Here is a 137,109-nt window from a genome sequence, read left to right on the forward strand (position 1 = left end):
ACTTTAATAGTATATCATAAGTAGTAAGATATACGTTTTCTTTTCTTAGCAAAAATTAGGAATTTTAATAACAAATTAGATGCTATAATACTTAATTTTTAATTATATTTTATATAATATATTAAGTACTAATATTTTTAATGTATTTTAGGTTAATAAGTACTCCGTATATCGTAACTAGTAAGATACACGTTTTCTTTTCTTAGTAAAAATTAGGAATTTTAACAACAAATTACATGTTATAACACTTAATATTTAATTAATTAATTCTTTCCTTTCTCAACTCTCAATCTTCTCTCTCGGCCTACCCTTCACCGATCTTCTTACTCTTCAATTTCCGGCAGCAGATCGACGCCGCCACCACTCTTTGTGCTTCAGACCTCACTCCGCCTGGCCCTTTCATTTTCTTTTTCCCTATTCGCACTTTCTCTTCTCTTTCCCTCATTCCTCAACTTTCAATTAGGGAATCTAGGGTTTTCTAACCTCGCTGCCACCCAAGGACGGAACTAGACTTTCAAATAAGCTGGTGCTGAAATTATACAAAATAATAATAAAAAATAAAATAAAATAATAATAAAATATTCAATTCAAATATAATGTCTTTACAATATTCATGAGACTCTAGATGATAATTGTTTTCGACGTGTCGCCATTTCTTGAAATCGTCGAAGAATGTCCTCATTTTCAATTTTGTTAAAAATTTCCCTCTCGGTATATACAACTAAGATATCATTAATTCAACCGTCTCCCATTCTATTTCTCAAAAGCAGTCTTGATAAGTATTCTATTTGTTAAAAATTTCCCTCTCGGTATATACAACTAAGATATCATTAATTCAACCGTCTCCTATTCTATTTCTCAAAAGCAATCTTAATAAGTTTTATCGAAGAAAATACTCTCTCGACAGAAGCTGTCGAGAGATGAAGGATTAAGGTCAACTCAATCAAACAGTACACTAAAGGAAAAGCCTTTTATCTCTTGTGGTTGCAAGCAAAATCTTTGCTAAATTTCCCAAATTTTTAATATTGGAGAACTCGACTTTATTTGGATCACTAGAAGTTGAATCATTCCTATGTTCTTTAAAAAAATATCGATGCATAATTGTAATAATAATAAATAAAATTTATTAGATAATATGTATTTCAAAATTAATAAAATTTTAAAATACTATAGTGTACGACTTGCATAAGAAATATGCAATAAGAAACTACATTAAAAAAATATTTATGTCTGAGTTTATGCCAAACTACATATTTCTATAATAGTATCAAATTGTATTGATTCATATCTCAATTTTCAAAAGTTAATTAAATTTTTTCCTATTCAAGCGAGTCAGCGACGGGAGTCGAAATCAGCAACAAATAATTTCAAACTCATGCCATTAAATCAAGATAAAAAAATTAAACCACAATCGATTCATCAAACCTTTGATTTTCCGGCGAATACAGTCGGTAATTAGCTGCCTCTGTTCAACAGTCCAACTCCAAAGTATGCTATAATTCGCTGCCTCTGTTCTGGTTTTAGAAGGAGAAGAGCCGCTATTTTAATTTTAGATTTAGGCTTCAACTAGGGCTGCATTATTTTTTCCATTATCAAATAAATTACATACCAATAAAATATAAAGGCCCAACTTAAAGTCCAATAAAATAAAATTAGTGACCCACTTGAAAACTCAATTACATCAATGCGTGCGTCGTCTTCTTCTATTTTGGGATATTCTTCTACTCTTCTTCTACATCAAATTTCAGCCAATCAAAGCCGGGGCGGAGATCGGGCGAAGGGCGGCTGCATAGGGGGGTCTGGGTCCGGGTCCGGGTCCGGCCAAGCCCCCGCTGGTGTCTCCGTCCCTGCCGCCACCCACCATTTTGGTATGGTCCTCCGACGTGGCGGAGTTTTGGCGGTGAAGAGAGGTGTCGCTACCTTCTTGAGCCATTTTCGGACTTTAACTTTTTGGATATGGGTTTGTAGGTTTGAAGATAGAATTGCATTTGAGTTATGGATTGCTGTTCTCTGCATTTTGATTTTGAAACTTTTGATTGGGAATTGCATTTTTATTTTTAGGTTTGTGAGTTTTATTGCTGTCTAATTTTTTATATGAAGTTATAATTTCAAAGTTGGAGACTGCAAATTTTGTTGGATTTTTGCAGATTTGGGACTCTTCGATTTTTTTGTTTTTTTGGATTTTTTATTGTGTTCGTTATTGGAAGATGAACGGATTGTCGATTTTCAGGATTAACAAAATGAATCCCAAAAAGTAAGTAAAAATTGATGAAGATGATATATTGATGAATTCATAAATTTGATGAATCTAGCAAAATAATTGGATGGGTCGAGCTAAATTTGATGGAATGGATTAATCCAAAAAATTGGATGAATTTTAAAAATAAAATACAGTATTATGTTGCTGCACATTCAATATTTAAAATCGTAAAATCAGTAAAAGTCCTAAAATATTGTGTAACAGTATTTTTATATAATATATTAATTAGTATTTTAATATAATTTTTACAGTACATAATATTATAAATATGTTCTGGTACATCTTACTTTAATTTAATTTGAAATGTGCAGAACATTGACGTCATGTTTTAAAAATTTGTGAATTAATTTTTTATTTTTTTATCCATATCTTTAAATTCAAATTTGAAAAATACTAAAAGGGATGGAGTTCAAAAATTGAAAAAGGCTGAAGGATAATATAGTCATTTTAATATATCCACTAACTGCATTTAATATTATAATATATAACTAATACATAAAATTACTAATATATCCTTATTTGGTTGTCCACATTTTGGTTGATTATCATCACTCTATTTAAATAACATTATCACGTGTTGTGTGATCAGCCGCAAATTAATCAGTGCTCAAGAAACACTAGAATATTAGGCCATCGCATCCCTGTCTCTTATCCGTCTCTTAACCGTATCATCTCTTCATTATTCATGGGCTCCACGGTACTTTTCAGCTCATCTCTTAACTAAGAGACACCACCTGCATCCTTTCATCTCTTAACCCTCTCTTAACCATCTCTTAACTATTCATTCAATTTTATTTGTTATTTTTATTTCCAACAAATTCAATTAATATAAACACACTTCATTAAATAAAATAAAATAAAATTACAATTTAAATACCTAAAAAAATAAAAAAGACATAATTTAAAAAACTAGAAATTACAAATTGCACACTTAAGTTAAAAAAAAAAATAGAGGCAAAGAAGCAGAAGGAGTTCTCTAGTGACGATCATCTAACGGTTGCCAAATTTTGCCCAAATGTGCTCCATTAGATCCTCCTGGAGTTGGGCGTGGGCGGTAGAATCATGTGTCCTTGCCCGAATAGACAACCGCTCTTGCAAAGACGGATGCACTCCCGTTCGAGGCAGACTACTTGCGGTTGAGCTTCCCGGGGTTTCAGGGTCGAACCAATTTCCCGCCTCGGGTCCTTCGTCGGCGACAATCATGTTGTGCAAGATTATGCACGTATACATGATGTCGACCATATTCTCCATAAACCACTGTCGAGCCGGGGCTTTGATAATGTTCCATCGAGCTTGGAGAATCCCGAACGCTCTCTCCACATCCTTGCGAGCAGACTCTTGCTTCTGCTCAAAAAGAGACTGCTTTTCGTCCGCAGGCCTGTTGAACGTCTTCACGAAGGTTGGCCACTTCGGATAGATGCCGTCGGCAAGATAGTACCCAATTTTATACTGGCAATTGTTAGCGATGAAGTTGATGGCCGGCGCTTTACCATTCAGAACTTCATCGAAGAGGTCGGAATTGTTGAGCACGTTGACGTCGTTGTTCGAGCCGGGGACCCCGAAATATGCATGCCAAATCCATAGTCGGTAGTCGGCGACGGCCTCGAGTATAACGGTGGGATGGGTGCCTTTGTGGCCGCTCGTGTATGACCCCCTCAACGCCACAGGGAAATTCTTCCATTGCCAATCCATGCAATCGACACTCCCGAGCATCCCGGGGAATCCGTGCACTTGTTCGTGAAGTTGGAGCAGAAACTGACAATCTGCGGTGGTTGGCTTCTTTAGAAATTCGTCGGTGAAGGCTCCCCGGATGCCTTTGCAGAAGTTCAACAAACAAAGTCTCCTAGTGGATCCTCCGACGTGCATGTATTCGTTGAACGAATCTGTCGTTTGTCCAATAGCAAGCTGACGGATCGCTGCAGTACATTTCTGGAGCGTCGTGTGGCTAGGACGGCCAACAGCGTCGAACCCTTCTTTGAAGTACTCTTCCCGTCCCGCCAATATATTCGCGATATGCAAAAATAGCGCGCGTGACATACGAAAACAGCGACGGAAGTAGATATCTCCCCATACCGGGTTCCGACTGAAGTAATCACGTTCCAACTTTGCGGCGGGTTCCGACCGGTTAAGATGGATGTAAGTCCAGCGTCACCTTTGAGGAGGCGCGGCGGCTTCCTCGTCCCTACGTCGATCTTCTTCTAGCGATTCTTCCATTATTCGACGCATTTGCTCAAATGGATCCATAATGGATTAAATTTGGGAGAAGTAAAAAATAAAGGAATGATTTTATAGAAGTGATTGGAGAGAAAAGAAAGATAGATGAGAGAATACATGTGTGTTTGTGTGTAAAATGGAGAATGGAGAAGAGTATTTATATAATTAAAAAAATTAAATTAAAATATGACCGTTGAACGGTCATAATACCGTTTTTTTTTAAATTTTTTTTTGAAAAATTGATTTTTTTAAAAAAAATGAATTATGACGTCATAATTCCGACGCACACTCGCGGGTCGCCTGCTCGAGGCCGGCCTCGCCGGGACGCGTCACGCGTCGAGACAACTCGTCTCGTCAGGAAGAGACAGATCCCGCATCGCTGTCTCGATGCCGTCTCGTCTCGTCGAGACGAGATCGAAACCGCATCGATGCGCGATGCGGATGCCCTTATTACTACACTCGATTCTTCTTTTCTAATTTTCGGTATTTCATATGAGTTATTAGTAATTTCGTTTTTTTTATTTTCTAGCTATTCATTCATGGGTTAAATATTTCATTTTATCTCATCATTTTAAGGGCAGTTTGGTAGGTTAAGTGTAGCAAATTATATAGCTAGCATAGCTACTTCATTCGTCCGCGAATAGGAATCTCGTTTTTTTTATTTTGGTTCGCCCGTGAATAAGAGTCTCGATTCATAGTTACTGTAAATGAAAAAGAAGCCTCACATTCCACTAATTCTTTCCACACATAACATTTAAAACTAATTATATACAAATGAGACTCATATCCCACTAACTTTCTTCCACCCACTTTTCTTAACATTTCTTAAAACTCATGCCAGAAGGAAATGAGATTCCTATTCGCGGACAGAGGGAGCATTTCTTTATTACAACGAGAAGAAGACGAGCATAACTTCACGCCAGATTGACAGAAGAAAGGAGAGAAATAGAGGACTAGAAGAAATAACTTTTACTGTGGATGAGAGCTTGTTGGAGACAGTTCAGCGGCAAACATAGGAGTATCAAAGTGGCTATCTCAATGCATCCATCTGCCCATTTTCATAACCATCATTTTCCTTTTCTTGTGAGCTTGATGCTTGTCAGCTATCTTGCGCTTCCTCTTGGCATCGCGCATCGGATTCACAACAGCCATCACCTTCTCTGCTTGTTTCCTTTTGTTGCGCTTCGCCTTGATATTTTTGAATATTTGGCTGTAAAGTCGAACAAAATTATGCTCTCCGATGATGCCTTTTATGCTTTCCCTGACCTCTTCTGCTTCTTCTTTAAGTTCATCTGGCATGATTGAGAAAGTCAGAATTTGATGCACAAAAGCCCGTCTCAAATAACCGAAACAGGTAAAGCAATATAGTCATAACTGATTTTCCCGCGCGAAATCTTGGAAATGAAACTTATCTATGTTAACTTTATATCATAGGCAGATCATCTTATTTGAAGAAAAAAGAGTATTTACCTGAAATAACATTCCCGGTGAAACCTTCGCAGACTCTGTACAACGGTAACAGCAGTTGATACGCAAAACTACGGACATCATCAAAGCTTGAAGGTGAAGGTTTCTCACAGAGGAGTTTTGGTGATATTGCTTTGTAAAACTTGAACACAATTTTCATCTGCAGATCAAGAGTGCTCATTCACAAATCTTGAAGTATCATAAAAACTAGTTATTTTCTGTATATAAAAACAAACCTGATTGGCCTCCATCTGAAAGGTAAGCTTCCCCATTCTCTGGAGAAAATATGAAATAAATGGATGCTGATTTTTGTCATGTTGCCCACTGGCCTCAGAGATAAGAGATTGAAGTGTTCTCTTCCCTTTTCTTGGATCAAGAATACGGAAAGCTTTGAGGAAGCGTTCTTGCTCGGAACTGTCAAGGCTTGACCAGAAACCAGATACATCCGTGTGTTCACTGTTGTTTAAGAAATAATGAAGTGCAGGAATTGAGAACTCGAGGTTTTGCTTGATAACGTTGCCGGTTTCATCACCACTCGATGGAACCTTCAGCTGACAGCATAATGAAGCAGCTACACGGAAGAGTATGCCCGGTTTCATGAGATAGAATGCTTCTGCTCTGAATTTGCTCTTATCTCGATTGGCCACTGCAGCGAAGTAAGAAGACAGAATCTGGCACGATACGTTTCGCAGCCACAAATGAGGATGCAAGAGGAATTCACAGATGGTTTCCCAAAAATCCTGTACAAGTTATTCAAACAAACATCAGAAGCTACCAAAATATGGACAGAAAATATAGGAGAAACCTCCGCCCGTTACCTTCTACAACGGATATAAACAGGGACAATATATTAAGTATGATGACATAGAGAATAGTTGAGTAGTACCTCGAGCTCCCTATCAACGAACAAGCTAGGAAATTGACTTAGGATCTTCCCTAACATAACCAACGAATAGTATGCCTCCTTCCAGAACGGAACGACTAAGACGTCTGATAAATCTTGTTGAGTTGATGCAAGAGCATTGTTTGCACACTGAAGAATGTTTCTCATTGCTGGAAAAACTTCACTGAGGTGTATTTGAAAATTCATTCCAATAACTTCCACTAGTAAACCCAAAACCTGTCAAGGAGAAATCAAATATAGAACCTCAAAACAAATAAAAAGCTCATGGAAAATGGAAAACTGTTGTCTATCCAACAAATGAGATAGTAGTAAAAAGTGAGAGATGCAAAAAATGTAGCTAAAAAACCTGTGCTGCAGCACCCAATAGGGTCTGATTTCCTCCAAGGTACCAAGATAAGCTATTCTCGAGTATTGAGTGAAGAGAATGCAAGCTAACACGCCCAATGAGACACTTTATTGCAACAGCAGACATCTTCCTAGCATTTCCGTCGTCATTATTCGCCAATGAAAGGACCAAATGCGCAAACAGTGTTTGTGATTGTGCATCCACAACATGCTGCGGAAATTTTACGATAATGGTATAGATCATATCGAGGACAGCTTCCCTTCCACTGGAATGCTCATACCTGTAGAAATATTGGTTACAAATTATGATTATAGAGAAATATTGGGGGGAAAAAACACTACGAATTCAGAGTTGAGAATTTTCACCACAAATTTTTCAGTAAGAAATCAAGATGTTGTTGCAAGCGCTTCTGAGAAAGTTGGTAACCAAGTAAAAACTGAAGCAAGATTTGACTACACTTTTTACGAATGAGCTCATCTTGACTTTCTACCATCATCTTTTCAACAATCTGGACAAGATCATATAGCTCGGGAACTACCAGCTTTCGGTGTATGATAGCCTTCAACAGCGAAAGGGCGACAAATGAGGGCCTTTTTGTGAAATCAACAAACAATGGAAACTGGATCAGCATATGCAACTGCTCATTAGAAAGTGTGACTCTCTCTGTTCGCAGAAGCGTTGTTAACAGCTTCATACATGACTCAGTCAACTGACTGTTGACATTAACTGCTCCTTGTGCTATGACCAACAAAGAAGTCTTTATCTTGTCAGCTTGCTGCTGAAGCGATGGCAAAGGCAGCCGCACTATCAGAGTAAAACACCTAAATGCAGCTGTTATAATGTTTTCATGCTTGGAGCTCAAACATTGACCCAATAAACTAACAAAAGGATCAAGCAATGATAAAAGCTGTCTATCCTCTGAACTAAGCTTCTGTTTCTTCAAGTAGCTATGCAGAACTTCAAGAGCGAACGCTGTTATCAAATGAGAAAATTGCCGATCCACATTCACTAATCTGTTGTTTTCAACTGGTTGGAAACCATGTCCCTGCTCATTACCTTCATCGATGAGGCCATCTTTAATGAGGCAATTCACAAATATGAACAGTTCAGTCTTCTCTACAGATGGATTACTTTCAATACCAGCAGCTATGTGTTTTAACATGTTCTCCAATTTCGACTTAAGCTTGTGGTTGAGCTGCTTGTGTAGATTAACTGTAACAGGGGAAAGAAGTTTCAAGGCATGAGTTTTGAAAGTGACACTCTGGGCAATCAATTTCAGAGTTTCGTAAGATTTCTGCTTTCTAGTCTCTTTCATTTTAGAAGCAATCTTTTCAACCTCTTTCTCATCAGAAACACTCCCAAGTATATCATTCTGTACAACAAAGAGGAGGTCATCCAAGCAGTAATCCAACTCTCCACAGATGGGACTCGTGCGGAACTTAGACAGCAAGAAATTGAGCGTGTATCCTAGCACGTGTAATTCATAGCCTCTCTTCAGTATGCCCTTCAAGACTTTGAGAATAAACTGCAAATACTCCAATCCTAGTTCCTTCAAGGAAGCAGACAGCGCAGACCTAGCCTCATCACGCACACTTTGAAGCCGATTTCTTAGGAAGTTTGAAATACGATGAACAACAGTTGGAAGGTGAGAGTCCATGTTATCACCGGGGAGCAATTTTAGAAGCTTCAGTGCAAGCAGGCAGATGTTAACGTTGATGGAGTCAGCATCAGAGGCCAACAACTTCTGAACCTTGGGGAAAATGTTTTCGCGCAATGTCTCCTGTATTTCAGGTGTCGATTCCTGAAAATGGAAACTATCAAGGATAGCACAGATAAGTCGCGAAAAAAGCTTTTTCCTATCTGGTTTCCGTGCCAAATTGCGGAAACATCTGTCTAGCAAGGCGCTGTACTTTTTCCACGTCATGCAACCAGATATTGATGCCAGGGCATTCACACATGCACGTATAATATTCTCATCACTCGCTTCTCGTGCATCGAACAGCATGCTAAAGAGCAGCGGGACAAACACTTTATAGGTGATGACCTAGACATTTGTAAACTTCAAAAGATTAGTGATATAACAATAACAAATATACTTCTAAGCATATCATAAAAACTGTTTGAGGAAGCCTACCTTCGACAGATTGCCTGGACCGACAATTTTGCAGAAACGAGCTACTGCTCTCGCTCTCCTGTGATTCTACATTAAGGATAATGACATAATGCAAATATGCAAGGACCCGATAAGTATTGCTCTAAGTTGAATATAGAGATTTTTTTTAACAAACTAAGAAAAGGTGTTACCTGTAAGTGTATTATGTTATTGAAGAAATCTTGTTCAACATCATCACTACATAAGATCCTGTACGAATCAAATTTTTCTATGGGAAGCTTCAGCACCATTGCCTTAAGGAGCTCAATCCACATCTAAAACCAACAAATACATATTAAAATTTAAATATGAATTTTTTTTTGGTTTCTAGTAGTCATCAGCAAACAACCTGACTGGTGCAATGAAGCAGGATAAATATTCAAGAAGGGGAAATAACTAATCCAGATAACAAAAATAAGCCTCATGGACAACTCAGACTTGCAATTGGCAAGAAGCATCCTAAAAGAAGAACCACTTGAGGGTTGGAATATAAGTAAAAGAAACGGCGATAATATAAACATCAGTACCTTTTTACAAGTGCCTCTCTTGTTCATTGCATTTCCCATATGTTTCAACAAAAAATTGTTTACCGTGGACAAGATTCTGGTTCTAGACCACATTTGGTTAGGCTCTAGAGACCCATTTAGGATATAGCCAGAAAATTCAACGAAGGGGAGCAGTAATTTGTACGCACTTTCCTGCAATCCTCTTTTTTCGGATGACATATCATGTACTGCGAGACTCAGGATCGGAATTGTATGTTTTTCCTCAATCGTATAAAAAAACTCCGCATTAACCTCGTTATAAGGAGATGGGGCACGAGTCTCAAGACCATTCATCACCTCTGCAGAGGCTTCACTGTGATCACGAAGAATGTTTGCCTGCACACAACATAGGAGAGGCTTATTCTTCTTTTTCTTACAAGAATAAAGAATAGTAGTACAAATTATTTACGGGAATTGTCAAGAGGCTTGCATTACCATTGTTAAAAAAGATAAGTCATTGGAGGAAACAGAGTCGAGGACATCGCATATATGGATACGAACACCAATATCAGCTGAAATAATAAGTGAGGATACTGAAGTAAAAAAAATTTCATTAATTTCACTGTCCAGGACAGTCACCACTTGGCCAATGATTTTCAATAGAAGGACGCAAGTATCTGCAAGAGCAAAAATATTGGTTGGAAATAAGTTCAAGAAAATAATCATACCTTAAAAGAATGAAATGGTGAAGAGGCTAACCAGAATCAAGGCCTTTCTTTGCAAGAAATGGGAGTAATATATTAACAAATGATTCAGCATCTGATGGTTCCTCCACATACACTGACAAGAAGTTGAAGATAGTGATCTCTCTTTTTCCCGGGAATTCGAGCAAAGGCCTATGGAGAAAAGAGGAAAAGGGTAGAAGAACATCAAGAGAAAATTAAAATATACAGAAAAATTTCTCCTATATATTTGGACACTAACAAATTTCTGTTTTGAGAATCTGATTATGTTTGAAACCAAAATTCCACGACAAGAGCAAATATGGAGCACTTATAGAAAATGGGAAATATCAATGCTCATCAACACAACATCTTTTTTGGTGTGTGTGTGGGGCAGGGGTTTCCACCTATCAATTGATAGCGATGGAGAAAATGGGAAAGGAATACCTCTTAGTCACATTTTCTTCGGTGAAAATACAATGCAAGCCACGGATGATCTCATCAAGATGAGGAAGTAAAACACTTTTGACTGTGAAATCTTCACTATCCAGGGCTTTGTCAAGCTTCAACAAGTTCTTAGTGAACTTCAAGATACAAGACAACATGGATTTTGAAGCTGGTGGATCACTGAGCATGGAGAAAATTTCGGGTACCAGATTCTCGTCCTTAGATAACAGTGGAAAAAGTCTGTGGCTTTTACTCATTGCAAGAAAACAATAGAACAGTGTACTTGGCGGCTTTTTGCTACGAACACATTCCTTCTTAAAATTAGCAACCAAAGGTTCTACTGATGTAAAGAACACATCCCAAAATGCATCTCCAAAATTATGATCATCGTATTTACTAAGAACAATATATATGACCTTAAGGCTTAAGGACCTTATCTCCCAGATTTGATTCCTCCCCTGCAAATGACCAAAATTTATAGATTAAGCCGTTTCCAACTGTAACATGCATATGCAGACAAGAAAAGAGGAACGAATGCTGACATTAAGTATATCAGTACTTAAATCTTTTTCACCTGAAAAAAGTAGAGAATTATGAATATAAAAAGTTCATCAATCCAATTTCACTGCAAACCATTACCTTGTTCTTATCTTCAGCTTCATAATTATCAAACACCTCCAAATCTAAGCCAGAAGGGTTATCTAGAGCTGATGTGCAGCTCGATGAAATGAGGACAACGCCGTTAATCAGTACATTAAGGAAAGGCTTAATGCGAGCTTCATCAAAAACCGCCAAAATATCGTCAACAACATGCAGGAAACCAGATTTCTTCTTCCACGATAGGGTTTCTACGGAATTTGATGTTAAGAGATTCAGGATAGCAGGTTCATCAAACTCAAAGTGATAAGTTTTGGATGATGCCCGGCAAGTTTCGCTCATTTCATCACCACCTTGAGAGACAGGCAGCAGGGGCTTAACTAATAGTGAGAAGAAAAGACGAAGCTCATCAAGATCAAGCTCAGCTAAAAATCCCAAAACTGCCTTTCGATGATGTACACTTGCATTCTGAAAAGGTAAGGCACCTCATTGATCAGATTAGAGACACAATTTAAAATGAAAACCACAGACAATAAGGGAGCATGCCATGAAATGAAGTCAAGGGCATCCATAATCCAAGTTCTAAATACATTACCTTCTGGGTGCCAAGCATCTTCAGGTTTCTAACTTTTGGCATGAGTATCCCTATGACTATAGGCACGAGATAAGCTCTATGTCGCTCATCAACAGAATCCACCGCAATCCTCGATAAGCTCCACCTGGCAAGCTCATCTCGCAGATTTTTTGCATTGATTAGATTTTTCAGATTCTCACTGTATGGAAGTAAATCATCATTCCAGTTCAGCAAGCAGTCAAGAACTTTTGTCTGTATATCAGTGTCGTTCTGGTCGAGAAGCCTGCGGTACCAATATTAAAAAGCTCAAGTGAAACACAAAAGATAAAAAGGAATGTGAGGAAAAACAGAACAATACTAATTTAGCAACAGTAGCAACTAGTGAAACCAACCTATACACAAGCACATCTCTCAGAAATCGACCATGATAAATAGACCTAGGATTCGGCATCAATCTAAACAAACTTAGCCACTCTTTAAGAACTCCCTTCCATTCTTTCCCTTTATGATCAGTTGTATATGATTCAACACTGCAAATTTTTGAAACATGAAGTCAGACATAGTAAACTATGATATTTTTCTTACAAACAAAAAAAATCAGCAAATATAAGAGAAAATATTAAGCATAAAAGCACCTTATAGTGACTGCTTCAACACTGCAACCCAGGTATTTAAGAAACAGAGGTACTATTTGCTGAGAGTGCGATTCAGCTATTAAAGGAACTTTCTGCAAAGACTGAATCATGAGGGACAAGACTGTTGCGCGGGGAGTGCTGTCAAATGCACAAATGATATCGGATCTGAAGCATTCAACCAAACCTACATAGTCAACACAAAGTCGGAGTTATGGTGTTGCGTGCACGAAGGTCAAGCATGTATCGAGACACAATATGTGGCACAGAATGCATTTCCATAAGATGAAAGAGAATAAAATAATTACCAGTGTCCTCCATAGAGCTATTATCACCTCTATAATGTTGACATTGAGATGCTAGAAAATCACACTGGCACTGTTCAAGAAAGCTAAGATATCTGTTCCTCACAAGCTCAAAATATCGGCCAACGAGGACAGTGAGGCACTCTAAAGCTGGACTCCAGAAACAGCTAAACCGGTTATGAAGTATGCCAAAAATACCATTTAATGCGACAATGATGTATTGATCAGCAACTCTATGATCACTCAGATATGTCTGTAGTTGAGAAATTAGGAGAATAACTTTACGGCTTGTTGCGATTGAAAGAGTGGTCTCTTCAACAGATCTGAGTAGGTTGAGAACCTAGGATTCAAAGAACCTATCAATATCGCATCTTACAGATACCAATTCATGTAAGGCACAAACTATGTAAAAGAAATATTACATTGTTATGGCAGCCATCAACTAGACTAGTCTCAACATCATCAGTTCCTGAATGATTTTCAACAGGATCATTCTCAGCTGAATCCACATGTTCACAATGGCACAGTATGCGCAGGGTTGAAAGGCGGATCTCTCTATTCGGATGACTCAGATTTTCAGAGAATATATCTAGAATAGACTCTGAAAGATAAAATTGACATTTCCTATGTGATGCACTGAAAAAACCAAAATACAGAGCCGTGTCAAGCTAAGGTGTTATATATTTCGGAAAACATGGATACAAAATATAATTTTGTGAGGTAAATAATAGCTTACCCAGAGACTGAATCAAATATATCAGCTACAGCAGATAATATGCGAGGAGACAGCTTATATCTTTTTGCAAGATCCAGGAACTTAATAATTGCAGACTCTTCATGATTAATACCCCTCCTCGACACCAACTTGTTATAAGAATGCAACGTGGCCCCAAGTAAGCAATACCAAGTATCTTGCTGTAAGTCTGCCTCTACAAAAATATCACATATGTATGTGTGAATTATGCAAAAAAGCAAATAGAAAGATAGTAGAACTGAACAACAGATGATGAGCTCAATAGATCACTCTGAGCATGAATTGCTCCATTTTAAGGAATTTTAACTTCCAATGTGAATAAAATTATTAAGAATCGGATAATGACTTACTAGATTCCATTATCAGAAGATTGTCGATTGCATTTATCAACTCCATTAGTACAGATGAATTTTCTTGGACATCTGCTAAATGCGAATAGCAGCCAATAACAGCCCATAAGACAGCCAACTTATTCTGTCGAGCAGGAAATTATTTTCCATCTACAGAATTACTAATTTCTTCAATCCAGTAATGGAGAGTCTCTTCAAAAAACACTAAAATCCTTGAAAAATTCTCCTTGGATTTCCCATCCCAAAAGCTAGAGCTATCCCCTTCCAGTTTCTCGCAGAATTTCATCATTAAATACATGACTTCTTCATCGTATAATTCTATTAAATTAGTGAACGCACTGCAATGAAATTTAAATAAATCATATAAACAATGCAAAAGGAATGGAGGTTAAGACATCTATCAAAGTTAAAAAATAAAGGTATCTGCTAAATTACCGCATTATATTTGTTCCAAAGACATGATAAATACTGGAATCCTTCATGAGAAGATCTCCTAGGAAAGTCAGAAAGCTGTAGGAAACATCCGTGTGAGTCCCACAAAGAGAAGAGAGCGGAGAACAAAATTGTTGAATTATAAAGAAAAGTTTGAAAGAAATACCTTCGACTTCTTATATTAAACACTGACTCCCACTGTACAGAAGCCAGCAGTAAAGCAGGCATATTCTTAGAATCGGAGAGACAACCAATTACACAAAGCACGAGTTGCAGAACTTTTTCAGTAACTTCAGAGTGTAGGTCTATGTTCTCCATTGTAGGAGAACGAGCAATAAAAGTTTCCACGAGCTGGTCGACAAGTTTGACTAAGGATTCAGAATCTGCACAGAATAACAACTTCTGAAATAATAGAATCAGTAAATGGAAATTAGAAACAACATAAGCCACTTGAAGCCTACCTGTGACTTTCCCAAGATCATCCATTTGCAAAATAGAAGTAAGCAGGGACAAAAGACGAGTCAGGTGTAAAGATTCCTTGTTTGTCAAAGATTCTAATATCTTTTCTGACAAGCATTTCCATATTAAAGAAAGTTCGGCTGGATCTAGCTCAGCGTGAAGTTTCTCAAAGGTCAGGATAAGAACTTCTAGAACCGGCCCTGAATCTGCATGTCCACGATATATTTAGGAGTAAATGAAGGGATTACAAAGTAAGGTAAAAAGGAATGGTAAATTTATAGGATGTGATAAGATAATGTAATACCAAGACCACAGGTATCGATATCGAAGATAGATTCATCAACCAGAAGTGGCAACAATATCTCGGCTCTCGAGTGCAATCTTGAAGAAGTGATTCTCATAACATGAGATAGTAGAACACTAACACCAGATTTCCTCATTTCCGATGGTTCCGTAACAACTTCAGCCATAAGTTCCTGAACACCTGCCCGACATTTTAATAAAAAATTAATTATCTCCCCAGAAGAATAAGAGAATAAACTACACACAGAAGTACTAAAAAACACATATAATTGGCCTCACTTATATTTTAAAGGGCATGATAAACATCAATACATACAAATGAAATGCAGTAGTATCTTGAAAAAGTTAATGACAAACTACCCTTGATAAAAAAAAATCATACCTCTGTTTAGTTGCTCAATTGACGCTTTCCTAAGCAAAAATGACACTGACTCAGCCATACATTCCCGAACATAATCCTTAGGGTAGTATCTTAATTTTGTCGTAATACTGCAAAGAGTACAATAGAACAGAAGGACTGAATGAGTAGTTAAATGAAAAGAACTTTTATAACCACCACGAATACAAACAATGCTACCTTAGAATATGACCAACATCATTTATAAGATACTTGTGCAGGTTCATCATTATGTATGACCATGATGTGAATATCTGCAGCAACAACAGCAATTTCATATCATGTTTCCTGAATAAGGAAAATAAATGAAGAACCATAAATTCATGACAGCACTCTTAGACCTGTTCAATTAGCTCTAGATCCTTATCAGCGCCACTTTGAAGAAGCGATTTCAAAGAATTAACAATATCTGATAGAAATCTGCAGAGATGCACGAAACAATTAATGTAGTCATGTAGTCATAAGATGGAGAACAGAAAATAATAGCGAAAGGGAACTTACGGTGTAAAATCCTCCAGAAGATCTCTAGATAAAGCAGAAATCAGCCTAGATAAGTGCCACCAAGAAAAAAGTTAGATCCTCCTACATAACTAAAATATAAGGAGGATCTAAACTATCGAAAGTAATGCTGCACCGAATTATAAAGACATGAATATGATACTTCAAACACAAGAATTTAGACTAACTGCTACGATAAACTTAAGCATAAAATTAGCGGTAATGAATGATCGGTAAATGCTCAAATTTGACTATTAGAAACAGTGTAACCGTATTAACCATCCTCATCTCGTATAAAAAAAAAACAAATACGTATATCTTATGTAACAGCAACGATGAATAAGTATACCTCAGTATTGGCTCAAGTGATAGCCTCCCTTCCATTTTTAATCGAGAACGAAGGCGTGATATAATAAAATCCTTCTGCAATATAATTTGGGGAAGTGTCTGTGCCAGAGGGAAAATCTCCTCATAAAATGATATAAAACCCTCAGCAGTGTTCAGCTCCTGTGTGTCAATAAAAGCAATCCAAAACCACATAATTATCGCAAAAAAAGACTCTACACTGATAATAATCGAAACTGATGAAGAGATAAAGCTACATACTCTGTATTCTACAAGACAATCGTGGAAAAAAGACGAGCCTCTCGAGGGCTCAGCTTTCACCGGATCAAGACTTCGGTACACATCAATGTCGATTTCCTCAACTCTTTGCGCAAACGTCTTGAACTGCATCGAGCACAAAAATCATCAATCAATTTGTAACCACAAATCGCACAGCGAGTACAAAATCGACAAATAAACAAAGAGAATTGCATACGACGAAGCGGGGGCCGGAGGATTTGTTGAGAGACTTGACTGCCCGAGCTTCGGCAGGAGTCGCCATGATCGAATTCGATCGGTAGCCGAGCGAACTTGAACTTGGAAAAGACTGCTGGCGAAGAATAGATGCGTTTACGGCGGAGTTTTCGGCGGTGGAAATTTTTGGAGGGAAATTGGCGGCGGCGCGTTAATCGATACCGAATTTGATTACTTTTGTAATTTAGCGATTTGGGCCCATATAATATTTTGGATTTATGGTGAATATATTTCTCCCAAACCTACGTTGGTTATTTGAAATTATAAATACTCATATTAAATTTATGTTGTCAATGGCCATTGTTTTTAATAATATTAAAATTAAAAGTAGTTGCTTTGATAACAAGCAAATATAATATAATCACTTTACTTTTTTACCTTATATTATTTTCTTTAACCTTAAAATAGTACCCACGTCTTATTGAAAGTGGAGTATTTTGTTTTCTAAATAATAATTTAGATCCAATCTTATTTTGTAAAGTAGAAATAATATTAAAATATAAATATTTATATTTAAAATTAAAACATTGCATGCAAAATTCTTGAAATAGGTTTGTTTCGGGCTAACTTTTCTTAATTTGTGCTTTAAGAGTCATATTCAACAAAAATTAGAAGACAAAAATAAATGAAAAATTGGAATAAAATCCGAATGAATTGAGGAAAAGATGAGCTAAAATCATAAAAAAAATCAATAACACAAACTAAGAATCGAACCAAAATCGACGATTATTTGGTTTGGGTAAGAAAATTTGCATTCAGGAATTTTATCAAGCAGTTAGAGTGCACTACCCAAAATTAAAGAAAAAAACAGAAAGATTGATTTCAGCCATTTTTTTTCCCAATAATCCATCAACAATGATCTAATAGCTCGAGAATCATAATTTTTTCCATGAAATTATAATATGAAATTGTTGAATTAAGTGGGACTTTGCTTCTTTTGTCTAATGTCTTGTAACAAAATTCAAACGGAAGTTGCGGAGAAGGTGTATACTACCGTTTGAATTTTGTGACTGTCATTTCCTCAAACAGCTGATGTGCACTCACCTTCAAACACACAAATAAAAGATTTAGTTTATTAAAAAGCCCTTCGCTTATTGACACATAATGCACAAAAAAAGAGGGAAAAAACCAACTTAGAAGAAGTTGATGAAAAAAACCCCAATCTTAAGCTAATTTCACACACAAACACAACAACAAACAAGTAAAGGAATTCGAAATTAAGCAACGGCGATGCAGGGATGATTTGATCTTGGCTTACGCAGGGAGAGGCTGATGTTTTTGGATGGTGAATTGGAAGTTGTAAGCATTGACGCCAGTGAAAACACCATCAATCTTATCACTCACACTGATTTTGCCGTCGGTGGAACTCCTATCCTGCTGAGTGTAGGAGAAGGGAACATCGCAGGTTCCCTTCGTCCCCACATAATGAACCACCGCCACACTCCTCGCCGGCACCGTAACCGTCCCCGTCGCCGTAACCTCCTTCGTAACCGACGTCGTGTTGTTCCACTCGAACGCGCTCGTTATCTGAGTCGAGATCTCAATGCTCGCCTCCCCAATCCCGGGCACCCCCGCCGTGATCGAGCCGCTCACCCCCGCAGTCACAGACTCGCTGCAGGTGAAGCTGTACGACGTCTGGTCCGCATACTTGATCATCACCGCAATCGACGCCGCCTCGCTCCCGTGGTTGGTGGCCGTGGTGGCCCCGGCCAAGTACGGCGTTTCCCGTATATCCTGGCGTCCTCCATCCGATACCTCACGTTGTAGATCTTCCTATCCATCACCAGCTCCTGCACTCGCAATCTCGCCTCGCTCGTGATGTTAGTCACCCCCGCGTTCAGGCAATTCTCCACCTCGTGGGAGAAGCGCTTGCAGAAATTGCGGTTGCCAGCGCTTCTCAGCGCGATCATATTATCACTAATTCTGACCGGCCAGAAGAGAGTGTCTTTGTTGCTGGCGGTAGACTCATCGGAATCCACTTGAATCCAATCGGACGCCCGCCGCCAGAACAAGCCCCAGAGATCGGACTTGATCCGGACGTGGCCGTCCTGCATCAGTTGGACCTCGTGGCCCGATAACACGTCGTTCGGATCGTCGGATCCGAACTGGAGGTAATTGATGCCGTCATGTCCTCCATATGCCTTGAGATACTTCCCGTTGTCTCCTAAAAACGCCACGTGCTTCGGCAGCTTCACCAACGTGTCCCAATCAATAAACCCGAGAGGCGCGCCGACGCTGTTTTTCTCCACGTACAAACCCCCCGTGGAGTTATTCATCATCACGCGCCAACCCGTCTGGACGTGAGTGAAGTACACCGCGTTATCCGATTGCTGGTTCGCCTCGAAGAGCGTGCACGACTGCTTCGTGGTGTCCTCGTCTGGCTTCTTCGATACGGCCACGATGGAGGCATCGTTCGCGCTCTTTCCCCAATATTTGTTGTTGTGAGTAAATCGGAGATGAACGCGTCTGTCGTCATCTTTTGCTCGTTCGACTTCAATTTTTACGAACAAGCTGAACATGTTGTCGTCTCCAGCAACGACGGAGCCATCGTCTTTGCGGTATACGTAAGTGTCTGTACCAGCTTTTGGGACGTTGAGCACAACAAGTCTTGGAAGCGCACTTGTTGCCATTTTTCTCCAACTTCTGCAAAATTAACACAACAATTTTATTAATGGTAAGTATCAATGTACAACGAAGAAACTACGAAACTTGAAACTAGTAACTTAATAAAATCAAAGGAAAGGAGGGATTGATGATTAATTACCAAAATTTAGAAACGAAGAACTCTGTATGCTTCTTTCTCGATCAGCGTTAGTCGTGCTTGTGATTTCCTTGAAATGGAAAGGGTCTATTTATAGATAACTTTAAGGGATTGTGATCAAATGCAAAACTCTAAATATTGTACGAACTCCGAACTTTGATCTTTACCGTTAGAAAATGTCAACAGGTGATAAAACAACAGCAACAAAAAATGTCAACAGCGACTGATGTTTTGTTGACATTTTTTGTAACAATTATTTTGTCATCTATTGACATTTTGTAACGATCCAGATCATAGTTTGAAGTTTGTACAATATTTGAGATATAACTGCATTTCCTTATATAGATGCACTGTACCTAATTAAATGTTCTTAAAGAGTGATGCTATTTAGTCATTGATTGCAATAAATTTAACATTATTAGCGCCTACAAATTCATCAAAGAGATTTGTTGCAGCTTTTCAAAATAATTTATTGCAGCCACTACCTCACCTATTATGTAAAAATCCAAAACAATTTGATACACCCATATTCGTTATGGAGTATTGCAGAACAATTTATTCAGAAGCAGATTAAATGAAATTTATTGCAGCTCTGCCACACCTATTTGCTTGCAAAAAATTCAACTTAAGAAATTGTCACTATTTCAATTGAAACTTAATACCAAAGCATTTATTATCTGCATTCCACCTAATTAATTTCTTTTATAGGTGAAGTTGAATAATAAATTATGATTTTATTTTGTATAACTCAACGAATTTAAATTTTAATTGCTAAAGTTTCTGTCGCCAATTATTAATTTGTTTTGCTTTATTCGTTAGTACACAGACACTTTCTTAAATCTCGTGCCCAAAAGAAATACTCAACTATCTTGGGAAACCGAGGAAGTAGTAAAAAAGTTGCTTCAAAATAAAATGCATATTATTGAACCTTAATTTGGTAAAGTCAATCATTCAAACTAGAGTAGGATAATTGCAGCTCCTTATACCAATAATTGATTTCAAGAAAATAATGCTCGCAACAAATTCAACACATTGGTAGAAATTCATCAATGGAATATTTATTACAGATCTACCACACCTATTTCCGTGCAAAAAATTCAACTTAAGTAATTGTCACCATTTCAATTGAAACTTATTAGCAAAGCATTTATTAGTTTGATTTCACCTAATTAATAGGAGTACTATCTTTTATAGATGAACTTTATGAAATAAATTAATGTAGCGACATTATTTAGAAATTATTGGTTGCTGATTCATTTTATTGGTGACTAAATCTATGGGGCCAATACTCCTACAACCACACCCCATTTTGACATTATTTAGAAATTATTGGTTGCTGGTTCAAATAGTCCCACTCACCTCCAACCGATCTCAAGCCCAGTCCAATTATCACAGTCGAAGCCCATTCATCAATACAAGTTACTCCCTCTGTCCCGGATAATTCGGGTCACTTTGACTGGGCACGGGTTTTAATGAAAAGTGGGTTGAAAAAATTAGTGGAATATGGATCCTACCTTTATATATTAGTTTTATAATAAAATGTGAGTATGAATGAGTTAGTGGAATATGGGATCCACTGCCAAAAATGGTAAAAGTGAAATGGGACAAATTATGTGGGACGGACCGAAATAGAAAACTGGGACGAATTATCTGGGACGGAGGGAGTAATTTATATGTAGTATTGTTTCGTGAGTTAAGTGGAGAGATGATAAAGTAAGAGTGGAAAAAAGTAAAGAGAATGATATTTCTATTTCAAGAAATGTTTCATTTACTATGGGACATCCATAAAAGGAAAATGACAAATTTTTATGGATAGAGAGAGTACTATATTTACTGACCGAAATAACTATCCAATAGCTCAGATTAAAGTTATGGTTATAATCAACACTAACGGATTTTTTTAGAGTATTTCTGGCATTGTCATTTCTTCAAACACTTGTTGTGCACTAACAGAAAAACCAAAACGCATTAAACTAGAAGAAAGGAATCAAAGCGATGCAGAGATCTTCTCTTGTCTCATATTTTTCGATGGTGAATTGACGCCAGTGAAAACACCATCAATCCGATCACTCAGTGATAATATATTTTAGGCACGTTACAAGATTTTACCTCTCCATGGATGAAAAGGTAAAGATACCTCCCCAAAATGGGAAAAGGTATAATACTTTCTCAAATACCTCTCCCCTTGGAGAATAATTTTTCATGAAAAAAGATAAATATGGTAGTTATTGTTACGACCGCCCTTTCTAAGGTTAATAAATGCAGGAGGTCGCGACCACTGGAACTTTAAGAAAGGAGAATTTTCTAAGGTTTCAATAAAGAGTTTGACAAAGATAATTAATATTCAATGCAAAGCTCTGTAATAACCCATTGGTTTCTTGGAAAAAAATAAATTCTATTTTCGCCTCTGAAAAGTGGGCTTCTCTCTCTTCTTTCTCCAACTTCATTTTAGAATAAATAGGGAAAGAGGTGTTTTGAAAACTACTACTCCCTCCGTCCCATAAAGTTGAGACAAAACTTTTGGCCACGGAGATTAAGAATTTATATTAAATAAATAGGAGAGATGAAAAAAGTAGGAAAAATAAGAGAGAGTAAAGTAAATAATGAAATAAAATAAGAGTGATTAGATGTTTTGTCTTTTGTTAAAAAAGGAAATGACTCAACTTTGTTGGGACGGACAAAAAAGGAATACGACTCAACTTTTATGGGACGGAGGGAGTACTAGAATAAAAACTAACCTGTTGAAAAGTAAAATGCGGAAAAAAAAAGACTTTACAGAAAGTAAAAGACGGGAGACCTTTAAAGACTACATTGTGATTGACTTGTTTTAGGAGGCTTTGGTTTATTGATTTCGTGGCTGGATATTTATTGGATCGATCCATTTGATCAAACCTGCTCTGATACCATGTTGAAAAGTATTTGAGAATATTATTCAATCTTCTTCAAATAAGAAACTGATTTCCAATTCCGGTTACTTGCCTCTTCATCAGCATTCTCTCTCCCTCGCCTCAACGTCTGTGCGGCTTCACTTTCACTCTCTCCCTCACCTAACGGACGTTGGCTGCTTGGTGGTGGAATTCCTCGGCCATTCTCGGCGGATAGCATTCGACCTCTCTAGATTGACTCCTTGTATGTTTTCTTCTTTCCGTTGACTGCTCGGAGACTTGATCCCTTCCATGACTGCTCCTCTACAGCCTTCTTCTTCGTCCGTGGCAGCTCCCTCGCCTTCTTGTTGGCTTCCTCTATATCGACGTTGTTTCTGCCTCAAGCTATCTTCTCTAGCTCCAATCATCTCGAATAATTATCCGCTTGGGGCTAACCTCTCCCCTCGGCCGGATAATTCTTCGGCTGCTTTGTCTTCTTACCTGAATGTCCTGCTGTTTGTCATGGCAAGCTTCTCGCGGGCCATTCCGGCGGTACTTTCTCAGGCCAGATCTGATTGTTTGGTCGGATACTTTGCAAACGACTTAGGAGAAGCTCACCGTATAGAGTGCAGTTCCTCAAGCTCTAAGGAGTTGGAAATCAGTTTCTTATTTGAAGAAGATTGAATAATATTCCCAAATACTTTTCAACATAACCATTACAAACTCATGGATATTACTAATACTCACCACCACACATGCCTTTCTACCAAGCCTCCAAACCATAAGCTTCATATTCCCTGCCAAAACACGCATCTTCTAATGCAAATAACCAACAATATAGTGCAAAAAGTGATTAAATCCGGACTTGCTTATATCAGTCATGTTGGTTCGTTGATAGTTTAGGTTCATATCAAATGCCTATTAGTAGGACAGTATCACGTGGAATTATTTATTTTATGTTACATATAGGATTATTTATTTTATATTGTACATAACCCTCAAGTGAAAATTAGAAATTAGACATTTTTAGCATATAATTTAAATTTTCTCCCATAGCTATATGTAGGGATACTTTCTCGATCCATCAACTATTAATTGTCTTATTTTGATTTAACTCAACTTGTAAAAATTTATAATACAAGTTTTATACTACTATTAAAATATGAGTGAAAAGAGTTAGTGAAAAAACTCTTAAACATACTATAAACTCTATATTTAATTGTAGTTACATTATTGAATTTAGTAGCATTTTTTTTTTCTGTCAATGGATTTTGCTCTATTAAAACGTGTTTGTCTAGTGATCGTTAGAAAATTATCATCATCCCCTTCCCCCAACTCATACAGCCTTAATTTCTGGAACTTTCGTTTCCTCAAACAGCTGTTGTGCACTCGCATTCAAACACACAAATAAAAGATTTTATTCATTAAAAAGCCCATATTACATCGCTTATTGACACACACTTAATACATAATAAGAGGGAAAAAACCAACTTGGAAGAAGTTGATGAAAAAAACCCCCAATCCTAATTTCACACACAAACACAACAACAAACAAGCAACGGGCGACGCAGGGCGGTATTGATCTTGTGTTACTAAGATTCAGGTTCAGGGTCAGGGTCGGGGATAGGCTGATAACTTTCGACGGTGAACTTGAAGTTGTAGTTATTGACGCCAGTGAAAACACCATCAGTATGATCAGTCGTATCATATTTTCCGTCGACGGAGCTCCTATCCTGCTGAGTGTAGTTGAACGGAACATCGCAGATGCCCCTCGTCCCGATACAATGAACCACCGCTATACTCCTCCCCGGCACCGGGACCGTACCTATCACCTCAATCGACTTTGTCTCCGACGTCGTAGTGTTCCACTCGAACCCCGTAGTCACCGAAGCCGTGATCTCGATGCTCAGCTCCCCGATCAAGGGCACCCCCGCCGTGATCGAGGAGGTCACCCCCGCAGTGATGGCCGTGCTGCGGGTGAACGAGTAAGTCTTGGTGTCCTCGTACTTGACCGAGACGGCGAGCGAGCCCTGTCCTACTGACTCGTTCTCCACGGTGGCGGTCCCCGCGAAGTACGGCGTCTCCTCGTACACCCTCGCGTCGTCCAGCCGGTACCTCACGTTGTAGATCTGCCTGTCGTTCACCAGCTCCTTCACCTCCAGCGTCGCCTCCTTCGCGATGGTGGTCTCCACCGCGGCCAGGAAATTCTCCTTCCCGCCCGAGCTCAGCCGCTTGCAGAACTTGTCGTTGCCGGCGCTTATCAGCGCGATCTTATCGCCTTCGAATTTCACCGGCCAGAAGAGCGTCTCCTTGTTGTTCGCCGTCACGTCACTCGAATCCACCTATTACAAATGGGCCACGAATTCACCTATTAGAAACGGGTCACTCACTCTTAAAAGGGTTTATAAAGGGGAGAGTTATCCACACTTATACAGAGCAGCTAGATAAAGAGATAAAATCCGTCATCGACTTGGTCTGATACCATATTAGAAATGAGCCAATCACTCCTTTTAAGGGGGAGGTTATTGATACAGACCAAATGGGAAAAAAACTAGCCTGTTAGGAGAGAGAGTTCATTTAGTCTATATACCCCACACCAGTTGTTCTCACAACTGATGTGGAAATTGAGTCCATATCAGTTATCAACACTTATAGAAGAGCTAGGATCATCACCAAATCGATATGAGACAAGATTTAAGAGTATAACATCACCTTAATCCAATTACTAGAATCTCTCCGCCAGAACCGTTTAAAGAAGTCCGAATGAATCCGGACGTGGCCGTCCGGCACCAGGGTGACCTGGTGGCCGGACAGGTTGCTGTTCGGGTCGTTGGACCCGAACTGGAGGTAGTAGGCGTCGCCATCGTACGCCTTGAGGTATTGCTCGTTGTTTCCCTTGAACGCCACGTGGCTGGGGAGCTTGACCAGTGTTTCCCAGCCCACCCACGCTAGAGACGTGCCGACGCCGTTCTTGTCGAGGTAGAGAGCGCGGGTGGAGCTGTTGACCATCACGCGCCACCCGGTCTGGACGTGAGTCAAGTAGAGCTTGTCGTCCGACTGGAGGGTGGGCTGGAAGAGCGTGCAGGACGCCTTCGTGGCGTCCTCTTCGGTCTTGTTTGAGACCGCCACGATGGAGTCGTTGTCTGCACTTTTCTGCCAGTATCTGTTGTTGAAACAAAATCGGAGATGGACGCGTGTGGTGGCGGCTTGGGACCGCTCGATCTCGATCTTGACGAGCTCGCTAAAGACGTCGGCTTTTCCATCAGCAACGGAGCCGTCGTCTTTGCGGTATACGTAAGTGTTTGTAGTTGGGACTTTGAGCACAGCAAGTCTTGGAAGCGCGGTAGTCATTCTCTGAAAAATAATCAAACGCATCATGTTTGAAATTAAAAGATGGAAGACAAATATTACATAGAAATTACGAAACTATAAACTAAGAAGATAAACAAAATTAAAGGAGGGATTCATGATTACCGAAATTTAAAAAAGAAGAACTATGAAGGTTTGCTTGTCGACCTTAGTTTATATTGTGATTTCGTTTTTAGTGGGAAGTGTCTATTTATAGATAAGTTCCGCAGATCCGAGTGTGTGAAGACCCGACCCAAGAGACTCGCGGGCCTTAGCCCACCATAGTCAGCCGCATGTAAGAGACAATAGTGGAATGTGGGTCCTACTTTTATATATTACTTCCTCTGTCATATAGTAGATGTCACACTTGGGGATTGGTACGGGATTTTAGGAGGTATTGTTTTGTGTGTTAAGTGGAAAAGAAAATAATGTATTTATATTAATATGAGAGGGAACTTTTTCCAAAAAAGGAAATGTGACATCTTTTGTGTGACAAACTAAAAAGGAAAGTGTGACGTCTATTATGGGACGGAGGTAGTAGTCTATAATAAAATGCGAGTGGAAAATGATAAGTGGAATGTGGGGCCTATTATCATTTATGGAATATTTTAACTGATACTCCTAAAGTAGGACACTCGAAAATGATGAACCGAGACAATTAAAGTGGGATGAAGGGAGAATATGTTGGAGTATCTTTTATATTAGGTCTGGACCACTCTAAACCACATCTCAATCATATAGACAACCTAGGATCACTTAATTTTTCATGTGACGAAACAAATTACTATATTTTACTCAACTATAGGCGAATATGATTGGCAACTGTAATATACTATGTTTTCTTTCGTACTAAGTTGGACTACTTTATGGACCACATCTCAATCATATGGACAACCTAGGACCACTTCATTTTTTCATGTGACTAACAAACTACTATGTATATTTCCATTATGTCAATTTATACCCCAGAATCTTCCCATAACCTTATTCCTATTAGTACAATTGAGTTCAAGTTGCAATAATTGGCATCATTCTTAGGGTTAATTACATAGCAATTAGTATAAATAATCAAGCTAATACTCGACCTAGCTAGTAACCTACGGGTGATCAAATATAGTGAAGGTGGACATCACTAAATCCATCATAAAAGTATAAAAAATGAAATTCGTTCTAGTTTGGATTGTCCCTCCAAAAATACTAGTAACACATTTTCTAAAATGGAAAACAACATTATCTCATTTTTTCTATTTTCTTCATTCTCTCTCCACCTAACTCAAAAAACAACAACACTATACATGAAATTTGGTACCAAATTCTTAAAATTGTGATTATTAACTTTTTAAGTATGCGGAAATTATAAATTCCTGGATCACCTGTCTCACCTGGTGAATATCTTGGTTACAAAAATAAAAGCAACGGGATTTAGTTTTTTTGATGAAAATTTGAGGCAATGCTGTAATTTTAACTATTCATTGGCTACGTTTGAAAAAGTTATTGCATGATCACATTTCTTCGGTTTATTCATTTAAATAGTATAGTCGAACATGTGATTTTTGCTGTTCCTATCATTATCATGCCAGCGCATGGCGGCGCCTTTTCAACTCTAAAATAATCCTCTTATTCAATAATATAGATAGTGGCCGTCGATAATATATTATCAAAACTATACATTACCAAAAATGTCTCTGTCTCCCTTTTCCAAAAATTATCATAATCATATGGATAGTGGCCGTGGATAATATATTCAAAATACACTTTTGATATTATGATATTTCCTAGTCCCAATTAAGTGGATACTTATTTTGAATAGGAAGATTAAAAAATTATATTAAAAAATTTAAATAAAAATATAATATAATGGTACTATAAAGAGAAGAAAATAGGAAAAATAAAATATAATACTAAAATAAAAAAGAATTATTTAAAAGTAATAAGATATTTTATTTTTTCAAACAAATGACTCAACTTAATTACGACGGATGGAGTATTATCTAATATGATTAATAGGGATGTCAATTGGGCTAACCCGCTCGGGTTCGGGCCAACCCACTCGGGTTGTCGGGCTATTTGGGTGCGGGTTATTCGGGTTGTGAATTTTTCGGGCTATAAATTTTCGACCCTAACCCTAAATCTTCGGGTTTCGAGCTAACCCACGGGCTATCGGGCCAAAAGTGATCTTATGTGTTACTTTCTATACAATCCAATATTCTAACTTATAAAAAAAATTACAGATTATCACAAATAGTAAAGTATTATCAAAGTGATCAAGAGAAATAAAATAATAACAATTGAAAATTGAAACAAAATACATAAACATATCGTTAATTAGTAGAACACGTGAGTCTGGCTACAATTAAATGGAAATCATGCATTTAAAAGGAGTTGAATGGCATTCTTAATTATATACGCATAAAATAAATTCTAAATAGTTAAAAAAAATACTAGTATAGATAGTAGTATGTCAAAAATAAATTCTAGAAGTTGAATGGTATTCTTCTACATCAATAACTTTTGAAGCTTCGACCAGATCATTCTCTTCGAGAGGAAAGACGTAATGCGGCATTTAATATGAGTAAATATCAATAACATCTATATTCCATATGACCCTAACTTTCAATTTGAGAGAGAATACATAATTAACATATATACTTCATATCAATGTTGCTTTTAATATTGTAATTACCATATATACTTCATATCAACGCTATTTTTAATATTGTAATTACCATATATACTTCATATAAGTATATAAACAAAAATTTTAATTATATTTTTATTTTAAATACTCAACCCATGGGCTAACCCGCAACCCACTCGGGCTAGCCCGCATAACCCGCTGACCCGAACGGGTCAGCCCGTGTAGCCCTATTCTGTATCTGGGTTGCGATTTTCCGACCCTAACCCTATGATTTTACCGGATTATTCGGGTCAATCCGCGGGTTTCGGGCTAGATTAACATCCCTAATGATTAAGTTGAGTTTGCATGTCTTGCAATTTTGAAAACTAGCAAAAACGTCATAAAATTTGAATTTATTGGTGTGATATTTATTTCTCAAAATAAACATGAACATTGTAACAATAGTATGTGTGTGTACATTATAACAATAGTATTTATATGTGGGAAACAAGATTTTTACATAAAATGGTCGCGAACAATATTAAATTAAAACATAGATTAAATGAATATTAACCTTTTTTAAATTGTTAGGGTACATAATTTTGAAAATGGGCTTAACACCCAACGCCTCAGTCTTTTAATTCTTTGTGTTTCGTGCTTATGAAGCCCAACGCCCATTGTGTATTTTTTGAACTCCTCAATCTTTTCTTTGTTTTCGTGCTTATTAAGCCCAACACCCATTCGTATATTTTTACTGTCATTTTAATCACTTACACATGTGCTAATTGACCTATGCACTTTGACTTAAAAGAAATACTATACTTCAGTGTCAATAATTTTTACTGAAAGATTGAATGTCAATAATTTTTACTGAAACTCTTTGCTACAAAGTTAAGAATTCTTGAAGCATTACTGATCCCTTTATGAATTATTCAAGGATTACAATTGCAAGTGTCATGTTTATTTATTAAGATTCCGTTCACATGCAACGTGTATTTATTCTTTACCTATACACATAAATAAATCAACTAATGATTACATAATTACAAGTTTCATGTTTATTAATAAAGATTCCGTTTACATGAAACGTGTATTTATTCTTCACCAATACACATTATTAAATAAACTAATTACAAGTGTCATGTTTATTTATTAAGATTCTGTATATATAAGAGCATTAGCAATGGTGACCTATCTCCGAAGTCCATTTTCAATTCTTTTTTGCCACGTCAGCAGATCCATCTCAAAACTTATCTCCTTGCAATGAGAGTTCATTCCAGAGCTTATCTTATTTCCATATCATCATTATTTTTATATATTTCACTTGTAATTCTTAGTGTAAATTAAAGACAACGTAATATACGACAAAAAACAAATTCATTAAAAAATAAAATAAAACATCACACATTAAAAAAAATAAAATTGAAGGAGAGGAGTAATAAAATTGAAATTGAAATAGGAAGGGATGAATGTGAATTGGTGGAGAATGGAGTATATATAATAGAAAAAAATTTGAATTAAATTTTTAAAAAATAAAGTTGATATCGGCTCCATCATTGGCCCGAGCCCCCGCAATGGAGGCCCATCGCAGGCCGATGTGGAGCCGATATGCCATCGGCTGGGGCGATCACTCGGCGCAAGGGCGGAGGCGTTGGGGGTGGAGATGGGCTCCCTCCCCACAATGGTGACCTATCCGAGCCGATAGGGGGCCGATCGATCGGCCCTTGCGATCGGCCCCATTCCTGAGAGTGAAACATGAGTAGGGGCATTTTTGCCCATAGATCCGTGTCCGTCACTGTGCAACGTGTATTTATTCTTTACCAATACAGATAATTAAATAAACTAATTACAAGTGTCATGTATATTTATTAAGATTCCGTTTACATGCAATGCGTATTTAGTATTTCCGAGGTTCCATCATTAAACTAACGCCGAGCCAAGACAAAATGTAAATCGTTTTGTTGTTTTTATCGAAAAGGCACATATTTTTTCCAAAGCCGACGCATTTATATATTATATTATATTATATATTATTATTATTATTATTATTATTATTATTTCAGCAAAGAATTTAAAAAGAACACAACAAAGTTATGAGAGGTAGTACTTTTTTATTCTTATTATTGGAAGGTCAACGAAGAGGCACACATCTCTGATCGATTAAATATATTAAATGTGGCTTACTTTTTGGATATTTTCATTGCTATAAAAATTCGATCCAGATTGAAAATGTTAATATTTAAAAAGTATTTTAAGAGAAATATAATTCAATCCAAAAAATTGAACAGAATTGATTATATAGTAAATTATATAACCTCTCTCAAGCTATTTGCACCATTTTTTTAGACAAATGTTGTTTCTCTCTTTCAATATTCTATTTTACTTATTTTCTAATCTCACGACTTAACATTAAGCATTAATTTCTTAAATTCCATACCAAAATAAACATTTTAAGTAGCTTGGGACGAGAGAGAATTTAGAGATGCCCTTGCACTTTGGGGCCGGAATACAAGTCAGATTTCCACACGTGGGTAGACAAGACAAGATGTAGAGAACCATCATTGATGTGGCCGGATTGAACATTGGACTTCCACCCGTGAGAGATAAGAGAAGAGATCTATCATCGACTTGGATCTGATCTAATACCACTTAAACTTGTGCACGTGTGTTGGCCTTATAATAGAATGGTTAATGTCCAAAACCAAAAGTCTCATATTTGTGGCCTTTTAGAAAAACTATACGCTAGAACTTATCTATAAATAGACTCTTCCCATTTCAAGGATATCACAACAGAATTAAGGCCGAGAAAGAAACCTTCATTTATAGTTGTTCTCTTTTAAACTTCGGTAATCATCAATCCCTCCTTAATTTGATTTTATTTAAGCTATTAGTTTATAGTTTCGTAATTTCTTTTGTAGCTATTAATTTATGTGTAAACATTTACCTTCTATAGTTCTATCCATGTTTTAATTTCATACAAACTCATTTTGGCCATTGATATATATATTCCAGTAATGTCCTCCACCATGCACTTGTTGTGGAGGGAAATGGAATGACCAAAACAAGTAGTATGATGAAAAGTACTTCCACTATCCCAAAAATATAAGTCTAATGAAGTGTCGATCATGTTGTCACAAATTGTATAAATTGATATGGACAATATACATAATAAAGTGTGCAAGTATTTGTGATTTGTGAACATACTATTTTTTTTGCAAAAGTTGGAGAAAATGGCAACTGCTGGGCTTCCAAGATATGTCGTACTCAACGTAGCAGCTACAAACACTTATGTATACCGCAAAGACGATGGCTCTGTTGTTGACGGAAAAGCCGACATATTCAGCGAGCTCGCCAAGATTGAACTTGAGCGATCAATAGTGGATAACAAACGCGTTCATCTCCGATTCACTCACAACAAATATTGGCAAAAAAAGTCAGATGATGACGACTCCATCGTGGCCGTATCAAACAAGCCTGACGAGGACACCACGATGCCGTCTTGCACGCTCTTCCAGTTCCAGCCCATCCAGCAGTCGGATAATGTGGTCTACTTGAGTCACGTCCAGACCGGCTGGCGCGTGATGCTGAACAACTCCACGGGGGGTTTCTACTTGGACAAAAACGGCGTCGGTTTGACTCTAGGGTTTGTTGATTGGGACACATTAGTGAAGCTGCCGAAGCACGTGGCCTTTCAAGGAGACAACGGGAAATACCTCAAGGCGTACGGACATAACGGAGTGAAGTACCTCCAGTTCGGGATCGACGAGCCAAACGACGTGTTATCAGGCAACCAAGTCTCAGCGATGGGCGACGGCCACATCCGGATAAAGTCGGATCTCTGGGGTTTGTTCTGGAGTGGCCCTACTGTTGGCAATTGAACTAAAAAATATAACATATAACTGTCTCACATCGGTGTCAAGAGAAAACTGAAACTAGTATATAAATCTCATGGGCCCTCCTCCTATCACCAATTGATTTTAGGATGGAACCCATGGATTTCTATCACCTACTTGGGTTAATGCGGATTCTAAATCCAACGACGACAGCGACAACAACACTCTTTTCTGGCCGGTCAAAATCGACAACAACACGGTCGCACTCAGATGCGCTGGCAACGGCGGTTTCTGCTATCGCAACAGCGGGGGCGATTTGGTGGACTGCCTCGACGCGAGGGAAACCAACATCACGAGCAAGGCGAGATTGCGAGTGCGGGAGCTGGTGATGGAGAGGAAGATCTACAACGTGAGGTGTTGGCAATTGAAACTAAAAATTAATATTATAACTATCCCACGTCGGTGTACAAAGAGAACTGAAATCAGTATATAAGTCTCATGGGCCCTCTAATTGGTTTTAGGATGGAACCTATGGATTTCTATCATGGTATCAGAGCGGGTCACCGATTGTGGGTTAATTTAACTGACCCAGCAATATATCTGGGCCAAAATCGAAAAAATGATTGACCCAGCAGTATATCTGGACTTAAAATTTGGGCCAAGTGGTCCAATCGACTGAAAAAAAAAAATTGGGCCAAGTGGTCCAATCGATCAAATGTCCAACCCCTCCTAGCTTCACCTTGAAGGGTTTAAGGGAGGGTGTTGGCAATTGAAACTAAAAATATAATATATGACTGTCCCACATCAACTGAAACTAGTATATAAGTCTCATGGGCCCTCCTCCTATCACCAATTGGTTTTAGGATGGAACCCATGGATTTCTATCATGAGGTATCAGGTGGAGGATGCGAGGGTGTACGGGGCGACGCCGTACTTGGCCCGCACCACCACCGTCACCAACCACGAGAGAGAGCCGCGGTCGATCGCCATGACCGTCAAGTACACGGACGAGACGTCTCGCTCTTTCACCCGCGGCGCGTCTCTGAACGCGGGTGTGGCCACGTGGTCGCGGCTGGGGTGCCCTGCATCGGGGATACGGGAATCGAGGTCATGGATCAGATAAGTGAGGCGATGGAGTGGAACGCCGCCACGGCCAAGGTAATTGAGGCTTCGGGAACGGATACGGTTAATGTGCCGGCGAGGAGTGTAGCGGTGGTTCGTTATTTGGGGTTGAAGGCCACCTGTGAGGTTCCCTTCTCCTACACTCAGCAGGATAAGAGTTCCACCGACGGCAGAATCACAGGCACTGATCAGATTGATGGTGTTTTCATTGGCGTCAATTCCCACGCCTTCCAATTCATCGTCGAGAAATCTTATCCTCTCGCTGAGTAAGGCAACATCGAGCCTTTTCATTCCTTTACTTGTTTATTGTTCTTGCTTTCGTCTTCTTGTTGATTCCTTCGCTTGTTTACTGTTTGTTGCTTTCGTCTTATTGTTAATTCCTTTACTTGTTTATTATTGTGTGTTAGGGTCTTATTCTAACGCTTTTAGCACCCTAATCCAAAATCAAGACTAAATCTCCATCCTTGAATTTTAAAATGAGTGGATGAGATTAAAGCTCATAAAATCTCAATAAATAGTAGACAAAATATCAACAAAAGGGTAATATCGTCATTATGTTATCATATGATAATTTTCGTGAGTGTTTTTTTATATCAACATTGTGTATTACAAATATCAACAATATGACATTGGAATATCAACACATTTTTATTGAGATTGGACATGCATAATATTGAGATTTTGCCTACAATATATTGAGATTTTTTGTTGCATTTGTTGAAAACAGCTGCTTATCAACATGTACGAAAATTGAAATATAATTTATCAAATTTCATCACCCGAACATCGTCGGAACATATGCAATTGAGATCTCGTTGGAATCCTTATTAAATTATCTTTAATTTGATATTATTTTTGCGAAAAAATAATTTAAATTGAGAGAGTTACGTAAATTTAAAGATTTGAGATAATTTTGAGGAGAGAGATAGTAGTTAGTTATAATTACTACATATAGGATTTGACATTAATACCCTTTTAATTTAATTAATAATTATTTAAATTTAAAATATATTATACTTGGCATCATATTAACCACAAGATCTTTTAATCTAATGGTTGAAAATTAGTCTCAATTTGAGATTGGTAATTAGTTAGCAATTGATTACATCCCGTGTGTTAAATACTTAAATTATGATTGGGGTATTTTTCATTTGTTTTTTTCTCTCTATTATTTAAAAGTACACTTTTTAAAGAGAATTAATGGTGCTTTTATAGCTGATTAACCAGGCCCACTATATGCCCCGTAATTATACTCCATCTTATTCACTTAATTTTTATTTCTAGTTGGTTTTGGACCTTAAAAAGAAATAGTACAATATACATGTGATGGTAACCAATATAATTTCGGCCCAGCTCAGCCCAGAGATTTTATTCTACCACTAATAAAGGTGTTTTGCATTTATTATTTAATAATAATGTGGCAACCAAACTATACATCTTTCAGTGAAAAATGTACTAACACTTCAAAGTGACCCAAAAACCCAATCCAAGATTTGGTGTGATCTGCAAATATGCAGCCAATTCCCACATAAGTTTGAGCACACCAACCCATCACCATACTCACAGCTCATCGTGTCGACGGTGATCGATCACGGGAGCTCCCATCCGGCTGTCCGAGATGTACCGGACAACTAACGACGCGTGAAGTGCTGCGCCCACAGCAAGGCCGCCTTCGTTGATGGTGAAATGCGGCGAGTGATGGAAGGTCGGCTGCTCCAGCGTCTCGTCTTTCATCCCAACGAAGAAGAAGTGGCCGGGGATGATCTCCTGATAGAACGAGAAGTCCTCCGATCCCATCAACGGCTGCATCTCTTTGACTCTGGCCGAGCCAAGCATTTCGCCCGCAACTGTAGTAAAGAGTTCGTGCAGGTCGTTGTTGTTCACGGTCGGAGGGAAGAAGATCTTGTTTTCTGCTTCGAAGTTCACGGTTGCGTTGCATCGTAGAACCGCGGCTTGCCCTAGGATAACCTGTTAAAAAATCAACGTTTAGCCGAACCTAAACATTCTTCGCGTTTATACGCTAGCTCTAAACCTTCGAACACTCGATCGAATGTTTTCAATCTAATCTATCATACAAAGTATACAAAAACTAGAGCACTCTCAAGGTGGCCGGCCGGTGAAATTCGGATCACCACTTTTCTAGCTGGCCGGAATCGACAGCTCTACTCAGAAAACAAGAAACTCGAACAGAACAGAGAACCATTGCAGAAAACGAAAGCATTGGTGGGTCTTGAAGTCTAAGCAAAACACAACTAACTCAACGCGTGTAATGGGGTGTGGATCTTGAAGATATACAAAGGCATAGTTCGAGGTTTCCAGCATTGTTACCTGTTCTATTCGCTGCTTAAGATGCAGCAAGCTCTCGCTGGAAAAGGCACGGAAAGTGCCACCAATTGTAACAGAATCCGGAATGACATTAAACGCGTCGCCACCTTGAAACTTACCAACCGTGACAACCTGATCAAGCAAAAGAGTGAATTAAACAAGTAATGTATGGTCTGTCTTTTTCAAGATGAAAGAGATTTTTACCTGAGAGTCGAGAGGATCAGCTTCTCGAGAGACTAGATGCTGTAAGCTGATAATCACGTTTGATGCAGCTAATATTGGGTCAATCGAGTGCTGAGGAATGGCTGCGTGCCCGCCTCTCCCGCTTATTACAGCTTCAAAGAAGCCACTCCCTGCCAGGAGAGGACCGGGCCTAGTCGAGACTTCGCCTGGTGGCAAGAAAGTACTCGAATGGATACCAAAGATGGCCTCGACATTCTCAAGTGCCCCTTCTTCTATCATCTTCTTTGCCCCCCCGCCTCCTTCCTCTGCAGGTTGGAAAACAAGCACAACTGTTCCCTGAAATATTAATTCAACGAACCTCAATAACTAGGATTACCAATTCTGATTGTGGTATAGATTTTCTGATCTCCCAGCGCAATTACAGCCGAGTCTTCGATGTACATATTCACAACAAAGCTACAGCTAAAGGGGTGAAGCTTCTAAAAAGACAAACATTCACAACAGGGAGGGAGCTGTTCTACTTAGCTTCTCATGATACTCGACTTGCCATTTTTATACTACCGTTTCTATTCCAGTTTCAGAATTCTGCCAAGATCCAATATTTATCATGGCTTTGCCTTTCTTCCTTTTTCTAACTGTCTGCTTATAGAAAGATCAATTTCTAACTAGGTAATTTTATCCTTCCGAAAGCTTCATTGATATAACATACATGATTTATAAGACGGCCCAAATGAAACGAACATATTATGGCGAACAAAGACCAAGCCCGACAACAAAACGTTCCGAACAATAGCAATGTCTACTAGGGATCAAACCTCAACTAAAGCACCCTGACTAGCTCAAATCAACTCATTTGCCATGGCCGGAACTATGATACTCCTACACGAGCATACTTATGCACGATTATATCTCAGAAAAACAAGACATTTCATAGTATAAAACAAAATCATGCACAGAATATGATCTCATGAACATTCAAGAACACCAAGTAGCGATGATCAAACGCATTAAAATCATAAACGAGAACTAGACCTTTATGAGGTGGGTGTGCTGTTGAAGAATCTTAGCTGCACCAAGAAGCATAGCAACATGAGCATCATGGCCACAGGCATGCATCTTCCCATGGTTCTTACTCTTGTGATCCCATTCCACCATTTCCTGCCCAAATCAAACCCTTTCACATACACCAAATACCAACACAACAAAAGGGGGAAATCCAATCCAATCCAATCCAATCCAATCCAATCCAATCCAATCCAATCAAATCAAATCACCACTACCAATTCCTTCAATCAAAACAGCAAAAGCAACAATAAAACAGGAACCCAATTCAAATCACTAAACAAACCAAAAAATCTAAGTATCAAACAGTCAAAATACCCAATCAACCATTTCAAGACTCTACCTTGAACAAAACACACACTAACACAAACACAAAAACACACACCTGTAAGGGAAGGGCATCCATATCTGCTCTAATTGCAACAAAGGGAGGCTCCCCTGTGCCAATATACCCAACCACACCAGTAATTGCAAAAGGGTGCTTGTACGGAATCCCCATCTTATCCAACTCCTGCCTCACAAGCTTGCTCGTCTCAAATTCTTCATATCCCAGTTCAGGATTCTCATGTATCTTCCTCCTAATCCCCACCATCCAATCAAAAATCTCATCTTTCTTGGCAAAGTTGAGGAAACTCTTGGGAATTTCATCAGGACTCAAAAAAAAATCTGCAAAAATGGGTTTGCACAAAAACAAGTGGATGAAAAATAAGAATAACAGCTTTGAACAACTCATGACTTCTTGAATCGTCTCCCCCTCTTCTTCCCTCGATAGTTTTTTTCTTAATCTAAAAATTTTTGGGGCATCAGCTAAATATTACTCAGCCCCAACAAAAAAGATCAGTTTTTGAGTTGAAAATTTGTGTTTTTCTTCTACTTGAAAGCTGCCTCCAATTTCGTAATAAAATATTATAGCTTATTTATAGTGTCCCATTGATAAATTTATCATTCTTTTACTATCCAAATGAGCTTAATCTTAATTAAATAATTGTGGGTGGTCCACTAAATTAATTAGTAGTAGTAATTACAAGAAAATATCCCCCATTTTACACATGTGGCATAGCCTCATAGGATGTGCGAGGTTGAACATTTTGAATTTTATTATTTTTTAATATATTATAAATTTATACTTTCTCCGTCCCACAACAGATGTCACACTTGTGAGATGGCACGGGATTTTAGGAGGTTTTGTTTTGTGTGTTGAATGGAGAGAGAAAATATAATTTTTATATTAATGTGAGAGAGAACTTTTTTCAAAACGAAAAATGTGACATCTTTTGTGGACAATCGAAAAAGGAAAGTGTGACATCTTTTATGGGACGGAGGGAGTAGCATAATTAAGTTTGGAAGTAGAATTTATATTAAGTTAAGAATTTTGTATATTTATTAAAAATTGAAGTGAATTAAATTGGATTGAATGAAAGTCAATCTACGAATATAGTAGTAGTATTACAATTAGATGGCACATACATCTATCACAATTATTAGAGATAGAAGTAGAATTACTAAAGAAAATGTGTTGGAATAAAAAAATAATACTCCATCAATGTATAGTTTGCACAAAATTAGGATGATTAGATGCAAGATTCTCCTTGTGAAACTAACCATATTTATGATAACTTAGATCAAAACGTAACACTTAATTTTTACATAGCTTAATTTAATTAAACACAATGTTTTCCAACAAGAAAATGATGTGCATTTTGTTGCCATGAGCCCTATTACATACAAAAATAGAATTTTATGCACGTGCGTCAAAAACTCAAAATCGTGGAGTAATAATTTTTGGATTATTACAAAAGTAGGCGTAGATTTGACTTAGTATTAGAAAGGCCTAACATAATGCAACGTGTTGCACCGTCACAAATTACTCTATTTACTACACGTGTAGAAAATCATGTTTCTGATTGTAACATATCATAGCTCCCTTTCCGGCACATGATTAATAGAAAAAATCGATTTATTTAATTCGCATTGAGGATCATTACGTCATATGCCACGTAGACCAATACGTCATATATTTCCTTAGTCCCATAAAAATATACTACTCCCTCCGTCCCCTATTAGGAGTCATTCTTTGACCGGACACGGATTTTAAGAAATGTAAAGAAAAGTTGGTTGAAAATTTTAGTGGAATGTGAGACCCTTTTTTTATATTGGTTTTATAATAAAATGTGAGTGAATTGAGTTAGTGGAATGTGGGACCTACTTACTATTTATGGTAAAAGTGAAGTGTGACTCTTAACTGGGGACGGACCGAAATGGAAAAGTGTGACTCTTAATGGGGGACGGAGGGAGTATGTGTTTTCCATTTCGTTTGTCCCACAAAAATATGTGCATTACATTTTTAAAAAGTTATATCAATTTAATTATGTAAGTTCTTATCCACTAACACTACTTTAACTATCATTCTCATTTTCTCTTACTTTCTGTACCATTCTTTTCATCTCTCTTGTTTTACCAATTTATCTTAATTTTAGTGTCATACTTATTAATTATATTTTTGTGTGACAGAGGGAGTAGTATTTGTGGACATTTTTCTCATATATTAATGTATAGTGTCTCCTAAAAACTAGAATGAGTGAATAATTACTCCATCCGTCCCATAATAAGAGCCTCGTTTTGTCATTTCAGTCTGCTTCATAATAAAAGACATATTTCACTTTTATCATAAATGATAAGTAAGTCATATATTCTACCAACTTATTTCACTCACATTTTGTTATAAAACTAGTACAAGACTCATATTTCACTAATTTATTAGACTTACTTTTCTTTACATTTCTTAAAACAGGTGTCATAATTAAATAGGACTCCTATTTTGGAACGGAGACCGTAGTAAATTTGATTATCGTGATCATGGATTTTGAGGTACACCTTGACATATAAAACTGGAAAATTCATGAAGAGGACTACTTATCTCAATAACATAGTATAGTACATTTACTACTTATCAAATAAACTGACGATGCAATAGAGAGCAAAATCAAATATACTAATATGAATACCATGATGCAGATGTTACAAATTCAAGGGTTCAAAACTAGCAGGGCCTCTCAAAATTTGTTGATACATATTCAAGGGTTCAAAACTAGCAGGGCCTCTCAAAATTTGTTGATACATAGTTCTATAATGCAATCGAAAGCCTCTAACTCAAGTAGCAGAAAAAATTCACTCGCTTCGCGTACCAAAGTCGCGTAGGGCTTTGATTCAAGATGAGTATAATTGCGGTCTTACCAAGGCTTAAAACCATATGTGTTGTGTTGTTTTTGGTTGAGCGTTTAGTGTGCTAAAGAAGCCAAAACCATTTCACGCCCATCGAATCATCTTTAAGATGCTATTTGTTCAGTTAAGTAGTGCTCGATCATGTCATCCTCATCAACTGCACCAGCGAAAAAAATGCGTGTCAAACTATTTGACGGAAAGATGGAAGAGGGATTTGGGAAGGATGACTCACCTTCGAAATCGTCATCATCAAAGTCAATATCTTCATCGATTTCTTCATCGTCTTCAGCAGCAGCTGCAGCACCTTTCTGGATACACCGAATTGATGTAAGGAAAACTTGTTAATATCTCAACAGAGGCATATCCTAACGATAACGTATTATCCTAATGAACTGGAAGGAGGAAATACCGCAGAAGCCCTTCCACTTTCAAACCACTGCCTGCCTGAAAGTCTTTTCTCCTTTGGAGCAGAAAGTGCAGAATCCGGCATTAGCCTAATATGGTAAAGAAGAAAATTATTTACACAGGAAAAATATATTCAGGTTTACAAATACATATGTTGGAGTACATGCACGCGAATCCAAATTTCTCTTCCTCCGTGTTGATTAAAGAACAGAAAATGCAGTCTCCATTTATGAGAGCATTAGCATAGTGTTCAAAAAATACACAACCTACTCACAGGCTTTAAACAGTATAAACAATCCATGGAAGCAAACATTAAATCAAGAGAAAATCATATCTAGCCAGCTTGTCGTAGAAGGCATAATGGGATTCAGATCCATAACCCAATCATGAGATCGCCCAACCCACCAACTAGATCACCCCCAGGGGGTTCATTCCCCTAATTCACGTTTCCATGGGATTAAATCATTAAAGAAAGATGTAAGATTATGAAACTCACTTGGCTCTTTCAAGAGCTAATTCTGCTTCAATTTTCTCACGCCATGCCAAAAATGAGTCAACTGTAACAGGTTCTCCGTGTGGTATAATAACCTGAAAAGCACCGGAACCTAAAATATTAAATAAAGAGACGTAGAAAGCGGGATTGAGATTGATTCTGTAAAAAAATTCCCACGAGGCCTTTGTTTTTTGAAATTTCCACAAATTCATGATCCCTATAATAAGAAATCCAACAGATCATACAACTTAAAAAAGGTTTTTAAGTACATAGATCTTCAATGGTTTCTGCCAGCGATGCAAGATTATGTCAATCCTTAAAACTGACACTATCATGCTCAAAGAACACAAGAATGAAAAGTCAGCTCGTATAAACTACAAAGGCATACTTCAACTTGTAGTTCCATTTTTGGTGGCAGATGTGAAAAATCTTTAGGATATATAGAAAGTGCGGAACCACCCTCGTAACTGAAGGAATTTAGCATGATAGGAAGTAGTGAACATCCTTATGTAAGATAGTGATGGCACAGGGAAAAGCTTAAAATCTTCATATAGTTTTTTAATGGAAGGATGAATCATGAGAAATAACACAAGGCATGTTTTCCACAAGTTTCTGAAAAGAAACAGTCCTTTAACGCACAATGTCCACTTATAACACATTTAACTCAGGAAAAAAGAATACCTCGTCTTTTGCTGCCTCGTCTTCCTCATCATCATCATCCCCAGCATCTTGGGCAAATCTTTCAGAGAGCCATTCCTGAGCTGATGTAACCAAAGTGTAAACCATTGCCATGCCAAGATTTTCTGCTGCCTGTAAAATGAGCATTATAAAATACCTTGAGGCGTAGACTTGTAGTCGTGTGGAAGACTAAATATATAGAGATCAAGATAGCAGCTTTCATGAATCATGATTGAATAGAGAAGCAATGCCACATTATATCCTCGCATTCACTCATAACTGATGGAATGAAGCCATCTTATGAAATATTATGTGAGAAAAAGAAATTATAAAGAGACATTCAATGAAGTTACACGCAGTTTTATGTCTCACCTCTTGTTCAAGCTTTTCCTTGAGAGCTCTAAGATCTGATGTGTGAATTCCTTTCAAACTGTAAGAATATGCAAACTCTTCAGATATAGTAGAGAATTTCATCAGAAATTTATTGGAACTTTTGGCAAAGTATTTTCATGTTGAAGGTGTAGAATTAAGTCCTACCAAATTCTGAAATATGATTCGGCATTTACTGCTAAACTATTTAATCAACACAGACATAAAAAATCCACAGAATAAGATATAATAAGTGACCTTTTAAGATTGAGAAGCGGAGGTTCATCAGGATAGTTTTCTGTGTGTGAGAAAATCAAGGCCAGCCGTACTGCCAAAAACGAATTATGCCAAGAGCTATTAGTCACTTAAGAAAAAGCCATCATCAGGCACGACTTATGAACACTAGCAGATAATCTTTAAATAAGAACAAGGGTGGCAAGGAAGTTGTAGAACCTGACGGGATATTTGAATCATCCATCTCATCGTCCTATTGAAATAAAGTAGCAATAAGACTAAAGCAATGAGCAAAATAACTTAAAGGTTGACTTGTTAAGGTTTAGTCAATCATTATGCTGCAGTACATGCAAATATATGTTTACCTGGGGACAGACTGTTATCTCAAAACAACGATTCGAAGTATTCAGACCACTTTCGCTTGAATGAATTTCTGCTAGAAGCAATTCACTAGACAGATTAAGTCTTAGGGTTTAGGCGCATAAAAAAGGGAAAGGTAAAGGACATGTCACATAGCACAACACAGACCTTTGAACTCATCCATAAGGATTGCTTCCAAGGCTTCGATTTCCATGTCCTGCTCCTGCTTGTAGTCTTTAAATATCATCGTTGCAAATCCAAATGAAAATAAATTAGAGAGTAAGATGTTTTGCAAGGGAAACCAGCTCATACACATTACACAATCAAATAAAGACGTTCCATCCAATCCAGACCATCGCAAATCCCAACTCCTAAACCTTTCAAACATCACAATTTTCATTTTTTTCCGTTTATTCCATCACATGCACCATAACAGAATTAATAAACTCAGCCACCAAATTCAGCTCCTAGGATCTCAATTTGGGAATTTTCATCACAGTCTACTAAAACCAATTCATAGGATCAGTTCCACATTTTCCTAGTTGAAACTTTCTCCCCTATCTAGCTATGCCAAAACCTACTCAATAGCATTTTTATAAAGAGAAAATATTCAAAATCAAACCTCATTAAACCCAGCAACTCAAGTCAAATTTTGACCCACTGAAAGAGAGAGAGGCAGATCGCCCCTCAACATTGAATGCATACAGTAGAATTATTAGCTCAAACAATTCCAAAATCTCATTGTATAAGGAAAAATGAAACCTTGGAAATACTACTCAGTGCAAAAACCAGTCTAAACCCTAAAATCAAAATCTTCATTATCAACAAAAAATCCGATTCAATTTCACGAACAATACCTGTCATGGCTTCGTTGATGAATTCCCCTCTCTCTTCCTTCAATTGCAGAAAGAAGTAATGAATTCACTTTAGAAAGAGAGGAAAAACCTAATCAGAATACAGTGGAGGCGGGCGGGACCCACAGAGACTCTCTTTCTAATCTGCTGTGCTCAGCTGCACAGAGCCTCATAAAAAGGCCTTAATCAAATTCACCTGAAATCAATCAGAGCCGTCAAAAAACAAATCTTGATGAGAATTTTCACTAATTCGATGCATGTAGGACAGGTGTAGCGAAATCAATATGCACCTTGCCGTGCCTGATTACAAAATTAAATAAAATAAAAAAAGTTTTATTAGGATTTTCAAGAATCACTCTCTTCCAAGAGCTCTCTTCTCCTCTGTTTCATGATACTAAAAGGTATAGATAGCTATTGATCCCATTTCTTCACAGAGAGCACACACACTTCTCTACATCTTCTGCTTGTTTCTCTGCAGCTATAAAGCTAATATTTTGATGATGAAATTCGAGCCGCGTCGGAGGAGAATAGCAGAGCTTTCTCTTAGAATGTGAGATGAATCAATTAGTGGATTCTGGATTTTCCCTGAAATTGAGGGAGGAGTAATCGGAAAAAAAAGAAAAAAGAAAACTTTTTTCTGCCTAATTTCTTTAGCCAGATCTAGCTCTCTCTTTCTAATCCCGATTAGCCTGCGTTGTCGGTCTATCTTTTCCTTTTCCTAATTTTGGTTTCATGCTCTAATTTTACCGGATTAGCCCTCCACTCTTCTCCTCTAGCTTGTACCAGTGTGTATTCTGGAAATCTTTTATCTGATTTCTGTTTTTTCCCCTAAATTTTGTAGATATTAAAAGGAATTCAGCTGCTGGTGCGCGAGGGTTTGGGATTTTACTAGGGCTTTGTTTGATGGTGTTTTGCTATTCGTTCAATTCCGTTTAAAGATACCTAATTTTTGTGGGTTTTGGTTTCTGAATGGGAAGCTCCAGTGAGGAGCCTAGCAAGGCCATTGATATATCTGTGGGCGGGTTGGTTTGGGTTCGAAGGAGAAACGGTTCGTGGTGGCCTGGCCGGATTCTCGGCCCCGAGGAACTGCCCGAGGGCTGTGTGCCGACGCCCAGATCAGGGACCCCTGTGAAGCTCCTTGGTAGAGAGGATGCGAGTGTGTAAGCATTGAGTTTGACCCTACTGATTGTTTCCTTGATTGAATTTTATGATTTGGTAGAATGCTGATTGTGGTGTGTGCTTCTTTTATTGAATTGTTATGATTTATAGGATGCTGATTGTGTGTTCAGTCATATAAATGGTTCTGATTATGGTTTTTTGATGGGAGAGAGGGAGAGAATCAGTCATAAGAGAATGGTTCTATTAAAGAAAATTTGAAGGAAAAAGGATCACAAGAATGGCACATGGTTGTGATGATGATTCGAGTTTTGGTGAAGTTATCTAATATAGTAGTAGTAGTATGACTTAGTATTGCTGCTGAAATGATCCTGAGGAACATAATTTGGAACTTATGGTTTCCCTTTGTCTCTAGAAACGGAGAAGAAAGAAGATCGATGTTGGTTTCACCAATTTTTGTTATCTGAAAATTTGATTTTGGTTTATAAGTCAATTTTTCACTGTTGCTTCTTTGGTTGTTTTGCTGTATCCACATGTTTTTAGAAGGTGTTTTGGATAGCTTGTTATCGGCATTTTGACAATGTTCTGGAGGGTTATCAGAACTCTTAATTCAGTTGCCAAAGGTTAATAGTATTACTCTTTAACGTTCTGTCTCGTTCTAAAATGTAGAAGAATATCTGGTATGATGGGAATAAGTTTGATTCAGCAGATAAATATGGTGCTTCTCCTCCCTACCTTTTTCTTTACATATACTCTTAACTCTATAAGAAATGGTAGGATTATAACCGGGAGCAGATTGTCTTATCTTGTTGGTTTTGTAGTTTCCATATTGTTTTGGCCTCCTTACTTGCTTCAGTTAGTATGTTGATCTAAATTCTTGTCAATATTCTTCCAGGGATTGGTATAATCTAGAGAAGTCGAAACGGGTGAAAGCTTTTCGATGTGGGGAGTATGATGATTGCATTGAGAAAGCAAAGGCATCTACAACTCTGCTTTCCAAAAAGGCTGTCAAATATGCTCGAAGAGAAGATGCTATCTTGCACGCACTTGAACTGGAGAGTGCTCGTCTCGGGAAAGACTACCAGGAATCGGAATTGCCTTCTGAACCAAATTCACAAGCTGGGGAGCAACCTCATGTTGAGGAGTCACCTTCTTCATCTCATCGTGTCGAGGGGGCTGAAGATATGGATGAGAATTTAGATGATCCAGAGTCAGCCCCAGAACCGTCACATTCCGGGGTTTCATTTGAGGAACCATATCATGCAGGTGCAGTTAAGGAAGAGCCTAAGCGGCGGAGAACTCCGAACGACTCAGATGATGGAAGCGAAGGAGTAAAGCGTATGAGAGGACTTGAGGACCTGGGGATGGGCGTGTCGTCGTCGACAAGGAGAAAGAGATCTCAGGTTGCACATGTTCATGAATTCCTGAAAAAGAGAAACCGCCGCCGCCCGCTAGCGAAAGTTCTGGAGTGTACGCCCATGTTATCTGCTCCTGTTGTTTCTGATCAACACTCTAGTCCTGCTGGATCTTCTGTTCCTGTAGCATCTGAGAGCAAAGTTTCTGAATTAGAATCGAATGGATCGAAGATAAGCAACACTCTTGCAATGAATAACAATTCAGATAGTACCTGCGAGAATGTGATGTCGTTGAGCACGCATATGCATGCAGATGCCTTCCTTGGATCCAAACCGAAGGAGAGTGAAATTTCCAGCATGCTAGAGATTCCAGAGAATGTATCTTCAAACGGGTTGTTCGATGTGTCTCTTGTTGCTGAAGAAAAGCTATCTGCAGGTATAATAAATCATCGGCTGGGGCTACATTGCATTATCTGTGGTTCTTAACTCTCGATGCGATTTTTCTTTATTCCTGCAGGTTTGTCCACGACTGACTGTGGTGCATCAGAAAAGGCTCAGGTCGGTGCTGGAGCCCAGTCGAGCCAGAGTAGTCATGTCGAGACTATGTCTTTAGGAAATGAGGAGCACAATGAGACGGGTTCTACTAGTTCAGGCACCGCTGATGTTCATGCTGTGGGCCAGAGGATAGAGAAAGGTACCTCGGAGTGGCAGCTGAAAGGGAAGAGGAATTCTCGTTCGAGGAAGGTGGATATGGATGATGAGGCCGATACACATGTGACTGGTGTGAGACGGGAAGACTTTGCAGCCAACTCTAGTCGGAACGTGGACCCTAACCGGGTTGGTGGATCCCTTATATCAGATATACAGCTTGAGGATTTCCGTGGGTGGAGCCGGACCACTCACAAGGACTCTCAAACACGAGGATCAACGGCTGAAATGGCCGCGCCCCAGAGGCTGCTTCCCTATCGGCAATCCCGTTTGACAGTTAACCCGAAGTACGACTCCTCTGATTTTTCGCTCAGCCACCATACCGCAGGTTCTGGATTGTATGATGTCAACATGGAGGTGAAATCCAGCTACCGGCCTGAGGGTGTCCCGTATATCTCTCTGATGAGCAAATTGCGGGGCCAGCCCATCATCGGCCACCCACTGTCGATCGAGGTGTTGGACGACGGCTTTTGTGATGATATACTCGGTATTTCTGAATGTTACAGCAGCAGCTCGGAGCTCCAAGGCAAACCGAGTGATGCCTGCACTTTTCTTCTAAATGACGACACGGCCTATGACCAGAAGCCGCGCGGGAGGCCGCCCAACAAGCGGCGCTCGTGGACGAAACGTCCGAATGCGAGGAGGAACGGGCTCTTGTCAAAGAAGATCAGGACGCTGTCTTCGTTAACCGGTGCTCACGGGCAAGGCCAGGTACAGAAGAAGAAGCCTGCGGGAGAGAAGCTCAAGGGTCCTTCGATAGCCTGTGTTCCGTTGAATGTAGTTTTCAGTAGGATCAATGCAGCCTTGAACTGCTCTGCGCCTCATCGGGCTGCAACGGGTAGTGTCTGAAGATCATCTCCTCTGATCGGACAGACGGCCGGAGTGAGTCGCGGGAAGTGTACAGTGGCCGGAGTGGCGAGATTAGGCTGCTTTGGCTGTGTATAATTAGTTTGAGGTGTTCATCACTTTGCAAGATGAAATTGTAGACTGCTTTCAGAATTTTGGAATCAACTAACTTTTGATATTTGTTGATTTCTGCATTTGTTTTTGTAAATCTTTCTCTCGTGTGTGTGTGTTTTAGTAATCTGCTGAGAAACGGTCTGAATAGCCAATAAAGTTATAACCTTGATAATTTTCTTAATTGTCACATTAATTTGTATTTGGAGAAATTGTGTATGATGTGAAAGTTGAACTACATGACATTTCCGCAAATTTGAATGCGACACAATTTAGTTGAGACGGAGAGAGTATTAGGTCGATCTTTAATTAGTAGAGAAAGTATTCCATCAACTATACTAAGATCGTCTCCAGCCATTTACACCAAACTCAAACTCATTTTTAAGTATACGTCACCCCCAAAAAATAGTTCACTCCAACCATTAACACCAAATTCAAAATTAACACCATTTTTTAGTTTTTATCTACATAATTTTTGCAACAGCACCATGTTTGGTGTTGTTTCACCAAAAACACCAAAAATGGGTTTGAGTTTGGTGAACGATTGGAGAAGATTTCTACACCAAAACTTATTTTTTGAGTCAATTTGCAATATAGGGAACTAGAATAACAAAAGTATTAGATACACTAGTAAGAGAAGTGTCTCAACAAAAGCAGATAGTACATACTGGATAGAGTCTAAAACATTGAAAATGACATGAGCAAAACATATTAATAAGTGTATGATTGCCACATATTAAGCAAAAGCATAAAATTCTGGTCATCTTTATAATGGATCCAAAATATTCACCTCCAATGTTTTTCCTTTACCAAAACGATCATCGGATGGAACTAAACCTGATATAATCAGCATGTTTGTGAAAACACAATTTTTTTTTTCAAAACATAATGTGTATGTTTAATTTAATATTACCTCATGGTTATCAGCCTCATGAACATCTTGTTCAGCCTGAAAAACAAAGAACATGTTTTAGTAATAGGTTATCAATGCCTAAATCTAATTTGAATAATCCTATTCACCTCAATAGCATTTGTAGCCACAACATCATCATCCCCAACTCTCCCGCCCTCGGGCCCAGGAACCTGACGACGACGACAACAACAACAACAACAACATAAAAATCGTAGTAAGTATATTACATATTGAAATATGCATTACATTTATTAGCAATATGTTTACCTCATCCCCTGGCATGCGAAAGTTTCGTATGAATTCAGATCTGCGTTCTACGGCCTTCTCTATGTATTCCATGGTCTCAATCCATTCCGGGCAATCAAACCCCTCATCCTTCAATGCCTGTCTCATCATTGACACAAGATCTACTTCTTTTCCATTTTGTGGTGACAACCCCAAAAGCTTCATCATTGCGTGGTATAGAATCTCGGTGGACTTTAACCTCCTTAGATCCGGTGGCAAATCTTTTAGTTTCGTAAAGAATGCAGATGCTGTTTCCCTTAATTCATGCGCTGCGGCCATTAGCTCCTGTACACTCCGGGCCTCCAATGTGGCAGCGTCGGACTCAATATCCGAGGAACGGGCAGCAGGTCGTTTGGTACCTGAAAAAAAAAACAAATTATGTGAAAAATTATGTAAACAATGAATATGTATTCCTAGAGAGGAAAATCTATACACCAATCAGTACTAAACCTGTATAAATAGATATAATCTCATTGAAAATCTGTAAACATGAGAAATCTGTAAATGAGCAAGTACAGAGAAAACATTCTGTATAGTGAGCAATATGTATATTAACAGTTATAAAATATACAATCTGAACTCTTTCCTTTTTCCAGATTAACTACTGTTCATAGATATTGAATGTCCAATCATTTTATCAGGAATTCATTTCATATATTAAGAAGCTAAAATTAATGAAATTTTGAACATGATTTGTGATTTAAAAGTTAAGTTTAGCATTCTATAACCGATCAAATATCCATATTATGAACTAAAATCCACAATCAAAAAAACAGCCACAAAATCTAATTGTAATGAACCATAATGCAATCAGTAACAGTGATCTTCAACCGATACTTGAATACTAATAAGTTTAGGAATTATAAACGGTCAATACCTTTTGATTTTGGAAGATTAGTCGATTGTCCCATTTTCCGATTGATGAACCGAAATATCGAGTTTGAAATGGATAGGGATTTCAAAATATCGAGAATCAGTTATGGAGAGCAAATGATCCAATTTTGAATAGAACGAAGCGTCGTGGAGAAGAAAATGAGTGAAGATGAATGGACGTGTGTGGTACACGAATTTGCCAAATTACCCTTTACAGATTCCGCCATGCAATTACAATTACAGCTTTCGTTTTGGATTAATCTCGATTAGGGCTTGCAATTTTTTGCACGACACGATAACACGACACGAATCCGCATGAAATTAATGGATATGTATCAAAGCTTATTGGGTTCGTGTCCTTATCGTTTCGACACGATAAGGACACGAAAATTTCGTGTCGTGTTCGTGTTACACGTTAAGTATACTATAATATTATTTCGTGTCGTATTCGTGTTACACGTTAAGTATATGTATAATATTAATTTTATTTTTGTTTGTTTTAAAATTTAAAAATTTAAAATTAAAATTTTCATATTAGAAATAATATTAATATATTATAATAATATTATTATAGTGTTGTTATCGTGTTGTGTCGTATATGTGTTGTTATCGTGTCGTGTTGACCCGAAGTGATTCATGTCGTTAATGGGTTCGTGTCGTGCTCGTGTCTGAGGATAGCGGGTCGTGTTCGTATTTGGAGTTTTCTTAACGGGTCGTGTTCGTGTTTGTTGTTATCGTGTCGACTCGATAACGACACAACACCCACGATTTGCCACCCCTAAATCTCGATTGTTGAAAAATCAAATCTAACGGGCTTATATATAATCTCAGCTTTTATGCCCTGAGGGCATTTCTGTCATTTTACGAACAAGCATACGGAGGGGTAATTCTGTCATTGTATCTCGTTAGGGTTTATGCCCCAATTCCCAAATCACACATATATTTCACAACATCGTCTTCTTCGTTATTCCTCAAGGCCGCCTCACTGTGAAACCCTCGACTCCCCATTCTCTCCAATCAGGTTGATTCTCGCTCGTCAGCAGTGTGTAGATGCAATTCAGGCATTGATGATTCTTATTTGATTTTAATTTTTCTGTTTTGTGTCAGAAATGGCGACGGTTCCTGGGCAGCTGATATGGGAGATCGTGAAGAAGAACAATTCGTTTTTGGTGAAGGAGTTCGGGAACGGAACCGCCAGTGTGAAGTTCAGCAAAGAGCCTAACAATCTCTACAACTTGCACTCCTACAAGCACTCTGGTTTGTTTCTCGAACTTGATTTCTTTTGTCATTGATTAAAAAATATGATACAAATCATCCATGGAATTTTGTTCGTGTATTTTTCGATTAAAGAGTGATAGGATTGATTCGGTTATTTTAAACGATTTTTGGATTTATTATTCACCATTTAATTGTTAAATACTTCCTGTTGTGAATCTCAGACGATGTTAATGGATCGCAAATCTATGTATGGCTAGCATTTGTATGGACAATTTTCAGTGCATCTCTGTTTTGGTTTTAAGAGTTTTACAAAAGTATTGCTTTTGTTTATGCATCTATTGTTAAATAGAGAGAACAGAGATTTGATTGTTTTTGTGCTACATTTGCTGGATTGCTGAAGTTTCCTAATTGGTTATCGATTGGATATCTGTTGAAAGTTGGCTGTGTATGCACTATCCGTCGAATTGAACTCTACTAAGCACATATATTTGCTAATGGAATGTATTTAATAGGGTTGGCAAACAAGAAAACTGTGACCATTCAGCCAGGAAAGGATCAGTCTGTGCTGCTTGCAACGACTAAGACCAAGAAACAGAACAAGCCCTCCACTTTGCTTAACAAGTCGCTCATGAAGAAGGAATTCAACTGCATGGCGAAGGCTGTCGTCAATCAGGTAACTTAACATAGACCATGTTTCTGCTAGTGCTTCATGTATGTTATTTCCGTTTTTTGCATAGTTTGAGTTTACACTGGTGATAAATTCGTCAATGAGAACTCTCAATGTGGCCAAACTGTTTCAGCAAAAATGTTGTTAGTGTTGTTTATATGCTCAGCTCTCTTTAATGGTCTTATCTCATGAGTTTTAGAATCCTTTGATGTGCTAAATAACACTCTTCTCAGATGATGATATTTATAATGTTGCTTAAATAAAAACAATCATATTTGTTTCTACAACTATTATTGCTCGAGTCCATGTGGATGATGTTTATTAACACCGTTTCTTGTGATTGCAGGTGGCTGATAACCATTACAGGCCAGACCTGAAGAAGGCAGCACTTGCAAGGCTAAGTGTTGTTAACAGAAGCCTCAAGGTTGCCAAGTCCGGAGCCAAGAAGAAGAACAGGCAGAGAATTATCGCCTAGATCCGTGTTAAGAGTATGTTAAGCAGCCGGTGGATAAGCTTGAGTTTCTTTTCATGTCTATTTCGTGCACATATACGTGCCATGGAGACCAAATTTTTTGCACTTGTCTTTTTACCATGTCTTTTTCGTGCACTTTATATATGGTTCAGATTTTATTAAGTGGAGCTATGGTATTTATTTTTTGGACCAATATATATGCATACAATGATAAAATTCCAATCCAAATAGAAATCACATTTTTTTCATGAATTTCGTATATGCTCGTTCTTGGCATGAGGCGTGTTGGAAAACTCTCCTTCCAGAATCTAAAATATTCCATGAGCCAGCTCAGCAATTCTATTTTCACAAAAATAAAATTCTAAACAAAAGTAAAATTCCATATAGTAAAATATAAACTCAAATCATAGGCAGACTTTTGGAACAAGGTGGTATCGCTGTAATTCATGGGAGAATATTACGACGAAGTCTCAAGTCAACAATGAATCAAATTCCATCTTATAAATACATGAACAAAAACAACACAACTCAAAGCCAACTCTTTTCCTCTTCATGGAAGAGCATTCTTTAGGCAAATCTGCATCTTTTAAAGAGTCAGCTCCAGAGACCGTCAATTACTCCGGCAATGGAGCCAAGAAAAGGCGCATGAGCTCGAGCTCGTGCTTCTCGTTTATGGAGATATCGATTGATCCCAGCGTGAAGTCTCTCAAGCACTTGGATTCGGACAAGTTGAAGGAAGGAATCAAGATATGGGCGAAAGCCGTCGCCACCTACGCCCGCCAGGTCAGCCAGCGCCTCGGCAGCTCCCGGAGATCGGACTCCGGTGGATGAAGGGTCATTCATAGCAGCCATAAATTACTAAAAATTTTGCACTTGTCTTTTTTCACAATAAATCTCTCTAAAATCAGTATCACTTGTTGTTTTGTAAATGTAAAGATGCTCATGGTTTTCAATTTATGTTTTTTTTCCAAAATTGGTTGTGTTTAATACTCCACTAACATTGATGAAATTTTATTGGGTGAAAAATGAAAGATAACGTGGGAATAAATATAAAATTGAAGTATAGACAGAAAATGAAAGGTTCAAGCTTAAGGTTGTCGGAACTTATTACTTTTAACACAAGTTGTAAATTAAACCTCTAATTAACTAGCATTTGTATAAAAAATATTGATTATAAATTTTCAAATAGATAATTTATGCTACTACTACTTAAAATGGACATTTGAAATACTCAACCCAATTCAATTCAATGGAGGATCCAGGGTAGGGTAGGGTAGGGTCGTCGACTGATCCTATCGTTGGCCCATGAGGGCAAAAAGACTCTAATATTCGGTATTTGGGGGTGTTACTGACTTTATAGTGCACCATCTCCTCCTGGCTCTTCGGGACTGGGGTTCTAATCCTTTCTTCTCAGTCTTTACCATCCATTGTCAGCGACGATCACCACACCATTTTTGGCTTCCGACGTCGGCGACATTTTTTTAACCATACGAGTTCCTAAATTGATTCAATTACACCATTAAATATATGCATCTCAATGACGTAACGTGATGATGCCAAAATTAAATTAAAATATTATACTATTACAAGAATTTCGATTATAATCCTGGTTGGATACTTAGAAATGGCCTCAACTTGGCAAACAAGGAAACGCAGCGTGTTGGAAAACTCTCACAGAAACTCACACGCAAAATAAACAAGTCAAATTCTCAACAAAATTCGAAAATTCCCACATAAATAATATGCTTCCCTTCTAGGAGTTCGAATCATTATCAAGTCAACTCGTTTTTAATTAGAGATTGGTAGATTAATTAGATTAAGTTGTGGTACTTGAGGTGGAAGTTACATAACAATCACCACTCTATTTCATTTATTTTGTCTCATATAAATAAATCAACAAACATAGCTAATATCGATTAGATGAAAGAGAATTCCATAGCCAAATCTGTATCTTTTAAGGAAGCCTCAGCACATTCAGAGAGCATCAAGAACTCCGGCAATGGAGCGAAACGAAGGCGTTCGGGTTCGAACTCAAAGGCCGGCTTCTGGTTCACGGAGATAGCCATTGATCCCGGTGTGAAGTCTCTCAACCACTTGGACTCAGCCAAGCTCAAGGATGAAATCAAGAAGTGGGCTAAAGCAGTTGCTAGAGAGGTCGACGGCTCTCAAAAATCAGGAAAATGACCTAACATTCCGATAGGAGTCTGAGACCAAAGGTCTCGGATTTAGTCCACCATGACATGATCTTTAAATTTAATATTGCAATTGCAAAAAAAAGTGAGATAACAAATTTCATTGTAGTTCTAGTGACTTTAGAGTAGTGTGGAACATGTTTTTCCACATTATGCAATGGTGTTTTCTTCAAAAAATATAAATGTATAATATACAACAATTATTTTACAGAAATAAAAACTAATTTTGGTACATAACACATCTAGTTGCAAACAAAATCCTAAGTAATACACATACATAACAATAAGCATGTACTACTATACAACACAACAGTCCATTCCATTCGGACAATGACCATCACACCGGTCACTCTCCAATGATAGGCGAGGGCCGGCTGTTCAACCTCCCTAGGCTGTTCAACCTCGCGAGAACCGGCTGTTCAACCTCCCTAGGCATCCTTTTTGGATTCGTGAGACCTTAATACCTCGAAGCATTTCTCATCACCGTAGAGGCTTTTCAAGAGTTGTCTAGTACACACTTGCTCTGCTTGAGTCGCATTCTTCAACCGAGCAGCTCTCACCCACGCTGGCTCCTGTTTAGACGAGGAAAAATTAGTTAGAAACAATCGGACGGGAGAATGCACAGAATTCAACGCGTACTTCTGGGACAATGCTCGAGAATCCAAATTTGATGAACAAGAGCACGTGTTCCATGACCAGGATCGCAGCAAGCCCGGGCGAGAGATTCCAGTTCCCTTCGCGATCGTACATGCACACTAGGAGGGCGCTATTAGTGCAGATCGACGTCACTATCAGAAACTGAAAACAGAACACAACCCGAGTTCAGAACATTCACAAGGTGAAATGATGTTAGGAAATGAAATTTTTCAAGAAACCTGAAAAATATTTAGCCACGCTCCGATCGTCTCTTCAGCACGAGGCGTGGGCCTTCTCATCATCGCAAGCAACTTCAGAGCATCTGCTCTAATCTCTGTTATGTTATTCTGCGAATCAGCGCGAAAATAAGAGATCGTTATACAACAGTTTTTGCTAGATTTCCGCAATTTCACGCAAGAATTACAAAGCTCATATATACTACCATTGCTGCGAAGGCGAATGCAAGAGGAAATGCGCAAGCAAACATCATGATCATTCCGAACTGCAGTACCAGCTCCAGAAAATCTGCCAGCATTTGTTAATATCCCGAATAAGTTCAACGAACTACATCAAATATGAACAGTTTAACATGCGAATCGTAGAGACTTCTGTTTTTTTGTCATATTAAAACGACATAACATGTCGTGTATTACCATCGAAAAGGCCATCTTCGATTTCCTGGCCTATACTTGCATTGTAAGCAGGTTTAAGGTACTCCTTCTCGACCCTAGTAAAGCGTGATTTGCCAGTTGATGACTCTTTCTCTCGCTTTCCCTTGTTCCTTCAAGTGGTGCACGAAGCTCACTTGTTTCAGATACAAGAATGCGAATATAAAATAAAGAGTGCGAATATACCTGACAGCTCGGTATTTCTTGAACCTGTACGACAAATACGGAATAGCGTTTTCCAGTAGATTCTCTATCACCTGAAACACAGTTACCGGGCCAGCACAAGCATAAGAAACCGAAAACGACTAAGTAAAGTAAAATCTACCAAAGAAAGGTGTCATTTAAGTCGTTTCTACCTCGGATATAACCAGACGTTGGAATAGAAGTTGACGGAGAGTTGTGATGTTACGATGCAGTAGAGCATGATAAAATACTCCAATATACGATTGCATGAAATAGACGCCAAATACCTGCTTAAGACAAAATTAGAGTCGAATGGCTTTCAGACGACAAAGATTGTGTGTTCATCTTTCTGTCTACCTTGTATACTAAGCTGTTTGCTTTGTTCTCTGCATTGTCGAATTTTTCGTATTTAATAAGTTTCACAGCAACCTTGCCGCCCATCCTTGTGAAGTACTGGATCACGAGGAGGTAAACTGCCGTTAGACCAAACCTGGGAAATACAAACGGAGGAACACGTTTACAGATAATAATTTGCCCTCAAAGTTTATTCTTCATAATACTTACTTGAGAACATCTGCTCCTAGATCCTCGTAAAGATGAGCATAAGCTAACTCGAACGGTAGCTGGAGACATATGATGCTCAGTATGATGAAGGCGTCGTTCCTCACTCTTAGCAGCCAAGTAAACCACTCTTCCCTCTGGAAATTTGCCTTTTCTTTCATTCTATCTATGTTTTGTTTCCTCATGTGTTCTGAGGGAAACCGAGACAAGCTTGGCTCCGTTTTTATAAATCTATATTCGCATTCCAAAGAGGCTGAATTATATATCTGCAACCTGCATCACACGGACAAGAGAAAACAAGAAGATATAACACGGGAGAGGAGAAATAACGTGATGTCATTGAAGCAACACCGGATACACACCTAGCTGAAATGGCTGCATTCTTGCGTTTCCAGAATTGGAAAAACAGGACAACCCATGATATGAAGGACATGAAGAAAAACGGAAGAACCGCAAATTGCAACGATCTACATAAACAAAGGTAGGGGATTTGAGCTTCTAGAGGTTGATTTATGTAAATAGAATATGCACTTGCAGAAAAAGTTCCAGATTTTACCCGAAGTCCATCAACTGCACTACAAGACCTAGCGAAGCCGGAAATAGTAACCACCTTGTATACATTCCAAGGAATGTAAAATAGGTGGCGATCTTCACGAGATGCATTTTTGAGTTAAGCAAAGTTAGAATAATCCCTTAACAATTATGTCCAACCACTGAGAATGAGCATTTACCTTCATCCCGTAATAGGCACATATATCATCGATTGGCTGGTGTGTGACGTCTGACCAGTTCATCGCCCAACTTTTTAGGAGTTGCTTTCGCTTTTTTTCATCTAGGAAAAAGATGGAAGACGGTTTACTGTAATATCTGTATTGGAACAACTTAAACATATGAGATAGATGAGTACCATGCAGTGGAAAAACTTCTTTGACGACGCCCATTGCCTCTAATTTCAGGAGTAGAGATTCGCCCGGTTTCCAGTTTTCTTCTTTGCGATCAGACCTCAGCACTACAACTTCTTCTGCGGTGTTAACCTGCAAAATTCTGCTTTAATCAGCTTGAACTCCGGATACACTTCTTGCACAATATCTACACGATTTCCATTAGAATCCAACCTCTAGTTTTTATAACGAAACGGAAACAAGTTCAATGGAACTATCACAGTAGTTCCATATGAACAATGGATTACCCCTTCACTAATTCATACTACTAACATTGATTAACACGAGTTGTAAGGTATGTACGACTTACAATCCCGTATATTATGTGATTGTAGCAATGGAATCGTTCGCACCAACTGAACAAGGAGCCGTCTGGTAGCCTAATGAAAGCTTCAGCCTCATCCCATTCAAATGGAAGATCCATCCCTGAAGGCAACACGGATCATTAATCAACAGAACATTAAAATGAGAGCTAACTGAATCAATCACCTAAATAAGTTGGCTTTCTGAATTGCAATGCAGCTGCAGCCCTTCCGATGACTTCATCCGATGCTGCCAACTGCAAATCAGGGCAAAATCGACGTCGTTTGGTATAGTTTTGGCAGACAATCACATAACCAAGAACTCTTAACATATGTAAATCAAGAATGCAGCAAAATGTGACTGATTTCATACATGATTCGACGAAAAGATTGAAACTTGAATATAGGATCAATCCAAGAGACAATGAAAAGATAAAAATGTTACCTTGATGAATTCATTTTGAAGGCCATCATCTCTTTCAACAATGAGCCCATTTTGCCTGAGCTCTTCAACAAGAACATCAACGCAATGAGCTCCCTCTCTCTCATCACCTCTGCTTTCACCCCATTTGGGAACCGCCAATGCTATCTCAAACACACACCCTTCTTGCTCCCTGTCATTATCGGTCATTTCCAACGCCCCAAAAAAAGAAAAATGCACCTCCAAGATTAAAAATATTAAATTTTGTTCAATAATCCAAAATATAAGCAAAAAGGGTCTCTTTTCTCCTTAAATATATTGCAGATACTCCTCTCTTCTCTCTCAAAAATGTCAAAACCTACAAGAATCCTCGCCTCCTTGTTTTTGTCAAAACGGAAGAGATGACAATGAGAGAAAAATGGGAAAAAGACGAAAATAGATTTTACTAGTAATAGACACATGAGCTCAGGGAGGGAGAGGCTTACACGTGGCAATCAAGACTGCTAATTTTTGTTTCTATCAGGAAAATAAATAAAACCCAAATAACAAATTTGAAGAAAGCTAACATTAACAATGCACCACTGATTTCTACAGAGACAAAATAAATAGTGCTAAAAGGGGGAAAAATTGAATCTTCATCACCATCCTCTTTCTACCTCAGTATTGCAGAATGACTATGGAAAGATGAAATTTTTGGAATAAAAATTTGTTCTTTTACACGTGGGCCTTTTCAAACCTTGCTCCATGCAGAATCTTTGTTCTAAAGTTTGTTTTTTTTAATTAGGTGTTTATCCTAATTTACAAGAAACTACAATTTGTGATTGGAACTTTTGTTCCATACAAACCTTCTTCTTTAGTTGTAGTACTATACTATTCCAACTTTTGTTAATCATGTATAATATGAAATTATGCAGAATAAATATCATTAAACAATCAAATGTTGGGAATCACATAGAAGATAGAAAGTTGAGATACAATAAAATATCTAAAATGGTGAAATGGACAAATTAAAAAAAATAAAGGCCAAAACTGATCCTGAACATATGTCCATTTTATGATTTTGGTCTTATACTTTATCTTTTGAATTTTTGCATCATGAACATTTCAACTCAGGTCACAATTGGTCATACACTAACAATTCCGTCAATTTTTAAACAGTTTTAACCAGATTTTGATGGTTTTAACAGTCTCGTTCGGGTTAAAACCGTTTAAAAATCGATTAAAATTGGGTTAGATCCGTTTAAAAATTGACGGAATTGTTAGTGTAGAACCAATTGTGATCCGAATTGAAATGTTCAGGGTGCAAAAATTCAAAAAATAAAATATATGACTAAAATCATAAAATGGATATATATTCAGGACCAGTTTTGGCCTTTATTATTAAAAAAACGTAAATATGAAGGAGCTACTAAGACATTGGGTTTAATTTTGATAGAATTATTTTTTTATATATAATAAAATAGAATAATTTGTTTACGCGTTTCGGAAAAAATCGTTGTAACGGTAACTTACCCGACAATCCATCCAATCAGAGCGCAGCATATCGAGACCCGACCCGTTTCTCCTAATCCGGATCGGATACATCCTCCCAATTGGATTACAAAATATCTTCCACTGCACCCGTGGCACCCGATCCATGCTCCAAAAGCGAAGACAATTTAAAGGCTAGAAATCCCAAACCCTTCCCCCAAAATTCAACAATTCCAATTCAATCCGAATCCAATTCCCAAAATTTCCAAATCCTCTCTCCAGAAATCGCCATGGGCAACGCGGAGAAGCTGATGCAGCAGATCATGGATCTGAAATTCACGTCGAAGAGTCTCCAGAGGCAGGCGCGGAAGTGCGAGAAGGAGGAGAAGGCGGAGAAATTGAAGGTGAAGAAGGCGATCGAGAAGGGCAACATGGACGGCGCCCGGATCTACGCCGAGAACTCGATCCGCAAGCGCAACGAGCAGATGAATTACCTCCGCCTCTCCTCCCGCCTCGACGCCGTCGTCGCGCGCCTCGACACGCAGGCGAAGATGACCTCGATCAGCAAGTCCATGGGCAGCATCGTCAAATCGCTCGAGTCCACGCTCGCCACCGGCAACCTGCAGAAGATGTCGGAGACGATGGACCAGTTCGAGCGCCAGTTCGTCAACATGGAGGTGCAGGCCGAATTCATGGAGAGCTCCATGGCTGGAAGCACCTCGCTCTCGACCCCCGAGGGCGAGGTCAACAGCCTCATGCAGCAGGTCGCCGACGATTACGGCCTCGAGGTGTCCGTCGGCCTCCCGCAGGCGGCGGCGCACGCCGTCGCCGTGAAGAGCAGCGAGAAGGTCGACGAGGACGATCTCACCAGGCGCCTCGCCGAGCTCAAGGCGCGTGGTTAGGGTTTTCAGCTGGTTTGATGATTCTTCGAGCCTAGGCTTTTTCTATACCGATTTTGCTTAGGTTTTGATGCTCTATCTCTGTGATTTACTACTATTAAGGCGTGGATTTCTCCAGATTTCTGCTATTATGTGTATAATTTCTCTCTAATCAATCAAATCTGTGTTCTTATTTATTTGAGGCTATGAATTCTGCATTTTGAATTTGATGCATTTGATAATTTGTTGAGGGATTATGATTTTTTATTTCCATTAAAACAATTGATGGCCAAATCCAAGTAGCTATAACCAGTCTAATGTAGCTATGAAACACAATTTACAATCAAGTGATTCTCTGCTTCTCCGGTCTTCGACCTTCAAGGCCGGGAAACGATCAGTGCCCGATGCTAAAACATCAATTTCTGGAGCAAAGCGGCCTATTATACACATCCTTGGTCGGCCATGCTGCTCGCGATTGTCAGGAAAGCAGAGATGGCAGCTCCGTGCACCAACGACCTGCAGCAGAAGACGACGGATGAAGGAGATGAGGTGGTCGGGTTTTAGAGCAGAAAGATACGAAATTGGAGATGAAGTCAGCCTTACTCGGGGCTTTCTTTCTGGTAACCGAAATCAGCTGCTGATTTGAGTGCTCTCTGGTAGGTTTGCTTCATCGCTTCCTGCAAATGCAAATTAATCATGTCATGCATAGAAGGATGTGATACGATCCTCATTGGTCACCGACCTGCAACGAAGACACATAAGGTAGATAATCTAACATCCTAAAGCAAACTCTCTATATGTAGACAAATCTAGGTTCGAACAATTCACCAAATTCGAGGTTACTTAGGAGGATCGAACACTCTATCATCTGTTTGATAAATCGTGGCGATAAAGTTATACAACGAGCACTTTGCTGTGAGGAAGGAGGAGTTTTAAGGAAAAATCTATTGATACAAAGAAGCTTTGATTTATGCAACAAAGAAAGTCATAACCTACTTGGAAGCAAAATTAAATCAGATTGAGTGAACTGGAAATTAAATAAACAAAAGATACAACATACGAATTATTAAAATTACAAAAGATGAACTAAGTGAAAAGTCCTAAAGTTTGTAGCAATAATCCCAAGAAAAGATTGATTTGAAGGTCTCACCTGTAGTTTGGATTCAAAATCTTCAGGTGACCAATTCAAGTTGCACTCTTTTAGTTCAAGTTCCCCGGCTACTACCTGCAGTAAAATATCGACAAGTTTTAAATGTTGTTCGAGTGTGAGATAGCAAGGAATGGATGACAAGATTCTGTGTTAACATGAGGGCTGAGGCAATAAAATGCTTTCTTTAGATATTGAAAAAATTTGAAATTAAAAGAAGTTATGATAAGAAAATAGCATACCCCGCCCACTCCGGCAGCCATAGAAGGAGCTACTAAGACATTGGCCTTCCTTAAGACATCAACCGCTTCTGGTGTACAAGGCATATTCGATCCTAAAAGGATAGAGTAGTTTAAGATGATGAAGAGGACAAACATTGTGTCAAAAAGGTTGCTAAATGTCGGGCATTACCTTCTACAAGTATGCGGCATCCTGAATTGACCAAGTTGATAGCATCGGACTGGTCAATCTCATTTTGGGAAGCACAAGGAAATGCAACATCACACGTTTCATTCCAAGGCTTGGACTCATCATAGTACTTTGAACGAGCATAAGTCTTCGAATAGTCTCTGCAAGTAATGACAGTAATATTAATAAGTTGGTGATTTTCTAAAAATACTGTAGTGCACACTGCACACCAGGGAGCTTACGAACCTCAAACTTCGATTCTGAGCTTTAATGTCCCTCAAGAAAGATATTTTCATGAAATCAAACCCATCCTCATCCACCAAATAACCTTTTGAATCTGTGAATCATAAGCAAACAGAAGTGGGAAAATGAATGTAATCTGTAGATAATTCACCAGACGTTCATTAGATATCACATAGGCAGCCTATTTTTCGATATCGAATGAGTAATTTGAGCCATATGCCAAGCGAAAGCAAGTCCATTACATACCTGAGACTGTTATAGGAAGTGCGCCATAAGCAATAAGCTTCTCCAGCACATGCATCGATATCTTTCCAGAACCACTAACTGCACATCTGGAAAGTGAAGAGCAGATGAAGATAAAACATGTTATTGCAAGATTCTAATAGCACCAATTTACGTATCACTCAACCAAGGCATGCACATAACAGAATTCTCTCGAGAACTAGAAGCACATTTTAAGATGTTCAAGATTCAAGAAGAGCTTGTCTTTCTCCACTCACTATGTTTCCCACTCATTTTTCACAAGTAATAAAGTTATATCAAAGTACAATTTCATTCCCCGAAAAAGCAATGTAGACAAGAGCATGGACATTGCACAACAGTGGGAAGAGAAAAGCTGAGGAAAAGCAACATATGCGGTACAAATATTATACTATTAAGCAAGATATGTTTGCAAAATATAACTGGTGAAGAGTAGAACCTTAGTCCTTTTAGTTCTTTATTCATGTCAGCAAGCATAAGTTGAGCGAAGAATACCTGCAACGAGCAAGAAAGTTGAGTTAGCAACAAACAAAGATTCAAGATTGCATACAAAAGATAAGAGAATGTCATTCACCAATCCATAGCCAGTAGCTTCCGTTCTGAGGCTGGAGCCAGGCCAGTTTACTCTAGGCCCGGTAAAACTTCCCTGCACAAACATGAGTTTCAAATGATTAGTTATTAAGTAGCAACGAGTCTAGAACCTTTCATTCGTTCAATAAAGAAAAGTATATGCAGTGAACAGATGAATATAAGCAGATTTAACCTGAGAATGCCCGGTCAGACGTCTATATTGTCCATACAAATAGCCCATTTCACGAGTACCGACGCCCATCTCCTCTGAAGGGAGATCCTACATTGTGAGGAAGCAGTCATAAAGCCAATAATGTAACGGGAAGAGCCTTCACGAAATGTAGTACCATGATAATACCTTGTCGGGACCAAGATAGCGGTATAGCTCATTCATGAAACTCTGGCAAAACCTCATGATCTGCATGTGTGGTTCAGAATTTCATAAGAAAAGGTTAATTACATAATTTCAATATATTGGCTCAGTCAAAAGTTAAATACGACCTCATTGTCACTTTTTCCCTTAGGATCAAAATCACTTCCACCCGAAGAGCCTCCAAGTCTGTATGGAGATAAAGCATTTTTAAAGGTCTGCATGAAAGAATTTAGGTGTTGTTAAGGTGTTTACTCAAAGTCCATTGAACTTCAACTTCTAGGGGTTACTAATGAAATTTTACATAGAGATAACAATGAGAAACAAATGAGAGATTTTCAGTGAAGAAAAAGTCGAAAAAATACTCATCAAAAAGGAGAAAATGAGATGTACAATGGTGACAAAATACTAACATGAAATTGTTTGAACATGGCAAAAATTTACAACGAAATTTGGGATTTTATAGATCACAAGCATGAGAAACCTGTTCAAAGCTGAGAAATTTTGCAATGCTCAAGTTCATCGATGGATGGAAGCGTAGGCCGCCCCTGCATGGACCAAGTGCCTGATTAAAGTGAACACGATATCCACGGTTGACATGTGTTTCACCCCTATCGTCGATCCATGGAACCCGGAAAATAACTGTACGCTCAGGCTCTAAAAGCCGTTCCATGGTATTTACAGAGCTGTAGTGTTGCAGCAGTTATAATAATGTCAATAAACATCATAAGACAACACAAATTCAAGAGAAGAAACACTGGCTATGAAAACATAAGAATATAGCAACTTACTTGGAATTTTTTGAAATTACTCTCTCTAGAGAATGAACCACTTCTTGCACAGATTGAATGAACTCGGCTTCATGAGGATCTCTTCTAAGTGCAGCCTCAACAATAGATCCAGCTGTTTTTGACATGAGAGCTGTGCCAGGAATCATGCTATGAGAGACCAAAATAGTGAAAACCTCACATCTAGATACGAGATGTAGCCCAAACACAATATACAAACCAACCAGTCATGCTCCATATATAGATAGAGGATATAAGAAACAAGAATACGAGGTTTCTTTAGCTCCACTTTAAGCAAGAAGAGTATATATACCAAATGGAACAACAATGAAAACATCAACAAGAAAAAAAAAAACATTTTTACTAGTATTTAAACAAAATATAGAAAAAAAAAAGGACCCACCTTTCACAAAAATGGGTTTGTCAATGACTAATTTCTCTTTAGAGGCTTGCTGTAGGCGAAGAGCCTCTTTGTGAAGCAAGCTATTATTATGCTCCTCCAGAGCACTCATCTGCATATTCCTACTCCCTTCGTTTCCATAAGGGTTTCTTCTATGCTTCCTGCCATACTCTCTACACACAGAACAGAATATCCTTGGTGTCCCATCCTTGACATCAACGTACGCCCACTTATACGTATCAGCCCACTCTTCCCTCCATCTTTTAACGACCTTCTTCTTCCTTTTCGCAGATTGGGCCTTCGATAAATCCTGATCCTCATTAGAGAGCTGAGAACTCATCATAAGCTTGTTGTCTGCAAGGTCTTTGCCAGAGGGCTCATGCGATTGAACACCAAGAAGAGAGTTATGCACAAAAGAATGTTCATCATCTCCGGGGCCTATTTCCAAATCAATCTCTTCACCAAGTTCCCGAACAAGATGATGCCTCTGCGCCTGTTGGATCAAGTTCATCTCATCCATTGTAGAAGTCATCCCAATCCCACCAGCCGGAAGCAACATTCAGCATGACAATGCAGCCGTTGGCTTAAATTGTTTATCGTCTGCAAAACCAAGCAAGCACTGATCTACATGACTTTCTAAGAAAGATATATCTTTGCTAACAACAAATACGCATGAAATAAATGGGATAATCATATACCAGCTAGAACTACTTTACAACCTCAAAAAAGATCATAGTATACTTTTATCAGTATTATATCATCAAATAAGTTACTAAAGCTTGAGCATTTTGCAATCTCCCTAATCACAATAAAACAAGAATGCAACAAAAACAAGCTACAGAGCAAGAAAGTGAAACATATCATACATGGCTTCCAAGTTGAACCATTTTTCATTTAGAGATGAAACTAATTAAGCAAAAAAATACTTACTTTATATGAATTTAATTCCAAGTAACCAAGTTTAAGGAACCGTACACACAACAAAACCCAAATTGAAAAAGATTTGATTTTTTTTACCTCAAATGAAAATCCTGAACTATGATTTGAATCAATTAGCTCGGGACACACTGCGATGAATCACAATTCAAAGAGAGGGATCGTAATTTCAATCGGATTTTAATGCAGAAATTGAAAAATAGTGATTTTGGGCGTTCTTCTGTGGCAGACTGCGAGAAAGAGGGGTTTTTTTAGTGGGACAGAGGATGATTGGATGAAAGAAATGATTTTGTGAAAAATTAACTTACAATTATTTTCGTCGTAAAGAAAATAAATAAAATACGCACCAACTTCCATAATTTATTACTAGTACCTAGTATAGGAAATGGATATTGATTCATTGATAGCTTTGTACTGTGAATTTTTAATTGCAAATTTTGGGAATTAAATATCGATAAACTGAATTAATTTTTTGCAACAGATTAAATCCTAGGAGTATTCGGCAAATATGTGCAACTTTCTAGTTTAAATGTACCTTCGAAATTGGGATGTCTATATTTATTATTTATAGTATGTAATAATGATTACAGATAATCTTAGTAATTTTATTTTCGATTAATTTTCATATGAAGTGTATGAAAATAACATGAGAGAATCATATGTTATTATATTGGTACATTGATAAATTTGAATCAAAAAATTCGGGTACAATAGCATCATTCTTGACGGTAGATTAATTGACAATTCAATTGAACTGAATGTAATAGCATTGATACTAATGCACTAAAAACTTAATTTTACAATTGACGTCCAACTTCAAAACTCCGTCTCCCAAATTTTTACACACTTCACCTTTTATCATTTTTTGTAGTGTATCTCATATTCCACTAACTCATTTCTACTCACATTTTAAAATATAACTAATACTTTAAAAGTATGACTCACATTCTTTTTCAACTCACTTTCCATTACATTTCTTAAAACTCGTGTCGGGTCAAAGTGTGTCAAAATTTGGAAAACGGAGGTAGCAAGTTTGAAGCCAAGAGTGTATATTTTCATCTTTTTCTTTGATGATTACTCCGGGTATAATACGTTCATTGGATACATTGCAAGTCGTAAGCATTTGAAAATTTCGAATAATTCAGTAAACGTCATGGCATTTACAATCTGATCGTTAGAGCAAATAACTCGAGTTTGGAGATATCTGATGAAAAAACTGTGGGAAAAACAGTATGCTGCTTTTCATATGCAAAATTTGAAACTATGATTATCTTCCAAATTTTCAATTAACCAAAACAAAAATCAATGCAGCCACAAATAATTTAAGAAATTATGAATATCTCAGGCTTTCTGTTTGTATATTTCAAGTACTAGTATATATTAACATCACATATTGCTCATTAGTGTCATATTCTCTATTGCATACATAAATGAAGGAAAAGAGGTAATATTAATGATTTAGGATTCAAGATTAAGGAGATCAAAGGCTGGGAAACACAGCATTAACAAGACATTGTTAAAGATACAAAAACGTCACGAATTCCTCCCCGAGTTATTGCAATGGGAGCTTCACAATCTTTTCTTTCTTACCTAAACAAGAAATCCTCACATTATAACCATAAGTGAGATCTTCAGTAAAAGTATCCAATCACTTGGCCACCAACATTTTGCCGAATAGCCTCCTCATGATCCAGAACTCCGTTTGGCGTTGTGACCACTACATAGCCCCACTGCGTGTGGAATAAAGAATATGAATCATCAGCAAAGGGTCGTGTACTTGTAGCTTCAATTCCATAAAAGTCGAAAGAGGTATCGTTAAAAATGTGACATTATCCTTTACAATATAAACATACCGCCGCATAGTAGCATGAAAAGATAAACACCCAGCATATAAGGCTGTAGAATAGAGATAAAACCAGATAGTAACCTCTTTAAAACGATTGTTTGGGATGTGCCCGGATCAACGTCTTAAGAACCGGTGTTTATTCAGCATCATTCATAAACCCAAAACTATGACTTAAGTTCCCTGATTGAACATTAACCAAAAAGTCTCTTGCTGGTGTCACCAAATTATCAGGTGATTCAGGTCTCTGACTTCATACAGAAAGCAATGAGCTAAGTGCAACATTGATTCATATTCATTAACTAGATCATGTTACCAAATTCAAGAAGATGAGACCAAAGCCCTCACATGCTAAAACATGTAGTGGCTGTGAACAATATACGCAATTAAGAAATCAAATCAAATAGGACAAAATCACATCATTCAACTATCAAAGCCTGGATGGAACAGCACATAAAACAGGATTCAAATCACCAACTTATAACTTCGTGATGGAAACAATCAAACCTGGCGCGTTGGAAGCATGCGAGTTTTGTAGGTCTCCATATACTGAGCCTTAATGTCTTGCCTATAAGTAAGAGCCCGACAATCGTTCACCCTCCCCTGCAGCTGCACCGTTATCCTCCCCACCCTATGTGGATCATGAACTTGAAAATCCTTAACATAACCTGCCATTTCACCATCACTCCAAGCTTATTCACACCATTTCACATTTTCAAACAAGACTAGCCCTAGAAAAATAGAACCAAACTCTTAAATACACTAAACAAAATTCCACCTTTACACACTGAATGAAATCTATAAATCGATGATTACAGCGTTTGTTCAGTCAAACCTCTCATCAATACATTATTCCAATTTACAAATTCTTCCACGATAAAATTTATAGATCAATAACATGTCTCTCTCACATATGCTTAATACGCCATAAACGCCGAATTAGAATCCGATTTTGCTACGAATCATTTGAATATTAAGAAGTAGTAGAAAACAATTGCAAGACTAAGACTACCAGCTGTTAAAAAAGGGGATTTGATACCTCTGTATTTCATGATTTGGAGGAAAGAGGCGACGACATTAGAGATGGGCTTGAGCTCAGCCGAAGCGAATCCCCGCTTTTCAGCATTGACAATTGTTCTCAACGCATCGTTCAGTATTCTTCTTCCCATTTTGCATCCGTTTTCTTCACTTCTGCAGCTAAAACCCTTTCGCGATGCAGAGAAGGAGAGATGCTAAATTTGGGAGATTTTCAATTTGGGTTTGGGCTCAACAGTGTTGACTCATTGGGCTCGTAAAATAAAATTATTTCAAAAATGAAAAAATAAATAAACATTAAAAAAATAATTATAATAAAAAATCCTAATTTTGATTGATTTAAATAATAGTTATGAATCAATTAGTAGTCAATAAAATTATTTTTAAAATAATAGTAGAATTTTTCTTTTTTCAATGCTCATAAAAGTGTGAATGTAACATATACTAAAATTAAAAAAATACTTTTCACAGTATTTCATCGAGATTGCCTCGCAACAAAATATGGTAATATATTTCACTAGGGGTGCTTTAAAATGACAACACCACTTAAAGTGATATTGTGACACCACATAGTCTGCAATATTATAAACGCTACATTGCAATAGTATAAACTTTACACTGCATAGTATAAATTGCAGTCTAGCGTATTGGATATTGCAGACAGACAAAAATTGCAATATAACGTATTGGATATTGCAGACCGAGAAAATTTACCCTTGAGCATTTTTTATAATTGTCACATGGCAGCTGATTATTCATCCACGTGTACAAATGATTGACTAAGAATTGTGATATAATGTCATTTTAAGAGGTGTTATCATTTTAAAACAAACCTATTCCACTATATTACCATAGTACACCAAAGATGATAATATGGAGATTGTTTATTTCTAAAAAGAGAAAATTGAAGAATGAAGAATGAAAAATGAAAACAAGGATGTTCAAACTGGAAATCATAGTAGTATTAAAATTCAAAAGAAATAAAATGTGGAACCACTTTTGGTTCCTGTTATGTTTACCAGCATCATCAACAACTATGATACTAAAGAAATGTCAAAATTGGGAGAGAAATATAAAACTAATGTCAAAATTGGGAGAGAGAGCTGTATAAAACCATAAGGTTCATCTCCCTCAAGAAACCACAAGAATATATACTGTACCACAAAGAACCAAGACAAAAACAAATATATTACTCAGTCATATATACAAGTTCAGTATCTCTTTGCAGCACGAGCTGTTGCCACCGGCTTTTTGAATACGGAGGCTAGATCTGGGAGCTTTTCCGTCAAGGTTTTGTCTGGAACTCCGCTAGCAATGAAGGATGATGACTAGGCAGTGTTTGTATATTTCCGGAGAAATTATGGGTTATCTCAGAGAGCGATGATGTATAAAAGAATCAGTCCTTTTTATTATATGAGGTGGCATAGTCTTTGATCATCTGTTTCAAATGCTGCAATGAACATAGACAGGAGTCACGTTAGAACAACGGACAGAATCAAGTCACGGAGTTTATAAAGAGGAAGAGGTTAGACACCTTCAACTCTTCATAAAGCACAACGAATATTTTCTTTAAGCGTTTATGTTTCTGCAAAACATCAAGTGTTAGTCTTAGAAGAACCAGAACTCGTCCACGCTAAAAAAGGGTTGGTCTAGAATCAAGACATCAACAGATTTGGCACTGTTCACTGTGATTGTAGCAGTCACCAAATTATACTTTGGAACACAGTTATGAAGCTATAACAACATGAACGACCACAGGCATAAAATGACCACATAAGATTCTTATGAAATAAACAATAAAGCGTACCTCCCCACATTGACGAAATGAGGACCTCATCTGCTCCAAGATGTCATTATATTTTTTCACATCCCTACCTTTGTAAGCCTCAAGATCCTTACCAAGTTTACTAAACTCATCCCTAACAAACAGGATATATGAAAGTCAGTGGACTCAATTTCCAGAATCAACAATCAGAACTAGTAGGGCTCGACATACCTGTACGACTCCAAGATTTTGTTCAAGGAGCAATAGCTCTCGTACTTTTCTTGATATTCCTTCACATATTCTTTGTACCTGAGAAGTAGAATTGCATATATAACAGCCAGAAATGTAAAAGAACGTATAAAAAGGTTTGATGCCATGGAAAATCTTCATCTACTCCAGGAAAACCATAAGATCACTGTTTGTACTTACTGAGAAATATCCCTTATCGGAACCTTCAGCTCAGGCTGCTCCTTCTCAAATTTAGTGAATGAACAACTGGTATCATCTGAAGAAGACAATTTCTTTTGTTGCTGGCTATCATTGCTTCCAGTCAAAGCATCTGTTCGTCTATCATTCGAGACACTTGGCCTATTGGACTTCTGTTTCTTGCTTTGCTTAGTGGCACGGGGTTTGACTCCTTGTATTGGATCATGCTGCTGTTCTATTGAATTACCTGGAATTTTCCGGGAAGCATCTCCATAGGCTTCAATGCTAGCACCCCTGCTCATCCCAGCTTCCGCAAATCTAGTTTTACCACTCACTTCTGGTGCTGTATTTTGCTGGGAGTTGATATCCACTTGGGCCTGATGATGTGCATCAAGAGGTTGGGTGCCTCTATTATGAGGTCTTGTTCGGTCATCAACATAATTTTCTTGGGCCTTCCTCCTATAAGGTCCATCTGGATTGCTGGAAATAACAGCATCTGGATTTGGTGAAGACATTTTTCCCAGATCCGCTGGGATCTTATTAGATGTCTTTCCTCCACTGAAATCTGAGTTCCAGTATTCCGCATCCTTTCGTTTGTTTTCCAAATGTTTAAAAGAATTTTTCCTCTCAAATTGCTTCTTAGATGCTGGAGCTTCCTCATTGGAGGGTTCTCGAAATTCACCCAACTCTAAGTCTGACGGCTCTCTTCGAAGTACACCATTCCGTCCATTCATCATCGGAGATCTATCGGCAGTACTCGGAATGTCAATCTTGGGAGAATACCCCCTGTGTGAGTTGAAACTAGGGCCTGTTTCCTTCACCTTACCTGTCATTTCAGATTTTCTGATATTGGGTTCTATGATTGGTGCATGTTTGTCTCCAACTCCGGTGGAAAACTGTAACTGCTGTTGCTCATTAAGCAAACCAGGTCGTTTACCAGCTCGTTTTTCTCCAGAAGGGGCCTCAGTCCATCCACGACCTTCAGAAGATCTTTGCGCTGGCTGAGAATCGGAAACAGGTCGATGTGTTATTGGTTGATGGTTAGGACCTGTTTGTTGATCGGAATAATGTCTATCGTTTTTGTAGGTTCTGTCTTCCATTAGGTCAACAGGCTGAGTGTCAATGCCTTGCAGAGGCCTATCAGGCGATAATGAGTTGTAAGGGCTCTCACCAAAAAGAGAGTTTATAGTCCCCGAAACTGGTTCGGTTGAGTTTTTACTCTTTGACTTCTTTTTGCTGTGTCCCCTGTCTTCCAAATTATTATCATCAGAGCGTCTTTTAGAATTTCCCTTTGATGATCTTCCCTGAGTATCCGACTGACCATGTTTGAAGCCATCATTGACCATGCTACCTGATTCTTCATATCCTTTTCTCTCAGAGACTCGTCTTTCTTCGTCTTCTTTACCGGCAAGTATATTATTAGCCAGGGGCATTTGTAGACCATGGTCACCTTCAGGAGAGTCTTTCTCAATGTCAATGTCAATCTCAATCTCACCAAAGGGATCTTGAATATCTGAATTCCCTATATCAATAGGGTCGTTATCAGGATCTTGCAATTTATGCTTGGATTCATTCTCATCATCACTATTCATAATATCTAAATCCTCATCAGATGCCTGCTTGCTGCTCGAAGATGCATCGCTATCACTGTCACTACTACTACCCACTGGGCTTCGGCTTTTACTTTTGCTAGGACTTCCACTATCACTACCACTGTCACTACTATCACTGTCACTGTCACTTCCACTATCACTGGAGCTGCCAGCCACACCTTCGTTATTGTTAGAAGGATTTTTGTCACTTATATTTTCAGGCGAATTCTGAGTACCTATTTTCTCTATGATGTTTGCTAGATGAGTAGGTGTAGAATTCAATTCACCCAGTTCATTATTGGTATCTGTACTAATGTGAATGCTAGGATCTTCCCTAGGAAGTTGGTCAAACTTCTGAGGTGCAGGTGATTGGTCACGATTAACTTCAGGAGAACTGAAGACATATATAATAGTTAGAGCCCAACAAACAACCATATGCATACCAAAAGAAAGAGAAAACAAAAAAAAATGAGACAAGTAAACACACACCTTTTGCTTTGAGGTAGCTTCTTGGAGCTTTCCATCTCCACTCCTGTATTTAGGAAATATCTCCCAGGTGCTTGATAAATTGCAATCTGTCAACATAAATTAGATAGTTGAAAGTATTTACAACTATTGCTAACCATTGCTATCAGGAATATCCTTACTTGTTTCAATATGGGCTCAATTCTCCGAGCAGCGTTGGGCATTGGATCTCCAATAGCCCTCTCCAAGGCCTGACAAAGAAAGGACATTAGAGCGTACTCACCAAAAGGCAGAAGGAAACTACAAAGTTGCAAATTAATTTAGAATCTTTATATAAAGTGCATTCCCCTCCCACATCCTCTATCATCTCTCAAGTACAAGTGGCAAGCGTGTCTTTGTAGTTCTTTAGCTATGGTTTTCAGGGAAGATTGAAAAGTAACATAATAGAGACAGAAATTGCTTAAATGCCAGCTCACCTTAAGGCTCATTCCTGTAGACTTATGCTCCAGGAGTAGAGAAGTAATCCGATTCTTTAAATCAGTAGGTTTGGCCTCAACATTCAATTTAGATCTATCGCTGATGGTACTATTCCTTCTGTTGGTTGTATCTTTTTCAGAGCTCAAAACTTTATTCAGATTTTGAGTTGCCGCAAAATCCGAGACAACAGTTTGTCCCTTTCCAAATTCACCAATTCCGATTGGAGATGTTGAAGGACCAAGTTGATCTGGTTGGGAAGATAAAGGTGAGCGAGAAGAGAGCCTCCCCTTAGGTAAACCAGGCTTAAAAACAGATTTTGGAGGTCCACCTGCCATTATCACAAATATGGCTTACTACTACTATATTAACAGTATAATGAAGCCACATAGAGAAATTTCTCAGTTCTGTTTCGTGAATATACTGAAGAAAAAGAATGAAAAGAAGATGTCCTTCATTATTCAACCCATTTTTATAACATTTCAAGTTAAATCCTACACATTACCTGAAGTTGGTTCAGATTTTGGCTTCTTGAAAGGAGGTTCTTTCCGATTCTTGAAACTTCTCCATTGAGTAGCTGAAACAAATTCAACACATAAAGCTGGGAACAATCAGTCATAATACTACAGAATGATCTTCTGCCATACTACTTCCATACCATCTCAAAATTCTGATCCATCATTTTGACTCATTACAGATTTAAGTCGAGTGCCAGAAAAAAAAAAAAAAGTCTTAGATACAAGCAGATTACTATCCTTAAATTTAGTGGTTGGTAAGTCTCACATTATTTTTTACTTTTTAGTGAAGAGGACATCCTAAGGGGGAAGCTCCAGATTATGCAATTAGCCTTAAGAAATGTTGTGGCTGTTTATGAAACCAATATTCACTGCCAGTAGTAATTGACAAACCAAACCTAGAACAAGTACAAATTATGGAGAAGCTGACAAAGAGAACTTTCATCAAATTAAGGACCACTTACACTCAGAAGCAGCAAATGCCTTCATTTGATTCTTCATAGCTGGATTCTGATGATCTAAAACAATTGATCTGTCATCACGAAAAGAAAGGATTAAAGAAACAAATAAACTGATAGGGATAAGTTCAACTTTGAACCCATGGAACCATCATGCTCAGTGGTTACAAGTTAAATTTGAACAAATTTTTATAGCTGACAAAATATGCAGTTCTTGCACATTCAAGGTGGAAAACAATACAATAAATACCAGTGGGTTAGGTAGAATGTTAGCAGTATCTCATATTCTTACTATTGGATCTTCTTTTATCATATCATCAAAACTGGGAGTGCATTAGTCTCTGGAAAGTTCCAGCAAAGGTAAGAGAAATTTAAATTTTTGGAATATTAATTAAGTTCTTTCACAAGCACAAGTTGACGCATAAATTTTGATGTTCAGGCCAATGATTTGAAAACCTCTGTAGTGTTTCGCTCTCAAGACTGGGATTGGGTATATATCATTGGGGGACAATTTACTATTAGAAGTGACACTGACACCCATAACAAATATGCACATGTAATCATATTATTCCAGAAAACACCCACGTCATTTAATGCATGCCCGTAACCAAAGCACCAGCCATCCCTCCCACAACCTATGAACCCAAAAAAATTTAAAAAGTTATACACGGAATGAAATGAAGGAACTAGGAAAAGAGCAAGAAAGAAGATAAAGAGAGAAAAAGCAATGGCAGATATTTTTAACCACACATAACCCAACCCTTCTGCCACCTCCCCTAATATCATCAGCCATAGCAGCAGGAATGTTTCAGATTATACAGAATCTTCATTTTACCTCCCATAAATGCAAATCATTTATTTTATTGTAAAAACTACTAAAAATTATTTTAATCTGAGAAGTCAGTGTGTGAAGGCTGAACTAATTCTGACACCATGAAAAGTTCTGGAAAATGATACATACTTTCGTGATTTCATTTTGCGTTCGGCTTCTTCTGACAGCCTTTTGACATGATTTTTAGTTGATTCATCTAATTCTCGCTCTACATTAACCTTACGCCAAGTGCCTCCTGACTCTACAAGCAAGCCATTTCCATCATCACCACTCTGACGTTCTTCATATACATCACATAAGTCCCCTGGTTCCCTGGACCAAGTGAATTTGATGGTTTTGTCCCCTACTTGAATAACCTGTTGAAAGAAAATAAGAGCACTGAGCATTCAAATGTTGTATTGTCATCAAATATATAGTCAAACTTTATAATCTCATATCTATCCTGTGAAATCACCTACAGGTAATTATATCTTATGAGCACTGTCAAAGTATCAATATACAAAAAACTTATCATCCTATGTAATAGTAATCTATAAACTTATACATTAGATGAACGGGGTAGTGCAACTCATACTCAAGGGAGGACGCGCCAGGGTGCCAATTAAAATGCTAGGATGAGACAAATAACTACTTCTTTCTGGTGTTAATAGAGATAAGAAAGAGGCACAGATTGCAGGTGGCTCTATGGCATCTCAAAATGTCACCCATGATGAAAGCTAATAACAAGTAGGCAAAGGAGGAGGGTAGCTAACAAATAATTTCTGAACAATAATCGACATAATATTAATGTCAGCTAGGAGAATAACTTACTAGTCCCAATGTAAAAAGGGGGCCTTTATGCAATTCACTGTCTTCAAATGTTTCTAAATTGAAATACCTACAAATGATTACTATTTTCAGAGGCTCAAAAGTTCTTTCCTATAACTAGAGTATAACAAAGACAGGGGACTGAAGTGCTAATTATTGAAGAGCAATCCTCTTATACAGCCCATATTCTGATTTTAGCACAAAATGATATGTTTCCTATAAAATGTATCAACACAAAAACTCATGGGCTGCTCTATGGGTAAAAGTCATCAACTGAAGGACATTTAATCTCTAGTAATCCAAAGTCATCAATGGCAAGTCCTTTTCCCTCTTTGTTTCCTTCATTACCAAATCCATTGCGTTTCTCAATCTAGCTACTATACTCAAAACTAAGCAATTTATGCTTAACTCATTCATATCAAACAAAATCCAGCAATCGGGATCATGTTGCCGCGATAAGAAACCACCAGACCAAATAAAATAAAGAAACTCATATATTTTCTGTGCCAACCATCTAATTCCAGCAATAAATATGGAGCTCAGAATACAGTCTAATCTCCAATTTGCAGTTAAAACCCTATTTTCATGCTTCAATGTAAACAGGCGAAAGCATAATTCCACTACAAAACTATAGCAATCAATCACAAAAATCAAATTACTCTAATTGTCCCCTAAACCCTCTCACCCAAACAATCAACCTCAACCGCATTTGAAAAAATTCAACCAAACCACCACAAATTGAATCCAAAAACTCACATTCCCACTAGCATTAGCGCCGAATTTGATGCGCGCCGCACCGCCCTGCGCCTCCACCCGCTTGATCTCCTCCACAAGGTCAGCAGTCAGCTTAATTGCCATCCCGAAATTCAAAGGATTCTCCCTGACAAGGCTGAAGCTCTCCTCCACCTGCAGCGACGAGGCCGACGGCGATGATGATGCCGGCGGCCCGCCGCGACCGCGTGGGCCCCCTCCCATGGATAAGCGGCTGGCCGGGGTAGGTCGGCCGGGCGGCGGCGCGTGAATGCCCCTTTTGCCGCCGCTTCCGCCGCCGCGGCCCATCTTTCCGGAGGCTCCATACATTGATTCCGGTTCCGGCACCGGGTCGAGGCTTCCGCTCGATTCCTGCGGCGTTGGAGAGATTCAATCGCGGCGGATTCGGAAATAGTGGATTTTTTTTACCAGTGTTCTTCAACAAGGCGAAGGGAACTCGGCGAAGAGCCGACCAACAATGGTTGAATTTGGGCTTTTTTGCAGTTTTTTTCTAATTCACCGATTTTTCCCTAATTTCCATTTATTCCATACTTAATTAGCTATTATCTTAACAATGTGATTTAAAAATTGTCTAAATAGATTTTTAAAATATTGTTTTTTTGCCTACATGTCCTAATATTGTAGTAATAAAATGTAAACTTATATACTGTACAAACTCGAAACTTTTCAACATAATATCAACATAACGTCAGTATAATGTCAACACAGTGTAAAATTTCAAGATTTTGATGTCAACACAATTTCAAGTTTCAACACAACATCAACGTTGACATTGTGTTGACATTATGCTGATATTTTTTAACGATTCAGATCATAGTTTTGAGTTTGTACAATATTTAGAGTTTTCATTTAATCAATTCCTGTCATAATATATGAATGAAAGCTTATAAAAATGGTACTTATATATCAATTTTGTGAGAATCTAAATCGATTAAATATAATTAATTTATAACATACCTACTTATTAATTTTCTACAATTTTTTTGTTGTCACTAGCATAGTTAACACACAGCTTGGTATCAATTATCAATGTTCTATAGCAAAATATACTATGGTTGTCTATGAATATATTATTAGCATGATAGTACTATGACTTATGCTAAACATTGGACTATTAGGAAGTGTATGGTTTTTACTTATGTACTATGAAATTTGTTGTGCTACTTTGGGTTACGTTAATGTTAGCAAATAGTAAGTGTTCTCATTTTAGATAACTACTTAAAAATTGGTGTTGTTTGAGTAACTTCAAAGACTAACATTTCATCATACTCCATGTAACAAGATTTTCATATTTTACACGAACTTGACAATTTTGAGAAAAACATAATATGAATGCGTAAATGATTACAAGAATCAAATATAGTACTGTACTATTGTAGTAGGAGTATATAATTTCTACCATGTGAAATTTACGATTAATCCTTAGACATTGTTTACTGGCTACGTCGTGTTTCGACTAGATACAAGTATTAGTTATCATAGATTAGTTAATTTGTCTTAATATTATACTATTTCGTAGCTAAATAAAATTGAAAGTTATCCTAACTAGATATTTCGTACAATAAGAGCATTTTGACTGGAATGAGTAAATCGAGAGGTAAAAGATAATTAACTATCATATTGATATCTTTTTATATAAATATTCACTCTCTAATGAAAAGGTTATTTGAGAATGTATTATACATATTTGAATTTTGAAAATGTAGTTTTACCTCTTATTCGCACAAAGAGGGAAAAAGTTAATTATATTGTTCGCCTTTGAAATTTTCTTGTTTTCTTGAAGTTCATTAATGTATAATGACCTTTTAAAAATGGTAAATCTCAAATTATGTTTTTCTACTGGAGATGCTCTATGAGCACTCACAATAGGGAGCCTTTTCACCGCCATTGCGGGTCGACGTTCGGGAAGGCTCCTACTGCGGCCGTCGAGAGCCGGCCCGAACTTATATTTTTTTGAAATAAAAATATTTATACTTAATATATATGTGTTCATTATCCGAGACAAAATTTGTAACTTACCAAATTAAAACTAGTAGTTTTCTCTAGTTGAACAGACGCTTTTCAGTGGACTTCATGCGAGTATAACACACACAATTACAGAACACACATTTTTTCTGGATAAATTTCATACATAGCTACCAAAGCTTAAGAAATTAATAAGATAATATGAAGTTGTAATAAAATGACAAAATTATTTTTTAAGAAAATTATTTAAATGTACACCAATATACTATACAATGAATTTCTTTAAATTAATCTAAAAATTTTACTAGTATAAATTGAAGTCACATATTTTTATCGGTTGCCCTATATCAATTTCAGGAATCAGCTGCCCTTCTGCGCAAGCTAAGAAACACGCACGACACACAGTAAAGCTTCGATCTTTACCTCACCATACTCACCCGCAGCCATGTTGAAAGGTACGATCAGCATCGTTGCAATTTCGATTTGTATCCGGTGGTGCTTTTTCTGCGACGAATTCGCTGTTTAGTTTTGGGATTTTGAATTTGTGGCCACCGTCTAGATTGACTGTTCAAGTTTTAGGTTTTTGTGGTGCTCGTAGTTTGAATGTGTCTAGTTTAGAACTGCCTCGATGAAGATTTAGTTGTTTAGATTAAGCTAGGCAAAATTTAGCTTTGAACTTCCAGGATGAATTGAACTTTTAATCGGCTTGATGTGGGGTGAAGAGAATGTAATTTTTGGTACAGCTTGGGGCACTGCTCCGGTTTTGATACATCATATCCTACATCGGGAATTATCTAGCAACGATATATCGGGAAATAATTGATTGTCAAACTAAGGTGAAGCTGAATGCTCGTGTTCTGGGATTTAATTGATATAGTTTTATCTTTTTAATTTCACGAAGGATGGATAGTAGCGAAAACTGGCATTTTATGTAACTACTAAACTCTCAATATCATAGTGAAGAGAACATATGTATGGTGTATATGAAACGATGATTGAGTAGGATTTTCCAAGCTTGGCACACACATGTTAGATGATCGCACCTTGCAAATTCAGGAACTCGTTACTCTTAATGCATGACGAGCTTATCATTGAAGGAACTTCATTATCTCAGACTCCTTATTAGGGATCTTGTTTTCTCTGTGATATTTTTATGCAATTTGTGTTGTCTAGCACTCGCTGCTCCAAAATCCTAACAATGTATAATGATTTTTCAGTAAGTGTAAAGTGGCAAAAGGAAGTGTTTTCCAATATGGAAATTGACACTACCCAGCCCCCATACGTTTTCAAGTGCCAGTTATACGACTTAACAGGAGTTCCACCGGAGAGACAAAAGATTGTGGTTAAAGGTGGCTTATTAAAGGTACAGATTATTAAGTGAAGGCATCTTATTGACCTTTTAATGAGTTTTGTGGTTAAATTTTAATCAGCAACAACATGCCTGATTTTGCTGCGGGAACAATTTTGAGATTTTCAATATAGCGTGAGTTCATAATATTGATGCATTCCTTGTGACTTTATAGGATGATGCAGATTGGTCAAAAGTAGGAATCAAGGAGGTAATTGTTTTCTTAATTGGATAAGACCCTTCATAATCGTAGTAAAACCTGAGTCATACTTCCTCTGTTTGTTCAGGGCCAGAAACTAATGATGATGGGAACTGCAGATGAGATTGTAAAGGCTCCAGAGAAGGGGCCTATTTTTGCAGAAGACATGCCAGAAGAAGAACAAGCGGTTGCTGTTGTAAGTCCATTTGTACTTCCACAACTTCAAAGAAATAGTACTAAAGAGTAAAGACGAGGGCTTGCTCTTTTCAAAATTACCCTCTGATTCTCGTGCTGGTTAAAGCTTTTTTTATATACTACCATGATTTGGTCAAATGGGATATATTGCAAGTAAATACAGTTGAACGTTTTTAAAACAATATAATAATAGATATTAGTATTTTTGCTATTGTATGATAAGGTCGTTATAATTAGATTTTCTCCATTTGAATTAAAGGCAGAAGGTTTGGAGGTTATAAATCAAAAGTTGAAATCTCTCTGTTCCCTTTATCAGTCTCGCTGCTTTGGGATGATTCGTATCAGATTGGGAGCTGTCTTATTCTGTGCCTTATTTATTTCTTAATGCAAGTTAGTGTTCTCAATGCAAAACTTTCGTGTTCTCAATGCAAAACAAGTTTAACTATGTAAAAACTAATCCTTTCGTGTAAGCTGCACATGCTTTTTTTGGAAGATGTTTTGTTTTTCTGACACCTTCACATACTCGTGTGATTTGAACTTTAAAAAAGTTGATTTACACTGAACTGTTCTGTTCACATTTGCTTCAGGGTCATTCGGCTGGATTAGTAAATCTGGGAAACACTTGTTATATGAACTCTACATTACAATGTTTGCATTCAGTCCCAGAATTGAAATCCGCCTTGATACAGTGAGTTTTCTTTTTGACCTGAAAAGAAGTGTTGCCTCAAAATGTTTGTCTATGCTACTACAGTTGGTATTATACATTGTCTGGTTGTTATTCAGGTATCCTCCTCCTGTAAGAAGCAATACCGTTGACCAATCTTCTCATTCATTGACTGTTGCAACAAGGGAATTGTTCAACGAACTTGATAAAAATGTCCGGCCAGTGGCACCTGTGCGATTTTTGACGGTAAGATCTGCTTCAGTTCATACAACAATGTCTATTGTTTCAATTTTGGGTTAGATCTGTTTGAAATACATGTTACCAGTCAGACATCAGAGCATGTACTTCTTTCAAGGTTTTCTCTTTGTATGGCTATATGTATGGACCTTATTTGAATGTGCATGGATGATTCTCAATGCTGATTGTTGAATCACATTTTATGGACCTGATTTGAATGTGCATGGATGATTCTCAATGCTGATTGCTGAATCACATTTTCATGGGCCGTTTATTTGTGCCTGTTTTCAATGCCAATTGTGTTAAACTGAAATGCTCTTGTGAGAGATGAAATTGCAGAACCGCAAATCGTTGCATGCATGAAAGTATCTTGCTACTCACATGAGCTATGCTAATGAGCCTTACCATATTTTCTGTTGACAACAGTTTCTTTGATTCTCTGGATTTCTCATTTTACCGATCATCTACTTTTGTAGGCTCTGCGGAGCAAGTATCCTCAATTTGCTCAGCTTCACAATGGAGTTTACATGCAGCAGGTATGCAAACAAGGATGTCATTATTCCAAATTTCTGTTTTGGATTCCTAACAATGGAATTTTCTCTCCCTAGGATGCTGAAGAGTGCTGGACGCAACTTTTGTTCACCCTTTCGTCAGCACTGAGATCTTCTGGTTCCGGGTAACACACTTGCTGGATGTTTCTTGTACTGAATGTTTGTGGACAAAGTATTAAAAAAACATTAACTAATTTTTGGGGTCACTTTATCTTACCTGATTTGAGTCATTAATCATCAACCTTTCCTCATTACACTATATACACTCTTATTGGGGTGTGTGATTTTCATCCCTTTTATTAATTCAAATTTTACACATTTGGCATTGGATAAAAATGTATTTACTCTCAATTAATTTATTTTGCAGCGAAGATGCAGATGCATTGAAGAAATTTTTTGGTATAGACCTCGTTAGCAGGTCTGCATTAGTTTCTTCTACTATTATTAACCACTGAAATTTGATGTTATATGCACTTTAACACCACTGTTTTGTATACTGGTATTTTTGTATTCTTTAGGTGCTATTGTATGCCAACTTTATGTAGTTAATTCCAATGTTATTAAAATTTTAAGCATACAATATCATGCCTTTTTGCATGATCTATATGCTTTCTTTGCTCTCAATCTTGTTTCATTGCTTAATCCTCTGCTCAATGGTTCCATCTTTAATAATAACTTAGCAGGATTTATGGAGATAGGTGCTTCTAAAACTTGATAGGAACTTGTACTTGATATTAAGTTTTATCATTATCAAAATAGCTGTTCTATGTTAATTCAACATTTTCTAGAGCATCTACCCAAAGACTAGTTTTAGAATCATAGAATTCAATCCATAACACATTGAAAATGTGTTTGGGGAAATTATATTATATTCACTGCTGTCTGTAACATAATTAATAGTATCTTTTTTGTTGTTTGTGATCAGAGTCCATTGTCCTGAAAGTGGTGAAGAAAGTACGGAAACAGAATCTGTTTATTCACTTAAGTGCCATATTTCGCAGGAGGTGAACCATCTACATGAAGGTTTAAAACGTGTAAGTTTGATATGGTGGTGATTTGTAGTATAAAGTTCTTACCTCAATATTTGCTGAGTGTTTAACATTATATTCATTTTTACTTGAGGTTCATAGCAGCTGTTCATTCTTTCTATTTCTAAAGATTGCTAAAAAATTTCCTCTATTCCAGTACTTATCATTTTTGTGATAACTGAATCCTATGTCTTTTCCACGTAGTATGATATACATTGTCAGTTATAGATATAGATGCTACTACATGGCTTAAATGATACAGCTCTGATTTGTCCACTACATTTAAGATTCCTATGTCTCCATCTTGTAATGAATGGATGTAATTGTTGACCCTTCTGTTGATTCATATGTTCAGGGCCTGAAATCAGAATTGGAGAAGTCGTCGCCTTCTCTGGGTCGGAGTGCTGTATATACTAAAGATTCTCGGATAAATGACTTGCCAAGGTATTGCATACTCAACAATTTGCTTTACATTTTCTGATCACCTGCTATGCTCTGCACGTCTCTGCACATTGTTACTATTAATAGATATATATTTGTAATATATGATAGTACCTTTTTACCAGAAAGTCCTGCCTTTTGCAAGTTGACTAATCCTTGTGCTGTCAACAACAGATACCTGACTGTTCAGTTTGTCCGGTTTTTCTGGAAAAGAGAAACAAACCAGAAGGCCAAGATTCTGAGGGTAATAGTTCTTTCCGCTTAAATGAACTTTATTTTCCCCTAATGGTGGAATCCATGATTAAAACTTCAAAGATGTAAAACTAGAAAATCATTAGGCCATAACCCGTAATCTATTTAATTAATCTTGCAAACATATACACTAAGTTGATTACATATATATAACCATATATTGATACTCCAGTAAGAAGTGAATATCACTCATGATGTATCCTATCTATGGATTCCATAGGAACATTTTAAAAGTTTTTTTTCTCCTCATTGAAGAATTGTCACTTCTTTCCTAATTCATCTGAGATATTTCGGCAACCTAATTTGATTATGCATATTTGTTAATAGGTTTAACTTTGTATTATAGAAGCGATACAAATTTTGTGATTCTTAAGTTACATTGACATCCCATTGGTCGATTCAGCTCATGGAAACTTAATTGTGTTTGCAGAAAGTGGATTACCCGTTGTCGTTAGATGTGTATGATTTGTGTTCTGATGATCTCCGCAAAAGATTGGAAGTTCCTAGACGGGTACTAGCTTATGCACTAAGTATCATTGTCATACCTTTTTTCTCTAGTTTTATGTTATTTTTTCTGTTGATTGTATCCTCATTTCAAACACCGACATATTTAGCTTCTAAGAGACGAAGAAGGGAAGAAGGCTGGTCTAAAAACTAATGAAAGTAGCTCAACTAAGGACAGTGATGTTAAGATGACTGATGCTGAGGTAAGCAATTTATCTGACTAGGGAGTTTAACTTGCAATAAAACAAGACCTATTACCCTGCGTGCACATACTTTCTTTAAGGTCCGGATTGAGTTTTATATCCTATGCAGGGACCATCAAATGCAAGTGGGGATTCGTCTGTATCTGCACCTGGAGAAGGTAATCATCCTTCAAATATTTTCCATAGAACCTGAACAATACCAAGAAACATACATACCTTGTAATTTAAGTGTTGCGTTAGAACAGACCACAGTTGCAGCATTCTGTGTTTATATTTTATGGGAGTCTGAAATGTGTCTGTTTATAGAACAATACACTGTACTTTCTTGGCTTTTGTGGGTGCAACCTAAGTTTCTCTAACAGTCTAACTCGAACTGATCTCTCAACTGTGCTAAGTCTGTTGACTTGCTTTCTCCTTTTAGGTGCTCCCCCTGAGAAAGAGAAACACTTGACAGGAATATACGATTTGGTTGCTGTGCTTACGCATAAGGGTAGAAGTGCTGATTCTGGGCATTACGTTGCCTGGGTTAAACAAGAAAATGGTTGGTTTTAGATGAACTAGTTTTACTTTTGTACCATATTCTTCTCATCAGATTGTTTCATTGTGCTTCTTTGCAACCACAGGCAAATGGATTCAATTTGATGATGATAATCCAATTCCACAACGGGAGGAAGACATCACAAGACTATCTGGAGGCGGTAAGCACACTGCATAGATCTTTTCTTTCCCCACACAATTCACCGGATTACTTAGAAAACACTGTTTCCCCACATACATTTTTTAATGTAAACATTTTCCTCAATTTCAGGTGATTGGCATATGGCCTATATCTGTATGTACAAGGCTCGCGACATCTCCATTTAACTTTAGACCGAACAATATCATCCTTTTTATTTATAAACATTCCTCTCTATTTGAATACATAGTAGAGGTTTCTACACCCAAGAATCCATTTGTTCAGTTGCTGAGATGTTATATTTTTCTTAGTCCAGCCATCTGCCACAAATCTTGCTTGTATACTTCCTTATCTTTGTTATTTTCAATGCATTGGTTTGTAATTTTCTTCATTTAAATTGCTTTCCTTAAATAGTATGCATATGTCAAAATAATTTGCAGAAATGACCAGAAAAAATGGTGAAATTTGAGACAATATGAATAGTATTGTCTTTTAAATTATATTATTAGCACATGAAGATATTTCTCAAAAGATTCACTCTTGTTATTGCCTTAGCATCTAGCTATTTTAGGGCACTTCAAAACACCAGCAGATTTTGTCAAGTCCCTCACTCTCAACCCATCTTCAACTTCAAACATTTGATCTGGTGCATAGTTTGGCCTCATTGTGGCACCTGCATCGACCGTTGTCGTGAACGAGGCTCCATTCTCGAACACATCCTCGATAGATTTGAAGTTGCCGGTGAGACCACTGTCCCATGTTATCTGCTTGTCAATAGATCATTTCATTATATTTCACCACTGTGTAGCGTTTATTTTCTATTTGCACATTTAACACGCGTCGATAAAATATTAGACGTTGCGTACCTCCTTGTTGCCTCCCTTTGGAGCAATGAAGAGGTTTGCTTGGCTCTTGATGCTAGGGTTCATGCTCCCTCCAATTGCATATATCCCCCATCCTAGGTAAAGGTTGTTGACAACATGTGCATATCCAAATCGAATCCTACAAAACATCACATGTTCATAGAATGAGAAACAAGAACAATATATAATCACAAAACATACAAAAGGATAACATACCTTGGCATTCTTTGCACGCAGTTCGGGCCGAAATGGTTGAAGGCAACTGTGACCCTCATGTTTTGATCCCTTCTAAAGCCGTCATCGTGCCCGAGAAGCATCACTTTATCTTGAAACCTAAACCAGTTGTTCGATATCGTGATGTCTGTTGATCCTCTCGTGACATCAATCAACCCATCCACACTGTCGTACATTGTGTTATGATCGATCCATATCCTCGAAGATGACACAATCCTGATCGCGTCCCCGTCTGTTGGGCCCAAATGCATGATCTCCCCTCCCGGGCCTTTCACTGGGCCGGGCTCTTGCGGCTTGCAATCATGGATGTAGAGGCCATGGATAATCACATTGTTGGCCTGATACATTATTAAATGTCACATTCCCCTATTACTAATTAACTCATTCTAAATTTGTAAATTAGTATATATTGATTGCATTTGATGTTACCTGTTTAATAAGTAGGCATCCACCATTTGCAATGTGGACATTGGCTCCTCTTGCATCAATTGTTGTCAAGCTACTAACAAGGAGGGGTTTGGAAAGTGTGATGTTCATGTGCCTCTTGAATGTGATCCAAATCTTGCCCGTGATGCTCGTCATGGCATGCCTCAACGTACCGGGCCTCGGGTTCAAGGGGTCGTCGCTAGGGTCCGTTACTTTATAACTGATCACATCGTCTCCAATGTTGTTGAACATTTGACCCGCGAATCCAACAGCACACGTAGCTAGTTGTTGGCGGTTTCTCCGCCAGTCCGGATTCGTTCTCCAGCACTTGTCGATGACGTTCATGTCATCGATATTTCTTCGGGCCTCGACCTGGCCTGAACTCAATAGGATGGCTATTGAGATAGCCCGGATCAAACACAAGGTGATACCTTGCATGGCCCTTGAGGGCATTGTTCAAGATTTTTTTGGAGGGATTTTATATGTAAAGAGTGATAAATATATATTATAAATAGATATGTATTTATATATATTGAGAAATTAATATTTTGTGCATGGGTCTGAGAATGGAAATGATGGGGCTTTTATACATGTTGGTATGAATTGTTAATGGTGTTTGGTAATGGTAGGGCTCTCTTTTTTTTGTGTGGTGAAAATGACTGGGTTGAAATGAATGGTGGTGAGATAAGTGTTTGTGCTATGAAAATTGCAAATCAATATTAGTGTATGAATGAGAGAGCTTAAATTGTGGAAAACAATACGAATTATTTTTCATGTCAAGTTTCATTGACTAATTTAATGTACTAATAGTTTTCCACTGATGAAGACAAACAAATAATATCAAACTAACATGTATAAAAAAAATCAAATCATATTAATATATACAAATATATATTATGTGATATATGCATTCATTGAAGTATTTAGATGAGTAAAATAAATATACACAATTTCATATTTACATTAACAAAAGTGAATTACTCTATTTTAACTAGCTCAAACTCTTTATACTTCGGTCATTATGCTTAGGTATTTGAAACCTAATAATAAAACTCATTAATATCTCATACTACTACTACTACTATATATTTAAACTTATAGTGTATATATTAAATAAATTAAAATTACCAATCTCAAAAAACACTAAAACCTCATTTGGTATGCAATAGCGGAAAGAATTAGGAAATGGATTAGAAAAAGAATTAGGTGATCCTTCCCGATATAATAGTACTTCTTTTGTCTCAGATAAGTTGTCACGGTATTTGGGAGATAATACGAGATTTGATAAGTTTTTTTGTTTAGTGTGGTAACTAGAGAAATAAAATAATAAATTGATGGGGACAATGACAATATTATTGAATGTATTAACGATAATGGAGTATTTATTTTTAAGTGAGTTATAGTACTACTCCAGATTTGTCCAAGTACATCTTCACCTGTCACAAATCATGGCTGTTAGAATTTATTTATTTACTGTTTAGTGTTATCCAATGTTTAATTATAATGGGGTTTGGTTGTGGACTTACCTCACCATAATTTTCATAAAATTAAGACAAAAAACCATCCTATGTCACCGACTCATCGTTATCTTTTGGTTGGATAATCTGATAAAATTTGGGATGAGTTATATTTGGTAATTATTTAAGTTGTTAACTCTGTTAATTCATTAATACAGTGTATTAAAAATGTCAACACGGTGATATTAAAATGTCAACCCATAATATTAACACATTATATTGAAGTTCAACAAAATTATGTGTTAACATTTCAATGTCTTTATGTTGATATTTTTAATATACTGCATTGATAAATTAGCAAGTTAGCAACTGATCACGCCCCATTTCACGATCTCTTCCAAATTATATATGCATATAATTTAAATTAATCAACTATTTCATACATAACCAGTGATAGATCATTATACAATTTTGTTACATAACATTTTAATCTCAATTTTAGATTAGTTTTGTAAATTTAATTTCGTATTTTGTGTTTAATTCTGTAAATGTAGTTATTTTTGAATTATTTTTATTGCGGTTGGTCTATGGCTGGCTTAAAGCTAGCCTATTTGAGTAAAATGCTGATGTGACAGGTGAATTTTTAGTGCTGATGACGTGGCAGAAAGAGAGAGTGACTGACCTATGGCCGACCTATTCTTGATGTGGATGCTCTGAATATGGTTGGGTAAATTTCTTACTTCTAATTAATGCAAGATTACACACATAATTAAAAGATTACAATCATTTTAAGAGAAAATTGGTGTTTTTTGCCATGGAAAATATGGAGTATAAGAAAGAAGAGAGAGAAATATATGAATCTGATAAATAATTTTAGACAGAGAAAGGGGAGGAAGAAACATTTTCCCACTCTCTATACGTACAAATCATTGTATCTACACGTAGAGAGAGAAAATCTGAATCCTTGTTGCTGTTTTGTACTAATCGATGTCGTATTTGATTACACACACTCCGGCGGAAAATGTTCGAATCTGAATCCGATTCCCCGTTGCTGCTCGGATCTTCGTTCGATTCCTAAACCTAATTCGGATTTTTTTTTGATGAAGTGAAAGCAGGAAAGGGGAAATAGCTGAAATTAGCTGTTTTGTGAGGTTCCTTTTTATCAATTGCTGTTGCTTTTATTTCTGATTTGGAGTGTCGAGAGAAATGGACGGTGGTGGTGGTGGTGGAGAGGTGGCGTCAGCTGAGGCGGGTCCACCTGCGCTGCTGGACTGGAAATTCTCGCAGGTCTTCGGCGAGAGGACGGCCGGGGAAGAAGTACAAGAAGGTAAATGATGGATTAGCGGATGAGGAGGGGTAATGTTTGCTTTGGGTTTGGATCTGTTGATTAGGGTTTGGGTTTCTGTGGATTTGATCTGTTTTTGGATCGTTATTGGATTGAATTGGTGGAAATTGATGGGGGTTGATTGGGGATTTTAGTGTGTGTTTTGCATGTCAGTGTGTTGTCTAGTGTATAGTGAGATGATCCGGAGGTGTAGAGCGGATCGAGTTCATTGTTAATTTTTTTTTTCCTGTTTATCATCTGCCTCATTTTGTGATTTCTGATGTTTGCTAGTTTTAGAGTTTCCTTCAATGTTTGTCTTTTGCTGTGGCTTTGAACCTTTTTGCTAATCATGAGTCTGGATTTGTTAAGAAGATATTGTATGGATTGAACTGAAAGTTTCAATTTTTATGTTGACAAAGTGAGAGTTTTCTTATTAACTCCCTGCATGCAGTAGATGAGGTGTTGTCGTAGCTACTATAACCTTGCTCTGCAGCATACACTTATCCGAAGTTGCATAAGTTCATATAGTCCCCTTATCATTAATTCCTTCTATAGCTTTGAGTAATTTGATGGAGGAGGCAGCATAAGATGATATATGGCTTCCTTAAAGTTCCAGTCTTGCTGGTATTTTACAAGTGTTGGCCAGAATATGCTGACATGTGATCTTGATCTTGGAGAGAGTTATAAGATGCATTCTATGTTAGTACGTCATGCAAGCATAGGATCAATGCATATTTTAGGATTACGCCATTTACACAGATATGGGGAAAGAGTCCTGAGCACGGACTACTTCCTTGTAAAAGGAAATTATTAGTCAATTCTCATTGTTGCAGTATTGATTGCACCTGCCCTTTTCATTGCATTTATGTTATAAAAGGAGAGTACAATGATACTAAAAAAGAGCTACTGCATCTAGTTGTTGCCAAGTTAGGTACAAGTGACTCCTCTTCAGAATTATTCAGTGTCTGCTCTAGGCGAGTCTAAATCTTCACACATTTCATTAACAAGGATTGATGTAGCGATGAAGGCCAAGTGGTTGAATACATAATCATTGTTTAGGTTCTAATTTTATTTGAACACAGGTTATTTTTGGTAATGAGATTCTGGATTATGTAATGACATACTGGTTCTCTCAGGTGTATATGTAATGAGTTTGGATGTCTTCCAGGGAGAGACCTTTTCTTGTATGTGTTGTTGGGGTGGGTGGGGGTGGGGGGGATAAGAAATAAGATTAGAGAATTTGTTTCTTTTATTGTTTTCCGAGGACACTTAAACTTTCTCTAATATTACACAGTACAAGTGCTTCTTTCTGTTGTTTTGGCTATCACAAGAGAATATGTAGACTTTCCAGTAACTGAACTTGTATGAATCTCAGTGTTGCTACATGTTGTAAACTTGTGCCTGTATTTTAAGTATCTTGGAACATTTGGTTGAACTTGGCTCTTTTGGCTCATATCACATGATTTTCTTTTTCCTTATTATTGCTCTTCCATTGGCATCAGCAAAGATACCAAGATCAGCACTGACTTTTTACCTTTATGTTTCTTTCAACATCTACAGTTGATATCATATCAGCAATTGAGTTCGATAAAAGTGGGGACCATCTAGCCACTGGTGACCGTGGTGGAAGGGTTGTGTTATTTGAAAGGACTGATTCAAAAGAGGTGAAAGTTCAACTTGCAAGAACACATTCCATTTTATATGTATTCTGTTAACTGTTACCTGAAATTTTAGCTATAAAATATTTTTGTTTGCAGCATGGTCGGAATCGCAGAGACCTTGAGAGGATGGACTACTCAGCTGGTCGACATCCTGAATTCCGCTACAAAACTGAATTCCAGAGCCATGAACCTGAGGTACTTTGGTACTTGCTTGCTTGTCTGCTATTGTTTCTTTTGCTTTCTGCACCATGATATTTGCATATAATATATATCTCTGATATATAAGCCTTGTTTTAATGATTTTCTTTGTTCCTTTAAGTCTTTTGCTTTTCTTTATGTTCTATTTTTTTAATGAAAAGTTGAATGGAAGGCTCAGTCATTCTGATGATGCTTGCACATATCTTGAATCAGTTCGATTATCTCAAAAGTTTGGAAATCGAGGAGAAAATCAACAAGATTCGCTGGTGTCAGGCAGCTAATGGTGCACTGTTTCTTTTGTCTACTAATGACAAAACCATCAAGTTTTGGAAGGTGAGAGAGGTTCAAGTTTCCATTACATTTTGGAGAAATGTGTTGATAGTTAATCAGAAGATTTTCATTGTGCTTGTCTGCTTCCTCCCTCTCTGCATTGCTCTAATCTTGTGCTGTAAACAGGTCCAAGAGAAGAAAATCAAAAAACTTTCTGATATGAATGCTGATACATTTAAAAGTGCTGGAAATAGTAGTGTTGCCAGTTCCAGTATTTCTTCTGGTCTGAAGCAGGGTCTTGCTAATGGAAACTCTACCGACTGGTCCAACAACTCTTTGAGCAATGCCTTGTCATTTCCATCTGGGGGTATCCCCTCCCTGCGGTTACCAGTGGTATTTGTACACAATTAAGCTAGAGTTTCACGTTTTCATTTAAGAGTAATAGTCTCCTTGGAAGTGTTCCTCTAAATGTTTTGTGTTCATTTTTAGATATTGAAAATTCTAGGGCTTTTGTGTTTACTGTTTATATGTTTTTGCTGTTCAATTCCACTGGGTTCTACTTCCCAATCATTATTCTTTTTCTAATGTTCAATTATGCCACGTATAGGTCACAAGCGGCGAGACAAATCTTGTTGCAAGATGCAGGAGAGTATACGCGCATGCACATGATTACCACATTAATTCTATCTCGAATAACAGGTGAAGTCTCATACTATTTTATCTTATTATATCTGCGAAAGCTTTTTAGCCTTGAAATTTTGTATGCCGCCAAACTTTTAATACAAGCTTGATTGTTCAGTTATTCTCTAATATCTTATACCCCTTAATGATGCCTGCACCTTAGTGGTGAAATAGCAAGATCAAATTTAATTGCTCCAGAAACTCAAAGCCTACTTATGGTTCATAGTTTGGTTGGGTATTTCTAACTACAGATGGAGGAAAAGAAATGCTTCTTTTTGTTCATCGAGTTGATTAGACTCGTCAAAGAACCTTAGTAAGTAGCACAAGCAATTCAATACATATCTTCTTTCCAGTTCTCACATTTACTCCACACACAGATGTGCTGGGATAAATATTTTTCTGTACACTTTGGTAAAAAGTTTTATGCTATTGAATTTGTATAGAAGACCAAGAGGATGACATATAACAGAATCAATTTGTTTCCTTTGAATTGATTCTTTAAATAGTGTAATCAGAACCTGTGATCCATGCTGCAGTGACTAGTAAGTCAATCGCCCTATATTGTGGTTCATTTATTACAAATGCGTGTTAGGAGCATTAAATTATTAGAAAATTGAGCAACAGCTTTTGTCCTTACTCCATAGATATAGCTGTAACCTACATAAAAATGCATTTAGGCTTGAAAGTTCTCCACGGAGAAGAGGTAGAGACAGGATTCAGCATGTTATGTTTTCTGCAATCATATTTTATGCTTGTTAGCATCTTTTGCTATTTTTAGTTCTTTCTCATAAATTTGTTTTAATGATTTGGTCTAATTATGTTCTGCAGTGATGGTGAAACATTTATATCAGCTGATGACCTGCGGGTTAATCTTTGGAACTTGGAAATAAGTAATCAGAGTTTCAATATTGTCGATGTTAAACCAACAAATATGGAAGACCTAACCGGTAAGTCATTCTTCTGTTTCTATTAGTTAGGATCCGGGTCCCAATTAATTGACCATTTTCATGTCTCACTGCAGAGGTGATCACGTCAGCCGAGTTTCATCCTACTCATTGCAACACGTTAGCATATAGTAGTTCAAAAGGATCAATTCGTCTAATTGATTTGCGTCAATCTGCCTTGTGTGATTCACATTCTAAGCTGTAAGTTCTGTGCTGGCCATTTATATTTTTGTTATATGCTCCTGTTGTTTTATCATATTGATAGCTTTTATAGTGGGCTGTGAAATATTGGACGGTTGTGAGACTTTTAAGTTATTTTCTTGTCGAAACTGTGTTCTTCAACTCTGGTCTGCCTTGCTTAGGAATATGCTATTTATTTTTGACACATTGACATTCCATCAATAAACAGATTTGAGGAACAGGAGGCACCTGGCTCAAGATCCTTTTTCACTGAGATAATTGCTTCAATATCAGATATCAAATTTGCAAGGAATGGCAGATACATTCTGAGTCGTGATTACATGACCCTTAAGGTACACTTTTTTAGCCGGTTCTGTATATTTCTTACAGGGTTTGCTGCATTTCTAGTAATACTTCCACCTTTTAGCTTGTTTGTTTGGTGACAGGAATTGTAAATATGTTGAACTGTAGTTTTTGGTACTGGAGTACATAATAGTGAATTAACGACCTGATATATACATATATTTATAGCTAGCCGTTTGGTGTGTCAGATTTTTTCTAGATGTTGAATTGAACCAACTACTCCTGTTGGATCGATGGATAGGTAGGAATTTGACATGTCTAAACATTTACCTCAAAGTGGAATGCATTAAATTATTATGGCCTTATTTATTTAAGTACTTCACTAATTGGCTGAAGAAATCCTGATGTCTTCCTCCTGGTTTGCTAAATATGAGAAGATATCTATCTCACTGCATGCATATGCATTTTAACATTAGCATGTAATAGTCTTATTTAATGTTGACCACCATCCTCTATTCTCTCACTGTTCCTTGTTTGTCTTCAGTTATGGGATATTAATATGGATTCTGGGCCAGTGTCGACTTTTCAGGTTCACGAATATCTGAGACCAAAGGTGAATGATTCTATCTATTTAGGACCATTTTATCCTAGGATTTTGAACAAATGTAGTTTGAACACTTGAACTGATCAAATTACTCTGCCGATGCCCAGCTATGTGACCTCTATGAAAATGATTCCATTTTTGATAAATTTGAATGCTGCTTGAGTGGCGATGGCCAACGAGTGGCAACTGGTTCTTACAGGTATCCAATATATCTAATTATTTGTTTTGCTATTTATCTTCTGTTAGTAAGAAAGTGCAAGTAAACTTATTTACTATTTTCAGCAATCTTTTCCGTGTGTTCGGCTGTGGTCCTGGGAGTACGGAGGCTACAACGCTGGAAGCAAGCAAAAACCCGATGAGGTACTTTATTAGAATATGTTATGTGGTTATCATACTCTGATCAATCAAACTACTATTTTTCTTATTGCTAAAAATTATTCTTCATTTTTCACCCCAGGAGGCAGGTCCAGACCCCGTCGAGGCCTTCTAGATCCCTGGGCAGTAGCATCTCCCGTGTTGTCCGAAGAGGTACCCTTTTCCATCACTGACATCTTATTCTATCCATGTTATTTTTCCATTTTTCGTATGCTGAAAACAACACTGGCTTGCTTATACATCGCAGGTGCAGAGAGTCCGGGAGTTGATGCCAACGGGAATTCCTTCGATTTCACTACTAAGCTACTCCACTTGGCATGGCATCCATCCGAAAACTCTATTGCCTGTGCTGCTGCCAATAGCTTGTACATGTACTACGCATAAAACTGAGCTCCTCCACGACCTGGTCATCATTCTCGGTAGCCTTTTTTGAATGCTTCATTCAGCGGATTGAGGCTCTTCCATTTTCTCACGTACGAGTTCCCTGGTATATCGCGCCAGGGTTCCAAAGTTGTTATATGTAGAATCTCACAAGCGAGCAATTGTGTCGTTGAACCTCCGCGAAAACTGCCTTCTCCATCTTGCTTCTTTCGCCTTCTAAATTTCTTTTATTTTTTACTCTCCTCTCAAAGAGAAAGATCCTCTCACCACCAGTGCTGGATAGAAGTCGGGAAGGAACGCGGTCGTAGCTCTCCTACAAACAGAAGGTGTCTTATATTGTCTCTAGTTTAAGTTAAATGTAGTTTTTACTTGAAATCTTGCTGGAGAGGAGGAGCTGATTAACTTTGATGGATCACTCTTTTGTAGGATATTTTGGCCCTTTTCCCCCTTTTTTGATAGAGTTTTTATTGATATTTATTTTGTAAAAGTATTGGGCGTTTGGGTTCTATTAATTTGTACAATATTTTTCAATCGCATAGAGATTGGTTGGGCTTTAGGTTTTTATTAGCTCCAGTTGCCAAGTACTAAAACTTGTGGTTTTGTTATAATAAAATAGCTATTCAGATAGCCAAAATAATGTTAGTGCTTGATAATTTAGATATCATATTTGCCTTTTTTTCCTTATATTTGAAGAGTGTTTACTTTGTTGTGTGTATGATAGTTTATATTTGAAGAGTGTTTACTTTGTTGTGTGTATGTTAGTGGATACTGTTCAATTTGGTATATCTTCAAATTATTTTGTATTTTTCGGAAACATCATTATATTTGCCTAATTTCGAGCTCCATATTAATATAGGGATAATGAGGCGCTAAAACGACACCTAAGGGCATTGGCAATGGGGGCCGATAGCAAGAGCCTATCTATCGCCCCCCTCATCAGCTCTCCTAGGTCACCATAGGAGGGGGGAACTCCGCCCTTGAGCCAATATTAGGCCTCAACCCTTTCTTTTTTTTTAATTCATTTTTTATACTCTTTATATACTCCATTCCCCACCAATTATTCACATTTAATCCCATTTTATTTTATCTCACTCTACATTTTACTTTTCTCTAGTCACAATATTTTTAGTATTTTTATCAATATTTTTAGTTTATATTTTCTGTATTTTTTATAAATATAGGATATTTTCTTTTTAATGAAATTTATTTTTTATTGAGTTGTCTTTAATTTCTTTTTTTGCTATGTTGTATCATTTTATTTTAGACTAACAATTAAAAGAGAAATATAAAAATAGTGATGATGTGGAAATGAGATGGGCTTTGAGATAGGCTCTTGGATGAGGTCTCATTGCATGGAGATAGGCTCTGTGATGAGGTCTCATTGCAGGGAGATAGGCTCTGAGATGGGCTCCGGAGATAGGCTCTAATTGTGAATGCCCTAAGTGGTAAAATTGATTTAGAATTTTCCATGTTCATATATTCTTTTTCTTTTTTTGACATCCACAAAAATAGTTTTATTCAATTTCTAATTACAGTATTATTAAAATAAAAATTTATATACACATTCTACCTATGCTCTACCTTTATTTACTTATATAATTTACTGTATATTTCTTAAAACTAATGTGTCATTTCATTGTCGCAATTTTTTAATTTGCCAAAGTCGAAGAAAAAGTTGTTCCATACTTCCATCCGATTTATTTGACTACTTTCCTACCATAAATCCATGCCTTTTAATAGGCCTTTCATGGGTTAGATTAGGATTCGAAGTTAATATAAAGATGTGAAATTAACAACCACAACTTGATGTTTCACCAAATTTGTCAAGCTATAGACGAAAATTTCAACCCTAGTTTCTGCCTATATGTCCTCTCAAATTTAATTTGTCGAGTATTTTCCTTGCATATAATATTGTTGGAATTACTAGTGTTTTGTCTTCAATATACAAATGTATTTTATTTGAATAAATATATAACTGGCTAACATGAAAGAGTAATAATAATAATAATTTAGTTAGTGATAAAATTCTCTGCGTTAATTATTAAGTAGATACTAACCTAACTGAAATGAAGGGTATAATAGTCATATGAACCATTACATTTTAGGTGAATTAAATACTTTACTAGCACTAGAAAATGAATCACTTTTTAAATGAATCGGAATTAATGAATTATGCAAGCTACATTATATAACCGTACCCAAAATACTAAATACTACTCCCTGTATAGTACTTACTAATTACTATATACTACCTCTGTCCCCCAAATTTTGACATACTTGACTCGGCACGGATTTTAAGAAATGCAATGGAAAATGAGTTGAAAAAGTTGATGAAATGTGGGTCCTACTTTTAAAGTATTAGTTTTATAATAAAATATGAGTAGGAACGAGTTAGTGGAATATGAAGTCCACTATCAAAAATAGTAAAAAGTGAAGCGTGTCAAATTTTCAGGAACGAACCGAAATAGTAAACTGTGTCAAAATTTGGGGTACGGAGGTACTACTGATTAATTGCATATTTGAAACGACGACGTCGAGATAGTCGGCTAGACTTTGCAGCAATCACGCATATGTTAATTTCACTTGATTTCAATCGTTGTTGTAAACCATACAAATTATAGAAGTTATGTTGACGGTGCAAAAGTTTTATTATAAACAAAAAAATAGTACTAGCAAATTGATTTTAGCATATTCAATTAATCAAAGCATATTACAATATTAAGATTTAAAAGCATAAGGAAACATCATTATGTGGTATGTTTGAAATAGTATATTATTGTGTGGGACAAGTAAATGCAAAATTTGAATGATAAACATTGACCTAATGTAGTTTTTGTCCTCTAGTGGCATGCATCTTTCACACAAAAGCGAAAAGTGAACTAATAATCAGTTGTTGGCCTAATCTTAATGCCCTTACATCCGAGGAACCAAACATTTATTCATTTTTAGTGCCACATCGTGTGCTTCCTTCCCACTTTTTGTAATTAATATACTCAACTTCTCATTAATACTTTAATACTATTTCATTAATCTTGGAAAATGTTTTATTAGATTTATGTAATAACCTCCCCGTCCCACAAAATAGTGTATATTCAAGTCAATTAGTTGGATAAGATTGAGTTATTGAATGCTGTTCGGCTGAATAAATAGTGTCTGATACTTAATTTTGGAACAACAATGTCATGTATGTTTAGTTTTGACTTATGAATCTTGATCTGTGTGATAAATTAATCTCGGGTCAATTCAATCTTGAATAATTCAAGATATGTTAATCTTGAACGACCGAAAATTCCTCCACAGAACGTGTTTTAATACCAGTACTAGATATCTAGATTATAGCATGAGCGGAGAATGAATCTCACTAAGTAGAATATGTTTTAAGTGGAGAAATGACTAGTCATGTATAGTAAAGTTGTAAATTATAAGTAGAGAAAATACTATCATTATGCATTTGACATTTCATGTAGTAGCTCTTTAGCCTCACTTTCTTAATTAATTTTGTTTTCCTTTTAGGTATTCATAATTCACAATTTCTAGTCAATAGTATGTTGTGGATAATTTCATTGATGAATATATTTTTTAAATGGATTCAAATATAAAGGTAATAAAGAAAGAGGTGGTCTTCTTGTATTAGGTCGTCCTCACATGGAAACACATAAAAATCCCTTTCAATTAGAAATTATTAAACTTAATCGGATATACAAATAATTTCATGCATCTTAATTCATGTGAAAACTTTCTAACATGAGACTTTGTCATGAAGAAAAGAACAAACCAAACATGAAATTTTCTTTCTATTAATACACAAGAGCCTTGTGACATGAAATTCTTTTGCAAGATATTGAGAATATTTTCTCAACTCCACTCTAATTGTCGAAAAAAAGAAGTGGAGGAATATTTTCTCAATTCCACTCTAATTGTCGTTTTTTTCCTTACTCAACCACTCACATTTGATTTTAACGATGCTTCTTGCATCAATTGAGAATTTTATAATTTCACCGAAAACGAATTTAAATTAAATAAATAACATATCCTATTCAACTTTATTCGACTAGTAGTACAAATGCAATTGGTGCACTTTTATCATCCAAGCAAACATGCTAGATTCCTCATGTTAAAGAAATTGATTTCTTGTCATAATGCGTGTAGAATTTTGTCGTGGTGCCTCATTTTAGAAATAAAATAAATCCAATACTCTCTTTATTTTAAAAAGGAGTAAAAATTTTGCAAATTTAATCTATCCACAAAAATCAATGTAACTATCTTACTTACCATTTATTATTCTCAATAGTATATCAATTTATTTATTATTTTCATCATATTAACTAATTTTTTAAGTCCGATCTCTTTTCCAGATAAATTCTACCGTATTTCAGAAAAAAACCGTCAACCATAATAAAAAAGCTTGTCCCACTTCGAGTAAATATTTCACGATAACCTCAATATAGTTTGTGTTCTCTTGCGTAAATCTATATTGATTGAAAATTTGGAAAACATGTCTCCCGTCACTAATACCATTTGTTTAGACTTATACTCCAATCACTATTCTTTTAATCATTATTGATACTTAATCCATCTCAAATTAAATGAACCATAGTATTTCTTTTGAGAATATCCTAAATTGAAGGAGTCATTTTCTCTTTTAGCAGATTAAACGAGTTATTTTTTTGCAAAAAATAATTCTTTTAATGCTTTATTATTTCTCCACTCATCTATTTTATTCTTTATCATATTTTATGATATCTCTATTTAACTAATTAAATACCATTTTAAAATTTTGTACTGAAAAAAATATTTCAATTAACTTCAAACAAAGAAAGAGTACTACTCCCTCTGTCCCAAGATATTAGACCCCTATTCCACTTTGGGGTGTCCCAATGCACTTGAACCATTTCTATTTATGGTAAAAATTTACTCTACTACCAACTCCACTTACACCACTAAACAACTACTCCATCTCCTAAATTCCTGTGCTAAAAGAAAGGGGTCTAATATCTTGGGACGGAGTGAGTACTTGTAAGATGATACAAATTATCTACTAATAATATTCCAATACTTTTATTACCGTGACCTATTTTCGGAGGTGGAAAAACAAATTATTATGAGTACTACTAGTACTATAAAGTGTGTGAAGGTTTGTGTTAAAATGACAACCCCTCTTAAAGTGTCTAAAGTGACACTGTGACACCACTTATACAACAATATTATAAATGTTACAGCATATTGCTGGCCGTCTTTTTTGGGGGTCTTTTTTTTTGTCACGTTGTAGCTTATTATTCGTCCATATATATAAATGATTGGCTAGGAATAGTGGTACGATGTTATTTTAAAGGGTGGCACCCCCAACGTACCCCGAGCGTGAATATATAAATTACATATAAACATATGATGGGGGGTGGTGCCATGTGTTGGGCCTTCATTATTGAATATTGGGCCCATTGGATGACGGCCACTCGAATCCACCCAAATTTACGACTTCGTGTATTCCTCTCCCAAATGGACGGCTGCAGTTAGCCCACTTTCAAAAATGGACGGTCCAGATCTTCCCGATGCCATACAAATGATGCTCTTCCTTGATCCATCACTATTTCCACTGCTTGGCTAGCACGCAGGCTCGGCTCAGCTCGGCTAAAGCCATTTTGTCATGTGGCTCGGCTGCCCTTAATCACGATTATCTCTGTTAATTAAGTACTAGATTAGTGTTTATAGGCTTTGTAGTAAACTAATTCGTATTTGAATTTTGCTAGAAATTTGCATGTGGTATTAGGGCAACTATATTCTTTGTTTTTTAAACTAACTCTATAAATCTAATATATTTGTGCCAAATTACCTAGATTAGATTTGTAAACAAATTCGTTTTATTTAACACGTTTTTTCGTATAGTAAATTATCGAGTTGAGGCATAAAGCACATGCTATATATTATTGGAGCTATTTGTATAATTTAAAATCATATACTCTCCCCGTCCCATTTTAACAGTCTTGTTGACTTTTCTGCACTCTACATTATTCTCGCTCTTACTTTATCATTTTTCTACTTTAACTATTTATTACTTCCTCCGTCTCAGTTTAGGAGTTAGAATTAGTTATGGCACGAGTTTTAAGAAATTGATGGGGTGTGTAATAAATAAATTGAGATGGTGGAGTGTGTAATAAATGAAGTGAGCTGGTGGAAAGTGAGATGGTTTGACTTTTTGGTTTTTCAATTTTTTTAAATTTATTTTTATGTAGATAATGACATTTGGGTGTAATTTTGATGAATAATGAAGTAAAATTTTATATTCAAATATAGAAGATTCGAAATGTGAGTTTAAACTGGGACGTACTTTTACAGTAAAATGTGACTCTTAAATTGAGACGGACTTTTATAGCAAAATGTGACTCTTAAACTGAGACAGAAAGAATATCATTTTTTAACGAGTACAAAAAAGTCAACGAGACTGCTAAAGTGGGACGAAAGTAGTAATACCTAACCTCCTTTTAGAAGTTTTAATAGTAAAATTATGACAACAGTAAGATCATATTACTATTATTCAACGAAAGAATATGTAAAGTGGATTTAACTAAAAGTGTGACGAGGAAGAATATGCTAGTTTACAAAAATCTTCTAAAAAATTCTATTTGAAAGACTAATGATCATTTGTTAAAGGCTAACAAGGCCCTTTTCTTGCCTGAATTTGACTTAGGGTCATCTAGTTTATATTTAAATAACGCTATTTTTCTCCACATATTATTCTGTTGGTCCCTCACCTTGATTAGAATAATCTAGAATTATCACGCAATTAGTTCCATAACTCAGCCTATAAGCATAGAGCAGCCAAGATTTAGAGAATCTAATTATCATTTTCTAAACAATAATTCAACTCATTAATCAATGAAGAATTAACTCATCTCTACACACACTACCACACCTCAAGCCTCCTAAGCCAAAAATCCAAACTTGATAAACTCTGCTGCTTCACTGTGTGTGTGTGCGTGAGAGAGAGAAATCACTCTCTATGATCTATATGATGAGCTCTAGTCATCGCTCTCACGCGGACTTGAAGTGATCACTCACCTCAAACACAAGAAAAAAGATCATTTTTTTCCAAAATTCTTCAAAATCATTCACCCCTTTGAAGAAATTAACCAAACACTCCATCAAACTCCCCAAGACTTGATGGCCCTCTTCTTCTTCCATGATCCAAAGACAAAATTTTTCCACATATTTCGATCTTGATCTCGAAAAAGATCACAACTTTCAGAAACCCTTTTTCCTCAATTTTCCAAAATCATCGATTCTCATCAAGCCCAGCTGAAATTTCGCGCAAAGATCGCTTTTTTATCGTGACCCAGAAAAAAAAAACAAAAAAAATGCAAGACCCATCGCTGTATTCGCAGATCAAAGCGCAAGTGCAGCCGCCGCCGCAATTCCCGGAGCAAGAACACCTGAAATGCCCCCGCTGCGATTCCTCAAACACCAAATTCTGCTACTACAACAACTACAATCTCTCCCAGCCGCGCCACTTCTGCAAGAACTGCCGCCGCTATTGGACGAAAGGCGGCGCCTTGCGCAACATCCCCGTCGGCGGCGGCTCCCGGAAGAATTCCAAGCGCGCCGCCTCCTCCTCCTCCTCCGCCACAAAACGCCCCGCCGCCGCCGCCGAACCGTCGTCGAGCGTGAAGAGCGAAACGACCGAGCCGCCGCCGCCGCCGCCGCTGAAGGGAGAGAATTTTGCGGGGCAGTTTGGGAATTTGATGGAGCCGGGCGGCAGCTTCAGCTCTCTGTTGGGCTCCAGCGGGGGGCATTTCGGTAATTTCCTGGACGGGCTGGGCGCTGCCGGGTCCGGGCTGCGGGTCGCGGGTCAGTTCGGCGATCCGGGTTCGGGTCAGAATGTGGATCCGGGTGTTTTGGAGAGTGATGTGAGTGTTAGCAACAATGCGGATGGATTCTTGAGCATCCACGGCGGAGACGGCGGCGGTGGAGGAGGAGGAGATGGTGGCTGTTGGGGCGGCGGAGGGAATGGTTGGCCTGATCTTGCCATTTACACACCGGGCTCAACTTTTCTGTAGTGTGGAAAAAAGGTGAGCAAAGTGGGATATTTTTATTTTTATTTTCAAGAATCGTTTTTAATCATTCTTGCGATTCTGCACCTCCAGAACCATGCACCTCCAGAACCAACTGCGTTGCCCCTATAGACAGACTGGTTTTTAATCATATGTATAATGGTGGTGGTGGTGATTGTGTTATGTTATAGTGGTATGAATATTGAAGTAATTTGGTGATGGGGAGATGATCAATGTTGTGAGTTGGGATTCCTCATTGGCCATGATATTAGAGTTCTATAGTTTATATTTATAAATATAGGTTTTCTCTTTGATGATTTTGTGTGTTTTGGGACTTGTATGAGCTTTACTAATAGTTGAAATGGTAATATATTATGGAAATAGAGATTTTTCCCTTCATTTTTATTGGCTTTATGAATATCAATGTGATCACATTTTCTTGAGTTTCTTTTAGTAGTGTGTTTGGTTGTATTTGCTTTGATGAGTTTGATATTCCAACTGAGGAATTAATTGAGATATTGCTATGGATGGATTCATGCTACATTGAGCTCTGAATATGATCTATTTTTGGAGTGGTTACAATAATCTAAAATCTATATAAGATGAAATGAGATGAATCATATAAAATTAAACCATTTTTGGCAAATATGATGATATTGGCAACTTCTATTTGCTTGCATTTTGAATTAGAGTTTGATGTAACTATATCACTGGCTTGTGATTTATGTGAAATAAAAGGAGTTTTTTAGATGGATTAATGTTGTGGAATAGGAAAGCATAATTCAATGTTTAAAGTGTAGTACATCAATTTTCTTTAGCCGGATTGACATCACATTTTTCTCTAAGAAAGAGGACAAATTTGAAGAACCTTTTGTACCTAATAAATGCTCTTTTTTATGGATTCACTTGATAAATAATTAATTATTGATCGCGTGCTATATATGGATGCTATTTTTTAATTAGTACATTAGATTCTTCTATCACGTAATTATAACAGATAAAGTGAAATAGGAGGTTGAAACACAATTTTTAATAATTTGATTGAAACATATTGTTATATATATTATTTAAATTCCAAAATTTTACTTTTAAATTTCCCAAATCTCAGTAGTACTAAAATTCGAAGGCATTGTATTCATGTTTGCAGTTTTGAAATAGACACAATAAATAAATAATTTAATCTTTGAATTGGTTTTGAATTAAGAAAAGAAAATGAATGATGATTAATGTTGAAGGTGGGCTCAGTTTTAAGTTGAATGGGCCCACCACCAATTCGAGCCACGTAAATGGACACTTTTAATTATACTCCAAATATTGAACCAACCCAATTAGATATGCATAGTTAAATCGGAACCACATGTTTCACCGGGAATGACCATTGACTTGAACGGGTTGAATCAGAATTTATCGTAGGTGATCCTTACCGTTAAATCAGAACCTGATTTTTTGTTCGGCCGATCCACTTTAGTTTCAATATTTTCGAACCGTGAAGCAATAGCGAAGGTTTCAGTTCAAACTCGGGAAAAATTGAATAAAGAACCTGTAAAAGCAAATTAGATTTTAAGTTTTAACTTTAACATGCAGACCATCTCAAATAACAATTAAACGAGTGAAATAAACAAAAACATTTGTTGCAAATATAAAAAAATTATAAGTTTCCTAAACTTTGTTGTATATTGTAGTGATAATCTTGATATATATGTGTAATTGCATGGTAATTAATTAAATATAATGATGTCATGTGTGTCTCAATTAGATTGCCACTTGATGGAGTTGTGACAAACAAATTTCTTGACTTTGGACTTTTAGAATTTATTGCTCTCTTCATAATTTGATATTGAAATATATTTTGCGATAGTCTATCAATTCAATGAGCACTAATACAGATAAATTCAATGAGCACTAAAACTGAAAATGCAAAAAAAAAAAAAATGCGCATTGTAAAAAATAGTTGATTTTAGACTGGTTTATACGTCATCTTATATTATTTTAAAATGATGAAATTAAAACGAATGTATTCTAGCTGTTTAATTTAATTTTTTGTTTTGTTTTGTTTGCAGGTTGGTATGAATTGATGATTCGAATTCTGTATCAAAGTATCACATATATTTAATAACTATGATGGTAACCATTTAATATAGGATATGTGATATAAATAGAGATTAATCTTGATGGTTATCTAATAACTATAAATATATTAATAGGGAATATTACTATATTTAGTATATATTTCATATTATAATAGTAATTTTCTATAGCAAATTAGTGATTCGTTACACTAGATGACTTCATTATATCTCTCAATTAATATTTTGTTAATCCCATGCTTTTCAAATAGACATTTTCAAGCATACAAATTACATCACCTTATCTTGATTCTTATAGCACCTCAAATTGTGTATACTATTATTGTTTCAAAAACCCAATGCATCATAAATGTGCTAGTTTCATTATGTCAAAAAAATAAATATCGTCCATTAAAAAAGTCAACCAAAAACTATTTCCTTTTCTCATCAATTAAATGTAAAATAAATGAACAGGGGCAAACTGAGGGTGGACCATGGTCCACTGCCACAAGAGGGAGCACATGGACCCTCAAAATATTAATTAAGTTGGATCATTTATGTGACATATATGATAAATTAATATGTGGATTTGAAGTTTGGACAATCATCAATTAATGCATGCGTTTGGTTCAGTAAATCCAACCCAATGATTCTGTTTATATGGTTGGAGCCAATATCTTAGCCGCTTTTCATCGCTTTCATTGTCCCTTTCTCTACTTGGATTGTGAGAAATACTATATATTTTAAATTGTATATTTGTAATCATAGAAAAAATTAAAATATTTGAATTTTGCGAGCACAAAGAGTACTATTGCCAACTTCAAACCATTAATTAAAATCGCCACACTTCAAAGCCCTCGCGAAACCAATCACAATTTCACAACTGGAAATATGAGGTATTTCTCGAGCACATTGCTAGTGCTAGCAAAGTATTGATTTAGCGAGCATCTTTGTGCTTGCTGAATGTGTTTGTTAATGCCATTTAACAAGCACTTGCGCCTGTTGACTATCGTTACGATCTCGAGTCCCACAACAATTTTAGTCAAAGTCAAAACACAGATATTGCATTGTGAGTTGTATTTAACTTCAAATGTTAATTAATATTAAATACAACTCACGTGCAATTATAAATGGAAAATTGAACACAATTCTTTTGGTACGGTTCATTTGCTAGCTTAATATAGAATGTGTAGATGTGATAAAGTGAGTGTAATTATAAATGTCAAACTGAAAATGCAAGGGTGTCCATACAAATAGGAGTAAATTTTGGATGGCTATACATATATACACACACATGTAAAATATTAATGTGTTATGTATCTCATTCTCCATGCTAGTCCACCTTTGACACAATTTTAAAGTTTGAGGGGACAAAACCATATTATTATTAATTCCAATTTGCCTGATTTTTCTCCGGCAATGGCCCCCTCCGTCCCATCGACCCCAGCAGATACGCCGTTGCAGGTGGAACGGAGCTCGATGATACATATGGTGGTATTTGGCCTATTGGCGAAGGAGAAGAAGAAGGTGGCGAAAAAACCCTTCTTGTTCAAGTTCCAATTCGACAAGAATAAGCCTTATATTTGGATCTTAAATCACCCTGTCTCCATTGCTCTCGCTCACTAATCGCTCGATGCCATCCAGAATCGGGACGACAAGATCTTGTTCGTTTTTGATTCCTCGCCGGTAGTGAAGATTTCCTTCTTCCGGCTCTATTGGTGCCGGAAGAATTACTTTCATGAAAGGGTGAAATGAATGGGCCAAAAAGTATAAGCTAGAAGTGTGATATCTTAGGATCCAGAATAGAAGGTCATCGATAAAATGTATATCGTTATATTTAGAAAATACTTGTGATTGAATTTTTGAAGGTTAAGATAAAGCGATACATTAAAAATTGATAAGTTCGATAAATATATCTTAGTATATGCCAATAGTTAAATGAATTATCGTATTCATTGAATTAGCATGATGCTATATGTATTTCAATTGTTCTAAAATACTAGTGTGAGAAAGGAGAGAAACAAGCCTCTTTATTTCAATAAAGATTTATTTTGGTTACGTACGTTATATCAGCCATTTAGATAGTACTTACTAAATATTTTTTTTTTTTTACTTTTCTCCTAATATTAATTATAATGTAATATTAAATTTTATTACATTACCTAAGCTTAAAAGGCCCAAAAGAGTTCATATATGGCCCAATGCAAGTGGCCTAGTGAGCCCATCTGCACAAGTTCGTATTTTTTGTGGAATGGATTAGTTTTTTTTTAAAATTTTGTGTTTTGAAATACTATTACAATATTGCGTTTCTATTTAAATTTTGTGTTGACGCACAAACGCAAGAGTGTCACATTTTTTAAATATTTCGTGGACCAAATATATTACAAACTCAACACATACTGTATTACAAAGTCAGTAGTATTATTTATAAAATATACTACTAATAAATACATCAATACATATAATAAACTCAATCACATACTGCAAATTCAATCATATATTACGAATTCCATTTACATTAAACTAGATCTAGTGTCTATATATTACAAATTTTATAAACTATTTGTGATTTTTAATTTTATCTTTTAATTTACATTCGATTATGATGATTTTTGTTTCTATTTTTATACTTATTTAATTTCCACCGTTTAATTTTTGTAATTTGACATGATTATTGTATGAAATCGAGGTCTAAATAAGTACAATATTATGTCGTTAATAGGAGTACGTATATTATAAATATAGCGATTATAGTTAATTCCGAATCAGATACTCTATTTTAAAAATCTTAGTATTTCATTTTCTATACCAATCATTGTACGAGCCACCTTATCCATCTATATAACTACCAACACTAATTAAACTTCAAGTTCACCACACAAAAGCCCGCCTCAAATTAATTGGGGTTCGAAAAAAAAAAACAATATAAATTGTTTCCAACTTTATTCTTTCGTGATGTAGTGCATGATGGTAATTAACTAATTGGTACTCAGTGTCATGCTCCTCTCACGCTCACGAACGTTATATTCTCGTACTCCACAACGTGTCCTCCTACCTTATCACATCATCAAAACAAACACAATCCGATCATATCATTGGTAATGATGTTGCATTGCATACCTCGACTTTATTGAATGTACCAAGGGTACCACTAAGTCTTCACCGATATCTCTATCTCCAATTATTGGATTGTGTTGTTTTGATGATGATGGTTATAGTCGGGTAGGAGGACATGGTGTGGAGTATGAGATGTAACGTTCGTGAGCCTGAGAGGAGCATGGCACTTAGAGCATCCGCAACGGTGCTTGCTGGCACGGACGCCATCCGTGCCGCTGGCATGGTGCATCGTTGCTCGCTGCTGCTCGATGCATCGAGCACACTGACGTGGCACAATTCTATTCGCCAACGGTATATCCGTTGGATTTTTCTTTTTTTTTTAAAAAAAAATTGAAAATAATACCAAAAATTAAAAAAATATATTTTTGGATTTTTACAATTTTTTTTTGATTTTTTTTAATCCCAAAAACATCTATAAATACACACAATGAGCTACAAGAAGACCTAATCAAAACATTTGGGCGAAATTTGGAACCGCGTAGTGGGTTTTTTTTTAATTTTATAAATTTAATTATGTAATTTTAAATTTTTAGGATTTTAATTATGTAATTTTTAATTTATTTTAATTTGTAATAGTAATCCGAGTACTTTTAATGCATTTTAAAATTGTGGAAATATTTTTCTTTAAATTAAATAATGGAATGGAGAGACCCTTGGGCATGTGATTGCGGAAGAGAATGGATGTGAGTGTTGTGCTCTTGCCTAAGAGCAGAGAGTAAAAGTGGATCCGGGCCCATATCCGTAATCTTGCCAAAGAGCACGAATGTGGATGCTCATAACATTCAGATGAATTATCGTATTCATTGAATTGGTAGGATGGTGCACATAGCTCAATTCTAAGAGAGGGAAAAGGGGAACAAGCCTCTTTGTTTCACTATTTAAATTGGTTAAGCACGTTTAGATATTAATTAAATGTTTTTTTTCTTTTCTTCATCCAATAATAATAAAAAAATGTATACATTAGCTAAGACCATCTTCAACCATATTCCAAAAATGAATTTTAGTGTATAAATCTTCTCTAACCATATACTAAACTCAAACTCATTTTTGGTGTTTTTTTTGTGAAACAACACCAAATATGGTGTTACTGCAAATATTTTGTGAGACAAAAACTCAAAAATGGTGTAAATTTTGAATTTGGTATAAATAGTTAGATTAAAATTACTTTTTAGTATAATATATACTCAAAAATGGATTTGAGCTTAGGATAAATGATTGGAGATGACCTAAGCATAAGAGGCCCAAAAAAGTTCATACAGGGCCAAATGCTTGCGCCCCAACTGAGCCCATCTGTATCTCTATAATTTATTTTTTCGTGGAATCGATCAGTTTTTATTTAAATTGGGGTTTTTACATCTTAAAGAAATGGTGTTACTTGCGATTATAACTTTCCATCACTTAAATTAAAAATGTTCAATCATTGTACCAAAAAAGGAGTGCAAGTCTGAATGCTTGTTCACGATTTTGAAAAAGTTGGATTGCAATAACATTTTGGCCCTCTGTATGACAATAAGCTTTCATAATGGAGCTAATCTAAAAAAGCACTGTGATTTGCAAAATAAGAATAAATTGACTAAGTTTTTTTATATGGATCTTGATCTCACCATAATATTGTTTTCCATTTTTCTTCAAATTAAAATCATCTTATTAGATTTTAAAAAGATGATTAGTAATGATTCCATATTTATTTATCTTGGTCGTCATATTAATTCAAAGATGTTTGTACTGATGGGAAGTCTGTGTAAATTTGTGTGCCAATGAAACTTTTCCTCGTCCAGCAGAAGGTTGTACTTTGATTCCTGTTAACAACTCTAAGTTGTGTTTTATTGCCTGACCAATATTATTATTACATGAACTATTAGTATTACTATGTTTTTTCATAATCAAAGAGAAAGTTTATAGTAATATAAATGACCACTCGAAGATGTAAAAATAATAAAAGCAAATATCAATAATGAACCCATCCCCATAATTTACAACAGTTAATTTACTGTTCATCTTATTTTGCATGACCAATAAATTAAGATAATTAATGATTCTTAGTAGCATGCAGCTAAAAGTTCCATTTAGAAAGTATAGGAGTGAAACGAGATTCCATTATGTGATTGACCAAAATAAGGTTAACAATAAAAAAATTCCTAACATATTATAAAAATAAAATTGATTGACTAGGGTTGGCCAAGGTAACGTAATATGCATATATGTGCTTAGTAAATTAATATAAGAAATTGCAAATTGGTGAGTGCTACTTTTCGTCATACTCCACCCAACTAACCACATTAATGAAAAAATCAGCACCCTAATATTTAAAATTAGCCAATCGGGATGTTATATTTATATGCTTACTTATATAAGTGCACATAATATGTCTGAATAGAAAGGCAAATCAAATTATCAGATGTTTTATCCTAAATTTACTTGGTAACAGAAAGAATGACTCATTATTTATTTAAATTAATTTCCTTTTTCTTTTTCTTTTTTTTTTTTTTAATTTCACATTGTTGATGCGAGATAACTCATACTCTCTCTGCCCATAATTTTTTTTTCATTTTCGTCTGTCCCATAAAAATGACACATTTCAATTTTTGGTAGAACTCATTTATAAATTTGGGCAAATTATAAAAAAAACAATAAATTTTAGCATGCACTGTAACTTTAAAAATCAACCAAATAAAAACTACTCCTAGTATATAAAGTTTGAATATTCGTAATTATCCCACAACAAAAGAATTGGTAAAATTGTAGTATTATCTTATATGATAGTCGAGAATCATGCATGAATACCACTGCTGGTGAGTTAAAAAATTATTTATTCGTGAAAAATGACATCGCTTGATTTAAAAACATCTAACACATAGGCAAACCATTAACCATTTTTTATTTTTTATTTTTTGCCATGAGACAATTTGCAAAAAAGTCTATAATTCATGATTTTTCACCTAATTTATAAATTTGGAGGACAAACCAATATTTTAATTTTTTTCAACAATTTACCCAACAAATTAATTGAAAAATTGGCTTGTCAATTTGTATTATACATTTATATAAATATGATTAATCGCGCCAGGAAAAATAACACAACATATATAATTAATTCGACAACTGAACTATAAGATTGACATAAAAAGAATCAATCAATAGTTCAATTCTGTAATTAACAAGATATAAACTGCAATACTTATATAATAAGATAAGATTTACTTTTCATAACTATACTACTGAATTTGCAAGTTTTATATTATTATTTAGTTAAAGTGCATTTGGTTGTCAACAGATTTTTTGAGTGATGTACGTAAATACAAAACTCGCAAATTCCTACACGCATTGGACAAGTGCATATTGTTTCACTTTATTATGAGATAAGTTTTAAATATTAGTAGCTTCATATTAATATCGTCATAGTAGACCTCTTTTTAGAGATGATCTCTACTATTTTAATAGTACTATATGTCTATATTTATAGCCACTAAAGAGATATTATTGCACATATATAATAAATACTTGTAACTAATTCGTATACTCTTTTCTTAAAAATGCCAAGATGCTGAATTGGATTCCAGTGTCCACCACGAGAACAATACTTCTTCCACAACAAGAAGCATAACTAATTAACTGTATATGTCTTTCCTACAAATTTATTACTACAAATATTGTTATACGTAACATATAATTAATCACTAATTAATTCCATGCATACATCGATTTATTAGTAGTTTAGCAAAAATATTTAATTCACCTAATAAAAACAAATTTTTTTCTTCTAATATTGCTTTACTTCCATTTAATTGACAAGACTAAATGATTTTTTATGATTTAAGAGATAATCATAACCATCTACAAAAAGTAAAAATAAACGAAAGGGAAAACCACACAAGTCACTATACAAATTGTGTATAACAAACTTCATCTGATGGCCTAAATCATCAATGCAGTGAATCATATTGTAGACTTATTAAACTCTCCATTACCTTTGTCATGGCCACAATAACTTGTAGTAGCACACCATATTTAAATAAAATTATTATCATATTACAAACATAGCATATGATTATAGTTTTTTTTAGTGTTTATTAGATAATATTTTAAAATTCCTTAATTCAATTAGGCCAATTTTAGCCGACAGTTATTATAAACTTTTATTACAAAAGTTTATGTATAAATAAAGCCATCATCGAATTAGAATCCCCTCAACGGCATATTCGCCCAAAGTTATGGAAATTGGAAAGAGAGAAAGTGCGTTTCCAAGGTGGAATAGGACAGTTCAATTCCATAAGAATATTCCTTGTATTAATTTTACTATTAATAAATACACTCCACCTATATAAATAATCAATCTCTTAACCTCAATTTCACTACAAAAATTAAGAAAAATTTAAGTCACGCTTAATCCTCGCAATGGCCGGAATCACAATAGTTTTCGACTTCGACAAGACCATTATCGACGTGGACAGCGATAATTGGGTCGTCGACGAGCTCGGTGCCACCGACTTGTTCAACGAGCTCCTCCCCACCATGCCGTGGAATTCTCTCATGGTTCGAATTTCACCAATATCTTTATTTATTTTAGTAATATTTTAACATGAACAATTGATCATAGTGCATGCATTTTGTGGTTTGTCATGCACAAAATTCTCCTATTCTTTTGAAAAATTTATTAATGTTGAAATTCTTTTTTATTAAAAAATTGCAGGATAGAATGATGAATGAGCTACATGCACAAGGGAAAACCATTGAAGATGTGAAGGAAGTTTTAAGAAGGGTTCCCATACATCCAAGAATTGTGCCTACAATCAAAACATTACATGCTTTAGGGTATTTTCTTGGCCATAATGTTTTAGTAGTCTAATATTTATTATTATTATTATTATTATTATTATTATTATTATTATTATAAAAATTCTTGAATTTTATTTTATTAGGTGCGATTTAAGAATATTGAGTGATGCAAACATATTTTTCATCGAGACGATTATTGATCATCTTGGAATAAAGGATTGCTTCTCCGAAATCAACACGAATCCAAGCTATGTCGACGAAGAAGGGAAGCTTAGAATCTCTCCTTTTGTTGATTTTAAGTCATCACCTCATGGCTGCACTCTCTGCCCTCCAAACATGTGCAAGGTAAACCAAACTTCAATTTAATTTATCGAGCTTTCTTTTGTAAATCTTAAATTAATTGTTTTTGGAGAATTTATGACTTTGATGATTCCTAGTTTTGAAGATTCTATTCAGTTAAACATTTTCTTATTTTAAATAGATTGGGACCCCACAAAATCTTGTCATTACTTACTAATGTTATAAATTTTATCTACTAGTCATAAAAAATGCTGACATAAATTAGCAATAGTCAATAATTTAGTTTATTTTATTTAATCACAACATTTGGACTGATAATTTTTTTGCATTATTAATCTTGTTGATTAAGGGCATGATCGTAGATAGAATTCAAGCCAGTTTAGCTAAGGAAGGGAAGCAAAGGATCATATACCTTGGAGATGGGATTGGTGACTTTTGCCCGAGTTTGAAGCTGCGAGACGAAGATTTCATGATGCCAAGGAAAGACTTCCCCGTCTGGGGGCTAATATGCGAAAATCGCGCGCTTTTGAGGGCTGAAATCCACGAATGGATCGATGGCGAGGACATGGAGAAGATTTTGATGATGCTTATAGAGAAGATCAAGATTCAAGATTCAGTTCAACTGCTACCAGTTGATTTCAAGATTGAGGCAATGCCAATTGCCTTACCTCAATCAGTCAAAGTCCAGCAATAGTATTTTTTTTAAAAATCTATAATTTGGGTTGAATAAGAATATGTGGAGTTTTTAGCCGCTATTTGGTTTATGAATTCTTATTAATTATGATTGTGAAGGGAAAAGGATGGTTAGATTTTGGTGTGTTTTGTGAAGAAAAAAGAGCATATGTTATGTTGCTCATCATATTTGAATCATCAAACTTCAAAGTGATGTAAAATATTTGAGGTTTTGAAAAAAGAAGAAAAAATTTCATTTAGTAATAGTATTATTAACCATTTAATCTTGATTTGGATAGAAAGCTGGTAAAATGCCAATGCTTGTAATATCAAGTACTATAAGATGAAGATAAAATGTTCATAATATGAAATGGGATTTAATTCAAGGTTATAAAGTTGGACTACTGCTTAGACCACCAAATAATTTTCGATGAGTTAAAACATTATTATCTACTCATAAAAAAGTATCATTTTGTTGAAAAAACATCGGTATAAATTACACGATCAATATTTTTTAGCTGTGGGATAGGGGTACGGATATATTCGAATACTGTAAGCTCAAATATACTCTCTCCGTCCATGAATAGAAGTCCCGTTTTTCAGTTTTCGTCCGGCCATGAATAGGTGTTCCGGTTCTCCTTACTATATTTGGTATTTTTTAACCTTAGAGATCATCATTCCATTTCCTATGGAAATAGCCATTTATTCCACTTTGCTAAGTAATGGCCATTCCATTTCATTTATAATTTTAGATTTTAACAAAATGATAAAATATAGGACTATTATATTTAAATTCAATATAACTCAATTTTATAATTTTTATATTTTTATAATAAAACTAAAATCTTAAAAATTTTAATTATTACTCCCTCCGTCCCGCTTTAGGAGTCCCGGTTGAGTCAGACACATGTTTTAAGAAAAAAAGTGATTGAGTGTGTAATAAATAAATATTGTAGTGGATGTTGGGACCCACTTTTAATTGAGTGTCCAATAAATAAATGTTGTAGACACTTTTTTATTAGTTGTAGTGGATATTGGGACCGACTTTTAACACTTTGTAGGCATTTTTTATTAATTTATCTCAACCGGGACACCTAAAGCAGGACGCCCAAAATTGATCAACCGGGACTCCAAAAGCGGGACGGAGGGAGTAAAAAAATCCACACTACACTGTTAAGAGTCTTCTACCCTCAACGAAGTAAAATCAATCCTTCCATGTACGAACAAAAATAATCCGGCGCCCTTAACCAAGGGTCGGTGGCCAAACGATAATCTGGCGCGGAGGAATTCTCAGTCGGCATAGAATTAGGGTTGAGATGTATTACGCAAGTAATTTGGGCAAATAATACTTCATTAATTGAATGACAGAATTAATGAAAGCCTTATTCATAATATCTATGGACCCTGAGGTTGGTTCGACCTAATCCTATACATCGGGAAAGAACCAACAAAGGAAACCCGACGGAGCTTATAGAACACTCGACCCAAAATAAGTTCAACAATAATTAAAAGATCAAAAATAAAATAAAATAAAGTACGACATTAGGAAATAAAATGACAACTGCATCACCTAACTGAATTGGTCTCTTATTTGGAGACGTAATTCTGGAGGCTTGAGATGCTCTCTTGGCCTTAGTCTTCTGCCCTCCGTGACGGTCGCCGCTGCCTCCGGCTGAACATCCTTCTGCTCTTCCAGCTCTTCCTCTGTCAGTGGCGTGGTCTCCTTCTCCACCTCAGTCGCCACTGACGCGTCTTGCGCGCTAATTTAAGATCCGGAACACACACACACTACATACATTGCACACACACTTCACACACTATGCACACTATACACACACTTCACAAACTATGCACACACTTCACACACTATACACACTCCACCCACTACACATAATTTACACACTCTACACAATTCCATTTCCATTTATATTCCTTACATTCACCAAGCACGAGAATGAATTCCATCCTCATTCCATTTCTATCTTCATTCCATTCTATCATACTAAGCAGCCCCTGAAAGTAAGAATAGACAACTTAAACACAAGACAAGACAAGAAGATCACTCAAGGCCGGACTTCATTACAATCATCATTCATCGTGCACAAAAACAACACAAGACAAGACGATCGGGACTTGATTACAATCATCAAGCAAAGAAAAAGAGTATCCATTAAAGAAGAAAAATACTAGATGTCACAACTTACCAAGAGTAACACAAACTTGGAAGGAAGAAAAGAACATTAAGATCAGCAATGAAGTACAAGTTGTGGATTATGTTGAGATATGGATCTCCAAGGTGAACCTTCCTTGCCCTCCCCGTATGTTTCTACCAGCTCTGTTGAACCATAAATATTCAGCACTCGCAAAGACGAGGAGGCCTTACACAGGAGGCGATGTGGCAGCTTCTTCAAACTCTCACAATTCTCGATAGTCAACTCAGTGAGACATGGCATGATGGAGATGGCAGCAGATCCTTCTTCTTCCACCGTTATGTCCTCCCACTTATCCCAACAAATTAATGAAATAAATGCCAATTCATTGAGTTTAGGAAAGACAACAACGTGGTTACTTGATGAAGCTACTATTCCCAAAAACTCCCTTCCCAAAAATTCCATTTTATTCAGGTCCTCCAATCTGAGATCTTCCAACAAAGGTAGTTTTCCCATAGGTGTCAATGACGACAAGTGAAGATGATTACACAGATGAATCTGTTTTACAAAGTTGAGGGACGATGACATCCAACGCGGAAGTGCATAGCCAGCGTATCCCATAATTACGAGATTACTCAGCTTCTGATGGGGCTGCAAAGTTTCTATTAACTCCAGCGAGAGCCTGGAATTCTCCTCCTGACCAGAATGATATTTCAATTGAGGCTCAGAGCGAAATATTATATGCAGTGAGTGAATGTGTATCTTCTTCCTTAGTTCTGCTTCTCCTGCGGTTCTAGCCAACTCTTCCACCTCAGGTATGGTGTTGCACAAAATTTCCAATCTTAGAGTTCCAGTAAGAAGGTTTAAGTTTTTCAACACTTCAAACTTGTTAGCATCACTTGCTACTCTGAACGAGTTCACAATCCCGGAAGAACCTAAAACACCAAAAGTGCGGAGACCACGTAACTGAGCTACTCCTTGAACCAACCGACGACTTGCAAGATCACGATTAATAAAAAGGTGTTGGAGGTTCTCAAGCATATGGATCCCTTCTGGCAGTTTGTAGAGTTGGTTGCAGGATATGAGATTCAAGGTTTGCAATTCAACGAGTCTACAAATACTCTCTGGCAAATCCATGAATCTATTCAAACTTAAGTCAAGGTTTCTCAAGTGTACCAAATCTCCAATTTCTCCAGGAACATTTGTTAAGGAGCATCTTGATAACAAAAGAGTTTGTAAGAAATAAAGCCTGCATATATTTTTGAGGTCGTCATCCTTCAACACATTAACACTCAATTCCAACCATCTGACGTGAATCAACTTTTCCATTCCTTGTAGAAGAGGATCATAGAAACCCCTTTTCAAACCGAACACCCTAATACTTGATATGCAATCACAAAGACCAACATGTCTTCTGTTGTCCATAAATAAGCTACGATACTCTTTAGCTTGAGAAACTAAAAGAGGATCACAAACTTGACAACTTCCCTTTCTCATTGTAGCAGCCTCATCTTTGTTATCATTCTTCCTAAGAAACACAGCAAAATCATGTACTATATCATGCATTTTGCAACCTACTATTTGTTCATCAATCTTCACAATGTCTTGAAACAAAGAACGCATTGCTAAATTGTTCAAGTACCTTCGCCCTTTGAGTTCCACTTCACCGTTTCCACTAACAGATCCCAAATAACCTAAAGCCATCCACTCTTCTATTAGTCTATCCGCATGAATTTCGTGATCTTTAGGATAGACGGCACAGTATGAAAAGCAACGCTTAAGAGGCAGGGACAAATCATTGTAGCTTAGAACTAAATGAGGAAAAAGATCTACTTCCGCATTTCCCAATTGCCATATTTCACTCTTCTCTACATCTTCCCACTCTTGCAAATTATATTTGAATTGCAAAAGTCTTCCCAAAACGTTTGCAGCAAGAGGCAAGCCACTACACTTTTTTGCTATTTTCTTGCCAACACTCTCAAATTCTTCCAATTCCTCCCCTTTCCTTTCCGAGAGGGATATCCAACGCAATAATGACCAACATTCTTCATCACTAAGCTGTTTTGGACGGTAAATATCATTATCTAAGGTACCCATCATCTTAGCCGCAGTCTCTTTTCTTGTTGTCACCAGAATTTTACTACCCACTGCACCTTTCCTAAGATTGATTTTCAGGGGTTCCCAGTCATCGTATTTCTCTGTCCAAACGTCATCAAGAACGAGAAGAAACTTCTTTCCTAAAATACAATCTCCAAGTTTTTCTAGTACCATTTCCAATTGGTTAATGCCTAAAGGAATAATCTCTTTTGTCACACTCCCAATAATTCCTTTAGCAATTGCAACCAAATCAAATGGATCAGAAACACAAATCCATATTCTTAATTCAAAATAACTCTTCACTTGAGCATCATTGTAAACAAGTTGAGCGAGAGTTGTTTTTCCAATTCCCCCTGCCCCAACTACAGAAAGAGTTTGGGTATTGGCACTAAGTATTTTTTCCACTATACCATCCTTATTCCTCTCTATGTCTAACCCACGAACTTTCTCAAATTCAATAAAAGATGTGGATTGAACTCGCCAAGAATTGGGCACAGGATCAGTTGGAGGCAGAGAGGTGACAAATTCAAAATCATCCTTCTCCTTTAAAATCTGATCCAGCCTGACTTTCACATTTTCTATTTTCTGGGCAGTATGACGACGAACAGAAACTTTCGTGCAACATAAAGATGAAGATGGGATGAAGGAGCAGCATACCTTTTGCCCAACGGAAGCTTTCATCTTATGTTTGAGAAAAGAGTAGTTCCATTCATCCAAAATGTCGTCCATCTCATAAGCTGTAGCTTCAAGCTTCTTCAGCCAACTTTTGATGCTTTGATCCTTCACTCTTCTATTTTCTGCATCATCCAACACATTTCTGATAGTCCTTAACTTGTCTGAAAGATGTAGAAGCTCCTTCTCAACGCCTCTCACCAAATTGACTTCATACCGAATCTGATCTTCAATGATAGTTGCAACTCTCTCCACAACAACAGAAATCACAGCATCCGCCATTATCACCAGCTCAGTTACTACCACAATTTGGAGAAGTATTTTCTGTTATATTTTCTTTTCTTGGTTTGGTTGTAAGGTGGAAATCAATCCATTAACTAGATTTACAGCTTTAACTCAATTATTGATGCCGTACTTCATCTTTTTGGAAAGTGAAGATAAGGGTTTAGATTTTTGATGTACTTCTATATTCGTACAAAATTTAAAATTAGCTTTTTTTTTCAATAAAGAAATTAATCAATTTTCTTTTTTTAGATAGAAATTCATTTATTAGGTTGGCTCGTTACGGTCAGATAATGATGCCTTATCAGTGTATTATCAACTCACTCCACAACCACTGAAATCACACCATCCGCCATTATCACCAGCTTAGTTACTACCATAATTTGGAGAAGTATTTTTTTAGTGTACTCACTCCGTCCTAGTTTAGGAGAGCAATCTATCTATACATATATATACAGGGATAGAACTAGACTTTCAAATAAGCTGGTACTGAAATTTAAAAAAAACAAAAAAAATAAAAAAATAATATTATTAATAATAATTATAATAAAATATTCAACTCAAATAAAATGTCTTTACAATTTTTACGAGACTCTAGATGATAACTGTTTTCGACGTGTCGCCATTTCTTGAAACCGTCTAAGAATGTTCTCATTTTCAATTTTATTAAAAATTTCCCTCTCGGTATATACAACTAAGATATCATTCATCCAAATGTCAATCAAGAATCAAACCTTTGATTTTCTGGAAATTACAAGGTCTGTTTTAGAAGGAGAAGAGTCGCTAGCTATTGTAACTCTAGATTTGGGCTTCAATTAGGGCTGCATTATTTTTTTCAATATCAAATAAAATTACATACCAATCTATATATAAAAAGCGAGTTTTGCCTTAATTTGAATATGTATTAGTTTTGGGTATAAAATTAAATATTTTAAAACATTTGGGCAAATCTAGATATTTTATAGTAACTGTTTGTACACAATTATAAAATCTCCCAGCGCTTCATATACAAATTATAAATGAATCTTAAATATTTATTAGTTATGAAATAAAAATATTGCATAAAGTTTACCCTAACGTTACTAATTTGACTAAAAAATTATGTAACCGCCCCCTTTTGATTAAATTACCTTAATTTGTTGATAATGGTTAATAAATGTATAATAAACGTGAATGTTTTTCAATCAAATTGTGTACCAATATATGTTATATACGTTTCATACATAATATTGTAAATGAATTCATGCAACTAATGCAATTAATGAAATCTTATTGTGATCAAATTAATTCCAATGATCAAATTAATATGCAACCGGATAATCATAATCTTAATTTTTGATCTAAATGGAAAATGTAAAAGGTTTTTATAAAGTCTCATGTTTACTTTTTTGAGCTATAAATATGACCACATACATGCTTCTAAATCTCAAGCTTGATATTTTTGTTCTTATTAGAAAGAAAGGTTGACACTTTAGACCATTCCACACCTTGTTTAATGATCTGGTTTCTTCTCGGATTTAATCAAATGATGTTATTTCAGATTATCCTCATTCATGTATATATGTAAATAAGAGCACTCCAAATTTTTATAGTTTGCAATTAATTATTTTGAGTTTAATTATGTTTTAATTGTATAATTCACCGTTAGCATATGCATTTTTTATTTATAATTTTTATATGATGATGTTGTGTCTAATTCCATTCAACTAATTTGCAATCTAAAATTAATGTTTTAAAATGTCAACACTTAATATAGTCTCTTCATCATTGTTTTTCATTTTATCAATTAACAATTTAAAATTGTACGATAAAAAAATATTTCATCGTGCATCGCACGTGGGTTAAATCACCGCTCCATAGGAAAAATGATGTAAATATTTCATAGGAAAAAAATATTTCATCGTGCATCGCATGTGGGTTAAATATTTCATTTTAAATGATGTAATCGCTCCATAGGAAAAAAAAAATGGAAGAGGTCGTGCCCTCAAGAGTCTCTTTTCTTAATGATTATGGAAACGGTTCTCCATTAAATTACCGTAATTTGTGGTGTTGAAAATCATTAAATTACAACCGTTTTACACCTAATTCAAATCCATGATTACAAAAATCATGTAACTGCCGATTGTAGACCGTAATATATGGTATGAGGAAATTATTAAATCACCTTTATTTTGCATTTAATATAAATCCATTACTAAAAAATGTTGAAAAAATGCTGAAGGTTATAAAATGGGAAGTATCCATGGTATATTTGCAAATATTTTTGTTGTATTTATTTTTATGAATATATAATTTTTATATGAAGTTTTATCTAATGTATATAGCATTATTGTTACATGGAGTATTAATTAGTTTTATAAATCAAATTAAATATCTATACATCGCACATGTGTGATACTAGTTTAGTTAGGTCACGAGGTTTAAGAAATTGCTAGAGTGTGTAATAATTGAAGGGAGGTAGTGATGCACTATTTATTTGCACTATAAATACCTGCAAGTATACAGAGTAGGTATAGTATAGCAAAAGGTTAGTACCGGGTATCGAACACGGGGAAGATGTACACAAAGTGTCTATCTTCTACTAGAACTCAATTACTATCTGGAGAAACAAGAATTATTGGAAACTTTTTGAAAACAGTAAATATTAAAAACAGTAAACAACTAAAAACAAGCAAATCACGGAGAGAAAAGTATAGAGATAAGGGGAATTCCAGGGATGTGCGTTCACTTTTATGGTTATACAAATTCCAAACTACAATACCCTAGCACAGTTAATACTTTGAAAGGACGAGTCACCTAGCTTATGCTCATGCGATACAAATGTTGATTACTAACATTAGGGTTGTCAATCCTAACACGTAACTCCAAAAAGCTCCTAAGACCCTTGAAAAGTCCTCACTCTCAATTAACAGTGCCGTTTTAAAGGAAGCTAACTGTAGTGTCTACTAAGTGGATCTAACTCGCTAGAACTCTGTCACAGTTATGAAGCAAGTTGTATTGAATCAAACATAATTGTGTCACTCAATTATGAAGCATCATGATTAACTTAGGGAAGAAACAAAGTAAAAACAAAACGGATATTAAATAGAAAACGGAATTGTATAACCAAAGTTGCTACTAACACATCCCTAGAATCCTATGAGTTTAGTTACACATGACTGAATAAACTAAAAACATAGATTGAAGGGAAAGCAATCTGAACATAAAACTAAAGCAAATAAAACCCGTAGGTTGAATCCTTGTCGTTCTTGATGTTCTTGAAATCCTTCTTCAACTCCTTGCACAATTGAAGTACTCTAGCTTTTGATCTCTATGAATGTGTTCTTGTTGTGTGTCGGAAAAAAAACTTCTCTTTTTTGATGAAGCTTGAGGTCCTATTTATAGGGGAAGATTATTCCTCATCATAGAAGGAAAAGATCTTCAAAATTTGGTAAATCTTGGAGCAAATCTAGGGCTGGTCGGATTTGCCGCCTTTCTCCGGCGGGCCGCCGCACCTTGGCCGGCGGTCGCCGCGTTGGAGTCCAGAGACTCTGACCCTTCGGTGGCGGACCGCCACATGTCCTCCGGCGGTCGCCGGGCGAGACTCTTCTCCTAGCGTAAATTTCCGAGGCGGGCCGCCACATAGCTCTGACCGCCGGGCGCCGGCGGTCGCCGTACAACTTCGCGGCGGTCGCCGGTCGCCGTCTGACTCCAGATTTCCAGACTATGCGTTTTTACTCCCCTTTTCGGCTCAAATATGCACATTCCTCACAAAACACGTCAAAATACCAAAATGTATAGAATATGCAAATAATGGACATGTAGAGTGATTTTGATGACAAAAACGGACCAAATAATGGCCTTAAAACAGTGCAAAATCCGGGCGTATCAGGTAGTGGTTGTTGGAGTGTGTAATAATTGAAGTGAGGAGTGGTAAGTGGAATCCTTTTAACTTTTTGTATGTTTAAGATTTTGTTTTGTTTTATTTTTATGAAAGTAATGGCATTAGAGTGTAAATTTTATCAATAATTAGGTTAAATTTTATATATAAATATGGTAAATTCTAAATGAGACTCTTAAACTGGGACGGACGGAAGGAAATGGAAGTATTTTCTTATCTTGGTTTGGTTGTTCGTGGAAATCAATTGTTATCTGGATTTCCAACTGTCACTCAATTATTAATGCCGTACTCCATCTTTTTGGAAAGTGAAGATGAGGTTTAGATTTTTGACGTTCTTCTATATTCGTACAAAATTTAAAATTTATTTGTTTTTTCTATAAAGAAATTAGTCAATTTTCTTTTTTTTTTTAGATAGAAATTCATTTATTTGGTTGGACTTATCAGTGTATTATTGTGTCTGGTAGTTATATTATTGCGGCCCATCTCGGTAGACGCTGTTTCCAAGTCGGCCCAAGCGCACAAACATGTTTGTATGTACCAGCAAATCGCGAAACCTCCATTAGAGCATCTCCAAAGCAAATAGGCCAGCATAGGCCAGCCACTCTCTCTCCCTGCCATGTCAGCAGCACTAAAAAACCACCTGCCACATCAGATTTAGGCCAGCCATAGCCCAGCCGCAATAAAAATAATTAAAAAATACTACATTTACGGAATTAAAATCACGATTAAATTACGGAATTAAATATACGACACATATACGGGCAAAATAAATTCATTTCATAAAAAAAAAATTACAAAGATTAAAAAAAATACATGATTTTTTTTAAAAAAAAGGAAATCCATAGGCGAGCCCCGCCACTCTCCACTCCTCGTTTCCGTCGCCGTCGTCCTCGCCGTCGCCGCCGCTGTCCGCGCCGCCGCCGGGGTATCCGAGCACACGTCGGAACCCCCCATCTGTGCCCTCGCGGCATCCAAATCAACTCGCATGCTCTCGAGCATCGAGTGAAGAAACATCTTCTCCGTGGGGTCAGTGGCGACCCTCCAATCTTAGAAGACCTGGTACATCTGCTCCCGCGTTTTTTGCCGTGAGAAGAAGGTGAACTCGCGTGGGGGGGGGGGGGGGGTGTGCCGAGACGACCTCCTGGGGCGATAGGGGGGATCCTCTCCTCGTTGCCCGTTGCGCCCGCTTTTGTCCAACCGGGCGAGGGCGACTAACAAAGGATGGAGGGGAAGGAAACTCTTCAGCATCCGGGGGAAGGTCGTGGGATCCGCCGCTGTAGTCGCCGGAATAGTTCAACCTCTGCTTTTTCGGCCACCCATCGCCGCACCCCGCCCGGAACTTCTCGGGCTCCTTCAGCAACACAAAGCAGTCCCAGAAGTGGAAATCCTTGTACTTCCCCGCCAAGGGGAACTGACTCTCTGCTATCCTCCGGGCGTCCTCCTCATTCTGCCCACTACTGAGCTGACGGAGGGCGTTGGCGTACAATGACGAAAAACGACCGACCGCGGCCCTGATGCGTTCCCACCCCTTCCGGACCTCCTCCCCCCTGAAGTCTTTCCCGTGCGGGAAGTGCCTCCTGTAGGCATTTCTAATCTTCGCCCACATGTTGACGACCCGCTGGTTGTTCACAACCAGCGGATCGTCCACCTCCAACCACCCCCTGGCCACCCCGGCGTACTCATCCTCCGTCCACTTCCTCCGGGTGGTGGTGTCGTCAACAGCGGGCTGCGACGACTCGCCGACCGCCTTGGCCTTCCCTTTCGTCTTCTTCTTCTTCGCCGCTGCGGCCCGCCCCGCTGGAACGGGAGTGCCCGGATCCCCGAGATCGATCCCCATGTCATGCAATGACAAAAGGTCATCGCCAGTGAACTGCGTCTCCACCTGGGTCGACGTGCGAGACGAAGCCGTCAAAAAATCTAGAGAGGGACGATAGACCGTGTCCCCCCCGGTGACTCCTGCATCCCGGGATGCATACCCATCATCTGCTGCTGCATCTGGGGCATACCTCCCCACCCCTGCCCGTCGCTGACCTGTCCGCCGCCCGGCATACCCCACGGCATCCCCCCGGTTCCCGCCCCCCGGCGCTCCGGCCATCATCCCCATCAGCTGATTCCAAGGGACGTCAAACCCTGGGCCCATCTGCCCGCCCATCTGGCCCCATCCAGATCCTACGAGTACCATGGGAATGTGAGATCCACTCGTCGCTGGGCTGGACTCGTTGTTGTGATCCATCGCTCGATGATGCTCTTGTACAAAAATTTAGAGAGAGAGAAAACTCGTTAAAACAAGCGGTGCAAATGAAAATGAAACTAAAATCGCGTTTATATAGGTTTTAGAAAAAAAAAATTGAAATTCGGCGCTGGCCGATCGGCACCCCACAATGCCGGCCAGCGCATCGGCCAGCGCGTCGCGATCGGCCAGCCCACGCGGAAATTTTGGCCAATTTCCCGCTGGCCGCCTCCAATGGTTCGGCTAGCCTATCGGCCAGCGCCGCGAATCGGCTAGCCGGTCGCTGGCCGACCATTGGAGATGCTCTTAAACCGTGACTTTACGGCAAAAAATCAAGCATAGATTTGCAGCTTCGACCAGACTTATTCGAAGGTGAATTCAAAATATCTTCAATCTAGTACATTATTATACCGAACCTAGAAGCGTCAAGACATATGTTTTAGTATATAGTAGTACTACTACTATTTATTAGTTTTTTTTATAATTAATATAAAAAATCTTGAATTTTATTTTTTGTTAGGTGTGTGTTGAAGATCTAAGATTATTGTTTGATTTTTGATAGTAAGCGGGAGAGAGAAGTAGGGGAGGAGCTTCTTCTTTATTCAATGATTTCTGACTTTACAAGGTTGAAGGAGAGAATACAACTGACTAACTTGTACAAGAGCTACAAAACTAACTCTTTATACAAAGCTAAGTCTCGGGTGTATGAGAGCTACACTGAGTTAGTTACAAAATGCTAACCAACTAATTCTAGCTCAAATCTTGATCACATGTGTTGCATCTACATGATAAGCTTCCCATGAACCCCCACAGGTCCACCCTACGCTCCATGCATACGTTCACAGCTGTGCATGACCACAAACCCCAACAATCTCCACCTTGGCCATCACAACCACTCAAACGTGCATGGGATGCAGATTTACCAACCTGCAACAACAGTAGTCAAATTTCTCTTTGCTCAATGGTTTAGTGAGTATATGAGCTGGATTATGAGCTGTGTCTATCTTCACAACTTTGTCTCTGCCACTCTCCGCTGCATCCCTTATGAAGGGAAGCCTCATATCGATGTGTTTGCTGTGTTCATGAAACATTTGATGTCTTGACAAACAAATAGCCCCATCTTGCTTGATTCCTAAATCAGAGATTAATCCCACCAGCCATTTGCTCTCCTTTACTGCTGAAGTTAGAGCCATATATTCGGCCTCTGTTGTAGATAAAGCCACCACATTTTGGAGTCCTGACTTCCAACATATAGCAGAGCCAAACAAGGTAAATATGTAGCCGGTCTGAGATCTTCTAGTGTCTAAGCTAGCTGCATAGTCTGAATCACAAAAGCCAACCAAGGTTCCACCTTCTTTGGTAAATAAAATTCCAAAGTTATCAGCTCCTTTCAAGTATCTCATTGTCCACTTTATATCACTCCAATGCTGTCTGCCATACCCCACCATATATCTGCTGGTAGTGCTTATGGCATGAGCTATGTTAGGCCTAGTACAAATCATCAGATACATCAAGCTTCCTACTACATTGGCATATGGGATCAACTCCATCTCTTTCTTCTCAGCTTCAGTCTCAGCCTTTTGCTGCTTTGTCAATTTTAAGTGCATGGCCAGAGGTGTTGATGTGCTCCTCATGTTATCAGTTTTGAATTTCTTCAAGGTCTTGTGGATATAATCAGTCTGAAATAAACATAGCTCTCCTTTCTTTCCGTCCCTCACTATATCCATCCCAAGAATCCTTCTAGCCACACCAAGATCCTTCATGTCAAATTCAGCCTTAAGTTGAGCTTTCACCTTTCTGATCTCTCTGGACATCTGCCCAGATATCAGCATATCATCCACATAGAGAAGTAAGTAAACTGGCTGCTTTCCATTCTGCTTCTTGATGAGCACACAACTATCATACAAAGATCTACAAAATCCCAGCCTAGACAAGCTTTCACCAAACTTCAAATACCATTGCGTACTGCTTTACTTAAGGCCATAGATGCTATTCTTGAGCATACACACTTTGCCTTCAGATCCTGGAACCTCAAAACCTTGTGGCTGTGACATATACATCGTCTCCTCCAAGTCTCCATTAAGGAAGACAGTTTTGACATCAAGTTGTTCTAATTCCCGGTCTTTCCTTGCTGCAATTGCCAAGAGGATCCTGATGGAATTGTGTTTAACTACTGGAGAGAATACTTCATTGAAGTCAATCCCTTCCTCTTGATTGAATCCTTTTGCAACTAGCCTTGCCTTGAATCTTACATTCTCTGACTATGCAGACCCAATCTTTTTCTTAAACACCCACTTACATCCAATCACTTTCATGAATTCAGCTTTATCCACCAAAATCCAGGTCTTATTCTTGATCAAAGAATCTATTTTCTCTTTCATTGCTTGGATCCATTGCTTGGACTCAACACCAGCAATAGCTTCTGCATAGGATTGGGGCTCAGCAAGCTCCATCTGCTCTGCAACATGAAGAGCAAAGAGCAGCATTTCAGTATCTCTGTATCTTGCTGGTGGCCTTACATTCTGCCTCCTCACCCTATCTCTGGCCAACTGGTATGATGCAAGATCATCAGCAGCTCCTGCACCTGGTACATCATCAATTCCATGGACATTAGGAAAATCACTTTGAACATCCTCAGCATCAGCATCAGCAGCATGAGTATTTTCCTCCACCTCAAAGTGATAATCATCTGCACTATTCTCAGCATCTGAAATGGAGTCAGCCTTTTTCTCAAGAAAAGGCATCTTGTGTTCAATGAAAACAACATCTCTACTAATCAATATCTTCTGATTATCTGGCTCTATGCTCCAGAGCCTATATCCCTTAACTCCCCTCTAATACCCCATCATCGCACACTGCACAACCCTTGCATTTAGCTTCCCTTGCTTCTGGTGTGTAAATGCTGTGCAGCAAAAGGGTCGATTGCATAATCTGACTTCCTCCCATACCACCTCTCATCAGGTATTGCTCCACCTATTCCAGAGGCTGGACATTTATTTATAGGTATGTAGTAGTAGAGACAACCTCTGCCCAAAAGTGCTTCTTTCCACCTATTGAAGAAAGTAGACATCTAACTCTTTCAAGCAATGTTCTATTCATGCACTCAACAACCCCATTTCGTTGTGGATTTGCAGGCACAATTTTATGCCTTTTTATGCCACTCTCTTTACAGAATTCATCAAACTCCTTAGACAAATATTCTAAGCCATTGTCAGTTCTTAAGACTTTTGGGGAACATCCATTCTCTTTCTCAACTTCCTTACACCTCAAGATCTTGAAGGCTTCAGATTTTTCCCTCAAGATATACACCCACACTTTTCTGGACCAATCATCTATAATAGACATACAGTACTTCTCTCCACCCAAGCTCTTGACTGGAGAGGGCCCCCACAAGTCTGAATGTACATAATCTAAAGGAGATGTTGAGATATGTTTACCTGTAGGAAAGCTGAGTTTCTTAGATTTTCCCAGCAGGCGATCCTCACAAGGGTCAAGCTTCTCTTCATGCACAACATCAATGAGTTCAAGCTTGATCAGAGCCTTGAGGCTTCCTTTTGCTGGGTGCCCCAATCTGCAATGCCACTGCTTCAAACTTTGCTTAGCAACAGAGTGTGACTCTCCAAGAACAACATCTGCCCGAAAATAATAGAGACTTTCATTCCTTCGAGAAATCATTTTAACTTGAGAATTCTTTGAAATCTTCATTTCACCATTCTCTAAGGTAAAAGTATATCCCTTCCCCTCCAGAGTTCCTAGCGAGATCAAAGTTCCTTTTTACCTCTGGAAAATAACTCACTTTAGACAAAATCTTGATTGATCCATCAGAGACCCTCAATGAGATGCTTCCAACTCCTCTGATACTGCAGGTTTGGTTGTTACCTAGCAGCACAGATCCATGCAAGATCTTGAAACCACTCCTTAACTGGACACATATGAAAAGAACAGCAAGAGTCCATTATTCATGATTCCCCTTGACAATGATCCACAACATTCATCACTTCATGAACCTCATCTGCCTCACCACTGATGACATTAGTGTGTGAACTACCCTCTGCAGCCTGCTTTCTTTTCCAAGCATAACATTCTCTCTTAAGGTGCCCTGGCTTCTTGCAATAATGGCAAGAATGTGTTTCTTTTGATGTAGAGACCTCAGGTTTTGGATCTTCAAATTTATTTTTGAACTTCTTCTTGCTGAACTTCTTGATATTCAGAGATTCAGGCATAAGATCAGATTTCTTTGCTGCAGTCCTTTGCAACTCCTTAGCCATCAAAGCTGCATGTACCTCAGCCAAGGTAATCGCCTTATCCCTCCCATATAAGATAGCATCGCGCATTTGATCGTAGGAATTTGGGAGAGCATTAAGAACCAATATTTGCCTTGTCTTCATCGCTATCTTTACGTCCACAGCTTCAAGATTGTCTATAGATTTGGTGAAGTCCTCCAACTGCTCTGAAATTGATTTATCTTCAACAAAACTATACGAATAAAGCCTTCTCTTCATGTAGAGGCGATTGGCCAAGGATTTTTCCAAATAGACTTCATCAAGCCTTTTCAAAATGCCTGCAACTGTAGTCTCCGATTGAATTTCCCTCAGCACCTTATCTCCCAAACACAAAACGACAGCGCTGTGGGCTTTCATCTGCATCTCCTCCATTTTGGCCGCAACCTTCAGATCAAATCTAGAGCCTTTCCTTTATCATCTGCATCCACCGGATTCAGTACCGCAGCTAGACCTTGCTGCACAAGAACCGCACGCATCTTTAATTTCCAAAGACCGTAATCATTCTTTCCGGTGAATTTCTCAGCTTCAAGCCGCGCAGCCATGATCACAATATGTGGATTGATCGGAATTCCCACCGGACGGTGCCAATTGTTGAAGATCTAAGAGTATTGTTTGATTTTTGAGAGTAAGCGAGAGAGAAGTAGGGGAAGAGCTTCTTCTTTATTCAATGATTTCTGACTCTACAATGTTGAAGGAGAGAATACAACTGACTAACTTCTACAAGAGCTACAAAACTAACTCTTTATACAAAGCTAAGTCTAAGGTGTATGAGAGCTACACCGAGTTAGTTACAAAATGCTAACCAACTAATTCTAGCTCAAATCTTGATCACATGTGTTGCATCTCCATCATAAGCTTCCCATGAACCCCAGCGGGTCCATCCTACGCTCCATGTATACGTTCACAGCTGTGCATGACCACAAACCCCAATAGTGTGATTTGAGAATATTGAGTGATGCAAACCTATTTTTCATCTAGACGATTATTGATCATCTTGGAATAAAGGATTGCTTCTCCGAAATCAACACGAATCCAAGCTATGTCGACGAAGAAGGGAAGCTTAGAATCTCTCCTTTTGTGATTTTCAGCCATAACCTCATGGCTGCACTCTTTGCCCTCCAAACATGTGCAAGGTAAACCAAACTTCAATTTAATTTATTGAACTTTTTTTTTTGTAAATCTTAAATTAATTGTTTTTGGAGAATTTATGACTTTGATGATTCCTAGTTTTGAAGATTCTACATTTACTTATTTTAAATAGATTGGGACCCCACAAAATCTTGTCATTACTTTCTAATGTAATAAATTTTACCTACTACTAGTAGTCATAAAAAATGCTGACATAAGTTAACATAGTCAATAATTTAGTCTATTTAATTTAATAACAATTACATTTGAACTAATATTTTTTTTGCATTTTTATCTTGTTGATTAAGGGCATGATCATAGATAGAATTCAAGCCAGTTTAGCTAAGGAAGGGAGGCAAAGGATCATATATCTCGGAGATGGGATTAGTGACTTTTGCCCGAGTTTGAAGCTGCGAGACGAAGATTTCATGATGCCAAGGAAAGACTTCCCCGTTTGGGGGCTAATATGCGAAAATCGCGCGCTTTTTAGAGTTGAAATCTACGAATGGATCGATGGCGAGGACATGGAGAATTTTGATGAAGCTTATAGAGAATATCAAGATTCAAGATTCAGTTCAATTGCTACCGGTTGATTTCAAGATTGAGACTATGCCAATTGCCTTACCTCAATCAGTCAAAGTTCAGCAATAGTATTTTTTTTTTAAATCTATAAATTGGGTTGAATAAAAATATGTAGAGTTTTTAGCCAATATATGGTTTATGCATTCTTATTATGATTGTGAAGGGAAAAGGATGGTTAGATTTTGGTGTGTTTTGTGAAGAAAAAAGAGCATATGTTATGTTGCTCATCATATTTGAATCATCAAACTTCAAACATGTAAAATATTTGAGGTTTTGAAAAAAGAAGAAAAAATTTCATTTAGTAGTATTAACCATTTAATCTTTGATTTGGATAGAAAGGTAAAATGCCAACGCTTGTAATATCAAATCCTATAAGTTGAATATACAATGTTCATAATATGAAATGGGATTTATTTAAAGGTTATAAAGTTGGACTACTGCTTAGACCACCAAATAATTTTCGATGAGTTAAAACATTATTATCTACTCATAAATAAAACAACATCATTTTGTTGAAAAAACATCAGTAATAAATTACATGTATGCGTTTTTGCTGTGGGATAGGGATACGGATATATTCGAATATTGTAAGCACAAATATAGTTAATAATAAATATATTACAATCATCATGCAAAATTAGCGAAAAAAAAGAGTATCCATTAAAGAAGAAAAATACATGTCTCAACCCCATAAACAACTTACAACCAGTAAGGCATACTTGAAGTTTTAGATTCGTTACGAAGTACAAGTTGTGGATTATGTTGAGATATGGATCTCCAATGTGAACCTTCCTTGTCCTCTTCGAATGTTTTTAGAAGCTTTGTTGAACCAGAAATATCCAACAATTGCAAAGACGACGAGGCCTTACACAGGAGGCGATGCGGCAGCTTCTTCAAACTCTCACAACTCCGGATAGACAAGTGTGTGAGACATGGCATGATGGAGATGGCAGCAGATTCTTCTTCTTCCACCGTTATGTCCTCCCACTCCTCCCAACAAATTAATGAACGAAATGCCAATTCCTTGAGTTTAGGAAAGACAACAACATGGTTACTTGATGAAGCTACTATTCCCAAAAACTCCCGTCCCAAAAACTCCATTTTATCCAGGTACCCCAATATGAGAAGTTCCAACAAAGGTAGTTTTCCCATAGGAGTCAATGACGTCAAGTGAGGATGACTACACATATAAATATGTTTTACGAAGTTGAGGGACGATGACATCCAACGCGGAAGTGCATAGCCAGCGTACCCCACAATTAAGAGTTTACTCAGCTTCTGATGGGGCTGCAAAGCTTCTATCAACTCCAGCGAGAGCCTGGAATTCTCCTCCTCACCAGAATCATATTCCCATTGACGCTTAGAGCGAAATAGTATATGCAGTGAGTGAATGTGTATCTTCTTCCTTAGTTCTGCTTCTCCTGCGGTCCTAGCCAACTCTTCCACATCGGGTATGGTGTCGCACAAAATATCCAATATTAGAGTTCCGGTAAGAAGGTTCAAGTTTTTCAACACTTCAAACTTGTTACCATCACTTGATACTCTGAACGAGTTCTCAATCCCGTTATAACTTAATTGACCAAAAGTGCGGAGACCACTTAACTGAGCTACTCCTTGAACCAACCGACCTTGTCTTGCAAGAATAGGATCAATAAAAATGTGTTGGAGGTTCTCAAGCATATGGATCCCTTCTGGCAGTTTGTAGAGCTCGTCGCAGGATATGATATTCAAGGTTTGCAATTCAACCAGTCTACAAATACCCTCTGGCAAATCCATGAATCCATTCCAACTTAAGTCAAGGTTTCTCAAGTGTACCAAACCTCCAATTTCCCCAGGAATATTTCTTAAGTAGCATTTTGATAACAATAGAGTTTGTAAGAAATAAAGCCTGCATATATTTTTGAGGTCTTCATCCTTCAACTTATTACCACTCAATTCCAACCATCTGACGTGAATAAACTTTTCAATTCCTTGTGGAAGAGGATCATAGAAATCCCTTTTCAATCCGAACACCCTAACACTTGATATGCAATCACAAAGACCAACATGTCTTCCCTTGTCCATAAATAAGCTACGATACTCTTCGGCTTGAGAAACTAAAAGAGGATCACAAACTTGACAACTTTCCTTTCCCATTTTAGCAACCTCATCTTTGTTATCATTCTTCCTAAGAAATACAGCAAAATCATGTACTATATCATGCATTTTACACGATTCTATCTGCTCCCCCGACTTACTTTTCTGAATGTCTTGAAACAATGAACGCATTGCTAAATTGTTCAAGTACCTTCGGCCTTCAAGTTCCACTTCACTGTTTCCACTTACAGATCCCAAATAACCTATAGCCATCCACTGTTTTATTAGTGTATCCGCATGAATTTTGTGATCTTTAGGATAGAAGGCACAATATGAAAAGCAACGCTTAAGAGGTAGGGACAAATCATTGTAGCTTAGAACTAAATGAGGAAAAAGATCTACTTCCGCATTTTCCAATTGCCATATTTCACTCTTCTCTACATCTTCCCACTCTTGCAAATTATATTTGAATTGCAAAAATTTTCCCAAAACATTTGCAGCAAGAGGCAAGCCACTACACTTGGTAGCTATTTTCTTGCCAACACTCTCAAATTCTTCCAGTTCCTCCTCATTCCTCCCTGAGAGGGATATCCGACGCAATAATGACCAACATTCTTCATCACTAAGCTGTTTTGGGCGATAAATATCCTTATCTAACGTACCCATCATCTTAGCCGCAGTCTCTTTTCTTGTTGTCACCAGAATTTTACTACCCACTGCACCTTTCCTAAGATTGATTTTCAGGGGTTCCCACTCATCGTGTTTCTCTGTCCAAACATCATCAAGAACGAGAAGAAACTTGTTTCCTGAAATACAATCTCCGAGTTTTTCTAGTACCAATTCCAATTGGTTAATGCCTAAAGGAATAATCTCCTTCGTCACACTCCCAATAATTCCTTTAGCAATTGCAGCCAAATCAAATGGATCAGAAACACAAATCCATATTCTTAATTCAAAACAACTCTTCACTTGAGCATCATTGTAAACAAGTTGAGCGAGAGTTGTTTTTCCAATTCCCCCTGTCCCAACTATAGATAGAGTTTGGGTATCAGCACTAAGTACTTTTTCCACCATATCATCCTTATTCCTCTCTATGTCTAGCCCACGAACTTTCTCAAATTCAATAAAAGATGTGGATTGAACTCGACAAGAATTGGGCACGGGATGATCAGTTGTAGGCGGAGAGATGACAAAATTAAAGTCCTTTCTCTCCTTGTAAATCTGCTCAAGCATAGCTTTCACATTTTCTATTTTCTTGGCAATGTCACGACGAACAGAAACTTTCTTGAAACATAAACAAGAAGATCTAGTGAAAGAGCAGCATACCATTTTCTTAGGCTCAGGCTCAGCAGAAGCTTCTATCTTATGTTTGAGAAGAGAGTAGTCCCATTCATCCAAAATGTCGTCCATCTCATAAGCTGTAGCTTCGAGCTTCTTCAACCAACTGTTGACGCTTTGATCCTTCACTTCTCTCTTTTCTGCATCATCCAACACATTTCTGATAGTACTTAACTTTTCTGAAAGATGTTGAAGCTCCTTCTCAACGCCTCTCACCAAATTGACTTCATACCGAATCTTATCTTGTAACATAGTTGCAATTCTCCCCACCACTTCTGAAATTATAGCATCCGCCATTATCACCAGCTTAGTTACTACAACAATTTGGAGAAGTATTTTTCTATTGTGAATGGTTGCAAGGTGGAAATCAATCCATTATCTGGATTTCCAGCTTTAACCCAATAAAAACGCAATGGACAATGAAGATAAGGTTTAGATTTTTGACGTTCTTATTCCAAAAATATTATAGTCACACAAAATTTAAAATTAGTTTTTTTTTTTTTTTTTTTTTTTTTATAAAGAAATTCATCAATTTTCTCTTTTTAGATTGAAATTCATTTATTTGGTTGGCCCGTTACGGTCAGATTATCAGTGTATTATTCTGTCTGGTAGCCCATTTAGGAAAAAGCAAAGCCCGTGTTATATTATTGCGGCCCATCTAAGCCAAGTCGGCCCAAACCCACAAACATGTTTGTACCAGCAAATCGAGAAGCCTCCATCAGAAACCGTGACTTCACAGCAAATCAACCGTGACTGTACCGAACCTAGAAGCGTCAGTAAATTGTGTATTTATTGGCTGTAAGCCTTTTAATAAAGAAAATATTTCATTTGTGTTTTTATGGAGTATTTAAATTTTGTAGGCGACTGCTCAGCAGGTGTTTGAGGAAATGACAGTCCCACAAATAGAATTTAAACTTATGAGCTTAATAGGATAGTCCGCTTATATTATTGGATAGCCTTTCACGATTATACATCTCACTCAACTCATATGATAGTTTAATTCTAGATGAAGTATATTTTGATTATCCCATATAAGTACTACCTCTGTCCTGAAAATTTGATACATATTACCATTTTGGTCCGTCCTGAAAATTTGATACACTTCACTTTTACCATTTTTGGTAGTGGACCCCATATTCCACTAACTCATTCCTACTCACATTTTATTATAAAACTAATACTTTAAAAGTAGGACTCACATCCCACCAACTTTTTCAACTCACTTCCCATTACATTTCTTAAAACCCGTGTCGGGTCAAAGTGTAGCAAATTTTGGGGGACGGAGGTAGTATATCTCAGTATTATCTTACCTAACAAACTAAATGTCTTGGAGAAGTTGCACAGAATTTGTACAAAATGGATTATATTACAATGCTGTCATTTGCAAAAATGAAACAAAATTAATTTTCAAAATTTAGAAAATATAGGCCCAAATGTTTTGACAAAGAACTTGAAAGTTGGAACCAACAATGCTCTGTAGTACTTAGATTGGACGAGAAAAGGAAATACAAACACGAAATGGAAGGTCTTCTCCTTGTAACTCCACTTGTTCCTCCAGAATTTCTTTACCACATTTCTCTGCAGATTTGTTGCAATAAAATATCCATATGTTTTGGAGTGTCGGTATGTCTCCAATTTCAGATGGAATATTCTCCAACTCTCCCAAACCAAAAAGAAAAAGCTTCTCAAGGCGTGGAAAGATGATGCTTGCTTCTGTAGTCCAATGTTTCAGGCTAAAACAGGAAAACAATCCCAAGTATTTAAGGCGGGGGAATTGACCTTCAAATATTTCCCACTTGCCCGATCCAAAGCATCCTCGCCACAACCTCAACTTCTCAAGACGGGGCAACCAACCTATCTTGTCCAAGATCATTTCCCATTCAAAGTCATCTCTCGTTGAAAAAGTGAATTTCTTGAGAGTTTGGGGAAATGTGAGCTTATACAAAGAGGAGTAACCTCTAAAGTCCGAGTCACACCAGATATCAAGGGATTCTAATTTGTCCAAATTTTTAATATTGCTCAGACAATAATCATCACACCCCATTTCCGTACTCCCAGAGTACTTCATCTTCAATTTTTTTAAATTAGGAATTCTCTTAATCACCTCTTCATCGCACTTGAAATTACGTGCTCCATTAAGTTCCACTAAATTCTTCATGACCACAAAATCACTCGGGGGATTTGGGATAAGCAATCTTCTTTCAACATTCTCAATATGCCTCAGTTGAGGCATTTTCCAAATGTTAGTACGCGAAATAGACTTACGCTGATAAGAGACGATCAATGTCTGCAAATTCCAAAGACGATAAAAAGAAGAAAAGGTTGAGGATATGCTATCAACTTCAACAGCGAGGTGCAGCAAGTTAACATTTCGACGCACAAGAGAATACGCATAGTTTTCTTATCTGCATGTGCGAAATTTGTATTCGTGTATTGTCCTCAA

At 37.1% G+C, this 137,109-nt stretch overlaps 20 protein-coding genes and 3 pseudogenes across 28 annotated transcripts; 9 read left to right on the forward strand and 14 right to left on the reverse strand.

The window, feature by feature from the left end:
- Positions 1-5,219: 5,219 nt before the first annotated feature.
- Positions 5,220-17,235, reverse strand: LOC125206937 (uncharacterized). Its single transcript, XM_089060378.1, is given in 31 exon segments — positions 5,220-5,766; positions 5,945-6,101; positions 6,178-6,681; positions 6,828-7,061; positions 7,192-7,471; positions 7,557-9,235; positions 9,326-9,391; positions 9,496-9,618; positions 9,871-10,224; positions 10,324-10,505; positions 10,588-10,724; positions 10,998-11,455; positions 11,631-12,062; positions 12,190-12,451; positions 12,561-12,698; positions 12,804-12,987; positions 13,109-13,445; positions 13,528-13,741; positions 13,842-14,034; positions 14,210-14,547; positions 14,645-14,719; positions 14,808-15,024; positions 15,103-15,306; positions 15,411-15,584; positions 15,786-15,892; positions 15,981-16,054; positions 16,142-16,220; positions 16,302-16,346; positions 16,648-16,805; positions 16,905-17,027; positions 17,119-17,235. Coding segments are annotated over 31 exon segments (7,851 nt in total). The 5' UTR covers positions 17,185-17,235; the 3' UTR covers positions 5,220-5,509.
- Positions 17,236-18,215: 980 nt separating this feature from the next.
- LOC125203481 (uncharacterized) lies at positions 18,216-19,786 on the reverse strand (annotated as a pseudogene).
- A 4,395-nt stretch (positions 19,787-24,181) lies between these two features.
- On the reverse strand, positions 24,182-26,132 carry LOC125206938 (uncharacterized). The gene is made up of 2 exons (XM_048106150.2): positions 25,494-26,132; positions 24,182-25,123 (listed from the first exon to the last, which is right to left on the reverse strand). The coding sequence occupies exons 1-2, from the start codon at positions 26,130-26,132 to the stop codon at positions 24,374-24,376; spliced, it is 1,389 nt and encodes a 462-aa protein (XP_047962107.2). The 3' UTR covers positions 24,182-24,373.
- A 5,844-nt stretch (positions 26,133-31,976) lies between these two features.
- On the forward strand, positions 31,977-33,702 carry LOC148923898 (uncharacterized). The gene is made up of 3 exons (XM_089061638.1): positions 31,977-32,612; positions 32,728-32,993; positions 33,471-33,702. Exons 1-3 carry the CDS (start codon positions 31,977-31,979, stop codon positions 33,700-33,702), a joined length of 1,134 nt encoding a protein of 377 aa, XP_088917764.1.
- A 1,329-nt stretch (positions 33,703-35,031) lies between these two features.
- Positions 35,032-38,080, reverse strand: IAR3 (peptidase M20/M25/M40 family protein). The gene is made up of 5 exons (XM_048104974.2): positions 37,657-38,080; positions 37,242-37,367; positions 36,231-36,545; positions 36,030-36,158; positions 35,032-35,669 (listed from the first exon to the last, which is right to left on the reverse strand). The coding sequence occupies exons 1-5, from the start codon at positions 38,002-38,004 to the stop codon at positions 35,262-35,264; spliced, it is 1,326 nt and encodes a 441-aa protein (XP_047960931.2). The 5' UTR covers positions 38,005-38,080; the 3' UTR covers positions 35,032-35,261.
- A 2,162-nt stretch (positions 38,081-40,242) lies between these two features.
- LOC125205826 (Ubiquitin-conjugating enzyme family protein) lies at positions 40,243-44,017 on the reverse strand. 2 transcript variants are annotated; one of them, XM_048104975.2, is made up of 11 exons: positions 43,890-44,017; positions 43,201-43,266; positions 43,038-43,105; positions 42,892-42,925; positions 42,697-42,766; positions 42,442-42,499; positions 42,073-42,201; positions 41,395-41,486; positions 40,903-40,987; positions 40,726-40,801; positions 40,243-40,650 (listed from the first exon to the last, which is right to left on the reverse strand). In XM_048104975.2, exons 1-11 carry the CDS (start codon positions 43,894-43,896, stop codon positions 40,598-40,600), a joined length of 738 nt encoding a protein of 245 aa, XP_047960932.2. In that variant the 5' UTR covers positions 43,897-44,017; the 3' UTR covers positions 40,243-40,597. The 2 variants fall into 2 exon arrangements, with proteins under 2 accessions (XP_047960932.2, XP_088916062.1); XM_089059936.1 differs by lacking the exon at positions 43,890-44,017 and adding an exon at positions 43,795-43,819.
- Positions 44,018-44,223: 206 nt separating this feature from the next.
- LOC125205822 (uncharacterized protein At1g51745-like) lies at positions 44,224-48,119 on the forward strand. 2 transcript variants are annotated; one of them, XM_048104970.2, is made up of 4 exons: positions 44,224-44,436; positions 44,728-45,046; positions 45,898-46,793; positions 46,875-48,119. In XM_048104970.2, exons 2-4 carry the CDS (start codon positions 44,856-44,858, stop codon positions 47,912-47,914), a joined length of 2,127 nt encoding a protein of 708 aa, XP_047960927.2. In that variant the 5' UTR covers positions 44,224-44,436; positions 44,728-44,855; the 3' UTR covers positions 47,915-48,119. The 2 variants fall into 2 exon arrangements, with proteins under 2 accessions (XP_047960927.2, XP_047960928.2); XM_048104971.2 differs by having other exon boundaries at positions 44,227-44,287.
- Positions 48,120-48,616: 497 nt separating this feature from the next.
- Positions 48,617-50,220, reverse strand: LOC125208419 (uncharacterized). Its single transcript, XM_048108023.2, has 5 exons — positions 50,098-50,220; positions 49,203-49,579; positions 49,043-49,105; positions 48,936-48,971; positions 48,617-48,859 (listed from the first exon to the last, which is right to left on the reverse strand). Exons 1-5 carry the CDS (start codon positions 50,129-50,131, stop codon positions 48,854-48,856), a joined length of 516 nt encoding a protein of 171 aa, XP_047963980.2. The 5' UTR covers positions 50,132-50,220; the 3' UTR covers positions 48,617-48,853.
- An 815-nt stretch (positions 50,221-51,035) lies between these two features.
- On the forward strand, positions 51,036-52,643 carry LOC125204275 (large ribosomal subunit protein eL28z-like). Its single transcript, XM_048102879.2, has 4 exons — positions 51,036-51,114; positions 51,201-51,350; positions 51,824-51,984; positions 52,325-52,643. Exons 2-4 carry the CDS (start codon positions 51,203-51,205, stop codon positions 52,451-52,453), a joined length of 438 nt encoding a protein of 145 aa, XP_047958836.2. The 5' UTR covers positions 51,036-51,114; positions 51,201-51,202; the 3' UTR covers positions 52,454-52,643.
- A 2,160-nt stretch (positions 52,644-54,803) lies between these two features.
- On the reverse strand, positions 54,804-58,769 carry LOC125207495 (anoctamin-like protein At1g73020). Of its 2 annotated transcripts, none has more exons than XM_048106867.2 (16): positions 58,379-58,769; positions 58,121-58,190; positions 57,942-58,057; positions 57,598-57,724; positions 57,422-57,522; positions 57,247-57,338; positions 57,053-57,157; positions 56,694-56,963; positions 56,487-56,619; positions 56,303-56,416; positions 56,133-56,203; positions 55,932-56,059; positions 55,721-55,803; positions 55,518-55,625; positions 55,282-55,397; positions 54,804-55,214 (listed from the first exon to the last, which is right to left on the reverse strand). In XM_048106867.2, the coding sequence occupies exons 1-16, from the start codon at positions 58,562-58,564 to the stop codon at positions 55,199-55,201; spliced, it is 1,836 nt and encodes a 611-aa protein (XP_047962824.2). In that variant the 5' UTR covers positions 58,565-58,769; the 3' UTR covers positions 54,804-55,198. The 2 variants fall into 2 exon arrangements, with proteins under 2 accessions (XP_047962824.2, XP_088916676.1); XM_089060550.1 differs by having other exon boundaries at positions 55,282-55,440; positions 58,379-58,763.
- Positions 58,770-60,033: 1,264 nt separating this feature from the next.
- LOC125205361 (ESCRT-related protein CHMP1B) lies at positions 60,034-60,899 on the forward strand. The gene has a single exon (XM_048104243.2). It carries the CDS (start codon positions 60,115-60,117, stop codon positions 60,724-60,726), a length of 612 nt encoding a protein of 203 aa, XP_047960200.1. The 5' UTR covers positions 60,034-60,114; the 3' UTR covers positions 60,727-60,899.
- Positions 60,900-60,944: 45 nt separating this feature from the next.
- Positions 60,945-66,096, reverse strand: LOC125205360 (Amino acid dehydrogenase family protein). Of its 2 annotated transcripts, XM_048104242.2 has the most exons (16): positions 65,907-66,095; positions 64,893-65,489; positions 64,493-64,622; positions 64,186-64,387; positions 63,833-63,919; positions 63,690-63,749; positions 63,525-63,611; positions 63,336-63,407; positions 63,201-63,256; positions 62,747-62,832; positions 62,504-62,594; positions 62,261-62,418; positions 62,092-62,183; positions 61,853-61,927; positions 61,306-61,379; positions 60,945-61,218 (listed from the first exon to the last, which is right to left on the reverse strand). In XM_048104242.2, exons 2-16 carry the CDS (start codon positions 65,446-65,448, stop codon positions 61,143-61,145), a joined length of 1,902 nt encoding a protein of 633 aa, XP_047960199.2. In that variant the 5' UTR covers positions 65,449-65,489; positions 65,907-66,095; the 3' UTR covers positions 60,945-61,142. The 2 variants fall into 2 exon arrangements, with proteins under 2 accessions (XP_047960199.2, XP_088917351.1); XM_089061225.1 differs by lacking the exon at positions 60,945-61,218 and having other exon boundaries at positions 61,318-61,444; positions 65,907-66,096.
- Positions 66,097-67,256: 1,160 nt separating this feature from the next.
- LOC148923899 (small ribosomal subunit protein uS8my-like) lies at positions 67,257-68,931 on the reverse strand. The gene is made up of 3 exons (XM_089060616.1): positions 68,708-68,931; positions 68,176-68,336; positions 67,257-67,555 (listed from the first exon to the last, which is right to left on the reverse strand). Exons 1-3 carry the CDS (start codon positions 68,835-68,837, stop codon positions 67,457-67,459), a joined length of 390 nt encoding a protein of 129 aa, XP_088916742.1. The 5' UTR covers positions 68,838-68,931; the 3' UTR covers positions 67,257-67,456.
- An 851-nt stretch (positions 68,932-69,782) lies between these two features.
- LOC125206939 (uncharacterized) lies at positions 69,783-77,270 on the reverse strand. 2 transcript variants are annotated; one of them, XM_089061802.1, is made up of 12 exons: positions 76,794-77,270; positions 75,360-75,586; positions 74,405-74,472; positions 73,931-74,002; positions 73,428-73,756; positions 73,134-73,202; positions 72,976-73,061; positions 70,898-72,880; positions 70,700-70,777; positions 70,511-70,622; positions 70,238-70,288; positions 69,783-70,153 (listed from the first exon to the last, which is right to left on the reverse strand). In XM_089061802.1, exons 1-12 carry the CDS (start codon positions 77,115-77,117, stop codon positions 70,100-70,102), a joined length of 3,453 nt encoding a protein of 1,150 aa, XP_088917928.1. In that variant the 5' UTR covers positions 77,118-77,270; the 3' UTR covers positions 69,783-70,099. The 2 variants fall into 2 exon arrangements, with proteins under 2 accessions (XP_088917928.1, XP_088917929.1); XM_089061803.1 differs by lacking the exon at positions 76,794-77,270 and adding an exon at positions 74,984-75,033 and having other exon boundaries at positions 75,360-75,478.
- A 1,820-nt stretch (positions 77,271-79,090) lies between these two features.
- Positions 79,091-85,462, forward strand: UBP6 (ubiquitin-specific protease 6). Its single transcript, XM_048105268.2, has 18 exons — positions 79,091-79,228; positions 79,991-80,136; positions 80,297-80,332; positions 80,409-80,516; positions 81,103-81,203; positions 81,299-81,425; positions 81,893-81,952; positions 82,025-82,092; positions 82,335-82,385; positions 82,893-83,001; positions 83,351-83,439; positions 83,611-83,680; positions 84,119-84,199; positions 84,303-84,395; positions 84,505-84,553; positions 84,817-84,936; positions 85,019-85,093; positions 85,204-85,462. The coding sequence occupies exons 1-18, from the start codon at positions 79,219-79,221 to the stop codon at positions 85,257-85,259; spliced, it is 1,449 nt and encodes a 482-aa protein (XP_047961225.2). The 5' UTR covers positions 79,091-79,218; the 3' UTR covers positions 85,260-85,462.
- Positions 85,463-85,527: 65 nt separating this feature from the next.
- Positions 85,528-87,132, reverse strand: LOC125206012 (Pectin lyase-like superfamily protein). Its single transcript, XM_048105269.2, has 4 exons — positions 86,598-87,132; positions 86,151-86,506; positions 85,938-86,073; positions 85,528-85,835 (listed from the first exon to the last, which is right to left on the reverse strand). The coding sequence occupies exons 1-4, from the start codon at positions 87,045-87,047 to the stop codon at positions 85,623-85,625; spliced, it is 1,155 nt and encodes a 384-aa protein (XP_047961226.2). The 5' UTR covers positions 87,048-87,132; the 3' UTR covers positions 85,528-85,622.
- Positions 87,133-88,916: 1,784 nt separating this feature from the next.
- LOC125205987 (serine/threonine protein phosphatase 2A 55 kDa regulatory subunit B beta isoform-like) lies at positions 88,917-95,503 on the forward strand. The gene is made up of 14 exons (XM_048105230.2): positions 88,917-89,378; positions 90,936-91,039; positions 91,133-91,231; positions 91,448-91,567; positions 91,691-91,897; positions 92,112-92,203; positions 93,014-93,132; positions 93,207-93,330; positions 93,539-93,662; positions 94,157-94,225; positions 94,324-94,415; positions 94,499-94,576; positions 94,674-94,744; positions 94,839-95,503. Exons 1-14 carry the CDS (start codon positions 89,258-89,260, stop codon positions 94,973-94,975), a joined length of 1,557 nt encoding a protein of 518 aa, XP_047961187.2. The 5' UTR covers positions 88,917-89,257; the 3' UTR covers positions 94,976-95,503.
- A 6,376-nt stretch (positions 95,504-101,879) lies between these two features.
- LOC125204415 (uncharacterized) lies at positions 101,880-103,416 on the forward strand. The gene is made up of 2 exons (XM_089060412.1): positions 101,880-103,035; positions 103,111-103,416. The coding sequence occupies exon 1, from the start codon at positions 102,325-102,327 to the stop codon at positions 103,021-103,023; it is 699 nt and encodes a 232-aa protein (XP_088916538.1). The 5' UTR covers positions 101,880-102,324; the 3' UTR covers positions 103,024-103,035; positions 103,111-103,416.
- A 9,155-nt stretch (positions 103,417-112,571) lies between these two features.
- On the forward strand, positions 112,572-114,031 carry LOC125208613 (inorganic pyrophosphatase 2-like). The gene is made up of 4 exons (XM_048108265.2): positions 112,572-112,733; positions 112,891-113,012; positions 113,120-113,321; positions 113,626-114,031. Exons 1-4 carry the CDS (start codon positions 112,596-112,598, stop codon positions 113,968-113,970), a joined length of 807 nt encoding a protein of 268 aa, XP_047964222.2. The 5' UTR covers positions 112,572-112,595; the 3' UTR covers positions 113,971-114,031.
- Positions 114,032-115,438: 1,407 nt separating this feature from the next.
- On the reverse strand, positions 115,439-119,172 carry LOC125208606 (putative disease resistance protein RGA3). The gene is made up of 2 exons (XM_089060362.1): positions 116,153-119,172; positions 115,439-115,961 (listed from the first exon to the last, which is right to left on the reverse strand). Exon 1 carries the CDS (start codon positions 119,147-119,149, stop codon positions 116,195-116,197), a length of 2,955 nt encoding a protein of 984 aa, XP_088916488.1. The 5' UTR covers positions 119,150-119,172; the 3' UTR covers positions 115,439-115,961; positions 116,153-116,194.
- An 11,055-nt stretch (positions 119,173-130,227) lies between these two features.
- On the forward strand, positions 130,228-131,321 carry LOC148923900 (inorganic pyrophosphatase 1 pseudogene; annotated as a pseudogene). The gene is made up of 3 exons (XR_016132899.1): positions 130,228-130,305; positions 130,476-130,675; positions 130,979-131,321. The product of XR_016132899.1 is annotated as an inorganic pyrophosphatase 1 pseudogene (transcript).
- Positions 131,322-131,819: 498 nt separating this feature from the next.
- LOC148923901 (putative disease resistance protein RGA3) lies at positions 131,820-135,014 on the reverse strand. Of its 3 annotated transcripts, none has more exons than XM_089060433.1 (2): positions 134,899-135,014; positions 131,820-134,806 (listed from the first exon to the last, which is right to left on the reverse strand). In XM_089060433.1, the coding sequence occupies exon 2, from the start codon at positions 134,736-134,738 to the stop codon at positions 131,952-131,954; it is 2,787 nt and encodes a 928-aa protein (XP_088916559.1). In that variant the 5' UTR covers positions 134,739-134,806; positions 134,899-135,014; the 3' UTR covers positions 131,820-131,951. The 3 variants fall into 3 exon arrangements, with proteins under 3 accessions (XP_088916559.1, XP_088916558.1, XP_088916557.1); XM_089060432.1 differs by having other exon boundaries at positions 134,883-135,014; XM_089060431.1 differs by having other exon boundaries at positions 131,820-135,008.
- A 1,066-nt stretch (positions 135,015-136,080) lies between these two features.
- The window catches only part of LOC148923902 (putative late blight resistance protein homolog R1A-3), a 3,066-nt pseudogene continuing 2,037 nt past the window's right edge, over positions 136,081-137,109 (reverse strand).

This window comes from Salvia hispanica, chromosome 6, assembly GCF_029641045.1.
Source record: "Salvia hispanica isolate PSC_SH4W2 chromosome 6, Shi_PSC_v1, whole genome shotgun sequence".
NCBI lineage: Eukaryota > Viridiplantae > Streptophyta > Magnoliopsida > Lamiales > Lamiaceae > Salvia > Salvia hispanica.

What these genes read in the sequence shown, in the direction of transcription:
- LOC125208419 (XM_048108023.2), bottom strand. Translation starts at nt 50,131, where the DNA reads ATGGGACAATCGACTAATCTTCCAAAATCAAAAG. An exon ending in TTCGCATGCCAGGGGATGAG is followed by an intron (nt 49,106 to 49,202) that starts GTAAACATATTG and finishes CGTCGTCGTCAG; the next exon opens with GTTCCTGGGCCCGAGGGCGG. An exon ending in TGGCTACAAATGCTATTGAG is followed by an intron (nt 48,972 to 49,042) that starts GTGAATAGGATT and finishes TTTGTTTTTCAG; the next exon opens with GCTGAACAAGATGTTCATGA.
- LOC125205360 (XM_048104242.2), bottom strand. Translation starts at nt 65,448, where the DNA reads ATGTTGCTTCCGGCTGGTGGGATTGGGATGACTTCTACAATGGATGAG. An exon ending in AGGGAAAAAGTGACAATGAG is followed by an intron (nt 63,750 to 63,832) that starts GTCGTATTTAAC and finishes CCACACATGCAG; the next exon opens with ATCATGAGGTTTTGCCAGAG. An exon ending in ACTTCCTATAACAGTCTCAG is followed by an intron (nt 62,595 to 62,746) that starts GTATGTAATGGA and finishes TATGATTCACAG; the next exon opens with ATTCAAAAGGTTATTTGGTG.
- LOC125204275 (XM_048102879.2), top strand. Translation starts at nt 51,203, where the DNA reads ATGGCGACGGTTCCTGGGCAGCTGATATGGGAGATCGTGAAGAAGAAC. An exon ending in GCACTCCTACAAGCACTCTG is followed by an intron (nt 51,351 to 51,823) that starts GTTTGTTTCTCG and finishes TGTATTTAATAG; the next exon opens with GGTTGGCAAACAAGAAAACT. An exon ending in CGAAGGCTGTCGTCAATCAG is followed by an intron (nt 51,985 to 52,324) that starts GTAACTTAACAT and finishes TTGTGATTGCAG; the next exon opens with GTGGCTGATAACCATTACAG.
- LOC125205826 (XM_048104975.2), bottom strand. An exon ending in TTAGCTCTTGAAAGAGCCAA is followed by an intron (nt 40,988 to 41,394) that starts GTGAGTTTCATA and finishes TTACCATATTAG; the next exon opens with GCTAATGCCGGATTCTGCAC. An exon ending in TGATGATGACGATTTCGAAG is followed by an intron (nt 40,651 to 40,725) that starts GTGAGTCATCCT and finishes TCGCTGGTGCAG; the next exon opens with TTGATGAGGATGACATGATC.
- UBP6 (XM_048105268.2), top strand. An exon ending in CTGGGTTAAACAAGAAAATG is followed by an intron (nt 84,937 to 85,018) that starts GTTGGTTTTAGA and finishes TTGCAACCACAG; the next exon opens with GCAAATGGATTCAATTTGAT. An exon ending in CACAAGACTATCTGGAGGCG is followed by an intron (nt 85,094 to 85,203) that starts GTAAGCACACTG and finishes CCTCAATTTCAG; the next exon opens with GTGATTGGCATATGGCCTAT.
- LOC125205361 (XM_048104243.2), top strand. Translation starts at nt 60,115, where the DNA reads ATGGGCAACGCGGAGAAGCTGATGCAGCAGATCATGGATCTGAAATTC.
- IAR3 (XM_048104974.2), bottom strand. Translation starts at nt 38,004, where the DNA reads ATGAGTTGTTCAAAGCTGTTATTCTTATTTTTCATCCACTTGTTTTTG. An exon ending in AGCACACCCACCTCATAAAG is followed by an intron (nt 36,546 to 37,241) that starts GTCTAGTTCTCG and finishes TTAATATTTCAG; the next exon opens with GGAACAGTTGTGCTTGTTTT. An exon ending in TTAAGCAGCGAATAGAACAG is followed by an intron (nt 35,670 to 36,029) that starts GTAACAATGCTG and finishes ATTTTTTAACAG; the next exon opens with GTTATCCTAGGGCAAGCCGC.
- LOC148923899 (XM_089060616.1), bottom strand. Translation starts at nt 68,837, where the DNA reads ATGGGAAGAAGAATACTGAACGATGCGTTGAGAACAATTGTCAATGCT. An exon ending in CCAAATCATGAAATACAGAG is followed by an intron (nt 68,337 to 68,707) that starts GTATCAAATCCC and finishes GTGAAATGGCAG; the next exon opens with GTTATGTTAAGGATTTTCAA. An exon ending in GCATGCTTCCAACGCGCCAG is followed by an intron (nt 67,556 to 68,175) that starts GTTTGATTGTTT and finishes TTCCACACGCAG; the next exon opens with TGGGGCTATGTAGTGGTCAC.
- LOC125207495 (XM_089060550.1), bottom strand. Translation starts at nt 58,564, where the DNA reads ATGACCGATAATGACAGGGAGCAAGAAGGGTGTGTGTTTGAGATAGCA. An exon ending in GTGCCTATTACGGGATGAAG is followed by an intron (nt 57,339 to 57,421) that starts GTAAATGCTCAT and finishes CATCTCGTGAAG; the next exon opens with ATCGCCACCTATTTTACATT. An exon ending in CGTGGCTAAATATTTTTCAG is followed by an intron (nt 55,441 to 55,517) that starts GTTTCTTGAAAA and finishes TTCTGTTTTCAG; the next exon opens with TTTCTGATAGTGACGTCGAT.
- LOC125206012 (XM_048105269.2), bottom strand. Translation starts at nt 87,047, where the DNA reads ATGCCCTCAAGGGCCATGCAAGGTATCACCTTGTGTTTGATCCGGGCT. An exon ending in GATGCCTACTTATTAAACAG is followed by an intron (nt 86,507 to 86,597) that starts GTAACATCAAAT and finishes ATAATGTATCAG; the next exon opens with GCCAACAATGTGATTATCCA. An exon ending in CAAAGGGAGGCAACAAGGAG is followed by an intron (nt 85,836 to 85,937) that starts GTACGCAACGTC and finishes ATTGACAAGCAG; the next exon opens with ATAACATGGGACAGTGGTCT.
- LOC125208606 (XM_089060362.1), bottom strand. Translation starts at nt 119,149, where the DNA reads ATGGCGGATGCTGTGATTTCTGTTGTTGTGGAGAGAGTTGCAACTATC.
- LOC125206939 (XM_089061802.1), bottom strand. Translation starts at nt 77,117, where the DNA reads ATGTATGGAGCCTCCGGAAAGATGGGCCGCGGCGGCGGAAGCGGCGGC. An exon ending in AAAATCTGAACCAACTTCAG is followed by an intron (nt 73,757 to 73,930) that starts GTAATGTGTAGG and finishes TGATAATGGCAG; the next exon opens with GTGGACCTCCAAAATCTGTT. An exon ending in CCGATAAGGGATATTTCTCA is followed by an intron (nt 70,778 to 70,897) that starts GTAAGTACAAAC and finishes TCTACTTCTCAG; the next exon opens with GTACAAAGAATATGTGAAGG.
- LOC148923898 (XM_089061638.1), top strand. Translation starts at nt 31,977, where the DNA reads ATGGCAACTGCTGGGCTTCCAAGATATGTCGTACTCAACGTAGCAGCT. An exon ending in TGTTCTGGAGTGGCCCTACT is followed by an intron (nt 32,613 to 32,727) that starts GTTGGCAATTGA and finishes AATTGATTTTAG; the next exon opens with GATGGAACCCATGGATTTCT. An exon ending in AGGAAGATCTACAACGTGAG is followed by an intron (nt 32,994 to 33,470) that starts GTGTTGGCAATT and finishes TTCTATCATGAG; the next exon opens with GTATCAGGTGGAGGATGCGA.
- LOC125205987 (XM_048105230.2), top strand. Translation starts at nt 89,258, where the DNA reads ATGGACGGTGGTGGTGGTGGTGGAGAGGTGGCGTCAGCTGAGGCGGGT. An exon ending in TCCAGAGCCATGAACCTGAG is followed by an intron (nt 91,232 to 91,447) that starts GTACTTTGGTAC and finishes ATCTTGAATCAG; the next exon opens with TTCGATTATCTCAAAAGTTT. An exon ending in GCAAGCAAAAACCCGATGAG is followed by an intron (nt 94,577 to 94,673) that starts GTACTTTATTAG and finishes TTTTCACCCCAG; the next exon opens with GAGGCAGGTCCAGACCCCGT.
- LOC125208613 (XM_048108265.2), top strand. Translation starts at nt 112,596, where the DNA reads ATGGCCGGAATCACAATAGTTTTCGACTTCGACAAGACCATTATCGAC. An exon ending in TGCCGTGGAATTCTCTCATG is followed by an intron (nt 112,734 to 112,890) that starts GTTCGAATTTCA and finishes AAAAAATTGCAG; the next exon opens with GATAGAATGATGAATGAGCT. An exon ending in AAAACATTACATGCTTTAGG is followed by an intron (nt 113,013 to 113,119) that starts GTATTTTCTTGG and finishes TTATTTTATTAG; the next exon opens with GTGCGATTTAAGAATATTGA.
- LOC125204415 (XM_089060412.1), top strand. Translation starts at nt 102,325, where the DNA reads ATGCAAGACCCATCGCTGTATTCGCAGATCAAAGCGCAAGTGCAGCCG.
- LOC125205822 (XM_048104970.2), top strand. Translation starts at nt 44,856, where the DNA reads ATGGGAAGCTCCAGTGAGGAGCCTAGCAAGGCCATTGATATATCTGTG. An exon ending in GGTAGAGAGGATGCGAGTGT is followed by an intron (nt 45,047 to 45,897) that starts GTAAGCATTGAG and finishes ATATTCTTCCAG; the next exon opens with GGATTGGTATAATCTAGAGA. An exon ending in TGAAGAAAAGCTATCTGCAG is followed by an intron (nt 46,794 to 46,874) that starts GTATAATAAATC and finishes TTATTCCTGCAG; the next exon opens with GTTTGTCCACGACTGACTGT.
- LOC125206938 (XM_048106150.2), bottom strand. Translation starts at nt 26,132, where the DNA reads ATGACTACCGCGCTTCCAAGACTTGCTGTGCTCAAAGTCCCAACTACA. An exon ending in ATTCTAGTAATTGGATTAAG is followed by an intron (nt 25,124 to 25,493) that starts GTGATGTTATAC and finishes CATTTGTAATAG; the next exon opens with GTGGATTCGAGTGACGTGAC.
- LOC148923901 (XM_089060431.1), bottom strand. Translation starts at nt 134,963, where the DNA reads ATGGCGGATGCTATAATTTCAGAAGTGGTGGGGAGAATTGCAACTATG.